The following is a 144,179-nucleotide window of genomic DNA, read 5'->3' as shown; positions in this document are numbered from 1 at the left end:
GTACAATTGAGAATTCATAATGAATTTTATGATGGTGAGCTGATAGGCAGCAAAGCAGCCCAAAATCCTAATGTTTCCACCACATTTAAAGCTTCTTGGTAAAATGCTATCTTTGGTTAATAGCAAATCATCTTCTGGTACTGTAGCCAGATCACTCTTATCTGTGACTTGTCTGGCCACAGCACAATGCTCCAGAAGTCTTGGTCTTTGCTAAGTGTTCATGGGAAAACCATATTCTTGCTCCGATCTTCTTTCTGGAAAGACAAGAATGTTCTGATTTTTTAATTAACCATAACTTTAACAATTTATCAGCTTCTCGTGGTGACTGCTCATGTATATTAATCAGCATCATGTCATAATTACATAGAACAAGCTGAACTCTGATTTTATAATGATTTATTAGTACTCATCAAGATTTTAATCATACACCAGCTTCCTTGTCCTCAGTGCCACAGAACTGGTTCTCTGCCAGAATATTTGGCCGGGCTAATCAATAGTTCATTAAAGAGATGTAGATTTGTTTGTTCAGCTACATTAACTCAAATTGGTACCGTTTACGACTCCGATTATCTTCTGCCCACTGGGCAGGTGCTCAGATAATGGGAGAGACTAAATGAGAGTATAAACATTAGGATGAAAGTGTAGGCGGAAAAGAAATTGGGTCACCTTCGAGGCGAGAACATAACCGGGACTGAAGAACATCTTGAAACCATTGGGGTCTTCTATTATTGTTTTTAAAGCAATGCAAACGTGTCTAACTATACGGTTTCTTCCAGAGACAGAACATGTTTTTATTTTATATAGGCAAACACACTTCTTTTTAAATGATTGTATACAAAACAATACAAGTCTTTGTTTAGACAGACATCAATGTACTTTCTTGAAAGTGGTGGAAAAGAGTCATATAACAAGCAGAGCCTCTAAGTTCAAACATTATGGATATCCAACCAACATCCCTCCTGGTTCAAGAGTCGCAAGTCTGATTTTGATTGACAGTTAGGTCTAATACAGCCTTTGGTGAGGGGGGGCAACTTTTGCCTACAAGATTTATTAGAATTCACTCTAATACACTCACTTTTAAACTCGCCAGAAATCCTGTCTCTCTACATGCAGAATTTGGGCCCAAGTCAGTTATTTTGGTCAGTTGACTTGTGCCGGAATCAGTTATTTGAGTGAGATCTAATACTTCTGCTATAACAAGGAGCCCCCCCTCCCAAAAAAAGAAGATATGTTCGATCTAACATTTTGATCAAAATCTGACACCCAACTCCTGCATGAAGACAGAATGAAGAGAAACAGATACTCAATAGGGAAGATAAACTTGATTTTTTTAAAAATGGAAACAAAATTTTTAATTCTATATCTTATTTCAGTATGATTAAGTGTATATAAAATTTCTATTTTCGCAATAGTTCCCCTTTAATCAGAAGCTTGTAGTGACCCAATGGCAATCAACGTGTTACTGGTTTGCTGTTTTGAAGAGGCTATGGGTTGCTGGACCTGAAGCACACTGTAAGGGACTGGTAGGGGGCACTAAGGAGGAATAGGTAGAGAAGGGGAATTCTTCAGGCAAGAGCTGATACCGTGTGGACAGGAATAGGACAGAGATGGCAAAGAATCTGTGGGGTATATTTATCAAAAAGTGAAGTTAGAGATCGCCACTGTCCTCTAGAGTTATATTCCGCCACTCTCCATTCATTTCTATGGGGTTTTGAAAGTTGTATTTATCAAAGGATGAACTTTCAACCGTTAATAAAATAAGAGTGCTGGTGTAGAACCAGACAGGGCTGGAAACAAGGGGGTCAGAGAGAGGCAAGAGCAAAGAAGCTGGATCTAGGGTCAGGCCACAGTGCTCCAACAGTAGTTAATGCTCATTCAATGACTGTGAGGAGGGCTGGGCTATATATAGGGCAGGTCAGCCCTGATTGGCTGACCCCAACCCACCAAAAAGGATACTGGGGTGAATCAGCCAAGCCCAGAACCCCGATGACAAGGGAATGAGAACTTGCCGGCTGCTCATCTGGCTCAGTGGTTTGGGCAAACAACCAGGAAGTTCTAGGATCAAACCCCAACAGAGCTTGGCACACACCTTGCACTTATTAAAAGGGTAGAAAGGACAGTTCACTCTAAATTTATCTTTTGGTATGAGAAACTGGTCTACTGGACAAGACTGTCATGACTTTTTGGGGCTGGCACTTACATCCCAGTAACCTATGTGGCACATTGAGTAGGAGCTTTGCTACATGTCCAGGACAGGAGGTGGAATTAAACTAGAAGACCAGAAAGTAAGTTCTATGGGGAAAACGGGGGGGGGTTAATTCCAAAAGCCCCTGGTGGCTCAATGGGAAGGTGCACCAATCAGACAACTCAGACCAAGGTTTGAAACTTGGCAGTTCTTCATACTTTTGCTTTTCTATAAAGTTCTGCTAGCCCACTTTATGCACTGAGCTTGAACACATCATTGGAACCAGAGGTCCTTTGCAGCCATGATAAGTGGTCCATGTCCATGTGTGCTGCACTGCCATGATAAATGTCCATGTGTGCTGTGGTTTCTTAATAAATGACAGAATGAGCTGGTCAGAAAAAGCCCACCATCTCCATCTTTGATCATGTAGATCACTATTGTCCAACCTGTAAGCCTGCCCAGATACTTGGTTTTGAAGGCAGGAGGGGTTATGTTGAGAGTAAGTGGACAGCATTGGGAGCACCTCAAAATACATAGGGGCCATTTTATGAAGGTTTGTAGAACGTTCACTTCTCTGAATCGTACTTTTTACTTCAAAGCAACACATTTTTCATATTTTATTAAATGTAAAAACAATGAAATCTACGAATACAAAAGTACAGAACGTAAAAGCTGTCGAGGTCTTGTAGAAGTCAATGAAAGTTTCTTTTCTTGGAAAGATCAGCCTTTCGTTCGTGGTTTTAGAGGTTTTCAGAGATCAAAACCTTCATTGTCGTAAAAAAATTTCTTTCGTTCGTTGGCTTTACAAATTTTTTCGACAGCTATTTTCGTCCATCCTTTTTTATTTGGATCTTTTAATAACGTTCATGGCATTCATGGTTTTAGAGAAATAGAGATTAATTGTGGTTACCACTAAAAACCAACCTTTAGCAAATGGGCCTCTGAAGGTTTCAAGAAATTAACATTTAAGTGCCCATTATTGGAGATCATTTAGATTAATCTGGTGACAGATCATTTGACCTTGTTCATTGACTCCAGTTTACCAACAAATAGGGATGCACCGAATCCAGGATTCAGTTTGGGATTTGGCCAGGATTCGGCCTTTTTCAGCAGGATTCGGATTTGGCCAAATCCTTGTGCCTGGTCGAACCGAATCAGAATGCTAATTTGCATATGTAAATTAGGGGCTGGTAGGGAAATCATGTAACTTTTTGTCATAAAAGAAGAATTTTTTCCACTTTTTCCTTTCCTGCCCTAATTTACATATGTTTGGTTCGGTATTCCAAATAGTGGATTCGGTGCATCCCTACCAACAATGTTTTTTTTTTTTATATTTTAATTCCATCTTTTCATATTGAGCCAAGACATGAGACTGAAGAGGTTACGGGCAAGTTCTTGCATATGGCTCGCTGCAGGCTTTGCAAGATTGTGCCAGTGTCAAGCCATGCCAGACCTCCTCCACTTTATTGGGATGCCCACGTGCACCGCAGGGGACCAGGCAAAACAGGTGCCACCCCTGTATTAATGCTGGTGGACAGATGGTCAGCCTTAAAGCTCATATAGCGAGCACAAGAGAATAGAACAAAGCTTTAGTCAAGAGAAGGGAATGTTTAATTAGCAATGTTAAAAGATTCAATGAAAAGGATGTACAGGTATGGGATCCGTTATCTGGAAACCCATTATCTATAAAGCTCCGAATTATCCGTCTCCCAAAAATAATCCAAATTTATGAAAAATATTTTCCTTTTCTGTGTAATAATAAAACAGTCGCTTGTACTTGATCCCAACTAAGATATAATTAATCCTTATTGGAGGCAAAACCAGCCTATTGGGTTTATTTCATGTTTAAATTAATTTCTAGTAGACTTAAGGCATGAAGACCAAAATTACGGAAAGATCTGTTATCCAGAAAACCCCAAGTCCCGAGCATTCTGGATAACAGGTCCCATACCTGTACTTGATTCCAACTAAGATATAATTAATCCTTATTGGAGGCAAAACCAGCCTATTGGGTTTATTTAATGTTTAAATGAATTTCTAGTAGACTTAAGGCATGAAGATCCCAATTACAGAAAAACACGTTATCCGAGGTCTCGAGCATTCTGGATAACAGTTCCCATACCTGTAGTTATAAAATAGATCCTAATAAATGGGTAAGAGTTAAAACCATGTGACCACCATATGTACTCGTGGTTTTCTGTGGTCTCCATAATGATCACAGTGCAGAGAGAGTTGGATCCACGTATTTCCCAGCTCAATCATCTTAAGAACTTTGATACTGTATGAGATGTTTTAAGTTCCATTAGGGCATTATGAACACATTAACACTTTATATCAGTATTGTCCAACCTGGAGCCCTCCTATGGTTGTGACATGTTGGGGTGCTGCAATTGAGCACTGCAGTGGGGCCATGCTCCTACCAGGGATATGGGATTTATGTAGGTTTAGGTTCCGTTACCTCTGGTTTGGGAAGGATCTGCCAGTGCATTCTGCTCCTCTATACATAATTTCCCCCCACCAAAGCTGGGGCCCCTCGTTTTCAACATTGCTAAGGGCCCCGTCTTTCCTAGCTCCGTCTCTGAGCGTTGGGATATTGCAAGTCCCCTCTCTGTCAGTAAAACAGGTCAAGGCCTATTTATCAAAATTTTAATGTGTTTAATGTTAGAGGTTTTTACTATTTCCAATAAACTCAATTTTTAAAAAAAAAAAAAAAAACATATAAAAATTTTCCATTGATTAAGATGATGAAAAATAACTCGAATGCCTCAATCTATTTATCATTTTCATTGCATAGAGAAATTTGAAAAACTGGCATTGAAAAATCACTTTAAATATTGCCACATGCACATTTTTTTTACATTTACGGCAGCTTTTAGATATTTTACATTCAAAACTTTTGAAATTTTTTCACTTAAAGGGGTTGGTCACCTTTGAGTTAACTGTTAGTTTGATGTCGAGAGTGATATTTTGAGACCATTTTCACTTGTTTTTCATTTTTATTATTTGTGGTTTTTGAGTTATTTAGCTTTTTATTCAGCAGCTCTCCAGTTTGTAATTTCAGCTCTGGTTGCTAGGGTCTAAATTCCCCTAGCAACCATGCATTGATTTGAATAAGAGACTGGAATATGAATAGGAGAGGCCTGAATAGAAAGATGAGGAATAAAAAGTAACAATAGCAATACATTTGTAGCCTTACAGAGCATTTGTTTTGTAGTTGGCCGCCATTTGAAAGCTGGAAAGAGTTTGAAGAAGAAAGCAAATACTATAAAAAAGAACGAATGAAGACCAATTGAAACGTTGCTCATGATTGCCTATTCTATAATATAATAAAAATCTCGTTAAGGTCAGGTGCAGATGATTTAATAATCAAGCCCCTATATACGCACCCCTTTAATAAACATCGTACATTTGGGTTCCTGAAAGCATAATTCGAATTCAGGAGTTTTGGTGAATCGCGGAAAACATTTGAATGTTGATAAATTCTCCCCATAGATCTTTATATTTATGACATTCAGATAATAGCAGTAAATTGCTTGGTTTTTCCTGTGTGCAGGGCTGAGCCAGTGGAAGGGGATCCAGCAGTGCGGCTGATAAGCAGATTATTGCACAAAGGAGGCAGCTGGTAATAAACACAGTAATATAAATATATAGGCTGAAGAATGATATTGCATAAAACAGCTCAGGTAAAACCCTGCTTCATGTAAATAAACCATTTTCATAATAATATACTTTTCTAGTAGTATGTGCCATTGGGTAATCAGAAATAGAAAATTGCCATTTTAAAAAATAAGGGCCGTCCCCTGGGATCGTAGGGTTCACAGTGCACACAAACACACCAAACAAACTATACTTATTAGGTCACATGAGCCAATTAACAGACAGAGTTGTGTCTTTTGCTTCCACACTTCTTCCTGTTACAGTTAGAGCTGCAGTATTTCTGGTCAGGTGATCTCTTCCTGTTACAGTTAGAGCTGCTGTATTTCTGGTCAGGTGATCTCTTCCTGTTACAGTTAGAGCTGCAGTATTTCTGGTCAGCTGATCTCTTCCTGTTACAGTTAGACCTTCATAGAAAGTGAATTTCAGCTTGAACAATTACTCTGTACTGGTGCCACTACTCAGCTCTGGCCTATACTGGTGCCACCTACTCAAGCTCTGGACTGTACTGATGCCACCTACTCAAGCTGTGGCCTATACTGGTGCCACCTACTCAAGCTCTGGACTGTACTGATGCCACCTACTCAAGCTCTGGCCTATACTGGTGCTGCCTACTCAAGTTCTGGACTATACCCATGAAACCTACTCAAGCTCTGGCCTACACTGGTGCCACCTACTCAAGCTCTTCACTGTACTGGTGCCAACTTCTCAAGTTCTGGCCTATACTGGTGCCACCTACTCAAGCTCTGGCCAATACCAGTACCACCTACTCAAGCTCTGGACAGTACTGGTGCTATTACTCAAGCTCTGGCCTATATTGGTGCCACCTGCTTAAGCTCTGGTCTATGTCCTCACTCCCTGGTATTATCCTAGCTCACCCACTCTTTTACCCTAGGAAAACACTATCCTTACCCCTATGTCCCATTTGATGCATGTGTTCAAATGTATTCGATTGATGAATTACTCTGCGTTCCAAATATAAATATAATTGACCTAACAATATGGTTCACTGGAGTTATATATTCCTAATATTGTCTTCTATGTCACATACTGTGTTTTTAATAATACTAATATTGTTTCTCATGTAATTACTCTCAACCAAAGGTAAATCCATTAAAGTAGCAGGTGTGATGGCTGATATTTTCCAAGCATGTGTGATATGGGAATATGGGAGCCATGTGACATATAAATGTGAGACTTGGGTCATTTATATAATAAACAGCCTACAGAGCTGGGGCTGGCAGCCTGCAAGGAGCACATTCTTCTTTCTCACTCTCGTTAGCGGCTTCTCCTAATTAGCTGTGATTGTTTTGACAGAAGCTGTTCGCGTGACATATGGTCTTTAGATGCATTTACTGTTTCATATCACCCTCTTAACCTTTCTTCTGTAGGGTGCGTAGCTAATGGGTGTTCAGCATGTTCTTTAGGACTCAAATGATTATTTTGCAGAGGTAGGGAAGATGTAATAATAGGGATAATTATGATTCAGTGATGCCGAGACATTTTCTCGGAGTCACGGAGGAACTATTGATATCTATGAATAATTAAGAAATTGGTTTTGGCTCAACAACATAACGTCACGTCTGGAAATACAGAGTAGGTATAGCCTCGGCACAGTTGTGTCTTGGAGAAATGTTCTCTTCGAATGATGGGACCCTAAACCTTAACGGCCATAGGCAAACTAGCCAATCAATATTTTATATTATTGTCTACACAGACCTATTGCCCCTTGTAAAGGGTATTCAAAAATGAAGTCCTAAACCAACTCTCAGGGGCACATTTATCGAACTGAGAAATCCAAACAGATTCCCAACAATTACATTTTCCCCCATTTATCTTTTCTTTCCTGACTGTCAGGACAGTATGTTACCTTATTCTAGTGCTCGGCACCTGTTAGAATAAAGAAATGATGTTGGGTTAGGTTAATAGCAAAATTAAATATCTGTCGTTGTCACGGTGCAAAGCATGGAGATCTGGAATGGATCATTTAGTTGCTCTTATGTTTTCATAATGATTGACTGCAGCTCTACCTCCTGTTCTAAATGAAGCCTGGATGGTTTATGGAGCTCTCTCTGCTGAATATTATCTATAGGCTAATTAGTATTTTTTATTGAGCATTTTCTTCTGTCCAGGACTTTAGCCTCAACAGCCTTTTTCTTTGCTCGGCTGCTTCAAGGTTCTTCATGAATTTTGATCTTGAGCAGGGCTACAGACTCATATACTCTACATGTTAATCTACATGTTGTCCATGTTAATCCCATATCTGGTGGTTATTAAACATTTTCTGTTCGCTACGCTACGTGCAAGTATCACAAGCGTTCTCTTTATTGGTGGCCTCGGATGCTGAAGTGATATCCCAAGTTGGCATCATACTTCTATTCTGAGTTACAAAAGGTAGAACAAGAGGTCAATAAAATCTTTATTGTAGATGGCCTCGCTTTATAGATTTTTAGCAAGAAGAATATAGGCCCTTGGGTCCTTTTAACTGTAGAAGTACACGCGGTCCATTTGTAATGAGAAGTGAAAAGGCTTTTATTTGTTACAGGTTCTTCAATAATAATATAATATATGTACATCTCTGATAGATTATACTTTGGTCGTGGAAAATACTTTTTATATAGGAAAAAGTAATGTGGGCGGTTTACAGGGAGCTGGAACCTGATGTAGCTGTGAGTGCTGCCCAGTGTGAACTGAAGAAAGATGGAACAAGTCAAAAGATTAGGTGGATCAGGACCACCTTCTGTGTCAATGGGAGGGGTAGAAATCACAAAGTACTTGGGCTACAAGGGCTTGAATTTGAGCTTCTGCATTAATGCAAGATGGTACGTGATCCTTTGCTACCCTTATATCTGGACCAAACATCTAAATATGTAATCCCCAACCAGTAGCTCATGAGCAACATGTTGCTCCTCACCAACCCCTTGGATGTTGCTCTCAGTGGCCTCAAAGCAGGAGCTTATTTTTACATTTCAGGCTTGAAGGAAAGTTTTGGTTGTATAAAAACCAGATGTACTGCCAAACAGAGCCTCCTGTAGGCTGCCAGTCCACATAGGGGCTATCAAATAGCCAATCACAGCACTTTTGGCACCCCAGGAACTATTTTCATGCTTGTGTTGCTCCCTGACTCTCTTTACATTTTAATGTGGCGGACGGAAAATAAAATGTTGAGTACCTCTGGTCTAAATCAAGATACTGGCATATTATCTTCTTCAAGGAATGCCAAGAGCCATGCCAACTGCTGAGACCTTAGCATCAAAAAAATTGCTAAAATATTGGCATGACATCTATATCATCTATATGATGTTGTTCCTCTGTATTACTTTCTATATAGCGCTATCCTTGATGCCCACGGACCTTCTGAACCACCCATCACTCAACGCATTGAAGAGAAATCATCTAGAATACTTCCTTCATCTCCTGACTTTGCTCCTGCTTTCATTGATTGCTCCATCCACCATAAGTGTTTACTCACTCAGTCCTTTGTATAAATACTTTACGTGCCACAGTATCGCTGGGTTTAACCCCAAGGGAAAAATATTAATCAGCTACAGTTCGTGGCTTAATGAAATCAAAACAGTAGAGAGGAGCGACAGGATCCTGATGGACAATTAAGGTGAGATTTCAGGGGAAATCACTTTTGATGTTCTATATAGTCACAAAACCATGGAGAAATGCATGTTTTGTTGTTGTTGAGCCTAGGGGGACCTGGCCAAATGTTGTAATACAAAAGTCAACTTCATATCAAAAAGAATATAAAACAATACTGAAGAAATATTTAAGGGATAGTTCAACTTTTTGTTAAATTTCAATGGGTTAAAGAATGTCCTTTTCTTACCAACATTTCCTTTGGTCTTCATGTTCTATAGTATTTCTAATTAGCTTTCCTCTCCTGTCTGTTTCCAGGTTTCAGAAGGGGGTCACTAAACAAAATTCATGCAAGAAAGCCGTCTCATTCATTGATACAATGGAGAGAAAAGTCATTAAAGTTAAATCATTACTTCCAATCAATTATTTAATCTGACCTTTCGACGTATACTGTAGGGTATTTTTTTTTATTATTATTACCAGACAATTGGGCAATTTAAGCCTAAGGTCAAATGAAAAGAACTTGACAATGCATTAAATTGTGTGGAAGACTACGTACATACTAATGGTTTCGTCCTGGTGCTGTGGGTGCATGGGATCATTCCTGCAAGGTTCACATATTCATTAATTCAGCCAATAAAAAAAAAATAAAGGTCATTTTTTTCTTGTGATTATTGGTGGATTTCAGAATGTTATATACTATGAAGAGATAAAAATTAATATGATCTGACCACATTGGAATCTACTGACAAAATACAGTTATTGGCTAACCAACATCACCATATTGAAAACAGAAGGGCCTATTAACTAGCAATGCAAATGAGATTTTAGGGAACTATATATAAAGTAGGTGCCAATGGGGCACAGGAGGGTCAGGGGTAAGTCAACCCGCAGCTGACACTAACCTGCAAAACCTTAACCTGTAAAATAATGTTATCATTTAAGGACCCGCACCCAACCCATTTCTGCGTTTTCTCATTCTCAACGGTTCTACTATGTAACATACAGAGTAAGTTTGAACAAGACACACACCCATTGTGTTCAACCGTTAGTCTATATGTAACCTGCCTAACTGCCAGTTCATCCAGAAAAAAAACGTTTGAACCCTCTCCAATTTGCCTCAGAGGGGGAAAAATTCCTTCCTGACTCCAAAATGGGACCAGTCCCTGGATCAACTTGTACTATGAGCTATCTCCCATATCCCTGTATTCCCTCACTTGCTAAACACCATCCAACCCCTTCTTATACCTATCTAATGTATCAGCCTGTACCACCGATTCACTTCCCAGCTCTCCCTGTAACACCCCTTTCCCTCCTCTAATCTCATTGGCTCCCTCCTGTCTGCTGGGAGGAGCTACTGGTGAATAAAGCATCCGACCCTTCCTTATACCTATCTAATGTATCAGCCTGTACCCCTGATTCACTTCCCAGCTCTCCCTGTAACACCCCTTTCCCTCCTCTGATCTCATTGGCTCCCTCCTGTCTGCTGGGAGGAGCTACTGGTGAATAAAGCATCCGACCCTTCCTTGTACCTATCTAATGTATCAGCCTGTACCACTGATTCAGGGAGACAATTCCACATCTGTAAAAAAAAAAAACCCCTTCCAAATACATAGCCGGAACCTCCTTTCTACTAATCAGAATTGATGTCCTTGTGTCAGCTGAAGGACCTACCAAAGATTATTGGCAGCCTACAGGAGACTCTGTTTGGCAGTATATCTGGTTTTTATGTCATCAAAACTTGCCTCCAAGCCTGGAATTTAAAAATAATCACCTGCTTTGAGGCCACTGGGAGCAACATCCAAGGGGTTGGTGAGTAACATGTTACTTCCGAACCACTAGTCGGGGATCACTGGTGTAGGCCATTGAATTACACATACATATAATCTAAATTCCTGGTAATGTGTAAGCTCTGGTGCTCAGGAAACATTTTGCAGTTCTGTTCAATCACACAGAGCCCACCTCTGGCTAAGTAGAGTAGGAACAGCCCTGCTTTGAACTAAATATAATACAACATTGTCATTGCAAATCACTATGTAAAGGACTTGAGAGCTTTACCTTCCAGTGATAAGATCTCCAAGCAGCCCCTACATTGCAAAGTGTCCCAGCAAAGCAAAGAACATACAGTCAGACTTGGTGCAATGAGACACTGGAGATCTGAATCCTGATTTATTTTCATACTCTTTCCATCCAACGTGCTGCCTCTTTCTTTAATTACCAAGCGAAGTTCATTTTCAAATGCCTGTAATTAAGACTTCATTAACAATTCATCTTCGTAAGGAAAACATTTTAATCGCTTCTTCTCGTAATTGCAGCATATGTGTGTGTTTATATCGGAACCACCGACAACTGGAAACGTCCAAATGTATTTCTACTGACCCCCCGTTTCTGCTCTGGGAAATGTGTCCTCAGCAACCAATCGGCACTTCACCTTGAACTAATTTGGAAAACCAACCTGGTTTGTTGCTACTGGCAACTGCACCTATGTGCATAAATATCATTCTTTCAGCACTTGGGTACAATTCTGTCACTATTGTATTTAATAACATACACTTTTTTTTAGATAATGGAGACGGAGCTTGGAGTCCTTGTAGATAATAAACTTGTCTGTAGCAAGCAATGCCAGTCAGCAGCATCAAGGGCAAATAAGGTCTTGACTTGTATTAAATGGGGCAGAGAGTCACGGGAGGAGGGGGTCCCACTGTATAGAGCACTGGTAAGGCCCCATCTAGAATATGCCCTACAGTTTTGTCTCCATCACTCAAACAGGACATTATTGTATTAGAGAGGGGACAGAGAAGGGCAACTAAGCTGGTAAAGGGGAAATCTTAGCTATGAGCAAAGACTGGCCAAATTGGGGATGTTCACTCTGGAGAAGAGGCGCTTAAGGGGTGATATGATAACTATGTATAAATATATAAGGGGATCATATAATAATCTCTCTAATGATTTATTTACCAGCAGGTCTTTCCAGCTGACACAAGGTCACCCATTCCGATTAGAAGAAAAGAGGTTCCGCCTAAATATTGGGAAGGGGTTTGTTACAGTGAGAAGCTGTGAAGATGTGGAATTGTCTCCCTGAATCAGTTGTACAGGCTGATACATTAGATAGGTATAAGGAAGGGTCGGATGCTTTATTCACCAGTAGCTCCTCCCAGCAGACAGGAGGGAGCCAATGAGATTAGAGGAGGGAAAGGGGTGTTACAGGGAGAGCTGGGAAGTGAATCAGGGGTACAGGCTGATACATTAGATAGGTACAAGGAAGGGTCGGATGCTTTATTCACCAGTAGCTCCTCCCAGCAGACAGGAGGGAGCCAATGAGATTAGAGGAGGGAAAGGGGTGTTACAGGGAGAGCTGGGAAGTGAATCAGGGGTACAGGCTGATACATTAGATAGGTATAAGAAGGGGTTGGATGGTGTTTAGCAAGTGAGGGAATACAGGGATATGGGAGATAGCTCATAGTACAAGTTGATCCAGGGACTGGTCCCATTGACATTTTGAAGTCGGGAAGGATTTTTTCCCTCTGAGGCAAATTGGAGAGGCTTCAGATGGGTTTTTTTGCCTTCCTCTGGATCAACTGGCAATTAGGCAGGTTATATATAGAGTTAAGTTTGAACTTGATGCACTTTTTTCAACCTAACTTACTATGTTACTGTGTTACCATGTTACTATGTTGCTATATTACTATGTTACTATGTTGCTTTATTACTATGTTAATATGTTGCTATATTTCTATGTTTCTATATTACTGTGTTACTGTGCTACTATATCACTATGCAGTGGCGTAACTACCGGGGGAGCAGGGGGTGCCATTGGGCAAGGGCCCGCTCCCCCCTCAGGGCCCCCCGGTAGCTCGCACGCCGCTGATTCTGGGCGGATTCCGGGCGTACGGAGGGGGGCGGGGGCCCGGCTATACATCCCGTTCCAGGGCCCGCCCCCCTCTAGTTACGTTGCTGTTACTATGTTACTATATTACTATGTTACTATATTACTATGTGGCTATATTACTATGTTACTATATAACTATGTTGCTATATAACTATGTTACTATGTTGCTGTGTTACTATATTACTATGTTGCTATATAATTATGTTACTATGTTACTGTGTTGCTATATTACTATGTTACTGTGTTGCTATATTACTATGTTACTGTGTTGCTATATTACTATGTTACTATATTACTATGTTACTATATTACTATGTTGCTATATAACTGTTACTGTGTTGCTATGTTACTATATAACTATGTTGCTATATTACCATGTTGCTATGTTGCTATATTATTGTGTTACTGTATTGCTATATTACTATGTTGCTATATTACTATGTTACTATATTACTATGTTACTATATTACTATGTTGCTATATTACTATGTTACTATATTACTATGTTACTATATTACTATGTTGCTATATTACTATGTTACTATATTACTATGTTACTATATTACTATGTTGCTATATTACTATGTTACTATATTACTATGTTGCTATATTACTATGTTGCTATATTACTATGTTGCTATATTACTATGTTGCTATATTACTATGTTACTATATTACTATGTTACTATATTACTGTGTTACAATGTTACTATGTTATGTTTCCTTCATGGCACGTTGTTGAAGGCACGTGGGTCAGCTGAGAACCTTTCATTTCGTAGATTGTAAAGAATCAATTGAAATCAGGTTATTCATATTAATTAAGGTCTGTAATTAAGGCAGAAGCCCACTCAGTTGCTGTTGTTGGTTAAACAGAGACACGGGGCAGATATTTGTGCTCCTTCTTCATTTCTCTCAGCGGGAGATTTGTAGCCGAGATGTTTCATTATTACAATGATTAGTTCACGAGTGTTTACAGCTTTCCTCTCATTGAAACAGATTAGAGCTTTCCCAGTGTTTGTTGTACATTGTCATGAGACAAAGAGAAGAACCTGAATTCAGATGAAGCCGAGGGATTTATTCTTCCGCCACAGAAAAGACCAACTGAGACCCGGCGGTTTCTTATAATTAACTTCTGTTTTAGGTGAGGAAGGCGTCATTGGAGAGATCTCAGGCCACTTCCGGAATAAATAGAAACCAGAATAAATAAAAATTACATAAGACTAGAGGAATATACAGCTGTCTCACATCTGTCTACTAGAAACACTGTACAGGTATGGGATCTGGTATCCAGAATGCTCAGGACCCGGGGGCTCCAGAAAAAGGAATTTCTGTAATTTGGATCACCATACCAAAAAAAAAAGATTTAAATATTAAATAAAATATTAAATAAACATTAAAAAACCCAATGGGCTGGTTTTGCTTCCAATAAGGATTAATTATATCTTAGTTGGGATCAAGTACAAGCGACTGTTTTATTATTACACAAAAAAGGAATCAGTTTTAAAAATGTAAATTATTTGATTAATATGTAGTCATTGGGAGGCCTTCCTGTAATTCAGAGCTTCTGGATAATGGGTTTCCGAATAACTGATCCCATGCCTGTACTAGCCACTCCAAAAATGGATTGACCCGTCATTTGTCTTCAAGCAACAAAGAGTATGGGCAACAGAAGAATTCCTAAACAACTTTTCAGTTGGTCTTCATTATTTTTTATAGTTTTTGAATGATTTGCCTTCTTCCTTTGACTTTTTCCAACTTTCAAATGGGGGTCACTGACCCCATTTAAAAAGCAAATGCTGTAAGGCTACACGTGCATTGTTATTATTACTTTTTATTACTCCTTTTTCTATTCAGGCCTCTCCTATTCATATTCCAGTCTCTTATTCAAATCAATGCATGGTTGCTAGGGGAATTTGGACCCTAGTAACCAGACTGCTGAATTTGCAAACTGGAGAGCTGCTGAATAAAAATCTAAATAAGTCAAAAACCACAAATAATAAAAAATGAAAACCAATTGCAAATTGTCTCAGAATATTACTCACTACATCATACTAATAGAAAGATGAAATCATACAATATATGTTCATACTTATACCTCTACCATTATGTGTATATATATATATATATATATATATATATATATACTGTATATATATATATATATATATATATATATATATATATATATATATATATATACTGTATATATATATATATATATATATATATATATATATATATATACACACACACGGGTGTGGGATCTGTTATCCAAAAACTTTATCCAGAAAGCTTTGAATTATGAAAAGGCTGTCTCCCATAGACTCCTTATTGGAGGCAAAACCAGCCTATTGGGTTTATTTCATGTTTGCGTGATTTTCTGGTAGACTTAAGGTAGAAAGTTCCATTATCTGGAAACCCCCAGGCATTCTGGATAACAGGTCCCATACCTGTATGTATATATATATATAGATAAGGGTGCTCTATATATGATATCTCTTTAGTGTAAGTACTAAGGTGCACACTGTTGTACTACTTAGTTCTCTTGCATTTGTAAATTACCCCTTTGTCCTTGTAAATTACCCTAAGATGACCATACACAGGCCAATTAAAGCTGCTGAAAGGCCAAGTCTTATTGGCTTGTATGTGGGGCCCAACGACGGGCTTCCCTGATTGATATCTGGCTGAAAGTCGGGCAGATGTCGATCGGGCAGGGTTATAAATCCAGTTGGATCGAAGCCACATCTATTATCCAACCACCCATATTGGCTGCATTATGATCCAAACGTTGGGCCATAGGGCCCACGATCGAATCAGCCCTATATCACCCACTTCAATGTGGGCAAATCGGGAGAGATCCGCTTGTTTGTCGATATCGCCAAACGGGCGGATCTCTACGTGTCTGGCCACCTTTACACTGGATGTGGCTGATGTATATACACTAAAACAACTTTCACTTTTCAAATGTCATCCACCCCTTGTGCTTATACCTTTATTTTAGGGATGCATTGAATCCGCTATTTTAGGATTTGGCCAAATCCCAAATCCTTTGTGACAGATTGGGCTGAATCCAAAACCTAATCTTAACCCTAATTTGCTTATGTAAATTAGGGAAAGAAAGAGGAGTATCGTGCGGTGAAATCCTTTTTGACTTTCTTGTTTGTGTGATGAAAAGTCCCGGGAATTTTTGGAATTGGTTCGGCCAGGCACTTGGATTTGGCCAAATCTGAATCCTGCTGAAAAAGGCTGAATCTTTGGTTCCCGAACCAAATCCTGTGCTGTATCCTTACTTTATTCTTCCCTCAAGGGGCCCTGTGATTCCGGGGGCCAGGGCAATGCCCTCTGTGACCCCAAAAAACTGAACGGTGTTAAGTGAAAAAACTCATTTGTGCCATTGCCTTAGACTTCTAAATAAGATCATTCCATTTACAGACTCATTGGAAGGAAAGACACGTAGAAATGCGACTTTTTATATGGGATTTCATAACGTCCAATCACTTTAATTGATGCAAAGCTCAGCCATGAAATAAATCTCTTTTCAGCAGTGAATGTGCAAAGTGGTAGGAAATCTCGTCTGAATCGGGAGCGCAAGGTTAAAGCCTGTATCCGTCGCTGCTATAAATAAAATGATTTATTATTTACTTAGGGACTGAGCTTTGAAAGGAAACCTGTTAAATAGGATTTTCACATTCACACCATGGAGTAGGAAAGGTTGGACAGGCTTTACTCTATCCATAGCTCCACTTCCATAGACTTGATACATCACTGAAAACAACTATCACCATAGACATCATACAGGGAAAGGGGTCGCTAGTCGCTATTTTAAGACCTTAGAATTAAAGTGGTTGTTCACCTTTAAATGAACGTCTAGTATGATGTAGAGAGAGATATTCTGAGACAATTTGAAATTGGTTTTAATTTTTTATTATTTGTGGTTTTCGAGTTATTTCGATTTTTATTAATTAATTAATTAATTAATTAATTACTCAGGATTAAAAAAAATCATGAAATCTTTACCTTAAAGCAGGGATCCCCAACCTTTTGAACCAGTGAGCAACATTCAGAAGGAAAAGGAGCTGGGGAGCAACACAAGCGAGAAAAATGTTCTTGGGGTGCCAAATAAGTGCTGTGATTGGTCATTTGGCAGCCCCTATGTGGATTATCACCCTACATTGAGACTCTGTTTGGCAGTACACCTGGTTTTTATACAACCAAAACTTGCCTCCAAGCCTAGAAATAAAAAAATAAGCCCCTGCTTTGAGGCCACTGAGAGCAACATCCAAGGGGTTGGAGAGCAACATGTTACTCACGAGCTACTGGTTGGGGATCACTGCCTTAAAGTATTACGTTACATTTTTGATCACAAGTAGGATAATAACGACTAATTTATGTTGGAGAAATTCTCTTTGCTCTTGCGGATGAGCGTGAAGATTCCGGCACATTCTCCCTGCGGAGCCGGACAGATGTTTTCCCTGGTTCATAGACTTATTTATACATACGGTTTATTTCTTTTCTACCAACACTGAACTTTCCTGGCTCCCAGCCCAGGGACAATCCCATAATAACATGGAAACTCTGCTGACATTTTCATAGGATTGATATATATATTCATCTTAAGATTACTTTGAGATCTATGGAATGCTCCTGTTTTTTTATAGGTCACCTAGAACTCCAGTCTGTATTAAATAGACCTGCTGTTTTATATACAAGAAGGAGCAGCACTACAGGACTGACGTCTAGTGATGGGCGAATTTGTCCTGTTTTGCCGAAAAATTTGCGAATTTCACGTGACATTTGTGAAACAGCAGAAAATTTGCGAAATGCGCCCACGTCAATTCTGATGCCTTTCCGACGTGCGTCCAAATTTTCTCGGCAGTTTCGTGAATTTATTCGCCACTGGCGAAACACAGAAATTGGCTGGAAATTTTCGCGGGGTGAATTTATTCGCCCATCACTACTGATATTTATAGGACCCTGGGTTGAGTATAGATATGTCTGCAATGGGAGTGACAAGCTTTAACCTGAGTCTGGATCCACTGGAAGTGACCTCTGGCTTCTGTCATATGTATATTCAATATATAGGGATTAAAGTAGCCCCTATTGTAGAAATTAAGAGAGAACTAAAGCCTAACTAAAGAAGTAGGTAGAAATGTTGTACATGATGTTTTGTGCTTCTGTACCAGCCCAAGGCAACCACAGCCCTTTAGCAGTAAAGATCTGTGTCTCCAAAGATGCCCCAGTAGCTCCCCATCTTCTTTTCTGCTGATTCACTGCACATGCTCTGTGCTGCTGTCACTTACCTGAAAGGGGAACTATTGCGAAAATGAAAATTTAATATACGCTTCATCATATTGAAATAAAAAAACTTTCTAAATAAATTCAATTAAATATTCTGCATAATTTCTGAAATGGTCATGGTCATTCCCTATTTCTTTATGGGGAAAAAATGCTTAATAATGTAAGAATATAATAAGTAGATATAAAAGACTCGGAGAATAAGGAGGTTGAGCGAGGAAAGGAGGAAAGATAGTTTGAAAAGTGGACCCACAGTCTAGGGTTTTCTGGTGGACCCCTGAAATTCCAGTCCGACACTGAACTGGCACATTCATTGGCTCCTGATTGAATTTAAATTACCGTCTGTGCCACTGGGACTTTATTATAGATTGTAGAAGCTTCACTATAAGCATTAGCGATGTCTAAATCAAGGATAATAATAATAAATAAGGAGATTGGTATATGTGCTGTGAAGCATTATTAAGTCAAATCAATGAACATTTCCACAAATCGTTCCTTGGCTTCCTCAGGCTTCACTTCTCACTATGCAAAATCCAGAAAACGAGACCAAAAAAACCCCCCATATCTGCGTTCCTCTAATATCCCCCCAGCACTGCGCTCAGTAAGCCGCTGATCTAAGGTGAATTGTTCATTCTCAGACGCAGTTAGAATTCCATGATTAATACATTTTGCTGCTACTTTTAATCACCTTTTAAAACTGACAAATCGAAGGCGGTTATTTAAAAGCAATAGAAGGGAAAATCATCCCCCAAATCACCGGAGTTGTTGTCAGCAACAGCAATACATAGTCAACAGTCTGATCTCCATTACAAACCATGATATTTATTGAAATTCCCATACAGAGAATCCGGAGTAATAAATGCCTCCTTTTCATTAGAGCCAATGTAATAAATACATCACTTCACATCGACTTGGCTAAAAATAGATGAGGCATCGCATATGCACAACATATTCTGTTATTTGTCTCCGTAACTACAGCTCCTGCATAAATCTATGATAAATTGAAGGCAAGAGCCCAGGACTCAATTGCTGGAGGACTTATTGTGAAGGAGGAGGACAGATAATCTGACAATGAGACTGGAGAAGAATTCCAGTGCAAATACGATGGAAGTAATAATGTGCCTGAGGGAGTTCAACCCTTCAATCTTGTATCCATGTCCCTGATTCCAAAATAATAAGTAGAGCAGTCTCTGTATAAACTCACTGCTATAGAAATATAAATTCGTTCAAGCTCTTATTGGCCAGAAACCCCTTTAGATCACCAAAGTGTAACAAGGATATGAAAACATTACTGTGACAGCTATTTAGCCTTAGTTCTGAGAATATAAAGGATATCGAACGTTTGCTAACCCCAAAACTTGCTCTATCTGAGTTTTAAGATGGGCTTCCAGGGGTATCTAACAGAGCAATAGGCATTCTAACCAAATTTGTCCATAACCGGCAGAGTCTGGGTTTTTTTCCACTACAGTCCCAACATGTGAATCAATAATCGTTTAGCCCTTATTACTGGAAGACCAATGTATGATGAAAATGATTCAAAAGATGACAGTAGAACTCAAATATCATAATAAGACCAGTCTCTGATATCAATTGGCTGTTATATAAATTCTTACCAGCAGCCACGTGCTTCGTGAAAATGGTGGCCAATTAGCTCTTACATCTATCAATCGTAGTGTTCTTCAGACTTCTTTGGTTCAAGCTCAACTTGACCAGAACCCCCTTGAGATCACCACAGGGTTATAAAGATATGAAAATGTTACTGTAAGAGCTATTTAGCCATAGTTCTAAGGATATATAAGATAATAAATGAATGTCAACACCAAACGTCTTATCTTCAAGATGGACTTCCAGGGGTATCTAAGAGAGCACATAGGAATTCTAACCAAATTTGTCCATTGCTGTCCCAATAAGTGAATAAGTAATTGTTTAGCTCTTTAGGAAGACTGGAGTTTATTCATTTCCTTCATAGTCTCCTGTTTTGTTTCCCTTGTTTGTGAGTTGGTTTCCAGCCTTAGTTGTCCATTTTACTGGAAGACCAATGAATGATGAAAATTATTCAAAAGATGACAGTATAACTCTAAAATGATAATGAGACCAGTCTTTGAATCAGTTTGTCATTATATAAATTCTTACCAGCAGCCACGTGCTTTGTGACTTGGTAAAAATGGTGGCTAATTAGCTCTTACATCTATCAATCGTAGTGTTCTCAGACTTCTTTGGTTCAAGCTCAACTTGGCCAGAACCCCTTGAGATCACTACAGGGTTACAAGGATATGAAAATGCTATTTAGCCATAGTTCTAAGGATATAGAAGATATAGAATGACTGTTGACACCAAACCTTGCACTGTCTAATCTTCAAGATGGGTTTCCAGGGGTATCTAAGAGAGTCTGGACGTAGTCAGACAAGCTGGATCAGAACCAGATAACAGGACCAGAATCATGAGCCAAACTCAAGGTCAGGAACAAATCGGGTTCAGAACTAGGAAGTCACACAGGAGACAGGAGCAGATAGCAGGAGTCAAGGAATAAGCAAAGCAGTATTCAGAGCACCTAGGAGCAAGTATGCTTGACCTATAAGGGCAGTGAGTCAGTGCAGAGCAGGGGGTTATATAGCCAGACCAATGACTAACTCAGAACACCTGTGAGTAGATTGACAACAGGTGAGACAGGTAAGCCTACTTGCAAATACAGCGATAGCAATAGCAGTGAACCAGGGCCTTAGCCATCTGCTCATATAGAGTTGAAGTAATAACAGCAGGTCACCGGTTCAAGTCCAGGTAGGATGTTATATCCCAGCTCTGAAAAATTGATGGTTGTCTTTTAAATGCTGGGATTAAATTGGGTGCAAATTAGAGGCAGCAGTAGATTGGGCTATTACTGCAGATGACCAGAGGTGGTGGAGCACAATAAAGTGGCTCCCAAAACATGCGAATTGGCACATGTCGGGGGATAGTTATTCATCAAAATCTGAATTTATCTCATTATTTTCTGAAATGTAATCCCATCATTTCTTGTGCGGGTAGAAAATTGGTAAAAATTTGGGTTGTACAAATTTTTCAGATTTTCCACACAAAAACTTTTTGCTTGAAAACCATGAAGTCTTTAGATTAATGCATGACACCCAGCGCAGATGAGGATATCTTCCAGTACTTCTCCCGTTGACTTCTATACATCTCGGAATGTCCGGGATGCCGGATTTTGGATTTGGACTTTTTCCATACATTCATATATAAAATCCTGAAAAGTTTGAGGTTTTTTTTTTTACTATTTTTTTTTGACATTTGGACTTTAATAAATAACCCCCTTATAGGGCACATTTGTGTGCCATTACCTTAAGGGTGCAAGGCCTCTAAGTTTAATGGGGAAGTAGAATAGGAACACATATGACCTGTTCTGGCATCTACAACAACCTTAATTATTATTATTTAATCTTGTAGGAGCATCTCATCCAGTGTGATACAATGTGTTCAGCTAAGTTCATTTTGATGTCCAAATAAACATAAAAAAAACCCTTTTGGTCTCAATTAAAACCTTTTAAATTAGAAGGAAAGCTACCTTATCAGATTAGCTACAATAGTACAAGCTATAACATCATATTTATTCTGCAGAATGCTTTACCATACCTGAGTAATCAGCTCTAGAAGCTCTCTCTGTTTGTTTAGAATAGCAGCTGCCATATTAGCTTGGTATGACATCATTTCCTGTCAGAGTCTCTCCCTGCTCACTCATATCTCTGGGCTCAGATTACAGCAGGGAGGGGAGGGAGGGAGAGAGAAGCAAACTGAGCATGCTCAAGCCCTAGCCCTGGAGGTTTAAGCTGAAAACAGGAAGTCTGATACAGAAGCCCATGAGTACACAATAGAAGGAAAGAAATGTGCTGTTTCTTTTGACAGAGGACTCAGAGCAGCATTACTTTGAGGGGTTACTGGTGTATTTATATAGACCTTTCTGATAAAGCTTACTTACTTTTAGCCTTTACTTCTCCTTTAAACCATATTAGTGCCAAGAAAATGCACAAATACATAATTTTAACTGTTCATTTGTTGTTTGTCAAACACCCGATTGAATACAATTATGGTTGCGCACACAGAGCATTAAAATCTCGTAATTATATCTCACGTTCAGCAACAGTTGCAAATGAAACCACCAATCTGTGCGCTGCAATTAAAGCCACACGACACATCCAGTAAAACAACAGACTATTGGTTAACAAATCTCATTTATGCTTTTTTGTTGTTTTTTTTTTTAATCGAAAAGAGCACTTTTACAGCAATATGTTGTAATCATGCATAAAATAATAGCCATTGGTTTCATTTTAGGGGCAGGGGGGAGGGGTTGCATTCCCATAGTTGCATATTCATTCCGTCAAGCACTTTGTGAACTGGACACTACATACAGTAGGACTTCAAATCAGTGACATTTTCTGTATATTTACATTTTTCTTCTCAAATAACCATAAATAAGATGCACTTAGGAAAAAATAGGAACAGTTGTAGTTTACAGACGCACCCTCTTTTGCTCCAAGTACGTAGAAAATAAAATAGAAAAAGCAGCATCACATTGGTATTAAAAAGCAAACGAGTGTAGTTTGTGCTTTCACATGCCAACCGTGTCCGGAGAACCTGAAGAATTAACCGCTCCTGTTCTTCTCTTCCGCCCTCGTCGCCAGAGGTTTGGTTTTTTTATTGTGACATCATTAGTGTGAGCAAATCAAAGTGACAAAAGAAAAAAATTGCATTCAGTTTCGGGTGGTGGGGTGTCCAAAGCATGGGGTCTTGCTGCTTGAGTACCTGTTGTACAAAGAAATACGACGGGGGTTTAATCTCCGCATTTCAGTTTTGCCAACTACAAATAAGAAAACTGTGACTTTGTTCTATTGTGTCTTCCAGTCGTGTCTCAGAGATGAGGGGGAATAAAATGGTTATTTTGTTCAGTGAAAAACGTGTGATGGAAAATCCCATGATTATCTTACTCCCAGAGGTATAATAATGTTTATTAGGGTGGGCCTCAACTATTCCAACATTTATGCGAACAGAAGTGACTTAAAGGAAATGTAAACCCTCAAAACGAATGTCGAATTTATTAGACCGCTCTTCTGAGCATTCTGACAATTATTTTGTTCTTGTTTTCAAGATATTAGCCATTTTTAACTTGCTCATATAGTCAGTTTGCAACAACAATCTGGTCAACTTCAGTCGGCTAAAAATGGATTAGCGGAAAAAAGAAACAGTAGGCCACAGGGTCGGACTGGGGCGCCCACCAGGGCTGTTGCCCCCACACCCCCTCCCACCCCAGCCGCAAAGCACCTTCTTGCCCCTTGCAACCCCCTGTGTGTAGAGATGTCGCGAACTGTTCGCCGGCGAACTTGTTCGCCGCGAACATCGGGTGTTCGCACTCGCCGGAAGTTCGCGAACGTCGCGCGACGTTCGCCATTTTGGGTTCGCCATTGTTGGCGCTTTTTTTTGCCCTCTCACCCCAGACCAGCAGGTACATGGCAGCCAATCAGGAAGCTCTCCCCTGGACCACTCCCCTTCCCTATAAAAACCGAAGCCCTGCAGCGTTTTTTCACTCTGCCTGTGTGTGCTGAAGAGATAGTGTAGGGAGAGAGCTGCTGCCTGTTAGTGATTTCAGGGACAGTTGAAAGTTTGCTGGCTAGTAATCGTTTTGATACTGCTCTGTTATTGGAGGGACAGAAGTCTGCAGGGGTTTGAGGGACATTTTAGCTTAGGTAGCTTTGCTGGCTAGTAATCTACCTTCTACTGCAGTGCTCTGTATGTAGCTGCAGTGGGCAGCTGTCCTGCTTCTGATCTCATCTGCTGACTGCTGCAATAACAGTAGTCCTTGTAAGGACTGCTTTTATTTATTTTTTGTTGTTTTACTACTACTACTACTACTACTACTATAAGAGCCCAGTGCTATTAGTCTAGCAGTGTTGGGGAGTGGGACTGGTGTGCTAATCTGCTGCTCCTAGTAGTTCAGCAGCACCAACTTTAATTTTTTTTTTTAATATTCATTTTTTTTTTATTTTACTTTTTTTATTTTACTACCGCTGTAGTAGTGTATAAGTTGACCTTTTAGGCATTATTTGCCCTGTAGGCATTATTTGCACACTGTTTTCTTCAACCCGCCATCGAGCTGTGTGACCTTGTTCCCATTCTGTCTAAATATCCATAATATTACCGTCTCCAGAAAAAACACCGGAGTCACTTTTTTCAAGCAGCATTCATATATTTTACGTAATCCGTATCCACCGCTGTAGTAGTGTATACGTTGGCCTTGTAGGCATTATTTGCACACTGTTTTCTTCAACCCGCCATCGAGCTGTGTGACCTTGTTCCCATTCTGTCTAAATATCCATAATATTACCGTCTCCAGAAAAAACACCGGAGTCACTTTTTTCAAGCAGCATTCATATATTTTACGTAATCCGTATCCACCGCTGTAGTAGTGTATACGTTGACTTTGTAGGCATTATTTGCACAGTGTTTTCTTCAACCCGCCATCTAGCTGTGTGTATTATCGTTTCCAGAAAAACCAACTGAGTTTTTGTTGTTGTTGTTGTTTTTTTAAAAATAATGCCAGGCAAAGGCAGGCCGCCACGCAGAGGCCGTGCTAGGGGCCGTGCTGCTATGCAATCCTGTGGCCCTAGCAAATTGCCCAGTTTTAAAAAGCCAATGACCCTGAACTCCCAAAATGCTGAAGAGGTAGTTGACTGGCTTACACAGCACACCCCATCCTCTACCGTTTCTAACTTTACCACAACATCCTCCTCATCCTCCACTGCTATGGCCACCCCACGTAACACTTCCTCCACCACCGGTGCCCCTTTTGCCATACGTTGACTCAACGTATATGGCAAAAAATGACTATTTTCAGCATTTATATGGCATATTTTTTCTGGCAACTGTGCTTCAGTGGCTGCGACCAAAAAAACTGGGCAAACAATGCCTACAAGGTCAACGTATGGCAAAAAATGACTATTTTCAGCATTTATATGGCATATTTTTTCTGGCAACTGTGCTTCAGTGGCTGCAACCAAAAAAACTGGGCAAACAATGTCTACAAGGTCAACGTATGGGCGAAAAATGACTATTTTCAGCATTTATATGGCATATTTTTTCTGGCAACTGTGCTTCAGTGGCTGCGTCCAAAAAAACTGGGCAAACAATGCCTACAAGGTCAACGTATGGCAGTTGTTTAAAGAGAACAGTAGATTACTAGCCAGCAAAGCTACCTAAGCTAAAATGTCCCTCAAATCCCTGCAGACTTCTGTCCCTCCAATACAGAGCAGTATCAAGCAGATTACTAGCCAGCAAACTTACTATCATCTGTCCCTGAAATCACTAACAGCTCTCCCCCTACACTATCTCTTCCAAGCACACACAGGCAGATTTTTCAGATACATTTTTGCCCTTGATCCCCCTCTGGCATGCCACTGTCCAGGTCGTTGCACCCTTTAAACAACTTTAAAATCATTTTTCTGGCCAGAAATGTCTTTTCTAGATGTTAAAGTTCGCCTTCCCATTGAAGTCTATGGGGTTCGCGAACCGTTCGCGAACCGCTCGCATTTTTGCGCAAGTTCGCGAATATGTTCGCGAACTTTTTTTCCGACGTTCGCTACATCCCTACCTGTGTGTAGCTTTCTCAGTTGTGACCAGGTCCAGGGACAAAGGTTGAGGGCAACGGCGATAGAAGGTTTGGTCAGACGGGGCCCACGAGGACTGGGGGCCCCACCATGTTTTTTCCCGGTGTCCCCCCACCCAGTCCAACTCTGGTGGGCCAGAATCAATTCAGTGAAAAAAGTGAAATCAAGTGAAAAGTCTTGGATGAGATTCAATTCAGAAGAACGTATCTTACTGTTCATCATGTGAAAACTCTATTGAAGTCTATGGGAAACTGTAATTTGGGGAAAAGTTTTTTCTTCTCAAATTGAATCTCCTCCATGACTTTTCACGCGATAAACCAAGAGGTTAACTTTCTGGACTCTTCTCTGCTCACTAGTGTCATTTCCTAAGCAGAGTGACATCACAAGACGTTCATTTTCTCAGGACATGTAGCCGGTTGGCCAAAATGATCACAGGGTCTACCTGTTATTTCAGTTCATTATATTTGCAGCCAACAATGTAAAAAAAAAAAAAAAAATCAAATCTGAATTTGAAAAGTAGTCAGTGAAACACCCAAAGCAATTTTATATTTACTTGTAGATTTACAATTCCTTTAAAGGAGAACTTAACCCTCTCCAGGCCCAGACTGGCAATCTTTGGGTTGTGGGACTACTGTAAGATGCCATAGACACTCACTATTTATTGGGTTTGTGGGGGGCTGTTTGGGCCTCTGTGTATTTGGAATGCTAGGGTCAATTTTAAATCCCAGTCCAGACTTAACCTTCTCTTAAAGGAGAACTAAACCCCCATTTAGCCAAAAGCCCCCACTGGTCCCCTTCCCTGCCTCCCCCTGCACAGTGTTACTCCTGAATTGTGTCCCCTCTAGAAATACTGACCGCACATGGAGAATTGTGCAGCGGAGCTCACGGGCGCCATCTTCAGTGCTTCGGTATTCTTCGGTAAAGTGAGCACAGTATTGTTGCATGCGGAGTTGGAACAATCTTCCAGTTCGAGCATGCACCAAAAGTAACGGAAATTGCCGAAGGGAGAAAGACCCGAAGATTACCAAAGCGCCGGAAAATGGCGCCCGTGAGCTCCGCTGCACTCACTCTGCATGTGTGGTCAGTATTTCTAGAGGGGACACAATTCAGGGGTAACACTGTGCAGGGGGGAGGCAGGGAGGGAGGCCAGTGGGGACTTTTGGCAAAAGGGGGCTTTAGTTCTCCTTTAAGAGCGGGTCAGGTCTGGACTGGGATTTAAAATAGGCCCTAGAATTCCAAATACACAGAGGCCCAAACAGCCCCCCACAAACCCAATAAATATTGAGTGTATATGGCATCTTACCGTAGTCCCACAACCCTTAGATTGCAAGTCTGGGCCTGGAGAGGGTTATTTAAGAACAGGGGGGAAGTCAGAGCTTTGCCTCCCCAAAAACAGACCAGCTGCTCAATGTCCATATATAATTATCAGTAACCTCCCCAAAGAAAAAATTCACCCTCCATTTCTGGATGTAGTCCCAGGTCCTGATTGTTTGGTGCCAATTGTAATTGTGGCCTAATCTATTTAATAAGGCAGAATGATATTATTGTAAGAGGCTGTAACTCTTGGATATTATTTCTAGAGAGGTTAGAGGGTGTTTGGGAGAGAGATGTATCAGGAGGGATGATGGTGCATTATCAATGGGTTATTTAAGGCACAGACTCAAGATGAATGTCAAAGGCCTTGCATTGGAACAAATAAGAAAATTCCACAGGATTGCGCTGGTCCCTAGATGATTCTGCATGAAAATAACATAATGATAACATTTTAGGCAACTCGGTCCATAACTGAACCGATTCATTTGCCAACGGTGCTGAGGTTATTGACCTGAAATGTGATGTTCTTCTAGGCTAGATAAATAAAGATCACAGGCCATCAAGGAAAACGAGTTTCCATTAACATCAAAGCCTGAAATAATTACTTAGAGACCAAGGGTAAAGAATGCCTCACCGATGTGGGACCTTATAAGAGATAGTGACCTGCCCCAAAAGTAAATGTAGAAGTGAAGCCAATAGCTGATTGTCTGTTGGAAAGTAAAACAATGATGTCAGGGCTTTTCTGTGTCTGTGGATGTTTCTTACCTGCCCATCTGGTACAGTATCAGCAAGTCCAGTATATACTGTGTGTATCCCTTTATACTGTATAAACCAATCACTCAGACAAGGTAAAATAGGCCAATAAAAAAGGATGTGGCAGCCCCACCTCCCATTGATATTTAGTAATTAAAAAAAGTCTGTTCTTCTTGCGATTACACCTACTTGTCTGTATTATGGACCAGTTTGGCAATTTTACCTCTTCTGGTGCATCTGGCACAACCCAGCATGCACTGGTACAAAGTGCCCCTGTATTTTACACCTCCCCCTGACCAAGCTCCCAGTGTCAGCTGATAATATAAATTACCCCCCCCCCATAAATGTAGAATATATTAAAGAGGAACTATCACGAAAATGAACATTTAATATAAGCTTCATCATACTGAAATAAGAAACTTTCTAAATACAATCAATTAAATATTCTGCATTGTTTCTGAAATAATCAAGTTTATCTTCTCTATTCCTTTCTCAGCATCTGTTTCTCTTCATTCTGTCTTCATGCAGCAGTTGGGTGTCAGATAATCATTGACAGTTAGATCCAATATATCTTATAGGGGGGCTCCTTTTGCCTAGAAGATGTATTAGAGCTCACTCTATTAAACTCACCAGACATCATGTCTCTCTACATGCAGGATTTGTGCAAAAGGCAGTTATTTTGTTACATTTTGTTTGTACTGGAATCAGTTATTTGAGTGAGCTCTAATACATCTTCTAGGCAAAAGGAGCCCCCCTATAAGATATATTGGATCTAACTGTCAGTGAATATCTGACACCCAACTGCTGCATGAAGACAGAATGAAGAGAAACAGATGCTGAGAGAGGAATAGTGACGATAAACTTGATTATTTCCGAAATGATGCAGAATATTTAATTGATTGTATCTTATTTCACTATGCTGAAGCTTATATGAATTTTTCATTTTCACGATAGTTCCCCTTTAAGGAGGAAGTATTGAGGTCCATGTAATAAAGAAAAAGCAGAAACGAACCAAAATATCAGGCAGGGGAGATTTGCACGTTCTATTATAAAACAATACCAAGTACACAGAATACTCAGGATACTTCATATCTTTCAAAGTTGTGTTAAAAATCATAATATCTGATATTAGATCACCCGGGAGTATTCTTCAGTATTTCATGACAAAGCTTATTCAAAAGGAGACCTAGAAGAGAAGGTCTCACCTCTAGTTACTCTTGTATACCCTATAAACCAGCCAATCAAAACCAACCTGGGTGGATGCCTATTTATGTTAATATACACACAATAGAACCACACTATAGCACCACAGTGTCACTGAATATGCATTAAATTACATGCCAATGACTAATGAACGTATGCACAGAAGGCCCATATATTCCCCATGTAAATACATTGGGGCAAATTCACTAAGATTCGAAGTTGCGCCAGGCGCAACTTCGCCGCACTTCGCCACACTTCGCCAGGCGTAGTTTCGCCAGCGCTCTGCAAATTCACTAAAATCCGAAGTTGCGCTCAGGGGTAGCGTAAGGTTGCGAAGTTGCGCTAGCGTTGATTTGCTATTTAAAGCGAAGTTACGCTAGCGAAGGCTAATTTGCATACGGCGCCAAATTCAAATTTCAATGGAGGAATACGTATCAGCACTACAAATGCCTAGAAAACCTTAAAATCATCAAATAAAATTTTTATTTTGCCCTACACATGTGCCCACTGTCTAGGTAAGTTGCCATAAGTCAGGAAATATAGGGGGGAAGGAGGGGAGCCCCAAAAATTTTTTCGATCTTTTTCAGCCTATCACCCATAATGTAGAAAACACGCCAGCGTTTTTTGGGACTTAGAAAAAATTTTGACTTTTTTTTAAACAATCCCTATCTACTCTATTGCGCTTCGCCTGGTCTGAGGTGGCGAAGGAAGTCTAGCGTAAAAGGTAGCGTTCACAACACTGCTCAAGTTAGCGAATTTGCGTAGTTACGTCGCTAGCGAAAATTCGCCAGGCGTAAGGGTGTGAAGTAACACTAGCGAAACTACGCCAGCGTTCGTTAGTGAATTGCGCAGTAACGAAAATGCCAAACGCTAGCGAATTAACGCTAGCGTTCGGCGCTTCGGCGCTTCGGCGCTTAGTGAATTTTCCCCATTGTATCCCCTACTTCTTATGTGAAGCAATGTGCAATACCTGCAAACATTTGAGAAAATAGGGTACAATAGTGCAAAGAAGTCACTATTATCTTCATACCCCTAATGATAAACTCAGTTGGTTCATATATGGACTCCAGGATAAGCAGTAGACTCATGTAGACCAAAATATGTGCAAATGCTTCAAGCTGCTTCCTTCTCGCCTAATTCAATTTTTAAAACATAGAAATATTTAGGCTACACCCCCTAACCCATAAAATAACTTGAAACAGGGGATTCCGTATCATGGCTTGCGTCCCCCTAACCTTAAACTAAAGGGTATATGTGGTTTGAACAATATAAACCAGCCAACTGATAAAAAGAGGTACTATATGGTTAGCTCTTCACAAGGGTAGAAAACTAAAAAACATTTATTCATATATTTTCATTTCAGAAAATGTCAAACTTCAAAAAGCCAATACAAAAGATATATGTGATACAGGGGCTCGTGGAGCTGTGATAATGAACTAATCAGCTCTTGAAAACTCTAACGCACAAAGGAAACGAAGCACCAGCATTTCATTATATTCCCGAAACAACTCATAACATTTACTTGTCAATTGTATAACCGGAGAAATAGCGCTACATAATGAGCTAAGTAACTTCTGCGTGAGAAACAATTTACATAATAATGATGCTGAAAATAATAATGGCCATTAAAGGCTTTCAGGCCAGAACCAATTTAGAGAAAAATATTATTTTTTTATGAGTCAAAGAGTTGAACTAGTTAAGATAAAGGCACTCTAATAGTTCTGTATTTAATAGTGGGGATAGAATCTGTCTATGCGGCAGAAGGTCGAAAATGGAATCTTCAAATGTATGATAAAGATAGTTATAGTAGATATATATCTATATAATTTGTTATAGCAGTGTCTTATATGCAGAGCTGCCTCATGACACTGAGTCAACCCATGAAGATTCAATCATGGTGGTATCTAAGGGACGTCATCCCAAACATGTTGCTCTGAAAGAAAGATAGAGTAAGATAAAGAATAGTGTTTTGGAATGGTATTTCCTATTTATGTAGGTCTATCATCATCAACATTTTACATTTTACATTTTTAATTTTAGTAGAAACTTTAACTGAATCAAAAATGATTGGCACTTCCCTACTCCAGCATGATGCCTAGCTGATATTCTTCCCTTTTATTCATGTGTATATTCTCATGAACTAAGTTCTTCTGTGTTTTCAGAGAGCAAACCTAAACTTTATTGACTTGGAGCTCCTTCCTACCCAGACAACTACATTCAAGAGGGAAAATATATATATCTAATGTATTAAAAGGTTATGCCACCAGGTTGGGTCTCAAGTTTAATGGAAATTCCTGATTGTATGTGAACTGCTGAAACTTCCAATTCCCCCCAACTGCTGAACCCCCTTTCACCTGAACCTTCCGGTAATCAAACAAATAATGCAGAGTACGATTCCTACTCCATAGTTTGTGTAGGTAACCTGTACATTTTGGACCCCTGTGGGTTCATTTCTAGGGGTCAGTTATAATTTGATACATTGGTCATGGGACCAAAGAACATTTCTAAGGGAAGCAGTAGATAGACCACTTATTCCTGTGAACCTTTCAAAGAAAGAGGGATGTTTCTAAGGCCCTTCCAGGGGGAATACTATGAGGTCTTTGTACTACTACAAACACAATCCCTAGTAATTTTCTCACTGCAGCTCCCATAACCTCTCATAACAATGGTGGTACAGGGGTGCCAAACGATGAAGTTTGGAGGATGAAGACTTGGAGGAAATGCATTAGTTACACCTGAGAAGCTGTGGATTTTGACAATAATCATAGACCACAGAAAATAAAATTTTCAGACAATTCCGAGCGCTAGCAAATGCAGCATCAGGAGGATCAGAGTTGTACAATGTCTGAAACACAATATCGTTTAATCCATCTCTAAAAATGGATAACTTCTGAGGATCACAAATAGTCACTTCTGTTGGATTGTTGTCCATAGCTATCAAAACATTCACTATAAGCCATAGTGTTCGGAAGGAACAAGCCTGAAAACCCCAACATGCATGTTCAACGTAGAGAAGTTGTTGAGCATGACTTAAGGCATGCAACTACCTTGCCAGTAATTTAAGGATGCTAAGAGTTGTTGAAGTGCCACAGATACACTATGGTGGATTTGAGAAGATGGAAAGAATGCCACATAACTGGAGAGGCTGTGTGTCTTTCTTTCATTGGCATGTTCTTATGTGAAGTGAATGTCAATGACTTCTCTTTGTTGATGTAATGGGTAAGGGTGATAGTGTCACTTGCTGGCATCTCAGGCTGTAGCACCAAAACTCCAGAAATCACTACCATACTGATCAATGATCTTAAAGCTCATTGGCACATTTATGATGACCATTGAGCCAATCTGAGGTCACCTTAAGTAGCAGGGAACATACAGGGGTTGGTGCAGAGGGGTCTGATCTGTAATTTTAAAGTCCCATGGACTACACTTTCCAACATGCCCAAAAATGACCACAAAAATGTCAGATATGCCATAGACCTTGCACTTATTCTTCTGTTTGTTACTAATGCCTCTATGAGTTGGTAATGGTAATCAATGCCTTGCCTTGACCCATCATTTTTACAGACATCATTAATATTATGTTGCATGATATTGATGGCTAAAACTAGAAGTGTAAAGTTTTAGTAAATATTTTAATTGGCACCACAATAGGAAAAACCAAGAAACTCTTATGGAAGAGAAAAGTAGTGGCAAAGGAGTAGAATATAAACACCTTGAACATTCCATGCAAATTTTTTCCCTGTACTTGGATGGGTGGTCTCATATATTTCTTGGCTTCATTCTTAAAGTTTAAATTAATTTGATCTCAATCGGCTTCCCCCACCCCCAATGTAAACCAAGGTCCATCTGGGATGTAAACATGCAATTAAGAGTTAAATTCTGGGCACCCCTTGACTTAATAGTCACATGAGGGTAAAGATAGCAAGCCTGTTAATATCACTTGGCCACCACTGCCCGTGAGGTAGTTTTATATCAACTGTACAATTCTGGTTGGTTGCTAGAAATCAGATATTTTAGGGCTGCTTAGATAAAAAAATAAAATATATAAGGTGTTCATCATGAGTCTGGACAAAGAACATGACCTTCTTCTTTTCTTCATCATGCATGTACATGTTGGCATGGTGGATCTTGAGATATGAAGAAAGTAACAAATATGGAAGGCAAATGATAGGCTTGGCCTAAATGTTGAGTATGAAGACCATGCAACCATATGTTTAGCAATTTTATTTAAAAAATAAAGATATATTAAAATATGAAAGTAATTTGAAAAGACTCTACCTAGAATCACTTGTTTCTGCCAACCTATTGTTCATGATGGCTAGGGCTCCGACCCCTCCTGAGAAGCCATTTTGTCTGGTGTTGATGCACACAGTCCTAGGGTAGCCATTGGCTGTTTCAGATAACTGCTTCTGCAGTATGGCGAGAGAAACTTTATTTGATGCCGTGAGGTCCCGCATGGAGATCATCTCTCCAGAAAGTCTCCTGCCCTCCGTGTCACTGTCATAGTTTCCGTCTGTCTCCACTTTCCTGCGGAATCGAGCTCCAGGCGTGATGGCGTTGCGTCGCCCCAGGCGGGTGTTGGATTTATGGCACTTATTACAGCATCTGCACCTAAACTTTTTTAATAGCCAGTTTAAAACTTGTTTGATTACAATCGATATGACGTTAAAAAGAGAGTAAATGCAACAAACTCCCAAGAGTATAAACATAAAATTTCCAAACCTGTATAATCCCTGATATTGATACACTGCATTTTGGCTGCTTACCAAATCTCCAAAGCCAATTGTGCTAAATGTCACAAAACAGTAGTACAAGGAGTCGATGTAGTTCCATCCTTCCACAGGAGTATACATGGCTGATGCACAGCAAGAAAGAGTAATAGCAAATATAGTCAAGATGAGCATGACGTGATAGACTGAAGGCTTCCAACCAACAAGGCTGTCCACCTCCGAGACGGCCGATCCCCTTCGGACAGTAGGAGGTAGAAGTCCGCTTCGTCGCAGTTGCCTTTCATGACAAGCTTTCATAACAAAAGCAAGAAGAGATATTATACGCTCCAAAAACAGGTTGAAGAACAATATGGTTCCAGCACATCCAAAGAGGCCATAAAAGATGAGGAACACTTTCCCGGTAATAGTCGCTGGTGTGGTCATTCCAAAGCCTAGAAGAATGAGAAGAAAAGAAGATTAATGAAAAAAATGCTAATGGTCTGAGCTGTAGAAGCAACAGAAGGTAAGAAACGTGATTTATTTTAACATGCACCTTAAACCATGCACTTGTGCCACATCTGTAATTTAAAAAGTTGACCCAATTTCTCTGGAAACTAGAGGTTTCTAAAACATATTTTTGGCATAAAGGTTGCCACTTGTGAACGCTAGAGACCACGATTGAGCATCAAACTATGGGGCTGGTTCCCTGGTCTGGTGGAGATTTGAGAGTGAGAAAATGAGGTTAGAGCAGAGAATTTATCTGATATTTCTCTTGTTAGTTCTAAGCAGATCAACAACGCAAGACTTTTCTTTTCTCACTTCTACCGTTTCCAGTCAGCTGAAATGAATTTGAAATTGTTTGAAGTTCAGTATGTTTGCAGTGAAATCTTGAAAACTAAGAAATAAAGAATGTAAATCGAAAAAAGTACTCGGAAGACATTTCACATTCATTTGTTTTGAGGGTATACGTTTTACGAGTAGCTTCAGTTGAACATGGTACAAAGCAGTTATATATGTTTTTATTTTGTAATTGTTATGATTATTGACTTTGTATTAGGATGCTGGGAGTTACCATTGAGAAACGGGTGATTGAGTGTAAATCGCAGCCATTACTGATAGGATTAAAGGAAAAACACCTATTATAGAGCCGCCTGTGTTGTATCAATCACAGAATAATCACTCCAAGGACACGCCAGGTAATAACGTTTGCAGGAGCAGCGCAGCTATTGAGGGAATATTTTGAGTTTTAGATCAATTGAGCGTTTTTATCTTTGTGACAGATGTCTGATAGAATCATCACTTTTTGACATCGCTGAAGTAGAAAATGGTTAGCGTTTATTATGACAGAGCGGGAGGTTTTGGGGATGGTTGGACTCTGCTGCTGTTTGCACTCATAAAATAGACAATTACATAGAGATTTCCACAAGAGAGGAGTCATATTATCTGAAAACAATTAAAGGTGCAAGAAATCTATTTTTTTAAGTTAGGACCCCTGAAATGGCAACCCTCCAAAACAGCACTGCGCTCTGTCAAAAAAAACCCTGACTGTCCTACCTGATCCCAAAAAGCAGGGTCCCACATGATCCCAAAAAGCAGGCTCCTACCTGATCCCAAAAACCAGGCTCCTACCTGATACCAAAAAGCAGGGTCCTACCTGATCCTAAAAGCAGGATCCTACCTGATCCCAAAACACAGGGTCCTACCTGATCCCAAAACGCAGGGTCCTAACTGATCCCAAAACGCAGGGTCCTACCTGATCCCAAAAAGTAGGGTCCTACCTGATCCCAAAAAGTAGGGTCCTACCTGATGCAAAAAACAGGGTCCTACCTGATCCAAAAAGCAGGGTCCTACCTGATCCAAAAACCAGGATCCTACCTGATCCAAAAAGCAGGATCCTACCTGATTCAAAAAGCAGGATCCTACATGATCCCAAAACGCAGGGTCCTACCTGATCACAAAAAGTAGGGTCCTGCCTGATGCCAAAAGCAGGGTCCTTCCTGATCCCAAAAAGCATGGATACTACCCGATCCCAAAAGCAGGGTCCTGCCTGATCCCAAAACTCAGGGTCCTACCTGATCCAAAAAGCAGGCTCCTACCGGATCCCAAAACACAGGGTCCTACATGATCCCAAAAAGCAGGGTCCTGCCTGATCCCAAAAAGCAGGGTAGCACAGCAGTTGGCAGGTGTCACCTTGCACCACTTAATATTCTCTTGGAAGTGTATGCCGATACTCAGGGCCGGATTTACATAGTGGGTGCCCCTAGGCCTGTTTCTGTTCGCCCCCGTCCCCCGTCCCCTTCCCTTTATTTGTGCACATATGAGAATTTTCATCATCAGTTCTGGAACACTGGGGATTGGCACAGAGGAAATTTTTTAAAAACTATTGTGTTTCCTGCTCATCCCCAGTGTTTCTGAACCAATAAATGCAAAATCTGAACCATAAAATCCTGAAAGCCCTAGGCCCAGGCCTTGGTGATACAATTAGTCTGTAAATCTTTTTGCATACTTAATGACATCATAAGCCACTGCACCCTCACCATTGGGGAACAAAATGACAGACTGGTTAATATGGAGGATCCCGTTCCTTCTAGATTTCCCAAAAACCAAATGTACCTTCATTATGCAACCAATGGTCTCTTCAGAGCCAGTGTGAGAGAAGTAAAAGTTAGATAATCAAACTACCCGCCCCATTAAAATAATAAACTCTCCCTTATCTGTAACCCTGAGACACAGGCCACAGTTGGGAGAAAAGTGAGGTAATGTTTATACACAGTTTATTTTCTCTAATTAAATAAGCTCTTCTGATTATAGAGGTAGGGGGTAGTAGGGGTAGAAACAAAACGATGATATGTCCTTTATAACAATAAAACAAAGAAGAAGCCATGGATGTTGTAATAAGAAGAAAAAACTTAAATTAGTCAGTCTGTGCTCTGCAGTTGATCGTCCCACTATCTGTGACGGCTCACTTAGACTTCCTCTATCCCTCTCCTTGGAATAGTTGGGTTATACTGTGTTGTATCATTGTCTCCAACTAATCAGAACCATTTTCATAATGACGGTGGTCAACGCTCATGATTTCATCTTCTGATGTTCTTTTTTTGGCACAAGCATTGGCCATCCTTTTGAATCCACTTGTTTCCACTTGTTTGGGGCATGTTATGTAGATGACCACATTTGACAGTTTGTAACTATTTGGTTACAACCCTAGCCCACTGCTTGGCACCCAGAACCTAACCTGTCTCCAAAGTTCTCCCCTCTTTTATAACAGGAACCTGCCTCCACCCAATGATGTTGAAAATGGACAGAGTAAGCATGATGTCATCAATGGAGGGGAGAGGGTTGGTATGAGAGCATCACCAATGGGGAGAGACTGTAAGGGGCACTCATCCTGGTGGTCCAGTGGGCCGGCGGGGATGCCTGCCGCGTGGTGCTGCCTCCTTGGTGTCCTGCAATACTCTGCCTTAGGGCGCACGCGGCGCGCACTTTTGGTTTTTCTGTGATTGTGTCATCGCGCAAGGGCGCGAGATTCAAATGTATTTAAAGGGACTCTGGCACTGTGAGGATTGCCCGTTATTGTTCATCTTTGTAAATTCCCGGGTGCTATTCCTGATTTTCCTGATATTCTGTTTCCTGTTTTGACCCCTGCCTGATTGACTACTCTGACTTCTGTAATCCTGACCCTTGCCTGGTAAACAGACTATTCTAAACTCTGTGACCTGACCTGTGCCTGCTTTGCCAGCCAATGTAGTGTGGATTAGCACACCCACCTTGTCGATAAGTGAAGATATGCCTGGTGCACGTGGGTGGAGGCTCGGCAACCCCCCAAAGCGGTAATCTAGAAAGAACCTCACGGCACACAGGTCTGCATAAAGTTTTCAGTGATTTATTGAAGCGGAGTGCACAGCAACGTTTCGGGGTCACCCGAAACTTGACAAAGGGGGTGACCCCGAAACGTTGCTGTGCACTCAATAAATCACTGAAAACTTCATGCAGACCTGTGTGCCGTGAGGTTCTTACTACATTACCGTGCCTCTTGATTGATCTCCTGGCTTTGACCCTTGCCTGCCTGACTCCGCTTGAATTCTGCCCGCACCGACCTGGCCTGTTTGACTACGTTTTCATTTAATTCTTGTACTATGACCTTCTGCCCAAAGACTTTGCTTAACCATTGTGCCCCTCATCTAGAACCCTCGCTTGGTTCCTCTCTTTATAAGACCTGCCGGCAACCAATTCGGGCTCCTCCCAAGGTAAAAGTTGGCTGTTAAAAGCAGAAGCAAGAGCCAAGACCAGGGAGCTTAGCATTGGTTCTGGACTCTGGGTGCTGATTCGTGACAGAGACCCTACTAAGTGTCTTCACCTGAATCTGCCCATCGCCAATACGAAATAATCTCTGATACCTTGGGTTGTAAAAGTTAAGTCCCTGACCAGTAGAATCCTCCATTAATTTATATTTATCTGTTACAGGAAAGTGAATTACTGAACCTAATGTTTCCCACAATAAAAAGGTCATCTGAACGTCAAATCTACAACCCAATGGAATCGTATTCAGGTATGTTTGTTCCAACAATTGCGGCGTATACTGCATCTCAAAAATAATCCTCAAAGCATCGCATTTCCGACAAGTTTCAATAGGATTTAGCACCTCTGTCAGATGAATGAAAATATATCCAGACATATTTGTCTCCAGGCTGCTGAGATATTGAGTCCCTGTGCCAGAACAAATGAATGGATCAGCTCCCCAGCATTGTCACCAAGGTCTCTTTATACTAAATGGCAGGAGAACGCAATTCTCTTTCAACACATTTTCATGGTTTGGGGCAAGTTACAGCAGAACGGAGCGTTGATAAAAATAGTGTCAAAGTGTGTTTTGTAAATATTGAAAGATAAATCGATATCAGAATTGGAATCTTAGTTAAATGTTATGATGTTATAGGGACACCATTACTACTGTATTTGGTCTTTCCACTAGTTTTCTGGTATTGAAAAGACGCATTTTATATTGTTTCATATATAAAAGCAAAAGGAAGTTCTAACAAAAGTATGGGAGTAGGACTTATGTGCATTGCCTATACCGTACTCATCTGGAGATTCTGATTTACAACCCAACTTGCACCCTTGTTTTGTTGTGCTGCTGTGTTACATTTAGGGACGCTGGGGAACCCTGGAGTTACCATCACCCTATACATGGTTCTAGGGTTCAGTGGAATTTGCCAACAAACACTTGCACCAAAAGAACCAACTTGTCCCCTATCTGCAAAAATAAATGCCCTAGACATGCACAATTGCATTTCTTTTTATGGGTCAAGCCCACCTTCTTCATAGTAACATAGTAAGTAAGGTTGAAAGAAGACACACATCCATCAAGTTCAACCTTAAAGGAGAAGGAAAGGCTAAAAGTAAGTAAGCTTTATCAGAAAGGTCTATATAAATACACCAGTAACCCCTCAAAGTAATGCTGCTCTGAGTCCTCTGTCAAAAGAAACAGCACATTTCTTTCCTTCTATTGTGTACTCATGGGCTTCTGTATCAGACTTCCTGTTTTCAGCTTAAACCTCCAGGGCTTGGGCTTGAGCATGCTCAGTTTGCTCCTCCCCTCCCTGCTGTAATCTGAGCCCAGAGCTATGAGTGAGCAGGGAGAGACTCAGGCAGGAAGTGATGTCACACCAAGCTAATATGGCAGCTGCTATCCTCAGGTATGGCAAAACATTCTACAGAATAAACTTAGCATTCTAGCTTGCACTATTGCAGCTAATCTATTGGCAATAAACTGCAGCTGTAGCTTTCCTTCTACTTTATGTCTATATATATCCTGCCTAACTGCCAGCTGATCCAGAGGAAGGTGAAAACCCCATTGAAGCCACTCCAATTTGTAATTATTCCTAGTGACACTAGAATCTAGGGGAAAACATGTTGTTTTCCATTTCCAAATTCCCTCTTTCTTCAATAAATTGTGTAAGTCTGACAGCTCACACAACACTAACAAGTAACACAGGCCCAGGTGCCCTTATTATGGGTATGTATTTCTGATTTCCTTTTGTTACAGGTATTATATGATTTTTATTACTCATATTTCTATGCAATCCCTCTCCTGTTTATAGTCCTTTCTCTTATTAAAATGAATGTATGGTTGCTAGGGTAATTTGGGTGCAACCAGATTACAAACTGGAGAGCAGCTGAATAAAAAACTAAATAATTCAAAAAACACAAATGAAAAAATTGCAAATTGTCTCAGAATGTCACTCTCTAAATTATATTGAAAGTTAATATAAACGACCCCTTTAAATATGTAGTCCTTTATAAAATGAACAGATGCTCAAACCTTGGTCACTGAATTTCAGTTGCATTATTCTTTATTAATTGTAAATCTGAATAACCTCATCCTCAATAACCTCCGTGCTGCAGCTGCCTCGATTTCCCTATATTCCATTTTTTACATAATCACATTGTAACATCGTTAAAAGGGATTGAAAAAGACAAATTCTGTCAAGTCCAAGTAAAAACCCAGCATCCATACACACACTCCTCTATACACTCACATAAATTAAATACTGTATACCCATATCTATACTAATTGTAGATTTTTGTATCACTTCTAGCCTTGGATATTCTGCTTGTCCAAGAAATCATCCAAGTCCCTCTTATAGGGGTTGTTCACCTTTGCGTTAACTTTAATTATGGTGTCGAGAGTGATATTCAGAGTAAATTTGCAGTTGGTTTTCATTTTTATTATTTATGTTTTTTGAGTTATTTAGCTTTTTATCCAGTTTGTAATTTCAGCAGTCTGGTTGCTAGGGTCCAAATTCCCCTAGCAACCATGCACTGATTTGAAAAAGAGACTGGAATATGAATGTGAGATATACAAAAACCCCAAGATCCTTCTCATTTAAGGAAACTCCCAACACACTGCCATTTAGTGTATAACTTGCATTTATATTATTTTTGCCAAAGTGCATAACCTGCATTTATCAACATTGAACCTCATTTTCCAGTTTGCTGCCCAGTTTTCCAGTTTAGACAAATCACTGTGCAAAGTGTCAGCATCCTGCATGGAACCTATAGTTCTGCACAATTTAGTCTCATCTGCAAAAATAGAAACAGTACTTTCAATGGCCACCTCCAGGTCATTAATAAACAAGTTGAAAAGCAAGGGACCTAGTACAGAGCCCTGCGGTACTCCACTAACAACACTGGTCCAATTAGAAAATGTTCCATTTACCACCACTCTTTGTAGTCTATCTTTTAGCCAGTTCTCTATCCAGGTACAAATATTATGTTCTAGACCAATATTCCTTGATTTAACCAGTAACCTTCTGTGTGGCACTGTATCAAAAGCTTTAGCAAAGTAGATCACATCCACTGCTATCCCAGAGTCAAGGTCGCTGCTCACCTTCTCATAGAAAATAGTAACAAAAGTTTTGCCACTGGTGTGAAAATGATGGGGGGGAAACTACAGTTAAAATGAAGAACAAAACTTTCGCTCCTTATCAAATGTTCTAATTTACTGGCGTAGTTATAACAAACAATGATATTTCCCTTGATTTCACATTTTTACATAATTATTATTGCTGAAAATGGTTCTTTGTCTGCGGAAATCGTCACTTTTTTTCAATGGAATCTCTAGGTAGGGAATAACGGGCTGAACTGTATTATTAACTTTAATAACAGGTTTCAGTGTTCACGCAACAATAGATTTTATCATAATCTACTGACGTTTCTATGAGGCCGAGAGCCAAATATTTTGCAATTCAAAATCATGTCGAACAATAGCTCTATTTTTATCTATGAACAAATACATGCAGATGATTATTTAACTCTTACGTGGGTAAGACATCTGCTGAAATGGAATTCCCGAGAGTCGAGGTATATACCTAAAGTTTTTGCAATATAGAGTCACGTTTTTCTTGATTTATAAAGTTTGTGGATCTGTGAGTTCCTGCTGTGATCCTTGGCCAGTCAGGAATGAGAGTCAGATTAGGGGTTAGAGGAGGAGGTTGATCTTTAAGCGAGAAGAGAAGTTTTTTGGATTTTCCACCTACAGACACGCTTGAATATTTTATTGGTTTTAAAAATAAATGGGTGGGATCACCCTGGTTTTAAATTTCGTGAACAACATGTTGCTAATAGAGACACCTAAGATTAAATACCGGATGGTATGAAACGTGTAAGGTGGCCTATATGGGGTTAGTATGTACCTTTTTAATATGATACTGAATAAATATTTTTGATTTTTAATTGAACATGGGACTTATACTTTATATATATGTTTAATTGTTGATGCCCTGGGAACTGGGGCGAGTCCATATATCATTTGATATATAGTGGGACATTCACTAAGATTCGCAGTTGCGCTGGCGTCCACTTCGCCAGGCATATTTTCGCCAGCGCTCTGCAAATTCTCTAAAATCCAAAGTTGCGCTCAGGTGTAGTGTAAGGTTGCGAAGTTACGCTAGCATTAATTCGCCAAGCAAAGCGAAGTTACGCTAGCGATGGTTAATTTGCATACGGCGCCAAATTGAAGTTACAATAGAGGAATACGTAGCATCACTACACAAGCCTGGGAAACCTTCAAAACAGCAAATAAAATTTTTATTTTACCCTACACATGTGCCCACTGTATAGTTAAGTTGCTATGAGTTAGGAAATGTAGGGGGGAAGGAGGGGAGCCCCAAAAAAAATGTCGATCTTTTTCAGCCTATCACCCATAAAAAATGAAAAAACACCAGCGTTTTTTGGGACTTAGAAAAATTTTTAGCTTTTTTTGAAGAAATCCCTATCTACTCTATTGCGCTTCGCCTGGTCTGAGGTGGCGAAGAAAGTCTGGCACAAAAGGTAGCGTTCAGAATCATTCGCGCGTTAGTGAATTTGCTTAGTTACGTCCGTTGTGCAAATTTGCCAGGCGTAAGGGTGCGAAGTAACACTAGCGAATTTACGCCAGCGTTCGTTAGTGAATCGGCGAATTAACGAAAATGCCTGGCGAATTCACGCTAGCGTTAGGCACTTCGGCGTTTAGTGAATTTGCCCCATAGTGTTTAGCAGTCAGGAATGAAGCCATTAATGTTATTCCACGAAATTATGAAATTTACAATATCAGAAAGTGATATGTGCATTAAACACATCATTGTATCTATAGGGATGTTATAAGGCCAACATTCTAAGTAATTGTAATTCAGAGCTTTTTGGATAATGGGTTTCTGGATAATGGATACTAGTTGCAGACTAATGCTCCCATGTATAGTTTTTACTCTTGTAACAAACTGGTTGTTATTTATAAACACCGGGCAAATTTGCATTTGGGCAATAAAATGGAGTTTATGGGAGACGGCCTTTCCGTAAAATACCGGATCCCATACCTGTGTTCATATAAAAAAAGTCTTTTGCACTCAAATTCAAATAAACACAATTTCTTTTATAAGATAGAATAGTTTTCCATTTTGCTGAAAAGTCAAGTTTGGAATTAAATAATATACCTCAGTTTGAGAATATGACTAGGAAAGAGCAAACCTTTTTTTTTTGCCTGGTACAGTTTTGTGGCAAAAGTCATGTTTTAAAATATTTTCACAAATCCACGCAAGAATTCCGATAGAATCGTCATGAGTTTGGTTTTGCTGGAAACACCCCCCCCCCAAGATTTTGTTTAGTATAAAAGATTTACCTTATTTTAATCAACAGCTTTTCCATATTAAATAGGTTTTCATTTTTAAATTCTTACATTTCAGTACAGGTTATTAGGAAACTCGTTATCCAATATGCTCCGAATTACGGAAAGGCCGTCTCCCACAGACTCTATTTTATCCAAATAATCCCAATGTTTAAAAACTGATTTCCTTTTTCTGTGTAATAATAAAACAGTCGCTTGTACTTGATCCCAACTAAGATATAATTAATCTTTATTGGAGGCAAAACCAGCCTATTGGGTTTATTTCATGTTTATATGATTTTCTAGTAGACTTAAGCCATGAAGATCCAAATTACAGAAAGATACGTTATCCGGAAAACCCCAGGTTCTGAGCATTCTGGATAAGAGGTCCCGTACCTGTATATTTAAAAGTATCATTTCAAACAGCGACAGAAAACAAATGCATAGAGCCCCAGTAAAGCCAGGTGAAGAACATCTGCTTTAAGGTCTGACACGGGGCAATTAAAGACCAGTTAATGATGATGATACAATAGAAACCATTAAGTGACTTTTACTCTGTAATGTGCTCATTGAAGTTCATTCGTGCCTGACTTTGTTACTGGGGTTTCTGCATCCAGCATTGATCTTATGTCTCCATAAATACCCAAGAGAACTTCCAACCTCCGGCTCCATGGACCATCATCTCCTCCACTCACAGCTCATTTGTCTCAGAGATGAAGCTCCTTCCCCACATCCCAGACTGTTCTTTCCTGTTTGATTCTTTTTAATATTCCATCAAGTCAGGTTTCTCAGAATGAACATGATCATAATAAGAATTCTCCGTCACTATCAGTACTGATGCACAATACAGGTCACTGTGAAACATTGGTCAATAAAAATAATAGAAATAATAATAATAAAAATGGGATAAAAAATAATATTTTTGGTTTGCTTTTTGCCTACTATAGAGTAATTAATTCTACTTGTATCAAGATCCAGATGACCCCTCCCATACCAATTAGCAAAACGACTGTAGCATAACATTATTCAATCCATATGTCCAAATATGGGATTTATGTGTCCAACACATGGGATTTAATAATCCATACTGATACATAAACACAACCTATCACTATAATATCACTAATACTGCTTTACACTCCCACACCAATAGTCCCTGCTTGGTGGAGAATACAACTGACTAGTGATGGACCAATAAATTCGGCAGGCATGAGTTCACGGGGAATTTCCACGTTTTGCCGCCGACAAATACATTTGCAAAACGGCAGGGAAAAATTCCCCTGCGTTTAAAAAATTTGGGCGTGCGGCAGAACAGTCGCGCGCATAAAAATTGTTGCGCGTCAAAATTATACTGGCGCCCATTGCCTCTAATGCATTTGGACAAAATAAGTATGTATATAAAAATTGTCGCAGGCGTCGAAATTGACACACGTGAAAATAATTTTGACACCCACTGACTTCGAAGCGTTTCACAAATTTTTCGCAGTTTCGAAATTCGCAAATTATTCACGCGAAACAGGACAACTTTGCCTATCACTACAACTGACAGTTAGGGGCAGATTTATCAAGGGTCGAATTTCGAAGTAGAAAATACTTTGAAATTCCACCATCAAATTGAAAAATTTCGACTTCAAATATCGAAGTCGAAGTATTTTTCAGCAAAATTGCCCATGCAGCGATCAAAGTAAAATCGATCGATCGAACAATTAAATCCTTCGAATTGAACAATTCGAAGGATTTCAACGATCAATAGAAGGATTTTACTTTGACCTCTAAAGACTTAGAAAAATGCTGTAGAAGGTCCCCATAGGCTGACATAGGACTTCGGCAGGTTTAATTTGGCGAAGTATTGAAGTCGAAGTTTTTGTAAAGAGACAGTACTTTGATTATTGAATATTCTAACTTTTTTTCTTCGAATCGAAGTCGAAGTCGTAGTATCCTATTCGATGGTCGAAGTATCCAAAAAATTACTTCAAATTTTTTACTTCGAAAATTCCCTTGAATTCACTTCGACCCTTGATAAATCTGCCCCTTCGATCACTCAAGTTGGAAGGGCATAGGGCTTCCACCTTTCGGGAGCATGCCCAGAGGCGGAGCTTGCCAGTGACATCACAGGGTGGGAGTTTCCTCATTTGGAAAACCAGTCAGAAAATTTTGAAAGCCCTTCCGAAAAAATGGGTGGCATGTGGCAACCCTAATTGAAATGAAATGTTGCCGTTACAATATTTTACTACAAGTGGTAAGAAGCACCGCCCCTGTTTTATATTCGGCCAACTAGCGGGTAGATTAGCCTAAATGTTGGTGAACTTAATCCCCCTCCATTATGATATGCTTGTGGGGTTGCCACCTGGCTGGTTTAAATGATCCTCAGTGCCGATGTGATTAAAGGAGAACTAAAGCCTAACTAAAGAAGTAGGTAGAAATGTTGTACATGATGTTTAGTTGCTTCTGTACCAGCCCAAGGCAACCACAGCCTGTCTCCACATATACATGAAATAATCAGACATTGTCAGGAGTTTCCGTTGTGGTGCTCTCTGCTTGGGGAGTTTGCTAAAAGGGGTTGTTCACCTTTAAATTTTTAAAAATGAAGTTAAAACACCCACATGTTGCCCTTTATTACAGGACTGTTAAAGGGGTTGTTCACCTTTAAATTAACTGTTAGTATGATGTAGAGAGGGATATTCGGAGACAATTTGTAATTGGTTTTCATTTTTTATTATTTGTAGTTTTTGACTTATTTAGCTTTTTATTCAGCAGCTCTCCAGTTTGTAATTTCAGCCACCTGGTTGCTGGGGTCCAAATTCCCCTAGCAACCATGCACTGATTTGAATAAGAGACTGGAATATGAATAGGAGAGGCCTGAATAGAAAGAGGAGGAATAAAAAGTAACAATAACAATACATTTGTAGACTTACAGAGATGGGGGTCAACTGGAAAGAGTCTGAAGGAAAAAGTAAATAATTTAAAAACTATAAAAAAATAAACAATGAAGACCAAATAAAAAGTTACTTGGAATTAGCCATTCTATAACATACTAAAAGTTGACTTAAAGGTGAAACACCCCTTTAATGTTGATATTAAATTCTGAGCTGCTGCAAAGACCCACTTGCAGTAACTCAACAGGAATCTCTTGTCTTACATAGATACACACATCAGAACTTTAGTTGTATGAATAATAACAATACTTTACTATAGCTGTAAATAAATGCCCAGAACTCCCATGGGATAACATTCATATAAAATAATTCTTCAGGCAAATCAATGTCACCAACTAATTTGCCACGTGTTTCTCTGCCCAGTTGCACACACTCTTGTTAAATACAGGTATGGGACCTCTTATCCAGAATACTCGGGACCTGGGGTTTTACGGATAATGGATCTTTCCGTAATTTGGGTCTTCATGCCTTAAGTCTACTAGAAATTCATGTAAACATGAAATAAACCCAATAGGCTGGTTTTGCTTCCAATGAGGATTAATTATATCTTAGTTGGGATCAAGTACAAGCGACTGTTTTATTATTACACAGAAAAAGGAAATCATTTTTAAAAATTTGGATTATTTGGATAAAATGGAGTCTATGGGAGACATAACTTCGGTAATTCGGAGCTTTCTGGATATCGGGTTTCCGGATAAGGGATCCTATACCTGTACAGGGCTTAGGTTCTGGTTTCTGTGCCTAAATGAGATTCATTGTCCTGAATGAGGAGCCTGTAGTCCCGGTCATCCCATTGGCTGTAAGTGGAATATCAGAATGAACTCAGGACAGATTTATATGGAAGTGAAGGAAAGATCAGTAAAGGAGAGAATTTATCAGGCTGAACAGAAGCTGCAGGAGGAACAACCTGAAAGACGGCCAAGAGCACTTTAATTATTTAGCGCCGGCCTAAAAGTGTTGCCTTAAATGCTGTTTGTACTGGAAACACAAGATTCCAATTATAAATGTAGAGCTACTTGGGGAACAGGGCACAAAACAGGAGACAAACACAACATATAATAAATATTTATACTCAAGTCCATTCTGTATATGTGTAACTGCAGCTGAAACGTCTGACAAGTTAAATGTCTGTCTATATATTTAGAATAACATAAGTTATAGCCATTTTCTTGGCAAGTCATTTAGAGGATTCACTTGGGGAAATGAGAATTAAGAGCAAACGAAGGGTCAATTACAACCACAAATGCAGCATTTCCCCCCATAGTTTCAGACAGAAGCAGTTGGGTCTGATGTGTAGGGATGTAGCGAACGTCGGAAAAAAAGTTCGCGAACATATTCGCGAACTTGCGCAAAAACGCGAGCGGTTCGCGAACGGTTCGCGAACCCCATAGACTTCAATGGGAAGGCGAACTTTAACATCTAGAAAAGACATTTCTGGCCAGAAAAATGATTTTAAAGTTGTTTAAAGGGTGCAACGACCTGGACAGTGGCATGCCAGAGGGGGATCAAGGGCAAAAATGTATCTGAAAAATCTGCCTGTGTGTGCTTGGAAGAGATAGTGTAGGGGGAGAGCTGTTAGTGATTTCAGGGACAGATGATAGTAAGTTTGCTGGCTAGTAATCTGCTTGATACTGCTCTGTATTGGAGGGACAGAAGTCTGCAGGGATTTGAGGGACATTTTAGCTTAGGTAGCTTTGCTGGCTAGTAATCTACTGTTCTCTTTAAACAACTGCCATACGTTGACCTTGTAGGCATTGTTTGCCCAGTTTTTTTGGACGCAGCCACTGAAGCACAGTTGCCATAAAAAATATGCCATATAAATGCTGAAAATAGTCATTTTTCGCCATACGTTGACCTTGTAGACATTGTTTGCCCAGTTTTTTTGTTTGCAGCCACTGAAGCACAGTTGCCAGAAAAAATATGCCATATAAATGCTGAAAATAGTCATTTTTCGCCATACGTTGACCTTGTAGACATTGTTTGCCCAGTTTTTTTGGTTGCAGCCACTGAAGCACAGTTGCCATAAAAAATATGCCATATAAATGCTGAAAATAGTCATTTTTCGCCATACGTTGACCTTGTAGACATTGTTTGCCCAGTTTTTTTGGTTGCAGCCACTGAAGCACAGAGGCCAGAAAAAATTAAACCAGTAGGGTTTGCACCCTAGTTTGTAACGGTGGCGGAGGGAGGAGGAGGACGCTAAAGGACAGCTGTGTGTGGAGTCATGAGGCTTGAAGAGAAGGACAGCTGCATAGAAGTCAGAACAAGTCTTCCGGCGTGCAGTAACCCTCCGAGATCCACCCCTCATTCATTTTAATAAAGGTCAGGTAATCGACACTTTTGTGACCTAGGCGAGTTCTCTTCTCAGTTACAATCCCTCCTGCTGCACTGAAGGTCCTTTCTGAGAGCACACTTGAGGCTGGGCAAGACAAGAGGTTCATGGCAAATTGTGACAGCTCTGGCCACAGATCAAGCCTGCGCACCCAGTAGTCCAGGGGTTCATCGCTCCTCAGAGTGTCGATATCTGCAGTTAATGCCAGGTAGTCCGCTACCTGCCGGTCGAGGCGTTCTTTGAGGGTGGATCCAGAAGGGTTGTGGCGCTGCCTTGGACAGAAAAACATTTGCATGTCTGACGTTACAGACTGGCCAAAGGGCTTTGTCCTTGCAGGTGTGCTCGTGGCAGGATTACTGGCACCTCTGCCCCTGGAATGTTGATGAGTTCCTGAAGTGACATCACCCTTAAAAGCATTGTACAACATGTTTTGCAGGCTGGTTTGTAAATGCCGCATCTTTTCGGACTTGTGGTATGTTGGTAACATTTCTGACACTTTATGCTTGTACCGAGGGTCTAGTAGCGTTGCGACCCAGTACAGGTCCTTCTCCTTAAGCCTCTTGATACGGGGGTCCTTCAACAGGCATGACAGCATGAAAGACCCCATTCTCACAAGGTTGGATGCAGAGCTATCCATCTCCGCTTCCTCATTATCAAGGACTGCATCATCCACGGTCTCCTCCCCCCAGCCACGTACAAGACCAGGGGTCCCCAAAAGGTCACCACTAGCCCCCTGGGAAGCCTGCTCCTGTTGGTCCTCCTCCTCCTCCTCCACAAAGCCACCTTCCTCCTCTGACTCCACTTCTGGCACCTCTCCCTGCGTTGCAGCAGGTGCCTGGGTTCGTTCTGGTGATTCCGACCAGAAATCGTGCGCTTCCAGCTCCTCGTCACGCTGGTCTACAGCCTCATCTGTCACTCGTCGCACGGCACGCTCCAGGAAGAAAGCGAAGGGTATTAGGTCGCTGATGGTGCCTTCGGTGCGACTGACCATATTTGTCACCTCTTCAAAAGGTCGCATGAGCCTGCAGGCATCGCGCATAAGCACCCAGTAACGGGGGAAAAAAATCCCCAGCTGTGCAGTTCCAGTCCTACCACCCAGTTCAAAAAGGTACTCGTTGACGGCCCTTTGTTGTTGCAGCAGACGTTCCAACATAAGGAGCGTTGAATTCCAGCGAGTCTGGCTGTCAGAAATCAAACGCCTGACTGGCATGTTGTAGCGCTGCTGAATGTCAGCAAGGCGTGCCATGGCTGTGTAGGAACGTCTGAAATGGGCCGACACCTTTCTGGACTGGGTGAGAACGTCCTGGAATCCTGGGTACTTGGAGACAAAACGTTGGACTATTAAATTTAACACATGTGCCATGCAGGGCACATGTGTTAAATTGCCTAGTCTCAACGCTGCCAACAGATTGCTTCCATTGTCACACACCACTTTTCCGATCTGCAGTTGGTGTGGGGTCAGCCACCGATCGGCCTGTGACTGCAGAGATGACAGGAGTACAGATCCGGTATGGTTTTTGCTTTCCAGGCACGTCATCCCCAAGACAGCGTGACAACGGCGTACCTGGCACGTCGAATAGCCTAGGGGGAGCTGGGGGTGCACAGGTGTGGAGGAGGAGAAGGAGGACCCAGCAGCAGAGTAAGAAGAAGAAGAAGACGAGGTAGAGAGCGATGGAGGAGTAGAGGTGGTGGCAGAACCGCGTGCAATCCGTGGCGGTGACACCAACTCCACTGTTGTTGTTGAGCTACCCATTCCCTGCTTCCCAGCCATTACCAAGTTCACCCAGTGGGCAGTGTAGGTGACATACCTGCCCTGACCATGCTTGGAGGACCATGCGTCAGTAGTCATATGGACCTTTGGCCCAACACTAAGTGACAGAGATGCGGTAACTTGGCTCTGCACATGTTGGTACAGGTGTGGTATTCCCTTTTTAGAAAAAAAATTGCGGCTGGTTACCTTCCACTGCGGTGTCCCAATTGCTACAAATTTGCGGAAGGCCTCAGAGTCCACCAGCTGGTATGGTAAAAGCTGGCGGGCTAAGAGTGCAGACAAGCCAGCTGTCAGACGCCGGGCAAGGGGGTGACAGTCAGACATTGGCTTCTTACGCTCAAACATGGCCTTCACAGAAACTTGGCTGGTGGCAGATGACTGGGAATGGGAACAGGTGGTCAAGGTGGAAGGCGGAGTGGAGGGTGGTTCAGACGGGTCAAGGAGAGCAGAGGTAGAGCAGTAAGATGCTGGACCAGAAGGAGTGTGGCTTTTAGTTTGCCTGTTGCCTTTGAGGTGTTGCTCCCAAAGTGCTTTGTGCTTGCCGCTCATGTGCCTTCGCATAGAAGTTGTACCTATGTGGCTGTTGGGCTTACCAAGGCTCAGTTTCTGACTGCACTCATTGCAAATTACAATGCTTTTGTCAGAGGCACACACATTAAAAAAATCCCACACTGCTGACTTTTTGGAAGTGTGCGATCTGGCGGTAACAGTAGAAGTTGGCGGCATTGGGCGGCAATGGCGGGTGCGTTGGCCGGCTGAACACAGGTGCCGATACATGTTGTTGCCCTACTGATCCCTGCGGGCTGTCCTCCCTGCTTCTTCTAAGTCTTATTCTCCTACTGCCTCTCTGACTCTCCGTCTCTCCATCTGAACTACCCTCCTCTTGCTCTCTTCTACTAGGCACCCACAAAACATCAATCTCCTCATCATCATTCTGCTCAGATGCATCAATTTCTTCTGACACATCACAGAAGGAAGCAGCAGCGGGGACCTCCTCCTCATCACTCATTATGTCCATCTCTATCGTGTTCTCTGCCAGAATTAAATCTGGTGTAAGGTCCTCATCTCCTTCATCTTCTTCTGGCAATAATGGTTGCGCATTACTCAGTTCAAGAAACTCATGGGAAAATAACTCCTCTGACCCCAGTGAAGAAGGGGCACCGGTGGTGGAGGAAGTGTTACGTGGGGTGGCCATAGCAGTGGAGGATGAGGAGGATGTTGTGGTAAAGTTAGAAACGGTAGAGGATGGGGTGTGCTGTGTAAGCCAGTCAACTACCTCTTCAGCATTTTGGGAGTTCAGGGTCATTGGCTTTTTAAAACTGGGCAATTTGCTAGGGCCACAGGATTGCATAGCAGCACGGCCCCTAGCACGGCCTCTGCGTGGCGGCCTGCCTTTGCCTGGCATTATTTTTAAAAAACAACAACAACAACAAAAACTCAGTTGGTTTTTCTGGAAACGATAATACACACAGCTAGATGGCGGGTTGAAGAAAACAGTGTGCAAATAATGCCTACAAGGTCAACGTATACACTACTACAGTGGTGGATACGGATTACGTAAAATATATTATGGCTGCTTGAAAAAAGTCACTCCGGTGTTTTTTCTGGAGACGGTAATATTATGGATATTTAGACAGAATGTGAACAAGGTCACACAGCTAGATGGTGGGTTGAAGAAAACAGTGTGCAAATAATGCCTACAAGGTCAACGTATACACTACTACAGCGGTGGATACGGATTACGTAAAATATATGAATGCTGCTTGAAAAAAAGTAACTCAAGTGGTTTTTCTAGAGACGATAATATTATCAATATTTAGACAAAATGTGAACAAGGTCACACAGCTAGATGGCGGGTTGAAGAAAACAGTGTGCAAATAATGCCTACAAGGTCAACGTATACACTACTACAGCGGTGGATACGGATTACGTAAAATATATGAATGCTGCTTGAAAAAAAGTAACTCAAGTGGTTTTTCTAGAGACGATAATATTATCAATATTTAGACAAAATGTGAACAAGGTCACACAGCTAGATGGCGGGTTGAAGAAAACAGTGTGCAAATAATGCCTACAAGGTCAACGTATACACTACTACAGCGGTGGATACGGATTACGTAAAATATATGAATGCTGCTTGAAAAAAAGTAACTCAAGTGGTTTTTCTAGAGACGATAATATTATCAATATTTAGACAAAATGTGAACAAGGTCACACAGCTAGATGGCGGGTTGAAGAAAACAGTGTGCAAATAATGCCTACAAGGTCAACGTATACACTACTACAGCGGTGGATACGGATTACGTAAAATATATGAATGCTGCTTGAAAAAAAGTAACTCAAGTGGTTTTTCTAGAGACGATAATATTATCAATATTTAGACAAAATGTGAACAAGCTCACACAGCTAGATGGCGGGTTGAAGAAAACAGTGTGCAAATAATGCCTACAAGGTCAACGTATACACTACTACAGCGGTGGATACGGATTACGTAAAATATATGAATGCTGCTTGAAAAAAAGTAACTCAAGTGGTTTTTCTAGAGACGATAATATTATCAATATTTAGACAAAATGTGAACAAGCTCACACAGCTAGATGGCGGGTTGAAGAAAACAGTGTGCAAATAATGCCTACAAGGTCAACGTATACACTACTACAGCGGTGGATACGGATTACGTAAAATATATGAATGCTGCTTGAAAAAAAGTAACTCAAGTGGTTTTTCTAGAGACGATAATATTATCAATATTTAGACAAAATGTGAACAAGGTCACACAGCTAGATGGCGGGTTGAAGAAAACAGTGTGCAAATAATGCCTACAAGGTCAACGTATACACTACTACAGCGGTGGATACGGATTACGTAAAATATATGAATGCTGCTTGAAAAAAGTAACTCAAGTGGTTTTTCTAGAGACGATAATATTATCAATATTTAGACAAAATGTGAACAAGCTCACACAGCTAGATGGCGGGTTGAAGAAAACAGTGTGCAAATAATGCCTACAAGGTCAACGTATACACTACTACAGCGGTGGATACGGATTACGTAAAATATATGAATGCTGCTTGAAAAAAAGTAACTCAAGTGGTTTTTCTAGAGACGATAATATTATCAATATTTAGACAAAATGTGAACAAGCTCACACAGCTAGATGGCGGGTTGAAGAAAACAGTGTGCAAATAATGCCTACAAGGTCAACGTATACACTACTACAGTGGTGGATACGGATTACGTAAAATATATGAATGCTGCTTGAAAAAAAGTAACTCAAGTGGTTTTTCTAGAGACAATAATATTATCAATATTTAGACAAAATGTGAACAAGCTCACACAGCTAGATGGCGGGTTGAAGAAAACAGTGTGCAAATAATGCCTAGAAGGTCAACGTATACACTACTACAGCGGTGGATACGGATTACGTAAAATATATGAATGCTGCTTGAAAAAAAGTAACTCAAGTGGTTTTTCTAGAGACGATAATATTATCAATATTTAGACAAAATGTGAACAAGCTCACACAGCTAGATGGCGGGTTGAAGAAAACAGTGTGCAAATAATGCCTACAAGGTCAACGTATACACTACTACAGCGGTGGATACGGATTACGTAAAATATATGAATGCTGCTTGAAAAAAAAGTAACTCAAGTGGTTTTTCTAGAGACGATAATATTATCAATATTTAGACAAAATGTGAACAAGCTCACACAGCTAGATGGCGGGTTGAAGAAAACAGTGTGCAAATAATGCCTACAAGGTCAACGTATACACTACTACAGCGGTGGATACGGATTACGTAAAATATATGAATGCTGCTTGAAAAAAAGTAACTCAAGTGGTTTTTCTAGAGACGATAATATTATCAATATTTAGACAAAATGTGAACAAGCTCACACAGCTAGATGGCGGGTTGAAGAAAACAGTGTGCAAATAATGCCTACAAGGTCAACGTATACACTACTACAGCGGTGGATACGGATTACGTAGAATATATGAATGCTGCTTGAAAAAAAGTAACTCAAGTGGTTTTTCTAGAGACGATAATATTATCAATATTTAGACAAAATGTGAACAAGCTCACACAGCTAGATGGCGGGTTGAAGAAAACAGTGTGCAAATAATGCCTACAAGGTCAACGTATACACTACTACAGCGGTGGATACGGATTACGTAAAATATATTATGGCTGCTTGAAAAAAGTCACTCCGGTGTTTTTTCTGGAGACGGTAATATTATGGATATTTAGACAGAATGTGAACAAGGTCACACAGCTAGATGGCGGGTTGAAGAAAACAGTGTGCAAATAATGCCTACAAGGTCAACGTATACACTACTACAGCGGTGGATACGGATTACGTAAAATATATTATGGCTGCTTGAAAAAAGTCACTCCAGTGTTTTTTCTGGAGACGGTAATATTATGGATATTTAGACAGAATGTGAACAAGGTCACACAGCTAGATGGCGGGTTGAAGAAAACAGTGTGCAAATAATGCCTACAGGGCAAATAATGCCTAAAAGGTCAACTTATACACTACTACAGCGGTAGTAAAATAAAAAAAAGTAAAATAAAAAAAAAATGAATATTAAAAAAAAAAATTAAAGTTGGTGCTGCTGAACTACTAGGAGCAGCAGATTAGCACACCAGTCCCACTCCCCAACACTGCTAGACTAATAGCACTGGGCTCTTATAGTAGTAGTAGTAGTAGTAGTAGTAAAACAACAAAAAAATAAATAAAAGCAGTCCTTACAAGGACTACTGTTATTGCAGCAGTCAGCAGATGAGATCAGAAGCAGGACAGCTGCCCACTGCAGCTACATACAGAGCACTGCAGTAGAAGGTAGATTACTAGCCAGCAAAGCTACCTAAGCTTAAATGTCCCTCAAACCCCTGCAGACTTCTGTCCCTCCAATAACAGAGCAGTATCAAAACGATTACTAGCCAGCAAACTTTCAACTGTCCCTGAAATCACTAACAGGCAGCAGCTCTCTCCCTACACTATCTCTTCAGCACACACAGGCAGAGTGAAAAAACGCTGCAGGGCTTCGGTTTTTATAGGGAAGGGGAGTGGTCCAGGGGAGAGCTTCCTGATTGGCTGCCATGTACCTGCTGGTCTGGGGTGAGAGGGCAAAAAAAAGCGCCAACAATGGCGAACCCAAAATGGCGAACGTCGCGCGACGTTCGCGAACTTCCGGCGAGCGCGAACACCCAATGTTCGCGCGAACAAGTTCGCCGGCGAACAGTTCGCGACATCTCTACTGATGTGTCAGAATTAACTCAATGTTCTTGGATCTAAATCAGACACAATTGCGCTCAATGTTTTCCAGGTCCGTTTTGGCATCACTTTAATTGTGGCCATTGCGTAAAAACGAACGCAGTTCTGCTTGTTCTTCAACGTTAATCAGATGCAATTGTGCTAAAAGCTGGCCTGAGAGAGGCCTCTGTACCCAAATAGTTAGACGCAAGTGCAGCGCAGCTATTGAATTTGCACTTACAGTCATAACTGAGCCCTTATAGGGGACACGTTACAAATACAGGACAGAGGGATCTTTGCTTCACTCTGAAATAAACAAAGGTCATTTAGACTGGAGGGAAAGTACTTTATCTAATGGTTGTTCCATGTGTGGTCAGTGAGGCTGTAAAATGCTCTGCCTGGTGCTGTTCTGGTGACAGATTCCCTTAAAGGATAAGTAAACCTTTAAAATAAGTGAATGTAAAAATTATGAGGGGGCTATTCTAAGCACTTTTGTTACATTAATTATTTCTTTTCTTTTTATTTTCTTTTTATTCCAAGATATTAAGGGATACATGTACTGTTAATATGAATGAATTGTGTTATAACAGCGCCACCTGCTGGTCAGTTTCCCACCAGTCTGACCAGCAAGTAGTCAAGGAAGTTGTCAGGAGAAAGAAAGAGGCTGATGTTCTTCTGTTTATGAAAGATGTGAGAAAGGTTTCTAATTTTATTCCTAAGCAGAAGGATACACAGTAGATAACAGATAAGTACTACTATAGTTTATATAAACAAGCTGCTGTGTAGCCATGGGGGCAGCCATTCAAGCACAGGATACACAGTATATAACAGATAAGTACTACTATAGTTTATATAAACAAGCTTCTGTGTAGCCATGGGGGAATCCATTCAAAGGAGAAAAGGCTCCAGTTACACAGCAGACAAGCTCTGTAGAACATAATGGTGGTATCTGTTATCCATTTTTATCCTGTGCCATATAGCCGTTATTCAATTTCCGCCATTGCTCCACAGCAGCTTGTTTATATGAACTATAGTAGTGTTTCTGAAGCAAACAGATCAGTTTTACCAGTGCCGGGCAACAATACATGATATTTTCATTACTTTAAAACACTTACATTTTTTGGTGTTACTGTTCCTTTAATGGCCTGGGGGGGGGGGTTGGATGGTAAAATATCTATGTCATTATCTACCTGGCAAAGACCAAACATGGAGCAGTTTCAATGTCCCTGTTAAACTCAAGAAATAATAAAAAACAATAGGCAAAAAGTATATTCGGCATAAGCCCTATTCACTGAACTCCTGCTGATACTTTTTAATTTTTTTAAAACACCCAAATGTTGCCCTTTATTACATGACTGTTAAATGGGGTTGTTCACCTTTAAATTAACTGCTAGTATGATGTAGAGAGGGATATTCTGAGACAATTTGCAATTTGCTTTCATGTTTTATTATTTGTCGTTTTTGAGTTATTTCGCTTTTCATTCAGCAGTTCTCCAGTTTGCAGCAATCTGGTTGCTAGGGTCCAAATCCCCCTAGCAACCATGCACTGATTTGAATAAGAGACTGGAATATGAATAGGAGAGGCCTGAATAGAAAGATGAGTAATAAAAAGTAGCAATAACAATACATGTGTAGCCTTACAGAGCATTTGTTTTTTCAGATGGGGTCAGTGACCCGCATTTAAAAGCTGGAAAGAGTCAGAAGAGGAAGGCAAATAATTAGAAAACTATAAAAAAAAAAATAATGATGACCAATTGAAAAGTTGCTTAGAATTAAGGTGGCCATACACAGGCCGATAAAAGCTGCAGACAGACCGAGCTTATTGGTCGCGTGTGGGGCACTTCAACGGGCTTCCCCTATCAATATCTGACCAAGAGTCAGCTAGAAGTTGATCGGGCAATGGTAAAAACTCAGTCGGATTGCGGACTGCATCTGTTCGTTGATGCGGCCCCATGATCCGACCGCCCATATACCTTTCCTTATGATCCGAACGATCCCACGATCAGATCAGCTGATATCGCCAACCTCAGGTGGGAATATCGGGGAGAGATCCGCTCGTTTGGTGACACCACTCGTTTGGTGACGAGCAGATCTCTCTGTTTATGGGCAGCTTTAGTTATTCTATAACATACTAAAAGTAAATTTAAAGGTAAACCACCCCTTTAAACAAGCTGCACCCAGAAAGGTCACTGCTGAGCAACCAGATCTGTGACCACATGTGATGGGCCACTTTCAACAGACCCAGTCAGTGGGTGGTTGGGGTGAACCTGCTGATTTCTAAGAAGGTGCAGTGTTGTATGTGCTGATATCAGACAAAAACACACACATGCCGATCAAAAAATACAGAATGCTTTGCATTTAGAACATTCGCCTGGGAGAGGAGTGAGGTAAGAGAACACGGATCATGGAAAAGCAACGGAAATGTGGGATTCACTACCAAAGATTAGGTAATTTAGGCAGTGATGGAATAAGTTGTTGACCACAAAAAATGTGTACATTGCAAATACTACTTCTGCCTGGGACTGGGGTGACCACAACCTCAAGGGACCCCCATGCCACCACCCAAATCCTCAGTACCACCAGGTTATTCCCCAGTGTCCCACTGGCTCAGACTGACACCGACCACATGAAATTCTAGGTTATTTGGACAACTGAATCTTGGTTCTCTAAGAAAGATCCTCAATGTCCTCAATTATTTGGGTCTGTTAAATCTCTTCTGAATTAACAGTTGGGACTTATAAGAGAACCTCAGAAAAGTGCAACGAATCTCAAGCAATGTATGACTTGTATAGAATGAAAGGCTAACAAATGACAGTTATAAAGGGAAATTCAGAAAGGATTTTTAATCTGCATATTCATAGTATCTACAAGATCAATATAAAGATTTGTTAGGTTACAAGAGGACATCCATGGAGACCAAAGAAAATGCGATTTCACCATCAGCATATGATGGGTTCCTTCAGTGAAAGGGCATTAAGGTTATGGAATGGAGGGGGTGGTAATGAGGCATTCGATCTTTAGTATTTATTCAAGAAGGAAAGTTCCCCCAGGAGCTTGAAATGGAAGCTGGCCTCTTGAGAATTTCGTTTTCCTTTCTCTGGATCAATTTATTGAGTTTTGTGGGAAGGTTGAACTTATTCTTTAAGTTGCATGCAAATACTTCCTACTTTTGTAGAATGCAAATGTTATTTTTTTTTACATTTTTTAATACTGCAGTTGAGAAGCAAAATACTCCTGATAATCTTGGATAGTACAAAACAATAAAAAGCAGACCTTTAAAGGACATGGAAAGTCTTCTTCAGTAGGGGGTGCCAAAACTCTAAGCACCACTCCAGAGAATTAAAACCTTATTTTCTCCTTGTTTTCTCCTTGAGTTGGAGCACCTTAGCTGCTGGTGCCTGACCCTGTCAAGTGTTAGTATTTATATTACAGTAAGTACAGTGCCCAATGCACAAGTTGCACAGAGAACATAAAGCCCAGAAGAAGTCACTCTTCCAGTCCATTAAAGGAAAACAAGAATGAAACCCTAAATGAGAAGTAAAATGCTCCTGATACTCTTGGATAGTACAAAACAATAAAAAGGTAGACCTTTAAAGGACATGGAAAGTCTACTTCACTAGGGAGTACCAAAACTATAAGCCCCCCTCCAATGAATTAAAGGGTCGCTTCTCCTTGTTGAAAAACCTGGACCAGCCAGAAGAACATTCTGTAGAAGCCTCCTAAAGCTTTCCACGGTCTTTAGTAAATGACTCTGCAATCACAGTAACAGTTAATAGGAGTTGAAGCACTTTAGCTGCTGCTGCCTGACCCTCTCAAGTATTAGTATTTCTATTTCAGCAAGTACAGTGCCCAATGCACAAGTTGCACAGAGAACATAAAGCCCAGAAGAAGTCACTCTTCCAGTCCATTAAAGGAAAACAATCATGAAACCATCTGTAGTTAAACCGACAACACAACTTTGGGATGAATTTAAGCACCAAGGCAAAGGAAAGACGTTCCTGTTGATGGGGAACTGGGCAAACTGGGAATTCTGCAGAAAACCAGCCTTATGCAAAGAAGCCAATTATTCTGCATGTTTTCATTCAGGTCACGCGTATTCAGACTGGGGAATTCTCAGTAACTCCTGAGATTGTCGGCCCAAAACCGCAAAATAAGAAGCAATTACAAGCCAATTTGTGGACATCTCATCGCCCTCAATATTGTGCACAGCTTGAAGTGTCACTTTGCTGAAATCCAGGCACCAATCTTGTGACGGATGAACGGCAAAGGATTTTTTCCTCTAGTCGTTCCATTTCCGCATCAGTATGAAATGTCCTACATGAATATTTCTGCAGTTACAAAGGGGCCCATTCCAATAGGCATGGGAAATATGATGCTCAGTTGTTGCTGGTGCATTAATATTTACACAACTATGTGACACCAAAAAGTGAATAAATTATACAAACAACCTCTTAAATGCTATACTTGGTGGGAACCCATTGTGACGTAGGGTAGGGTTTTTTTAAATTTAGGGTTTAGTTCTCCTTTAAGCTACAGGATGTCACTGCATCTCTACTTGGAGAAGTTATAGCTAAGGCTGACTTTTGAAACTTTTATTATTAATGTACAATGGAATTACATTTTCTTTCATTGTGCAAAAAGTAGTGATGATTTTAAGGGTTTGGGGCCCATCTGACCTGTAGAAACGCAGCAGAGACTGTGGGTGGGGGAAGCCATGTTGTTTCTGCTCTAGGAGATGGGCAGAAAGCCCCAGTGCATGCTGGTAACTTCCATCTACAACATAGCAGTTCCTGACACTCTACAGAGCAGAATGCACATCTTGCACCATTGAATATTGTACAGAAACTGCCCACTCAAATGTATTTCTGTGCCAGGAATTCTCATTATCACATATTTACCCCATGATGCCAAACACATTCCAGGCCATCGGAGAGTCTGTAGTCTAGCAAACCAAGAATACGACGCAAGAACGAAACACTAAAGAAAAAACAAAGCACATAAAATTTAAATATTTGCTGTTGTGTCACATTTATTGCTCTAATCGACCTCATTCTGGACTTTGTGATAAATAAACTCTAAATGCACAAATTTAATCTCCTTTGGCATCGCTTCTTCTAATTAATAGAAATGCGTTAACGTTTTGGGTTGTTTTCCTTTCCAAGCTTCTTTTTGTACTTAGGCCTGTGTCACTGATTGAACATTATAATTAACCTGTACTACAGAAAACCCAAATCTGACCAGTGAAACCCAACCACAGTACCAAAGGGTCTCCCAGTAGCTTGAGTTGTCCTCATCCTATTAAACATTTATTATTTCTACCACAGATCTTTATCATTCCTATTCCATTTGACACTATCTCCATCTTATTTTCATGAAAGAGGCCCTGGATTTCCTGTTCTCTGGAGGTCTCTGGATGTCAGGTTCTCTGGGGGGCTCTGGATGTCAGGTTCTCTTGTGGCCATGGATGTCAGATTCTCTGGATTGGCCCAAGATGTCAGGTTCTCTGGGGAGCCCTGGATGTCAGGTTCTATGGTGGGCCCTGCATGTCAGGTTCTCTAGTGGCCGTGGATGTCAGTTTCTCTGGATTGCACTATATGTCAGGTTCTCTGAGGGGAACAGCACGTTAGGTTCTCTTGTGGCCCTGGATGTCAGGTTCTCTGGATTAGTCCTAGATGTCAGGTTCTCTGGGGAGCCCTGGATGTCAGGTTCTATGGTGGGCCATGGATGTCAGGTTCTCTGGATTGGCCCTAGATGTCAGGTTCTCTGGGGGGCCCTGGATGTCAGGTTCTATGGTGGGCCATGGATGTCAGGTTCTCTGGGGGGCCCTGGATGTCAGGTTCTATGGTGGGCCCTGCATGTCAGGTTCTCTTGTGGCCCTGGATGTCAGTTTCTCTGGATTGCACTATATGTCAAGTTCTCTGAGGGGAACAGCACGTTAGGTTCTCTTGTGGCCCTGGATGTCAGGTTCTCTGGATTAGTCCTAGATGTCAGGTTCTCTGGGGGGCCCTGGATGTCAGGTTATGTGGTGGGCCATGGATGTCAGGTTCTCCCTGGTTTGCCATGGATGTCAGGTTCTATGGTGGGCCATGGATGTCAGGTTTTTTGATGGGCCCTGGATGTCAGGCCAAAAATGCAGTACTCTCCTGTGTGTTACACTGCACTGCATACAAACTGTTCTTGGACTTGGTCGGCATCCCTTCCCAGCTGAAACCCTCAGTTCCCTTCATTAAATCTGAAGTATTTGCTGCTTTATACTCTGTCCATCTATTACACAAATAGTTTTATCAAATTGGACATAAAACAGGCAAAATGAAGATTTAATGTTATATATTAGAAGGTCTATATTAAAAAAAGTCAACATTTCTGCTGGGTTTGATGTGACATGTAGTAAAAGCTCGGGGACCTTCAAACAGATTAATGACAGAATCTGAGGATGGAAATAGTGTTTATCAGTGTAATTAGTTTTTGAATGAACAGAAAGAAAATTAAAGAAAATGTTGTCTTAATTACGTATTCATATTCTCTTTGTTGTTCTGATGGATTCTGCACATAACCTGCTTAGGTATTAAATGGGTGGTTTACCTTTAAATTAACTTTTAGTATGTTACAGAATTGTTAATTCTAAGCAACTTTTCAATTTGCCTTATTAATTTTTTTTATTGTTTTTTAATTATTTGTCTGCCTCTTTCCAGCTTTTAAAGGATAAGTAAACCTTTAAAATAAGTGAATGTAAAATTGATGAGGGGGGTATTCTAAGCACTTTTGTAATTTACATTCATTATTTATTTTCTTTCTATTCCCAGATATTAAGGGATACATGTGCTGTTAATATGAATGAATTTTGTTACAACAGCGCCACCTGCTGGTCAGTTTCCCACCAGTCTGACCACCAAGTAGTCAAGGAAGTTGTCAGGAGAAAGAAAGAGGCTGATGTTCTTCTACTTAGTAAATATTTGAGAAAGGTTTCTAATTTTATTCCTAAGCAGAAGAACATCAGAGCAGCCTCTTTCTCTGCTAAAATACCACATGGAGAGCCACTGAACAAAATGCTAAATAACTGAAAAACCATAAAAAAAGATCAATTGAAAATTGGCTCAGGATATCAATGTCTACATCATATTAAAAGTTAATTTGAAAATGAACAAAACATATTTAAACATATTTATGTTTCTTTGCCTTTCAAGGCCTTAAAGGGAATCTTTGGTGCCGTTATAAATAGAGGAGTCTGTAATTATTTCCATTGGCGTATCTATAGAGGAAGCAGACCCTGCGGCTGCAGGGGGACCCAGGAGGTATAGGGGCACCACGAGGCCCTAATTCATATACAGTTTATATAAATATTGGTAAAACAAGTCAACTGCTAAAAATTTTGGGGGCCTGAAAAATAATTTGCTGTGGGGCCCAGTAATATCTAGTTACGCCACTGATTATTTCATTTGAGATTTTGGGTGAAACTCAGTAACAGACTTTAGCTTGGTTTCAGCCATACTGTATGTGAAGGAATTTAGGACAATAAATTCTATAGAATCTAGCATGCCAGTGGCGTAACTAGAGAGCGCCGGGCCCCCATGCAAAAAAATCTTCAGAGGGGCCCGGCGCTCTCCAATCCCCAATCCTTCACTTGCTGTTCTGCCTCTGCCCTGCCCATGTCCCACCTCTGCCCTGCCCATGTCCCGCCCAACCCCGCCCACTCCCATTAAACTCCGCCCACTCCCACCAGACTCTGCCCACTCCCACCTGACTTGCTTCCCCCTTCCATGCTGGTAAGAGAGCGGGGTCTGCTTCTAGTTACACGACTGTAGCTTGCCTTAATGAAGATAAAGCTACAGTAGGAGCTCTGCTCAGTGTTTCCACCTCAAACCTTTTATTTCTGAGGCTTGGAATGTAAAAGGCTGGGTAGAAGACCTCCATAAGTTATATTTAATAAAGGGGTGTATATTGCATAGGTGAATAGAAAGCAGTGCAGCACAAATCCAATTAGTAATGCAGAATGCGAATTTTATATGCATCTAGTTTTATAGGTACATAATGATTCAGCACAAACTACATTCCCCAAAATACCTTCTCCTTTTTTTTTCTCTCTTATTAGAATATTTTTGTTTATTTAGTATGGTTTTTCTTATTTACTTTAGTTTAATTTTGTATAAATTTGTAGTGTGATAAGTTAATCAGTAATTTCGAATATTGCCACCATGCCATGGTTCTTATTAGCTATAGTGTTAGCAAGAGACACGGGGCGCTGGCAATTATCCAAGGGTGGATCCAATACACCAAACACGTATCCGTGGTTACGTGTCTGGACGCACGGTTGGTATAACTACCTCTTCTCTCCGACCCCAGTTGGAGTTTGGATAATATTGGGAGTTTCTGTGGCCTAGCACTTACATCGACCATACCGGTGTGTTGAAGTAACTCTTGTCGTACTGCGATCGCTCATCGCTGTATCGCTAATTATGTCGTTGGACTAGACATTTGCGCACACATTTTTGGATTGTACATTGTTCATTACATATTGACTTTGTGGCTTGAACTCCCATATAGACAGTATATCTGGTCTTATTATACCACCACTAGCGATATATTCTTTTGGACACCACAGGATCCGCTGGACTTAAAGGGATACTGTCATGGGGAAAAACATTTTTTTCAAAATGAATCAGTTAATAGTGCTGCTCCAGCCGAATTCTGCACTGAAATCCATTTCTCAAAAGAGCAAACAGATTTTTTTATATTCAATTTTGAAATCTGACATGGGGCTAGACATATTGTCAGTTTCCCAGCTGCCCCAAGTCATGTGACTTGTGCTCTGATAAACTTCAATCACTCTTTACTGCTGTACTGCAAGTTGGAGTGATATCACCCCCTCCCTTTTTCCCCCCAGCAGCCAAATAACAGAACAATGGGAAGGTAACCAGATAACAGCTCCCTAACACAAGATAACAGCTGCCTGGTAGATCTAAGAACAACACTCAGTAGTAAAAACCCATGTCCCACTGAGACACATTCAGTTACATTGAGAAGGAAAAACAGCAGCCTGCCAGAAAGCATTTCTCTCCTAAAGTACAGGCACAAGTCACATGACCAGGGGCAGCTGGGAAATTGACAAAATGTCTAGCCCCATGTCAGATTTCAAAATTAAATATAAAAAAATCTGTTTGCTCTTTTGAGAAATGGATTTCAGTGCAGAATTCTGCTGGAGCAGCACTATTAACTGATTCATTTTGAAAAAAAAATTTTTCCATGACAGTATCCCTTTAATTCGCCCCATTTATCCATCAGCCTTTAATGTGATAAGTTACACCAGGGCCTCAACATCGCATGATTCCTCATTTTGGGACTACTCCCTAGTTATCTAACACTGGACTAACATGATATACATGGATTCAATCTTCGAAGGCACCATCCACATGTGAATAATAGGCATATGACAGATTTGTCCATAACTATTTAATACGTAGTGCCCATTTTAGCACGTTAGTCAGTGTCTACACCAAACATTTGCTTTTCACACACCTGATACGTAATTCAGGTAATGTGATTAAGCATATACAAGAGAGGGATCCCTCCTTGGGGATGCAGTACTGCTTGGTTTTAACATGTTTTTAATTTTTCTTTCATGGCATGGTTGCGAATAAATATTGCCTTTTTAGTATTTCAGTTTGGATTATTTAGATTATGATATTTTTTCAAGAGGTGATTGGCTTGGGGGTTAAGTCCCAATTTTGACAATTTTCAATTGATGAATGTGTTTGTAGACACCCCAATACTCTCAACTCTTGATTACAACAATCATTGGTTTTCTCTGCTTAAAAAACTTTTGGCATTTCTTACCTTCTCCTTACACCTTGCCCCCCTATTCCATGACTTTGCAGAACCCACACAAAACCCTAACTGCTTACTTGCACCCCAACTCGGACCCAATGACCACTTCACACAGTTTCCCTTATCCGAGTCTGTACAATGCATCTCATGGAGCTGGAGCCACATTTGGAAGTGACCAGAAGTGATGTCATGCTTGACCAGAAGTGACATCACACTAAACTAGAAGTGACATCACATAATGCGGATCACAGCAGGATAGCAAATTTTCATTATTTTCTTTACATTTTAATTTCTTCCATTGCCTGCTGGCCATGAATCACTGTGGATCGCCATCACAGGAGGAAGGGCTTTTCCATCCCAAATGCCAACTCATGACCTGGCTAAAACCAAGGAGAAGTCACCAAATATTTAAATTGAAATTGAAAGCAGACATAAAAAGAAATAGCACAGAAGGCAAATTGCAAGAAAGAACTATATAAGTTTGATTCACTAAAAGCATGGTTCTTTCTAGTGGAAATGATGGCCCGACACTTTGAATCTAAACTAGAAAGCAGCTTGAGAGGACACGCAGTGCTAATCTGCTGCAGCCAGAAAGCAAATGTGAATTTAACAGGATTTATTGAACTTCGGACAAAAAAGAAAATGCATAGAAGAGCAGATTTTTGGTTTTAAATTAAAGTTTCTGGAGCTGAAAGTTATAACCGAAGCCCCCGGAAGAAAGTACATATTGCTCTGTACATTTCTTTATAATTATATGTAGACGAGTAGTGATGGGCGAATAAATTCACCTGGCACAAATTTGTGGCGAATTTCCGCGTTTCACCTCCGCCGAATAAACTCGTGAAATTTGCCAGTGCCAAAAAATTTTGGACGCACGACTAAAAAGTCGCTTGCGTCAACACAATTCGGATGCCCATAGACTTTAATGCCGGTGTCAAAATTAACATGCGCGTCAATTTTTGAGTTTCACAATGTTTTTGCGAATTTTTCGACATTTTGCCGGAGCGAAATGGGAGAACTTTGCCCATCACTATAGACGAGGCTACTCTCTAAGTGGCTACTCTCACCGGCCAGCGTGTAAATATTGGGCAGTTACTCAGAACTCCTACCACCCTGGGGGGGCTTATCAATATCTGGGCTGAAATATTGTCTTATCTTTACAGGTTACAATTCCTATTTGTTCCAGTCTGGTATGGACGTGTAAAGTGGATAAGTTCTGGATCCATATGTTATCCCACCCAATTGTTGTGTAGGCAGCCATCTCAGGTCAAGCCATCTTCAGGCCTGGTCAGTTTATCAGAGCACAAGTCACATGACTGGGGGCAGCTGGGAAACTGATAATATGTCTAGCCCCATGTCAGATTTCAAAATTAAATATAAAAAAATCTCTTTGCTCTTTTGAAAGATGGATTTCAGTGCAGAATTCTGCTGGAGCAGCTCTATTAAGAAAAAAAAACATGTTTTCCCATGACAGTATCCCTTTAAACACATCACCCAAGCCCTTGTGTTCTTATAGTTATAGTTCTTATTTGCACATGATTAATAGGTGAAGAATATAAGTCCTGTATAACCAATCAATCCCTCAACCCCTTATTTTCAGCAAGCGACTTAATAAAGAACGTCTACAGTATGTTCAGGTATAGTTTAATTACTGCAGGCCGCCATGCAACCCCCTCATACAACAGAAAGTAATTACAGTTTCTCATGTTCCTTGTGGGCTCTGGTCGTAACCAATGTACATAGCAAACCAAGCTAGAAAGTCAGCCAATTTGCCCGAAGAAAGACTTATTGGCTCATGAAGAGTTGAGGGTACAGGGTAGAAAAGAGGCTTCAGCTGATTCACAAACTGTGTTAAAACTTCTAAGAAATAACATTCACAGGCTAAAGGGGCCTATAGGTCAAATAAGACATGAGTTCTTCAGCCGGTGTTTGAGGTGGGGCAGTTGCTTAGGAAAGCAGAGAGTGAAATTGACCACAGACTTAAATACGTCATCCTCTACCAGATATACATCCGAATCCTCATCAGATTTCAAAAGCACATAATTCTTTGGCACATAAAAACGAGACCAGTACAGGCAGTATCTACATTGTGCAAACCTAGTAAATGATCCTATGCAACAAACGAATTATCTAGAGCGGGGTTCCCCGAACTTTTTTTTTTTACCCATGAGCCACATTCAAAAATAAAAGAAGTTGGGGAGCAACACAAGCATGAAAAAGTTCCTGTGGTGCAAAATAAGGGCTCTAATTGGTCAATTGGTAACCTCTAGTCTATGGGGACTGGCAGGCTCCAGGAGACTCTGTTTTTTATACAACCAAAACTTGCCTCCAAGCCTGGAATTCAAAAATAATCTCCTGCTTTGAGGCCACTGGGAGTAACATCCAAGGGGTCGGTGAGGAGCAACATGTTACTCATGAGCTACTGGTTGGGGATCACTGAGCTAGAGTTTAAATAAGTCGATACATCTATACACAAGCACCTGTAATGGTGTTAGTAGGAGTCCAGTAATCATTCTGCTGCTTCTATGAGAAGTTTTAGAAATGCTTTACCAGCCCCAGTAAAGAAGCTGGAGAAGAGTGTCATCACTTGTTCTCAACATAGAAACCCATATCTGTGTAGAGAACAAGTGACGACACTCTTCTTTTCCAATGAGGAGAACATGTTCTTTGGCCTCCTGTTTCTTTGGAAGGTACTCGGTCACACGAAGAGAAGAGAATAAGAGAACAAAGCAAATCTTCCTTGCTGGACTAAAGGTGGCCATAGACGCAACATCGTCAAACGAGCGGATCTTTCCCCGTTATGCCATTAACAGGCATGGCTATATCGGGGGTAATCTGATTGTTCGGTCGTACGGCCGAACGATCAGATTACGATGTGCCGTAGGCTCCGGCGGGATCGGTCGAGTCAAAATCAAACCTGACGGATTTACCAACGACCGATCTCCGCCGGACGAAAGATGTTGGCAAATGCCACACACGATCCGAAAATCGTACGAATCCTCGATTCGTACGATAGGATCTGTGCGTCTATGGCCACCTTAAATTACTCTTCAGAGACAGGCTTTGTAGGATAGGATTTATAAATGCAAGGTGCTTCGTTCCTTCTTATAGAAAAGGCACTGTATAAGGAAATAAGGAACCCCTTATAGCTTTCTGCCGATGTATCTTCTCTTTGGAAAATACAGTATATAGTGAATAATTTTCCCCACTATTGTAAAATATAAGGATATTAACAGTCACCATGGAGTTCCCTGACCCTATAAAAGCACATTACAGTTTTGCTAATGAAGGTGAATTGCCCTTTAAACTGCAAGTCACAGTTTCCCCCAAGAGACCTGCTTACCTTAAATTTGTTACAATTGTTTCTTTGTTTAGCTTAAATTGTTAAAAAAAAGTATCAAAGTGCAGCTGCCACATATTTTGGGCTCTCTGCCAATTACGTTTTAGAAACTTTGTATCTTTTTCCGGCTGTTCAGCGCAAGAGATCAAAGAGAAAGTCGGGACATTTCACTAGCAATCCGGGGCTGTGGGTTGAGCTGTCACAATCGGGACTGTCCCGCGAAAAACTTGTTGGGAGGTATGTTATAATACACAGGTTTCTGTGAGTCAAGTGACAGAAACAACATGACTGAGCACTCTTTATAACGGATGACATCACTAAGCGCCATTTATAACTGATGACATCACTAAGCACCATTTCTAAGGATATCATCAGGATATTCATGGCTCTTGTTTCTTATGTCCCTATGTTGTACAGTTGGCAAAGCTTATGTTTGTTTTTGTGATTTGTATTAACATAAGAACATTAGCATTGTAGAAGCTCATTACTGGTACAACCTTCCAAGCCAAGACAATTGGTTCTTCTATTCATGGGCCTGCACAATGTACAAAGGTTTATCTTCAGCAATCAAGGGTCGGTAGGGTAACATCTATCCTCTAAAGTAGAATGTGTTTCAGTAACATCTAAATAAAAGGTTCCCGTCTGTTCTATAATTGTCATATTTTAAAACTGTGTTTTGTTCAGTCCTGTACCCTAACGTCTGAGGGGAGTTCATTGATTTTACATTTTTCAGAAATAAAAGCTAATCCTTCCACTATTCTGTAGGTTTCCAGGGGACAGAGTCTGTGTCATTGTTCTGTATAAATATTGATTTGGTTTCCCAGGTGCCCCTGTGCACAAAATGGAATGTTCTTCTTCGCTTCCCTGTTAAATTGTCTTAAACGAGGGAAAGCTTTAGACACCTACTCTTGTTCTTCTTTTTATAAAGGGCCTGGGACTGGCACGGAGAGAATTCAGGTTATTTAGCACGTTTTCTGGTTGAATTAATACAAGCTGACTCTTCCTTTTCCCAAACCTATTATATAATGGCTCATTGCTAGCTGTAAATCAGAGCTGGGTCCCTGTGTCTTGACTCTTTCATAGAGGAATAACTAAGCAGAATAAGAAAGACATTGTGTAGACTAGGGATGCACCGAATCCAGGATTCGGTTCAGGATTCGGCCAGGATACGGCCTTTTTCAGCAGGATTCGGATTCGGCCGAATCCTTCTCCCTGGCCGAACCAAATCCGAATCCTAATTTGCATATGCAAATTACTGGTGGGGAGGGAAATTGCATGACTTTTTGTCACAAAATAAAGAAGTAAAAAATGTTTTCCCCTTCTCACCCCTAATTTGCATATGCAAATTATGGTTTGGATTCGGTTCGATATTTGGACGAATCTTTCGCAAAGGATTCGGGGGTTTGGCCGAATCCAAAATAGTGGATTCGGTGCATCCATAGTGTAGACCCCACAGAACAACATGGCATTGAGGGGCAGGAGTGTAGAGGACCAAGTAAGGCCCTATTTATTGAGCAATTTAAATATATCTTGTAGAATAGGTTAAGTTATCTTTTAGGTTAAGTTAATCTTTTGGGGGCCCTAGATTGAATTTGCTGGGGGGCAGTAACACCTAGTTACTACACTGATGGCACCCACGTAACACTAAAGGGAAATGACCCAAGCTGCCTTTCCTATGTATATTCAAACATCAATCTAAATCAGTTCTTTTAGGCTTTTTTGCAGTTCATGCACCCTGTGCAATTCCTCCTTAGCACAATATATTTACAGATACACATAAATGTTGACACTCACTAGTAGGTCCAAGAATAAGGCTGCAAGTAAGTGTTACCCCTAAATTACTGCTGAACTGACCTTCAGATTGGGCTTCCAAGAGTATCTGGAACAATATTGTTTCCAAACTTCACCCTAACTGGACCTCACGCTGGGTTCCCCAGCCCCTGCACTGGACTCTCCTTGGTGTGGCGAGCCCTATAGTTTGGCAACAAAATTGGGTCTATCCATATTACCGGCATTCAAGGGAATCCAAAGGGCCACAAAAGTGAAAGTAAAGACATTTTTTTTATTAGAAAAACAAGGCCTTACACGTTTTGCGTCCATTTTTGTCTGATTGCAGAGTTGACAGTTTTCCATTCCCTGAGCTGAGGGTCTGGGGCACCTGTACCACCAATTCTGCTTGGTGAGTTATTTACATTTACACCTTTTTCTTCTTTTGAAAAACTATCCATATTACTCCCATAAACAAACCAGTTTGGCTCTATTATTCACAGTCTTCGTGTTTATTTTTCTGTTAATGACTCGGTTCAGATCCCCCTTGCGCTACAGACTTCTTGGCTCCCTCCCTTTGCTGATTTGCCTCTTTTCACGTTGCTAATTGTGCACCATTATTCAATGTTCACATGTCTCCAGACTTCACAATCACTATTTTTCTTTGTTATCACAGCTGTGTCAAGCTTTGTGATCGTTGCTCTCTGGGTCAGGTCCATTTATTGACTGGGCCACATTTAACACTATTTAAATGCTTCAAGGGTCAGTGCTCCTTTCAGCTTCAAGCTCCCTTGTTTTAGATCCCCCCCCATTGAATTCCTGCTGTGAAGGCGGTTGGGGCTCGTATTGATTGCAGTCCCTACAGTGCAGTTAATTGCCATTTCTGTAGGCCTCTAAGTCCTATGGATCATTTGCCCCCGTGCTTAGTAAGTTACTGTATTCCCTTTGTCAATTGCCAACTGCTACACTTTTTCAGGGGCAAATTTAGGAAAATAAAGGAAACTCTGTTTTGAATATGACCCTTTATCTCTCGTAAGTGGAGACAAGCAAATTAATTTATATAAACCTTGAAGAAAGGGCCAATATGCAGGTAGACAATAACCCAACTGCCAACTCACCTGCTCTTAATTAAAGTGGGGGCTTATTGGCCTCTGCATGAGAAAATGATCAATATTTGAGCGTGACATTTTCATATATTGATTTAACAGGCTAAAAATTACATTGGCCAAAAAAAAAAACATTTGGCTATAGGGTTGCTCTAGAGTTGCTTGAGTTCCCATTTCATGAAATAGTCATCAAGACAAGAACAAGCAAATCGTGTGGATTTGGCCCACCACTTGAGTGGCCTATTCAGGACCTTTCATTCGGCAAGATGGCCTCTTTCACAGCATTCTAGGCCTTCCCAGCTTCCTTGATGCATGGCCATGGTTGCTTCAGCTCCATCGCACATTATCATTGTGCAATTTGTGTGTCTGACCTATCAAAATGTCATCCTATTAATCTGGGTGGCAATGAGCACCTCCTCTATTTGTCCCCACAGGTCTTTGTGGGGCAGAATACCCTTCATGCCCCCATGGCTCTGTGAAATAAGGCAGATGACACCAGAGTAAGTCCATTCTCTGCTGGATACCTCTTCTATTCCCTTTAGTGATGCCTTCATCACTTTCTCCAGCACCAGTAAGAAGGTAGTATGAGATAAAATGCATTCCTGGTGCACATTGAAGGTCTTAGTAACTTCCCTCTCATGGATCACTCAACACTTTTAGTTATTTTATATTTTCTTTATGATGTTGATGACTTTCTATGGCTTTCCATAGTTCCCTTAGGGTCTTCCAGGTGCCACTTATCTTGAGGAGTTTAATTTTCTAAGATTGGCAATTAATATAAAGTATGCTGAAATATGCATGAGTGATTTCTTTGCTTTAATTCTGTTTAGGATCTCTTGGATAAGTATTCAGCTCAGTAATTAGAGTAAGGTAACCATAATCTCCACACCGAGGAAAATACCTACCCAAGTGATCCTAAACTGAATCAACTGTGTATTCCCTTTCGTTGCCAGCTTTACTAGGAATCCTTCTTTCCAGTCGTTCATCATGCTCTTGGTGTCCTAAATCCACCCTAAAAAATGGATGGAGAAGTTCTGTGATGACGTTGGGCTCTTCAGTGGGAAGTTGTCGTGTCTTGGAGCTTGGAGACACTTTTCATCTGTTTAATTGCAGCTTTGATTTCATCCTTGATTGGGGCATCTGCATCTGTTATGAGTTCTTCTGCTTCTTCATCTTCAGCCTTCTTCACTGGCTCTTTCTCATTCTCTCTGTTTAGTCCTTCAGTGAAGTGTTCACATCATCTATTCAGCTCGGCTCTTTCATTTGCAGCTTCCCCGGCCTGTTCTTTGCAGGTAGGCTTTGTACAGTCCTCCTCTTGGAGAGATGGTGTAGACTTTTTAGTTTTCCCAGTGTTAACTGCTGCTTCTGCTTTTTGGCCAGACCTCAAACCCATTTCTTGTGATCTGTTCAGTAACCTGCTGTCCCTTGTAGTCTTTTCATAGGTTTGCATCTTGGATTTCAGCTTTCTCAATTCTCTCTTTTGCTGCTGTTTAATTTTGCTTTTAGCTACCTTCTCCCTTCTACATTCTCCCATGTTCTACATTCTCCCATATCTCTGTAACCCCAGCACCTCTTTTGCTGTACAAGTACATAATGCCTAAAATATTGTGCTTTCCTGAATTTATGAACATCTAGAAAATCTGGGGTGCTGGCAAAGCATCAGGCTACGGTTCAGGTACCGTTGCTTCCTTTTCTAGTTTACGCTGCATTAAGTACCATATGTCACATTTTTCCCAATGGAACTTTCGCGTTTCTTTATTTTGCAAAAGCACTCAATTGTTTAATTTCAATTTACTATTGTGATGTTATCGATTTGTCTCTTTATATGTGTGTTTCTCTTATAGTATGTCAAATATTTACTCGTTTGTCTTCTCACTTTATAACATGACCTTTTATATATAAAGCGATGTATGCCCGGAGTTGCTGTCACGCTAAAGGCCATATATCAGAACCTTAATGTGTTCCAGTGGGAACAAACTTACTGATGATCCTGGGGCTACACTAATGAAAGTCCAATGCTGTCAGGGCTGCCTTGTGCTTTCAAATAAGCCATAGATTTGCAGTTTTATTGCACTGCATGCACCAGGGTTCTGCGTTGTGTCTCTTTAATTGTTCTGTCAATCCCAAAGGGTCTTAATGGTTGGGTTGCTCTGGTTGACAAATAATATGTTACAATAGCAACATGTATATTTGTTTCTAAATAAAATTCCCTTTTAATCCATATTCATTCACTGTGCTGCCTTTTGCTGTACAAAACAAAAAAATAAGAGGCCCAGTTAAATGGCTTATTCAGCAATGGTTTCCTATATCTAAAGCTTGTTTGAGCTAAGGGGGTCCTGACCAAAGGTTGCACCTCCAAGGGAGACCTGAAGTCAACAGAGTCTTTCAGTCACTGCCATAGTGGTTGAAAAACCATAACAAGAAAAAGATTGGAAACAGCATAAAATATAGTGCAGGATAGTACAATATGTTTTTAGGCTAAACATTTGTCTAAATCTGATTAGAATCCCATGGTCTGATAAAACCAAAAATCAAATAGAACATCTTCATTTTATGCCTCCGGAGTTTTTTTTCTAATCTTTGAAAATGTCTACACAATACAGAGGGGAGTGATCAATAAACATTCCTTGGTCCCTTAGTTCTCAGTTTCACTTCCGTTGTACCTGTGCTCCCACAACCCCCCTTCTTGTGTATTTTAGCAGTGTTTTTCTGCAGGAAAAAAACAACTTCCATCTGATTGCAGCACCCCCACACCAGTCTCTTTAATGGTGGTGTTATGTCACCATTGGTTTGGGCCAGTGAACCCCAACCAGTGGCTCATGAGCAACAACAACCCCTTGGATGTTGCTCCCAGTGACCTCAAAGCAGGTGATTATTTTTGAATTCCAGGCTTGGAGGCAAGTTTTGGTTGGATAAAAAAACAGGTGTACTTCCAAACAGAGTCTCCTGTAGGCTGCCAGACTAAATAGGGGCTACCAATTGCCAATCACAGCCCTTATTTTGCATCCCCTGGAACTTTTTTCATGCTTGTGTTGCTCCCCAACTCTTTTTTTATTTGAAAGTGGCTCATGGGTAAAAAAGGTTAGGAACCCTCGGTCTAGGCAAACTCTTCTCTTTAAAAGCCGAAATCAGGGGAGGAAGGAGTAAGCCTGTGAAACCAATGTCTAAGTCTTGGAGGCCTCTCCCCTATAAAGGCTTAGGGCATGGGGGGAGGATCAAACCCTGTGAGACCAGTTCTTTGGTCAGGAGACACTTATCCCAAAAAATGCAACCATGCAGAATGGTGCCAACCTATGAAACATTTGAACACAGGTAAAGAGTTGGTATGGTAATTTGCCACCTTTATGATCATATCTTTGTAACTAAAAAAAAACCCTGTTTCTGAAAATGCATGCACCTTCAGAAATACTAAATTACTAGCGACACAGGGAATGTGTATTGATCAATCCCCTCTCTTTTGTATATTTGTAGCTAATTTGGCCAGATCAGTTGCACTTCCATTGTACTTGTCGGTTTTCATAACCTTGGAGTGCTCCCACAACCCCCTTTTTGTGTATTTCTGTATTTTAGCAGCATTGTCTACACCAGTGATCCCCAACTAGTGGCTCACAGGCAACATATTGCTCCCCAACCCCTTGGATGTTGCTCCCAGTGGCATCAAAGCAGATGATTATTTTTGAATTCCAGGCTTGGAGGCAAGTTTTGGTTGTATAAAAACCAGATGTACTGCCAAACAGAGTCTCCTGTAGGCTGCCAGTCCACATAGGGGCGACCAAATAGACAATCACAGCCCTTATTTGGCACCCCCTATAAACTGTTTTTATGGTTGTGTTGCTCCCCAACTTCTGTTTATATTTAAATGTGGCTCACAGGTAAAAAAAAGTTTGGGGACCCCAGGTCTACATAATACACAGCAACTTCTTATCATGGGAACATTATTGCTGTCCATGTTCAGTCCTCAAACTGAGAAGATCCTTCTTCGCTTTGAGCTGATCCACCAGAAGAAGGTATATTTAATTAGTGAAATGCTATCACTGATCTTACTAACGCAAAACAATTTCTCTTTTACTTACAGTATTGACTTTCTGCAACAAAATATTCAATAGAATAAAAATGGGAGAGATGCAGAGAAGAACAACCGAATATCCAGACTGAGCCAAGTTGTGTTTTGGAAACGTTACATCATTAAAAGCTTCCTGATATAATAAGTATCATTCACAGAAAATTGCTTTCCATAATGAGATCATCTTAAGAGCCCTCAATAATCAATGTAGTCATCGTAAAAACGTTGACTTGTTTCTCTTCTCTTATGTGTTTTCTTCCCCCGTGTCTCTAGCAGAGATGGATGGGTGGCAGGCAAATACAAGAAAATGGGACTGTGTATCAATCAAAACGCTGCTGTAAATTGTAGCCTATTTATCAAACTATTGTACCAAAGGGAAAAAAAAAAAGATTAGTACTAGAACAGACCAGTAATAATGGAGGGAAATGATTTCAGCAGCAGGAACAATCTGACGTTGAAGAAGTGAGAATCAAGAAGGAAGATCAGATGCTAAACAGAACCTAGACTAGGGATGCACCAAATCTGGACTGTGGCCAAATCCGAGCCATTTTTAGCATGATTCAGCCTAATACAAGACGTATAACAGAGTTAAGATTGCAAAAAACAAAAACATTTTTATAGATAATAATAATATTTAATTAATAATATTTTATAGATTTAAAGGAAAAGTAAACCCTCACAATTTTTTGCTTTGCCGATCTTTTTCACAGTTCCTCCACTGGATCATCAAAATCAGAATACAATTATAGATCAGCGCCACAGGCTATGGAGAAGCTGACCTCAGCGAAACGCGTCAGGTGTGACATCACTTCCGGTCTCAGCAGTGAGTGGATGTACAGGTGGAACACACGGGAGAGGGAGACGACAGCAGAACCCATCTCTTTCTATTGCAAAGGTTCACCTCCATGATCTGCACTATAAGACTGGATTGTTTGATATGCGCTCAGAAGTGTGACTTGTGTAAGTGCAATAAGTTTTAAAACCTTTTAAAAAAATAAAGGCAACTTACACTATGGGCGCTGTCCTTGCTTTTTAATGTCTTTACAGAAAAGGGAATACCCTGGAGTTGATATTAATATGCTGTTTTGAAATCAGGAGTTGTGTAAATTGCCGATCCCACCAGAGAGTGGAGAAGCCACATGCGGATTTTTACTGATTGAAGAAAACACCTTTGCACCTTATTTTAAATAATTTTACCCTTTGAAGCAAGCACTAAAAGCACTTTGTTTGACTCAATTATAATTTTAATTTGGAGATAGCACCTTGTAGATATCACTAGAGCACTTTAAAACACACACAAAAAATTTGCGCATAGACTTTCTATGGTTCAAGACACACACAGATTAGTGTTCACACTTTGGTGACTGCACTGAATATTAACAATATTGCACTAGGTTCTGTTATTTGTTTTTTCCATCTACGTATAATTGTATTTTGATTAGCCTAATACAAGAGCCTGGCCAGATCAAAGCTGAACCCTGTATAATGGGAAAAGTTGCTGTATGCTCTTCTGCTGGTGAGAGGGTTTGGATTTGGTATTTGGTATGAGGCTGAATGTGGGGGATTCAGCAGAACCCAGAAAAGAAGTGATTGATGCATCCCTAGCTGGCACTAAAGGTGGCCATAGATACACCAATAATATCATACAAAACTAATTTTCGTACGATATTTGGTGCATGTATGGTGGGAGACAAGCTGACCGATATCAGCAGAAGACTTGGATATTGGTTGGCTCATTGAGCCTGTGAAGGCACCAGAACATCGGCCATTGTTAGTGCTGAATGGTCAGATACAGGTAGAATTCTATTGTTTCTATATGTATTTCTGACCATTCAGCTCTACACGTGTGTATTGAAACAAACGATCTTTCCTAGAAAAATCATAATTGTGACGTCTATGGCCACCTTAAAACTACACTGCCACTAGGATCACTCAGGCACCATGATGTCACAATAGTTTGTACTTACAGTGCTGGAATTCTGTGTTTGAATCCAGCCAGGGCACTATATGCATGGAGTTTGAGTGTCCTCAGCACCATTAGGCCAAGCGCAACTCAAAGCTCCCTCACTAGCAACCCAAAGACCCCCATCTGCACCCACCACCCATCCACTTCTTAGTTTGCTCTACCAGCCCGCATGGGAGGTTTAAAGAACAAGAGGCAGATGTGGCTGGGTGACATGCCTCTCCAAATTTTGTTTAACCCTTGGTCCAGGCCTTTGAGGACTTTCCACAAATCCAGCCCTGTATATTCTCCATTTGCCTGCGAGGGTTTCTTCTGGGTTTCCTCCCACACTCCAAATACATACAGGCTCCTGAAAAAACTGACACTTCTGTATGTGAACGTGAAATGTGATAAGGAAAAATATTCAGCCCAGTACTGAACAAACTCTAAACCTTAATTACAATATTCAAATGTTACCCAAATTGCATTGTCCATTGATGGTGAAGTAACATGTCTTGGTTCTTCTTGATTCTGCTGAGCACTGAGCAATTGGTCTAACCTAAATCCTGCATAAGTATTGGGATTCAGAATCTTGACCCACACACCAGGTTAGACACAACCCTGCTAATTATAATTATCAGTCTAATTTCTAATAGGAAAGCAACAGAAGAGAAAAAAAAAGTAATTGGCAACATTGCTCCCATCTGTAATGAATTAAACGTGAGCCTCCCTTTCAGGGACACAGAGAAACCTTGATGACCACATATAAAAGCTTTGTGACGCCTACTCTAGGGTTCTCCACCCTAATCCCAACACTGAGATTGTTTCTACTTTGGAAAACTATGCCAAGAAAAAAACTGATAAAAAAGTAAAAAGCTACAGTATATATATAAATGCCCAGCCAGACAAATAAATGCAAATACTTAGGGGATCCAAGGCAAGATCCCGCTAAGTTCTTGTGACATCTTAGGTTAGAGAGTTACAGTTTTCCATTCTCATTAAATAAATCCTGGTGTGTTTTACCTACAGCTTTGTAGTGTGCTTTATTTTCCATTTTCTCTTCTCTCTGAAATTGACCTTCATGAATTCATTAATCCAATAAATCTTTAATTTCAAAGCCTCCTGCTCTTCCCCAAGAAATAAGTATGAAGGCTCCATCATTAAGTGCTAAGCCAACAATATACCAGAAGAATCCTATTCACAGCCGGGCATTGCACCACCCAGCTATCAGGGCTTACAGTGAATATGGTGCCAATGTAGATCATGGGAGTATTTAGAGGTGTATATGGACTAAGGGTTGGGCCTCCATTCCTCAACACAACTTGTAGACAACTCCCTCTATTTTTATATCTGTATTGTTGGAACTTTGTCCTCTCCGTGAGTTTAGATGTAATTCTGTATAATCATGAAGACATTCTAAGTACAGGTATGGGATTCGTTATCTGGGAACCCGTTATCCAGAATGTTCCGAATTACGGGAAGCCCATCTCCTATAGACTCCATTGTAATCAAATAATCCAAATTTTTCAAAATGATTTTCTTTTTCTATGTAATAATAAAACAATAGCTTGTACTTGATCCCAACTAAGTTATAATTAATCCTTATTGGAGGCAAAACCAGCCTATTGGCTTTATTTCATGTTTATATGATTTTCTAGTAGACTTAAGGTATGAAAGATCCATTATCCGGAAAACCATAGGTACCGAGCATTCTGGATAGCAGGTCCCATAACTGTACTTCAATTGATAATTTCTAAAGAATTGAGGGAACAAAAAGGATGAAACAAATAACATCCCACCAACGATTGGCTGACATTCTCTTTCCTAATATATCATCTCTGCAATTCATTTCATTCAAGCCAATTAGGATGGCCATCAGAAGCCCACAATCTCCAAGGCCTCATGCAAAGGGAATATCTGGAACCCCCTATTACAAAACGGGAAGTTACAAAATGATGGTTATAAAGACGGGGTCCCTCCAGTTGTGTCACTCCCTAAAGTATAGGGCATAGTTTTAGGGGGTTATTTACTGAAGTCTGGTCATGCTTTTTGGTGCAAAACTCGGATTTTGCGGGGGTTTTTTTAGAATTCAAATTTTTTTTTTGCAGAAAGCCAGAATCTGAAAATCCACCATCTCAGACCTGCCGGGGTTGTATATAAGCCAATGGGTGAGGTCCCTATCCTATTTGGAAGTTTTTGGGGAATTAACCCGAAAATCCAACTATTTCGGGAAAAGTCTGAAAAAATCATACGATTCTGGTATTCGTTCGATTTTTTCTAGTTTTCCCCCTGATCCGATTAAATTGTGCTTTTTAAATAATAAATAAGGTAACATTGTGGATTCTAGTTTGTTTGGACTTTTTTATTTTAAAAAAAAAATCAAAATATATTTGGATTTTGATAAATAACCCCCTTAGTATTGTTCAATGGCCAAGCTCAATGGAACCTGCCTAGTGTGTTTGGATGAATCGCACATCAGTGAGACCTATTGATACAGGAGGAACCCTGGCACTATCCCCATCTCAAATATGGTGGTAATTGCAGGGTTCCCAGTGGGGGTTATGCCAATTCACGCAGCACATTTGCTCCTAAAGAATAACACGTAGGTGTCATTGTAAGCCTCAAAGCAACCAAAAGACAAGATCAGTCTATGTATTTTGAAGAATCCCTCCATGCATTCACAATTGAGCATTGGGTTCAATTGCCATTGATACAACTGCCCCTTGAGGCTGTAATTACTTTGGAATTTAAAAAATAACTCGCTGCATTCTGGGAAAACATGGCAAATCGAGCCCAAAATGTAACTTTGCACATTGCACTTGGCATCATCAATGAACCCTTGCTTCCTGTATTCTTTCTTGCATTCAATGTAGATTTATATAAAAGAAAATATATATATATATAATATATACATACTAATCTCTTGGTATAATTGTGACACAGGGATGAGCAGCTTTATGCAGGTGTTGTGGGAAAGTAACAGTTTAGTGGAGGCTGATCTGCTGACTTTGCACATTGCCACTATATCACTGCAGTGCAGCAGAACATCCCCAGCATTGACCAGCATTACTTATACTGAGCACTATTAATCCATTTACAGCCCAAGGGAAACCTATCAGCTGAGCCCTATGGGATTTACATACAGTTATACATTTATTTATAGTGTTTACAAACACATTCAAGGCCTTTAGTATCTCCCATAACAGTGACCTCCCTTGGGTTTCACAGTCTGCAGAGCAGAGAAAAAAATAAATAGTGTTGCTTAAAGGGTGAGATTCAGTTCAAGTGAGAAAAATTTATCTCCCAATTCAGTTCTGTAGGATTTAATGGCGTTGCCTCTTATAAACAATGGGATACATTTTTTCATAGTGCGGTAGGGATGTCTCCATAATGAAATATAAATGCACCGACCAACCAGCCAAACATAGTATTATAGTTACCTCTATCCTAACTATAAGGAAATCAGATTGTTCTGTTCATTTCATCCAGAGTAAAACCACATAAACAATGGAAACTGTGATACAGTATACAGGATCGGACTGCGCTGTGCAAGACCCACTGGGGCCATTTCCCCCGGGGGCCCCTACACCCCTACTGGGGCCCCACAGACCACCCACTCACCCACCACCAGCCCCTTCCTACCACCATAAATAGGGGGCGGCCAGCCCGATACCCGCAGGACCCGCCCAGGTCGGATGGGTTCAGGTCAACCTCATACTCCTCTTCCCAGGTGGCTCTTCTCCTGCTCTTCCCACCCGCCACCTTCAAATTCCGGCTTCCGGCATCCCCCTTTTGTGACGTCATCGTGGGGCGTATGTGGGCGCGGGTTGTGGGAGGGCGGGTCCTGGTGGAGACCTGACCCACACATCACTAGAGGGCAGGCAGGAATCAGGTCTGGATCAGCAGGTCCACCGGGTTTTTTCCCGGTCTCCAGCCAGACCAGTCCAACCCTGACAGTATATAGGAGTTAGGCCATTCATTAAAATGAAGCATTTATTCTGTTTGAACCAGGACAGTGTTTGACATGGTGGGGAAATCGTACACAAGAAGACTGGCACTACCAACCTGAGGAAGGATCAAACTTCTCGAGCAGGGCCAGAACTAGGCATAGGCATGAGAGGCAGCTAACTAGGGTGCAAGACGCGCAATTGTGACTGAGAGAGAGTGAATGAATGGCTGTCGAGTGAGTATGTGAGTGGGGATTTAAAGCTGCAGGGTGGAGAGGTTGAGTTAAAAAGCAAAGAGAAGAGGAGGAGAAAATCAAAGAAGGATATGGACCAAATAAATGTGCAGGTACTACTTGAACCGGCTCTGATACGAAGGGGGAAAAAATACAGCCAACTGAAGTGCAGAAACTAAGGGGTTCATTTTTTTCCTAAAAATTAAGCCCATGAAGTAGGAGAGTAAAGGGAACGTGTAGACACAGCAAACTGGCAACTGTAAGGGATGGAATATCCATAGTGGCCCTTGGCAATGTCATTTAAAAAATATCACTGTGACTTTTAAAATAAGGGCTGTGGTATTTCTAGGAAATGCTCAAAATCATTGCAATTCCAGCAGTTGTTTTACCTTGGTCAAGGGACCTACCACTTGCAAGAGAACCTTCGTGAGCTCGACATCCCAACTGGAAGGATATAGGAGAAGTGACCTCCAGCAACGGCTGGTGTAGAAGGCGGCAAGTCTCGATGGAGATTGAAGAGTCCCAAAGCAATGATGGAGGGAGGGTTGAATCAGCTTTTAAAAATGAATGTTTAACCAGCAGTGTTTCTTTTGTGGTTGAAATACAACTCACTTGACCACCTTCAACTGTTGGTGTCTTGCCTAGAGCTGCTTCTAAAGCCCCTGACTCTGCCCCAAAACCAGCACCAGATTAAATGTGAGTAGATTCCTCCTTACAATGACCTGGTTACATTCAGAGAATACATTGAGACTATATTTAGATGATTTCTGCTCTTCGACTGTTTTGAAAGATTCTGCAGAAAACATAAATTCGGCCGAGCGGAACTAATTGCGTTACTTAATGCTGTCACCACTCAGGCAACTCGCTGTCTAATGACGTTAATGTCTTCGGCTCATGCAACAACTTCATCAGGAATTTCGGCACCGTGATTATTTCTCTTGACATCCAGGCTTCTAGGTGGTTCTGGAAGTCCAAGGGAGAAATCACAGACCCATAGAGGGCACCCTTGCATGCAACCACACGCTCTAGTTACCATGGCAACATGTATGTCTCGTTTAGCACTTTACTCCTTCTTTTTCCTTTATTTTAACTCATTCATCCTCTCCACTTTTTTTACTCTCTCTTTTCACCAATCCTGCTTTCACTTGTATTCATTTTAATAAATGGGCAAAATGAGTATTTACCCAGGGCTCGCTGGGACTGGAATATGAATAAGAGAGGCCTGAATTGAAAGGCAAGTAATAATAAGTAGCAACAGATATACATTTGTAGCCTTACAGAGAATTTCTTTTTAGATGGGGTCAGTGACCCCCATTTGAAAGCTGGGAAGAGTCAGAAGAAGAAGGCAAATAATTGAAAAACAATACAAAAATAAATAATGAAGACCAACTGAAAAGTTGCTTACAATTAGCCATTCTATAACATACTAAAAGTTAACTTTAAGGTGAACAACCTCTTTAACTCTCTTAGAACCAATGTCCCTAAAGGATCTTTCTATTGAACTGCTGATGCCATTACTGGTGATGGGGTATCTCATATTTAAGTGATGGGGTATCTCATGTTTAAGTAATGGGGTATCTCATATTTCAGTGATGGGGTATCTCATATTTAAGTGATGGGGTATCTCATATTTCAGTGATGGGGTATCTCCAGGGGTGCTTCGCCAATGAGGCAAGTTGAGGCTGTCGCCTCAGGCGGCAGCGCTCCACTAGGTACTAGGGGCAGCAAAAATGCTGCTCCTGGTACTTTAAGAGCGAATTTCCGGGGGAGGGGCCAGGATCGCCCCAGGGTATCTCATATTTAAGTGATGGGGTATCTCATATTTAAGTGATGGGGTATCTCATATTTAAGTGATGGGGTATCTCATATTTAAGTGATGGGGTATCTCATATTTAAGTGATGGGGTATCTCATATTTAAGTGATGGGGTATCTCATATTTAAGTGATGGGGTATCTCATGTTTAAGTGATGGGGTATCTCATGTTTAGATGGGTTGGGGGGTTCTGCTTGTTTATATTTCAGCAATGGGAACACAACGAGCAGTCTCTTAGTGGTTTCCTTTATATCCACGTTCACCTGCCTGGGGTTAGAGCTCAATGTCTGTGAGTGGCTGCGGCAGCCCATGTCCCGGGTCTCATCGACACCTTCAAGTGACGTTACTCACCTCTCTTTTTTTATTCTGACTTACTTCAATGATACATTTTTAATTCACTGTAGCACAATTAATCCCCCATGTTCCATTTAAATATCCCCATTGCAGAACTTTCTTTCTCTGCCTCTGACATCATACCCCAAGATTAATACCCTGGATGAATTCAAGGATACGTTGAAACCACTCCTTGCCTGGCTCTCCTCCTCTGCCCTTCTCTATAGAATGTCCTCTGCTCTGTCCCTAATATCATCCATCCCCTCTTTGTCTCTCCCTTTTCAATGGCTATCCATAAATGATATCATATAATCAGAAGACAGTCTATGCAATCATTTGCTAGGTGTATATAGATGGAGATGGCTTCATCTGTAGTTTAACCCTTAACCCCCTTATACATAGAAGCCTCATTTCCACCCACACCCTTGTTTCAACCCACTGTCCCTCGCCTTTCCATTAATGACTACACATTGTTCTCCCTCTTTCCTTTCTGAATACCTTAGAAGAAAGAGCCTTCTCCATAAAGCTGCTGTACCAGCCAATAGGTGCAGAAGCAACAAGACAGAGACAAGCTGAGCCTTGGACCTTCTCTACAGACAACACCATCCACTTTAATATATTGTGAGATATAATATAATATAATATATTGTTGAGATGACCTTCTTGCACATGCACAGTGCTCTATGTTCTACTTATGCTCAATGAGAAGAACATGTTGTGACCATGCAGGGATAGAGGATTAGATACTCTCAAGACTTGATCAAGGGGCAATTGAAGAAGAAGCATTGCTGAACTATCTTTGCAGGAATGTTGAGGCTCATATCAGTTGAACAGCAACTCATAAACACTCATTTTCATCTAATAAACACTAACTCTTCCATAGGTGTATAGTTACCCCATTTCTCCAGGCAAAACCTGCCTCCTATGTCACCTGAAAACTGAGCCTTTCACTTCTATCCCTGCACTGGTGACTACCAACATGTGTAGGGTAATGTATCCTCTGGTGCACTGTATATAAAGATATTATTGTAGTATGGGAGCTTCATATACATTACATCACATATAGGGAACCCCTGCAATGTATTTATCTGCATCCCATAATAACTAATGAAGGATTAAAGAAAAAACAGACTGAGCCTTACCAATAGTTGATACGACCGTCCCGACAAAGTAAAATGCTCCGGTGAAGTCCCACCTGGGTCTTAGGGTGTCCGCCCTGATCCCTGCAGCCATTGCTGTTTCATAGTCTTTCAAGAAGGAGCGAAGCTCGAGGATGCTGATGTTAAAGGAATGGCTAAAGTTCCTCAGTATTGTATTCCAGCGATTATGGGCCAGAGCTTCCGAGGGTCTCTCTATGGTGGAAAACACAGTGGCCCCAGCAATGAGATAGAGAATAATGAAAATAGCAAGGAGTAAAAAACGCCCGTTGTCTTCGTTCAGTGGCAGCAAGCAGCAGCAAGTTTTAGTTCTCCTTCCAGACATCATCCAAATTTCAGCACCACGGGGAAGGCTGAGAGCAACCAACGCCTCATTGGATAGAAAGGCATCGGATCACAATTCATAAGGATGGCACGGCCGGAATGCCATGCACTTTCTTCTGCCAACTTGCTTCAAAGCGGAGCTTCTCCTTCCATTCCACTCCTCATTTTTGGTATGAAAACTGTAACACGGGCATATTCACATTCCATGAAAGATATTGCCATAGAGATATAAGCAAACCTGCCTGCTGGAGCTTCTCCGGTATCTAAAGCCTGGCTCTTTCTTGTCATTGATTGTTTCCCTTTGAATTAGCAGAATGGCATGAGTCTGGCTTCTTACTGCACAGCAGTTGTATCGCATGCATGCATGAGCCCGGCTGCATTAATCTTCTTTATGTGCACCCAGGTGGTATCTCCTCGTGATCGCTCGCAGTGGATTCTTGGAAAACACCTTAATGCAATTAAACAGCGCTGCAGTTAACATGCTCAGTTCTTTTAAACCCGACTGAAGGTTTTTATGGTCCTGTCCAGGGGTGAGTAATCCCAGTGCAGAGAATCTCACTTTAAATTATCCTACGTAGCCCTCCCATAGCTCAAATGACTCCCAGTAAACGTTGCAGTTGCAGGTTCTGAGGCTTCTTCCCTGGATTTCTCAGTTTACCTTGAAGCAAAGATACAGAGACTTATAAAGTTTTATGCGCTGTCTGGTGTCAGTAAAAAAGGAAATCAATCCCTAGAGAAACTGTGTAAGATCCTAAAGACCAAATGAAATAAAACAACTTGGTCTACGTGTGCAACAAGAAAACCCTGTTCCTTAACCTTGTGTGTGCTGGACTTCATCAACATATAAGCTAGGGTTAATGCATGCTCAGGGGCAGATTAATGCACAGGCTCCCCTTGGCTATAGCTGAGGCTCCCAGGGTGATCATGGGACCATCCAGATTTGTTCTGAATGAGCCCCTGATCACCCTGGGACCCTCAACTATAGCCTAGGGGAGCCTGTGCATTAATCTGCTCCTGAGCATGCATTAAAAAATGTGAATTAATGCAGAGAATCCTCTGGGCTATAGCTGAGGGTCCCAGGGTGATCAGGGGACCATCCAGATTTTTGGATTTTTTCTGAATGGACCCCTGATCACCCTGGGACCCTCAACTATAGCCTAGGGGAGCCTGTGCATTAATCTGCTCCTGAGCATGCATTAAAAAATGTGAATTAATGCAGAGAATCCTCTGGGCTATAGCTGAGGGTCCCAGGGTGATCAGGGGACCATCCAGATTTTTGGATTTTTTCTGAATGGACCCCTGATCACCCTGGGGCCCTCATCTATAGCCTTGGGGAGCCTGTGCATTAATCTGACCCTAAGCACGCCTTAAAAAATATCCAAATGGGCCCCTTGATCACCCTGGGACCCTCAACTTTAGCCTAGGGCAGCCTTTGCATTAATCTGCCACTGAGCATGCAAAAAATGCAGATTAATGCACAGGCTCCCCTAGGCTATAGTTAAGGGTCGCAGGGTGATCAAGAGGCCCATTCAGGAAAAAATCCAAAAATCTAAATGCGCCCCTGATCACCCTGGGACCCTTAACTATAGCCTAGGGGCGCCTGTGCATTAATCTGCCTTTTTTGCATGCTCAGTGGCAGATTAATGCAAAGGCTGCCCTTGACTAAAGTTGAGGGTCCCAGGGTGATCAAGGGGCCCATTTGGATATTTTTTTAATGCATGTTCAGGGGCAGATTAATGCACAGGCTCCCCCAGGCTATAGTTGAGGGTGATCAGGGGTCCATTCAGAAAAAATCCAAAAATCTGGATGGGCCCCTGATCACACCTGCTGGGAGAAGAAGGCATGCAAGACACGTGTGTGCGCCTGGATGTGTGTAGATCCAGTGACATCACTTGCATGTGTTAAGCCATAGGCATGAAGAGCTCGGGTACACGCGTGTCTGGATCTGCATACATGTGAATGTGACCTAGGGGCCCCACATCTAATTAATACGCCACTGTGCATGCTGGGAGTTGTAGTCAGGTAACATCCAAGGTTAAGAAACAGGTTGATAACATAAGGGAGAAATGAAGAAAAAAAGAATAGTTACTTCCCAACATCTGATGTGAACAACAATGAAGTTCTGCCTGTGCAGCAATGACTGAGTCTGCAGGGAACTTCTGGCCGATTATTATTGTTTAACATTTACCTCCTGCCTTTGGTCATTTCTTCTGAAGACTGAGAACTGCAGCCAAAAGTCACCCAGTGCGACAGATGAGAAAATAATAAGGCGGTTTTAGTCTGTCGGCTGCTGCTTCTCTTTGTTGCATGTTGGAGGGAGCGATTCCAGGTGTCCGTGTACGATCCGCCTGCGATATGGTCGGACTGACACTTCAGCACCTCGGACAGCGCAGCCCTTGTACCACAGACACAGCCCCGAGCGACTGATCTGCCGCAGCCTCAATCCTCGAATAGCAGCGACTGCCTGCGGCTAAACTCATTAAAGCGCTCGCTCCAGCCCAACGTCTGGGCGCTCCTCCCACTCTCAATGGGTTCAGCTGAAACTGTCATGGCTGGAGGAGGAGCGAGAAAAGTAACTGCCCTTCCCATGGAGACTGCGAATTGTCGCATCGAGGGCTGAAAGTCGCATTCTCGGGTCTCAAACCCCCAAGCTCAGAATTCAGTGAGTTTCAATATCATATGAGATCTCTCTGTTCCTTACTCAACATATTATACTGTAGACATCTCTGCATTGGACTTTTTATTCAGCAGCACTCTGGTTGCTAGGGCCAAAGTCCCCTAGCAACCATGCACTGATGTGAATAAGAGACTGGACTATGAATAGGAGAGGCCTGAATAGAAAGATGAGGAATAAAAAGTAACAATAACAATACATTTGTAGCCTTACAGAGTATTTGTTTTTTAGACGGTGTCAGTGACCCCCGTTTGAAAGCTGGAAAGAGTCAGAAGAAAAAGTCAAATAATTCAAAAAAAGAAAAAAAAGAATGAAAGTCAATTAGACTTGGCCATTCTATAGCATACTAAAAGTTTTAACGGTGAACCACCCCCTTAAAGGGATCCTGTCATCGAAAACATCTTTTTTTCAAAACGCATCAGTTTATAGTGCTACTCCAGCAGAATTATATTCAATTTAGAAATCTGACATGGGGCTAGACATTTTGTCAATTTCCCAGCTGCCCCTGGTCATGTGACTTGTGCCTGCACTTTAGGAGAGAAATGCTTTCTGGCAGGCTGCTGTTTTTCCTTCTCAATGTAACTGAATGTGTCTCAGTGGGACCTGGATTTTACTATTGAGTGTTGTTCTTAGATCTACCAGGCAGCTGTTATCTTGTGTTAGGGAGCTGTTATCTGGTTACCTTCCCATTGTTCTTTTGTTTGGCTGCTGGGGGGGAAAAGGGAAGGGGTGATATAACGCCAACTTGCAGTACAGCAGTAAAGAGTGAAGTTTATCAGAGCACAAGTCACATGACTTGGGGCAGCTGGGAAATTGACAAAATGTCTAGCCCCATGTCAGACTTCAAAATTGAATATAAAAAAATCTGTTTGCTCTTTTAAGAAATGGATTTCAGTGCAGAATTCTGCTGGAGCAGCACTATTAACTGATTCATTTAGAAAAAAACATTTTTTCCCATGACAGTATCCCTTTAAGGGCAGAGCCAGACGAGGAGATTCTGGGAAATTTAGTTGCCCAGCTACAAATCGCCTCTTCTTCAGTTGACTAATATACCCAAACTGTCTCCCCGCCAGCTAGAATCTAAATCGCCTGCGGGATGGCACTCTGAGTGATTTGTTCTCCAAAGTCGCCCAAAGTTGCCTCACAAGGAAACTTCGGAAACCGATGCACTCCGAGTTCTATCCCACCGGTGATTTAGATTCTAGCCAGCAGGGAGGCAGTTTCGGGAGATTAGTCTCCAAAGAAGAGGCGATTTGTCACCTGGCAACTAATCTCCCCAAATCATCTGTCTCTGCCTTAAAAGTTCGTCTATCCACCTATGGGGCAGATTTACTAAATTGCAACGTGGCTATTTTGAGCGAAAATTTGGCAAAACTATAATTTGCAGCGATATTGGCAATTTACTAAAAGACGTAGAGGACAATTCGCTAGTGAAAAGTTCAGCGTTAGATACGTTTTGCCAGGAAAATTTTCACTCAGGAGAACAATCGTTACTCTGCAAATTTATTAAAGTACAAACTTTCCAATCTGTTATACCTGGCGAATTGATAAAACAACGCTACATCCTCCTTAATCTTATGTCAGTGACATCACATCCTGTATGTCAATAAAGTCATGGAAAAAGTGTCGGTGTTTTTTCATATTTTATTTAAAATATTAATTTGATTTTCACATAAACAAGAGCAATCAGTATGGCAGCATATATCAAGCAGACTTAGAGGAATTTTTTCATATTTTAATGTGGGATTATATTTAAAAGTTGCAACTGTTAAATGTATTTTTTTTGGTAATTTTTTTTAACCATTTGAAGCTCATTCCACATTTGTTTTAGGGTGGGCTCATGTCTAGGGCATTAGAGGATCTCTTTTGTCTTTATTTTGCTTCCTTGGACATGTGTAATAATAAGTGGCCACTTCCAGCAATTTTACCAATATCTCTAATAAATACATATATATATATATATATATAAGACCTATATGTACCTGCCATAATTAAATTAATGTAAGCGTAAGTGTGTTAACGAAGTTTCGTTGGAAGAAAGTACGCCACGATCATTTGCTGCAACAGAACTTCACATCTGCGCATTCCCTGTGAATTAATGTTGACAAAGTTGTGCGAAGTGTGGCGGAGCCTTCCGCGGTGAAAATTCGCCCTTTAGTAAATTTGCCCCTATATCTTGTTGACTTGTCAGAATCTATAGCTTCCAAATCTCTTTTTTTCCAATATGTGAAACATTAGTTTTTGAGTAGAACGGGCTGTTGAAATCGCATCATACATTAGTCAATAAAGGGCAGATTTCGCTGGGGCGCATGTGCAAACCTCCAGCCTATTGGGATGTACAGCAGTAAGTGATATTGAGATCACATTTCTACCTTTATTTTATTTATTACATCCTTAGTTCTCTTTTAAATCAGCGAAGGTTGTGCGGCACCAAACAGGCTGCCCATAGGCAGGAGAATAGGAATAGGAATATAATACAGTGTTTAAATTAGCTGTTCCTACTTTTGCCCGCCTTCCCAGAACTCTCTCTGGTATTCATGGGTTTAAAGGAGAACTAAAGCCTAACTAAACAGGTAGGTAGAAATGTTGTACATGATGTTTTGTGCTTCTGTACCAGCCCAAGGCAACCACAGCCCTTTAGCAGTAAAGATCTGTGTCTCCAAAGATGCCCCAGTAGCTCCCCATCTTCTTTTCTGCTGATTCACTGATTCACATGCTCTGTGCTGCTGTCACTTACTGAGCTTAGGGAGCCACTCACAATATACAGTACACATAGAATAGAAATGTCACAATATAAGGCTGATTAGTAATTAATACACATAATTACTACATGGCAGCACAGAAACCAGTGCAATTAGCATCAGAATGTAATAATCAGCAAACCTGTAGCATCAGCTTATATTACAGCCAGGGAAGCTCATTTTCTGCTGGATAATTAGTGACGAGCCCTAAGCTTAGCTTCTCAACAGCCAATCAGAGCTGTGAGTGTCACAGACACTTTCCAAGATGGTGACCCCCTGTGACAAGTTTGAAGTCCTGGATCATTGCTGCTATTGACAAGCTCAAACTTTAGCCTCGTGCAATAAGTTCACTATATAAAATAGGACATTTTTAGCAATATTCATTCTTAGGGTTTAGTTGTCCTTTAATTCTGTAATCAGCCAAGAGACAAATTGTCACATGAAATAGCCACATATGTGCTCAGAAAACAAATGAATATTATAGGAGCCACTTTTCCAATATTGAACACCCAATCAACAAGGCGTTAAGTATAAAAAAAAAAAAATAACCCCGATAGGTAATTGATTTATTTTTACGTGAAAAAGAAAATAACAATGGAAATCATGGCGAGCGTGAACATTGATTTGAAGCAAAAAAAGACACCGAAAACAATAGCGTCTGTAATATTGACTTTATATAGAAAGAGAAATCAGTGGAATGGACATGTGACTACGGTATTTACCATTAAAACTGCGCTGTAAGTCAATTCAGCATTTCTGTCTCATCGTTTGCACTTGTTCCTTTGTTTGTGGTCGATTTGTTCCTGTTTGTTGTGCGGCTGAGAAAAACAAAACAAATTCATCCTTTTCTGGAAATGTTTAATGAGAAATGGGTCATTCCTTCTAAAACCGTAAAGAAGAAACCCCGGAATCAATGACTTTGCTGCACATTTATTGAACAGAATAACGAGACCCAGTTACAGTATAACATAAAGTGTGACTTTGCTTGAAGCCCTCAGCTCTATTTCTTTCTTAAAGGGATTCTCTCATGATTTTTATGGTGTCGTCTTTATTTCTAAATGACACTGCAAATAATTCACTGTACAATATAAAATGTCATTCCTGAACCAACAAGTGTATTTAGTTGTAATATTGGTGTGTAGGTGCATCTCAGGTCATTTTGCCTGGTCATGTGATTTCAGAAAGAGCCAGCACTTTAGGATGGAACTGCTTTCTGGCAGCCAGTTGTTTCTCCTACTCAATGTAACTGAATGTGTCTCAGTGGGACCTGGATTTTACTATTGAGTGTTGTTCTTAGATCTACCAGGCAGCTGTTATCTTGTGTTAGGGAGCTGCTATCTGGTTACCTTCCCATTGTTCTGTTGTTTGGCTGCTGGGGGGAAGGGAGGGGGTGATATCATTCCAACTTGCAGTATAGCAGTAAAGAGTGAATGAAGTTTATCAGAGCACAAGTCACATGACTGGGGGCAGCTGGTAACTGACAATATGTCTAGCCCCATGTCAGATTTCAAAATTAAATATAAAAAAAAACCTGTTTGCTCTTTTGAGAAATGGATTTCAGTGCAGAATTCTGCTGGAGCAGCACTTTTGAAAACGTGATGTTTTTATATGTAGCCTTGTGATCTTGTTACTGTGTTTCTGGTTTCTGGTTTATATAAGGCCATACAATGCTTTCTTGGTGGTCAGACATGTAGGTATTAGGGATACACTGAATCCAGGATTTGGTTCAGTTTTCGGCCAGGATTCGGCCTTTTTCTGCAGGATTCAGATTCAGCAGAACCCCTGTGGTTGGCCGAGCCAAATCCTTAAAATCATTTAACGCGGCACTTTTTTCCTCCCCCATCCTGATTTGCATACGTAAATTAGGGTTCAGGTTCAGTTCGGTATTCGGCCAAATCTTTCACAAAGGATTCAGGGGTTCGGTTGAATCCAAAATAGTCGATTCGGTGCATCCCTAGTAGGTATATTCGAAGTTTGAGATTCAGGGCTGGGAACTGGGTTGGACTGGGGTGAGTGTGGCCCCCCACAACCCCTCTGGGGCCCATCCCCCCCACAAATTTACTCGAATAACTTGAGGGCAGCTGGGGAGTGATGATGGAGGGCAGGAGGGGCAGAGATACAAGATTTGTGGCCCCCCAATAGATCTTTGTGTGATTGTGAGGATAATGGTAATAAATACCCAGGAACGGCAGCCCTAGACAGTTCCAAACCATGAGAGCAGCTCCTAGACTAGAGAGACTAGAGAGACTAGAGAGACTAGAGAGACTAGAGAGACTAGAGAGCTAGAGAACGACTGGGCAGATTGTGGTTAAAGGAGAAACAGTTATTGGGAGGTATTTTGTCACAATCACAACAAACAGTTTTCTGTCTCCCTATTGCCAGGGTTTAGCCTGCGGTTGATTAGGCAGAAAAATTATTGATTGAGGCGGAGGACAATCTTGGTATAAATATCAATACTAAGGACAATGTTGAGGACATTAAAACATTCCTGCTGTAAATTCATCATGATTTCTCAGTTCATATGTTGGTAAATTTATAAAGTCAACGTGAGTGGGGGGGGGGTTGTGATTGTGTCGGCTGAATGTGGGTAATGCTGGGAGACACATTGGGGCTCATTTATCAACACTGGGCAAATTTGCCCACGGGCAATTACCCAAATCAACCAATCACTGATGAGCTTTTTAAAGCCGTTTTTCAAGCCAAGTAGAACAATGAATGCAGCGAGTTGATTGGTTACTGACCATGGGCAAATGTGTCCAGTGTTGATAAATGACCCCCACTGACAATATAATACACAAGAGTCATGAAAAACCTTTTGAATTCATCCTTATAGTTGTATATTATTCCCTGTAGGGCTCATTCTCTATTGACTTGGGTGCAAGTGCACCATGAGCTTCTGCAGCACTGCTCTATGGAGGCTGCTCTCTTGCACCATTTTGAAAAGCGGTAGTTCACCTTTAAATTAACTATGAAGTAGAGAGCCATATTCCAAGACAATTTGTAATTGTTTTTCATTTTTTATTATTTGGGGTTTTTGGCTTTTAAGGGCTCTTACTCACTTGCGTTCTGACCTGCGCTCCCCTGCGTTCCGTTTTTTGGAGTTCAGCCGCAGGGGAGCGCAGGAATAGACGCATGTCATTATTTCAAATGGGGCTGTACTCACTCAGGCGCGTGTAGGCGCCGAACGCAGGAAAAATGCAGCATGTTGCGTCTCAACCTGCGTTCGGCGCCTACACACGCCTGTGTGAGTGCAGCCCCATTTGAAATAATGACATGCGTCTATTCCTGCGCTCCCCTGCGGCTGAACGCCAAAAAAACGGAACGCAGGGGAGCGCAGGTCAGAACGCCAGTGAGTAAGAGCCCTTATTCAGCAGCTCTCCAGTTTGCAGTTTCAGCCATCTGGTTGCTAGGGTCCAAATTCCCCTAGCAACCATGCATTGATATGAATAAGAGACTGGAATATGAATAGGAGAGGCCTGGATAAAATGATGAGCAATAAAATGTAACAATAACAATACATTTGTAGCCTTACAGAGACTTTGTTTTTTTAGATGGGGTCAGTGACCCCATTAGCAAGCTGGAAAGAGTCAGAAGAAGAAGGCAAATAATTTAAAAACTATAAAAAAAATGAAGACCAATTGAAAAGTTGCTTAGAACTAGCCATTGTATAATATACTAAAAGTTAACTTAAAGGTGAACCGCCCCTTTAAAGACCCAGAGCAAGAAGCAGAGCTCAGGGCTGTTATACAGGGGTCCTGTATGTAACACTGAAGTGTAGGGTTTTTGTTGCAGCCCCTAGTGCCCCCTAGACTAAACATCTGGCACACAAGATTGAGCTGTTCCAGAGTCACATGCGCTGGCACTTTCTGCAGAATTATTAGGAAGGTTATTAATGTTAAAAATGTTAAAAATAATTCTCTTGCTCTGAGCAGATATTGGCAGTTCTAGCAGATGCCATACGCTAATGATTTAATGCACTGCAAGATGATTTCATAATTCATTATGGGTAACAGACTGTGCATAATCGGCCGCACAGATGCCATTCGCTGATGATCCCGGTACCAATAGAAATTCTCCAATCGACCCAGTTGAGGACACATTGTTTCTGTTGGGTTAATAGTAATTAATTGGCCGTTATATCTGTGTGTGTCGCACTGAGTGTTCATTTGTTGTCGGTTTTGCATGGATTCTGTATGGTTTACCAATACAAGTCAGAGAATGAAGGCAATTATTGTCATATTTGCTATGGGTAACTGCACCTGGGGTTGTGAATGAGCCCCTCTGATTGTGAAAAACAGACATCACTGACTGTAGACCCCGGGTGGTTGGAGATTTCGGTGCATAACATTCTCCCTCTGGCTAAAGGAGAGGAAGCTGAGTGTCAGCTCCTCAGCCCCTACTCAATAGATCAAAGCCTACAGAAAAGGTTTCATCCAATAGATTTCTTTGTTTCAGTGCCCCCGACATTGTATCAGTGTATCCGTCTCATGAGCAGCAAATTGTTGAGTTGAGAGCATGAACTTTTCCATTTCCCATTGAGATATCACATCCCTGTGGTTCCTGCTTCCCGTTACCATTGTAAACGTTGAGGGTCAGGGGACCCTTGTCTGATGCTTCTACTTTATTTGCCTCTTGTGTTTAGTGTAAAATCACTTTCATATGTGCGTCCGGTCCCGCTGGCTACACTCAAATTCCCTTTCATATTTGTACCTAATTAGGGATGCACCGAATCCACTATTTTGAATTCGGCCGAACTCCTGAATCCTTTACAAAAGAATCAGCCGAATAATGAACTGAATCCTAATTTGCATATGCAAATTAGGGGTGGGAAGGGGAAAACATATTTTACTTTCTTGTTTTGTGACAAAAAGTCACGAGATTCTCCTCCCCACCCCTAATTTGCATATGCAAATCAGGACTCCGATTCGGTTCCGCCAGGCAGAAGGATTTGGCCGAATCCGAAACCTGCTGAAAATCCTGTCTGAATCCTGGATTAGGCGCATCCCTATATCTAATCCAGGGGAACACTATGCTGCCATAGTTGTGCCAAAACCTAGGGTATCAATACTGGCTTCTTGTTTTGTTGGTGAAAGCGTAATAGTAAACATAATCGTAAACATAATCGTAAACATAATCGTAAACATAATCGTAGAGCTATGGGAAGAGACAAAGAAGACGGTATCCAGCCTCCATGAGACAGTTGCAGTTTATTCAGTAACTTGTTATAATAAATTTTGTCATTACTGTAATTATAAGTGGTGCTCAGTGCTGGGATGTGTGTTATTGACTCACTCAAATTATGTGTAGTGATGGGCGAATTTGGGGCGTTTCGCTTCGCCAAAAAATTCGTGAATTTTGTGTGAAATTCGCGAAACGGTGAAAAATTTACAAAATGGCGCCAGCAAATTTTCACGGCAGTTTTACGAATCTATTCGCCGGCGGCAAATAGCGGCTCCTGGCGAATGAATTTGCCCATCACTTATTATGTGTTATGAAATACAATGCATTGGAATAAGCAGGAAACCTGATTGGTAGCCAAGTCTTGTTGGAAATATCGGACTGGGCCGGCGGGAGACTGGGAAAAAACCTGGTGGGCCTAAGGCCCATATCCACTCCTACCTGCCTGCCACTCAGTGCTCCGTAATCTCTCGGACTGGGGTGTGGGCCCCGGCTGAGTAGCCTGCACCTGGGCCCTGCCCTCCTTTACTGGTTTTCGGGTGGCCTGTGAGGCGGGGCCTGAAGTTGGAGGAGGTGGGTCAGGGGCCCCTGATGTGGCAGCCCCGGTGAGCCCAGACCCAACCAGTCCGACAGTGCTTATTGGCCAACACTAGAGCATAAGCTCTTCCATATGTATGGAGGCTGATCCCATCAACAATGTTCCACCATCCAGTGGAAATCCTTTCAAGAAGAGCAGAGGCTGCACTAACAGCAAAGAGAAGATCAATTGTGGGAATGAGATGTTGGACAGACAGAGTCTACATACCAGGGTCGGACTGGGCTGAAAACCTGATGGGCCCTGGCCTGACCCTCTCAGTGGCACCACACCTTTACCTGGCCAATTACAGCCGCAACAAGTTAAAAATAAGGTACACAGGGGAGCAGAGGGGAAATTGTGGGTTCGGTGGGGGTTGGGGGTACAGGCCCTTGACCCCCAATCTAACGCTGTGACTGTACATACATTTGGCCAAAGAGTGACCCGGCATCATCTGTCAATTCAGTTTTATAAATCAAAACATGACATTTTGCACTGCTGGCCATGACTCATGTGCCTTTAGATAAAGGGTAACTAATCCTGCTCTTCTGAAACAGCTGCTTTGATTCTGAGTATCAGTCTATAATCCCTTACCATAAAGCATTACACGACTTTTCATTTTGTTTACAGAAAAGAAAGAGAAACAGTAACATATATGAGAAAACAAGTACATTTCTACCTTGAGACAATACAGAATATTCCTCAAAGATTCCGGCCGCACTGCCCCTTTAATTAATGCCGACTGTGAAACACGAAGCTGTTGTTTCCTCGTCTCTCTGTCTGTTCAAGTCTCATCTCCACATGAATTTGCCGCTGATCTGATTTCCCCTGAATTTGCAAAATAAAACAGGATTGAAACCGGGGATATCGGCCTCTTTAGTATGAAAATATTTTTGTTTCGGGAGCAGATTAAATCACACAAATATATTAAGATCTAAGAAGCTGCGCCGCATAAATGATAATATGGAGACGATGTTCTTTTTGTTTCTAATGAAGCAGAAATAATAGAATTTGCTGTTTCCCGAGACTTTCTGTATTGTAATTTCTGCGCTAATTAGAATATTTCATTAGTGACGATATTATATTATATGGTTAAATTAGAAATGAAAATCAAGTTATAGGATTATTACAGCATTTTCTTGTTATATTAAACTTTGTGTATGAGTGTGTATGTGTGCGAGTGTGTGAGTGTGTGAGTGTGTGTGTGTATGTGCGAGTGTGTGAGTGTGTGAGCGTGTGTATGTGTGAGTGTGTATGTGCAAGCGTGAGTGTGTGTGTTAGTTTGTGTGTGTGTGTATGTGTGTGTATGTGTGAGTGTGTGTGAGTGTGTGAGTGTGAGTTTGTGTGTGAGTGTGTGTATGTGTGAGTGTATGTGCGAGTGTGTGAGTGTGTAAGTGTGTGTGTATGTGCGAGTGTATGTGTGTGTGTGTGTGTGAGTGTGTGTGTGCATGTATGTGCGAGTGTGTGTGTGAGTGTGTGTTATGTGCACGTGTGTGAGTGTGTTGAGTGTGTAAGTATGCGTGTATGTGCAAGTGTGTGTGTGTGTGCGCGAGTGTGTGTGTGAGTGTGTGTATGTGCGAGTGTGTGTATGTGTGAGTGTGTATGTGCAAGTGTATGTGCGAGTGTGTGTGTGTACGTGCGAGTGTGTGTGTATGTGCGAGTGTGTGAGTGTGTGTATGTGTGAGTGTGTATGTGCGAGCGTGAGTGTGTGTGTGAGTTTGTGTGTGTGTGTGTGTGTATGTGTGAGTTTGTGTGTGAGTGTGTGTGTGTGTGTACGTGCGCGTGTTTATGTATGTGTGAGTGTGTGTGTGTGTGAGTGTATGTGCGAGTGTGTGAGTGTGTAAGTGTGTGTGTATGTGAGAGTGTATGTGTGTATGTGTGTGAGTGTGTGCATGTATGTGCGAGTGTGTGTGTGTGAGTGTGTGTGTATGTGCGAGTGTGTGTATGTGTGAGTGTGTATGTGCAAGTGTATGTGCGAGTGTGTGTGTGTACGTGCGAGTGTGTGTGTATGTGCGAGTGTGTGAGTGTGTGTATGTGTGAGTGTGTATGTGTATGTGCGAGCGTGAGTGTGTGTGTGAGTTTGTGTGTGTATGTGTGAGTTTGTGTGTGTATGTGTGAGTTTGTGTGTGTATGTGTGAGTGTGAGTTTGTGTGTGAGTGTGTGTGTATGTGTGAGTGTGTGTGAGTGTGAGTTTGTGTGAGTGTGTGTATGTCTGAGTGTGTATGTGCGAGTGTGGGAGTGAGTGTGTGTATGTGCGAGTGTGTGAGTGTGTAAGTGTGTGTGTATGTGCGAGTGTATGTGTGTGTGTGAGTGTGTGTGTGTGAGTGTGTGTGTACGTGCGTGTGTTTATGTATGTGCGAGTGTGTGTGTGAGTGTGCATTATGTGCATGTGTGTGAGTGTGTTGAGTGTGTGAGTGTGTGTATGTGCGAGTGTGTGTGTATGTGTGAGTGTGTGTGTATGTGCGAGTGTATGTGTGAGCGTGTGAGCGTGTGTGAGTGTGTGTGTGAGTGTATGTGTGTGAGTGTGTGTGTGAGTGTGAGTGTGAGTGTATGGGAATATCTATTTTCTTTTTGTTTTTTCCTCTAGGTTCTGCATAGGTGTTACAGCTTCAGGTTGTCTATCTATGTGGCTAAGCTGTGAGTTTTTTCATTTCTCATACGTCTCCTATTGTGTTATAATAAAAGATACCAGAACACTCTCCAAAAAGACTGGTATTTTAGATACTTATCGTAGTTTGATTAAAAAAAAAAAAATTAGGGGGCCTATTTATTAAACCTCGTTTTTTTCTGGTCAAGGTTTTTAGAGGAAAACTCAAATTTTTAGAGATTTATTATACCCCAAAGCTGCTAAAAATCCGAATCCAGTAATACTCTATGTCAAACCTGTCAAGGTCATATCTTTATAGGTATGAGATCCGTTATCTGAAAACCCGTTATCCAGAAAGCTCCAACTTACATTAAGACCGTCTCCCATAGACCCCATTTTATCCAAATAATCCAAATTTTTAAAAACAATTTCCTTTTTCTGTGTAATAATAAAACAGTCGCTTGTACTTGATCCCAACTAAGATATAATTAATCCTTATTGGAGGCAAAACCAGCCTATTGGGTTTATTTACTGTTTATATGATTTTCTAGTAGACTTAAGGTATGAAGATCCAAATTATGGAAAGATCCATAATACGGAAAACCCCAGGTCCCAAGCATTCTGGATAACAGGTCCCATACCTGTATATCCTTCTAAATGGTGTTTAGTAAACTAATTTGTGCCTCATGACTAACATTTGTGTATTATAGAATATAATGTACTCTCTGTTGTAAAGTCAGTTGCACATAAAACCTTATTTACTAAAGGTACTTATGCAACTTGCCCACTGACCCCATCTAAAAAACAAATGCTCTGTAAGGCTACAAATGTATTGTTATTGTTACTTTTTATTCCTCATCTTTCTATTCAGGCCTCTCCTATTCATATTCCAGTCTCTTATTCACATCAATGCATGGTTGCTAGGGGAATTTGGACCCTAGCAACCAGACTGATGAAATTACAAACTGAAGAGCTGCTGAATAAAAAGCTAAATAACTGAAAAACCACAAATAATAAAAAATGAAAACCAATTGCAAATTGTCTCAGAATATCCCTCTCTACGTCATACTAACAGTTAATTTAAAGGGGAACAACCCCTTTAAGACAGATAAGTTTCCTACAGGAGTCAATTGTTGTCTAGAAATGAAAAATTAAAGGTTCCGTAAGCTCCATAATAAATATAAATACAGTTAATTTCTGTAGCTAAAGAGAAGCAGCTCACAGGGAGTTTAGTGAGTCATTTACAAGAGAAAATGGCTTAATCTTAATCCAAATAGGCTGAAGAAGAAAACAGGAGATAAAGAGGAATAATCCAGGAATTCTGTTTGATTAAACTTGCAGCCAATTCAGGGAGATTTATGTTCACGGCTCTCACATTTATTGTCCTTTGAGAGCGTCGGTCCTCGTTGTGTTTATTGTTTCTTTGGCCAAACGTGCGGATTGAATTGAGGGTTTTAGGCTGAAGAACTTGCACTCTTTCCAATTTTGATTTACTGTTTGGGCTGAAATAGAGAAATAACTGAGACAACAAGTAGCAGTTTATACGGACAATTCTTTGGATAAAACAGTCGCAGGGTTTGTTCTTAGTGCTGGAAGGTTAACTCTAGAAATCCCATTAACTCATTACTATTTAATAATCATGATAACGTTCTTAAAGGGATACTGTCATGGAAAAAAATGAATCAGTTAATAGTGCTGCTCCAGCAGAATTCTGCACTGAAATCCATTTCTCAAAAGAGCAAACAGATTTTTTTATTTGAAATTTTGAAATCTGACATGGGGCTAGACATTTTGTCAATTTCCCAGCTGCCCCTGGTCATGTGACTTGTGCCTGCACTTCAGGAGAGAAATGCTTTCTGGCAGGCTGCTGTTTTTCCTTCTCAATGTAACTGAATGTGTCTCAGTGGGACCTGGATTTTACTATTGAGTGTTGTTCTTAGATCTACCAGGCAGTTGTTATCTTGTGTTAGGGATCTGCTATCTGGTTACCTTCCCATTGTTCTTTTGTTTGGCTGCTGGGGGGGGAAAGGGAGGGGGAGTGATATCAGTCCAACTTGCAGTACAGTAGTAAAGAGTGATTGAAGTTTATCAGAGCACAAGTCACATGACTGGGGGCAGCTGGGAAACTGACAATATGTCTAGCCCCGTGTCAGATTTCAAAATTAAATATTAAAAAATCTGTCCCCATAGGCTTTCCTATGTTTTTTTGGTCGAAGAAAAATCGTTCAATCGATCGAACTATTTGTGGTAAATCTTTCGACTTCGATATTCGAAGGATTTACATTCGGCAGTCGAATATCGAGGGTTAATTAACCCTCAATATTCGACCCTATGTAAATCTGCCCCTTAGGGTCATATTTATCAACATTCTCATTTTAGGGCTATTAGAGTTCTTTTGAAACCACAAATACCATGTCATTTGATAAAAGATCGAAATTTAAAAAGCAGAAATGAAAAAAAGTGATGAACAGCCCAAAAAAAGCCCTAAAAATTTGAGTTTTTCTGACAATTACTAGCGAACAAATCAGAAAACTTCTGAAAGTCCGAATTTATTAAAAACGGTCCAATAGGATCAGCACTGACTTCTATGGGACCTCGGCTGCTTTTACTTACAGAAGCTAAAGTTACCGTTATTTTGTGGCTTTTACATTTAATAAATCTCAAATATTATAAAAATCTCAAATTTTTCTAGCGCTATTTATTAAGGAGTCGAATTCAAAAATACCAACTGAAATTAAATCAAAGGTTTTTTTTTGGCCAAATAGGTCAGTTTTCTATTAAATTCAAGTCGTACGAATCGCAACAATAGTGCTTTCGGATCGTACAATTAGAGGTTTTTCACCCCAAAAAACTTTGATTTTTCAAAGTCCACCAATTGACTCCAAATAGGTTCTAGGAGGTCCCCCATAGGCTAAAACAGCAATTCGCAGGTTTTTAGATGGTGAATGGTCGAAGTCGAATTTTTAAAGAGACAGTGCATGATAAATTTCTAAATTCAAGATTTTTAATTTTTTTTAAATTTGAATCAAATTTGGACTATTCCCTAGTCGAAGAAAATTAGCTTGAAATTCGAATTTTTTTAATTCAACTTTTCACTTCGACCTTTGATAAATCTGCCCCCAAGTATAAACACCACAAAAAACAAACATTTTTAGAGGTTTTCGTATTTTTTAGCACATCGTATAGAGGCACATTTATTAAAGGTGGAATTTTAGTGGTATCAGAGGTTTTTGAAACCACGATTAAATTCGATTTCTATAAAACCAGAAATGCCCTGAAAGTTCTGCAAGTAAAGAGCAGTTGAGGTCCTATAGAAGTCAATGGGAGCTGTGCTGATCCTATTCAATCTTATTTTGGGGGTCTGTTGATTTATTTTTGCTAGTAACTGTCCGAAAAAATAAAATTTTTAGAGATTTTCTAGGTTTTCGTAATTTTTTTTTTGAATTGTTCAGAGCTTCTTTCCATTTGTAATTTTTATATTTGGATCTTTTAATAATTTTCATGGTTTTAGAGAAATACAGTTTAATCATGGTTTCAAAAAGCTCTAATACAGGTATGGGACCTGTTCCGGATAATGGATATTTCTGTAATCTGGATCTACTAGAAAATCATATAAACATGAAATAAACCCAATAGGCTGGTTTTGCCTCCAATAAGGATTAATTATATCTTAGTTGGGATCAAGTACAAGTTACTGTTTTATTATTACACAGAAAAAGGAAATCCTTTATTAAAATTTGCATTATTTGGAGAAGACCTGAGGTTTTCCAGATAAGGGATCTTTCCATAATTTGGATCTTCATACCTTAAGTCTACTAGAAAATCATATAAACATGAAATAAACCCAATAGGCTGGTTTTGCTTCCAATAAGGATTAATTATATCTTAGTTGGGATCAAGTACAAGCGACTGTTTTATTATTACACAGAAAAAGGAAATCCTTTATTAAAATTTGCATTATTTGGAGAAGACCTGAGGTTTTCCAGATAAGGGATCTTTCCATAATTTGGATCTCCATACCTTAAGTCTACTAGAAAATCATATAAACATGAAATAAACCCAATAGGCTGGTTTTGCTTCCAATAAGGATTAATTATATCTTAGTTGGGATCAAGTACAAGCGACTGTTTTATTATTACACAGAAAAAGGAAATCAAGTCAGTGTCATCTGAACAGTTTCTCCCAATTCTCAGGAATTCCAATATTGGGATGTCCTTCTTTACATTGTATGCATGGTGGCTGGAGAAATGTAATGTGGAGTTGGTTGCTGTTTTGGCATTTGCCAGAACCCACAGATTGCTAGTCCAGACCTGCCATACACTCAGGGGCGATCCTGGCCCCTCTGCCGCCTGAGCCCCCCCCTCCCCCGGAAATTCGCTCTTAAAGTACTAGGAGCAGCATTTTTGCTGCCCCTGGTACCTAGTGGGGCGCTGCCGCCTGAGACGACAGCCTCAACTTGCCTCATTAGCGAAGCACCCCTGCGTACACTCACATAAACTTTATATACCAAACCCCCAGTGGGTCCGAGTGTCAGTGGACATTTCTGCTTCTAACCATTTGGTGTATTTCATGTTAATTTGCTATTTCTGTATGGGAACAAAGAGGCTGATATATGAAAGAACAGAGTATATCAGAGGTCCCCAACCTTTTTTTTTACCCATGAGCCACAATCAATTCTAAAAAGATTTGGGGAGCAACACAAGCATTACACAATTCCTGGAATTGCCAAATAAGGACTGTGGTTGGATTTTTTGTCGCCCCTATGTGGACTGACAGCTACAGGAGACTCTGTTTGGCAGTACATCTGGTTTTTATACAACCAAAACTTGCCTCCAAGCCTGGAATTCAAAAATAATCACCTGCTTTGAGGCCACTGGGAGCAACATCCAAGGGGTTGGAGATCAACATATTGTTCATGAGCCACTGGTTGGGGATCACTGAAGTATATAATGTAAAGAAGAAAAAGAAAATTGAGAGGTTGAGTAAGGAGTAAAAGAAAAATAGCTTGGAGAATGGGCTCATGATGTAAAGGTTTTTTCCGACATTCTATACTAATTGTAGATTTTAGTATAGCAATAGCCTTGGATATTCTGCTGGCCTAAGAAACCATCCAAGCCCCTCTAAAAGTCATTAACAGAATCATCCGACAGTTCATTTCCCAAGCTCATTGCCCTCACTGTGCAGTAGCCCCGACTCTGCTCCAAATGAAAATTCTAGTCTAAAGGATGGGGGGGGGGGCTTTATTGAGGCTCCTAAATGGAACCTAAGTGATTTCTTAGTCTGCTCCTGGAATATACAATTACATTTAGTCACCTAGCCTTTCTTTGGAACCCGTAAGCTTGCATTTGGTCAGCTCTTACTAAACTAAGCAGCTGGACAACACTGTTACATGTTTTACAACCTACTTTGCCTTAACCTACTCATTATCCAATAGTTGTAGTTCTTTGTTACCTTACTGCCTAATTCTACTGCTGCTCCATCACCGTGCTCCGGGCAATCATTACGTAGGCCAGAGCTTCTACTTAATTCGCTCACCACAACCCACTAAATTAGAGGATCTTGGGCCCTGTTTTCTGTCCCAAAAGACAACTCTGGTAACCCTCATCGATCTATTAGATTAATATTATATTTAATTAATATGATCAGCTGCTCTCCTTTGAAGAAAAACATGTACAGGTATGGGACCTGTTATCCAGAATGCTCGGGACCTAGGGTTTTCCGGATAATGGATCTTTCTGTAATTTGGGTCTTCATACCTTAAATACTAGAAAATCATATCAACATGAAATAAACCCAATAGGCTGGTTTTGCTTCCAATAAGGATTAATTATATCTTAGTTGGGATCAAGTACAAACTACTGTTTTATTATTATGGAGAAAAAGGAAAATCATTTTGAAAAATTTGGATTATTTGGATAAAATGGAGTCTATGGGAGACAGCCATTCCGTAATTCGGAGCTTTCTGGATATCGGGTTTCCGGATAAGGGATCCTATACCTGTATAATATAGAAACTGGGGTCTGAAGCAATATCAGGAGCTGGTGCGTTGATGTTACTTGGGCACAAACAAAATATGGTTTATTTCCGCCGGGTGCTATTTTGACTTTGACTCACAAGGATTTGGGTTATTATGTACATTTACTGAAGAAATATGAATGCATTATCTGAATTAACACTTTGCAACAGCTGATAGCAGACAAAACTGGTCATTCTGAAGGTGATTTTGAGTGATCTGAGATGACTAATTTGTGCCCACGGATTTATTCGAACTTCATCTGACACAGCAATGCTTTCCTATGTCTATAACCTGGTTAGGAGCTAAGGAAGGCCTGGGAAAACTGGATGGATTTCAAACAGCAACTCCTAGAAAATGTCTGAGAAGCACTGCTTTAATGGAAAGACGGGCCCTGCGTTCTTTAGCCTATGATCAAGCATTGCGAAGACAAGCGTTGTGAAAGGCCTGTAATGTATAAAAAGGTCCGTTATGTGAAAGGTCCATAATGTGAACCCTCCAGTGCCCAACTGATTCTTTCAACTGAATAAACCTACCGTATATACTCGAGTATAAGCCGAGTTTTTCAGCCCCCAAAATATGCTGAAAAACTCTACCTCGGCTTATACTTGGGTCAAGAGCAAAAACGGTCGCCGGCGTCTAAGAATAGTCGCTGGCGTCCAAGAATAGTCGCGGCGTCCCAGGATAGTCGCCGGTGTCCAAGAATAGTCTCCAAGAATATTCACCGGCATCCAAAAACGAGACGCCGGTATATACGGTAAGCCTTTATTTATTGTACAAGAAATGGGACTGTAACTGCAGAATTTATTCTTGAAATGAGCTGGAGGCTTGGAATCTTTTATCCAGAAAGATTTGGAACTGGCATTTTCTGGATAAGTGGTTTCACTGTAATGTCACTGTGTCTTTAGTCTCAGGTAACCAGTGGTGTAACTCTGGGGGGCCCAGACTATGGGGTCTGTGTTTTCTATAGTTATGAAGGCAACGTTTGTTTGTCTGTCCTCATTACTTGACCTGTAGCAAACGTTGCAGCTTTTATTACATTTACATTAGCCTCTCTAGAGGGGGGAGCTGTTATCTTGTGTTAGGGAGCTGCTATCTGGTTACCTTCCCATTGTTCTTTTGTTTGGCTGCTGGGGGGGGGCATACATTGATTGCGCGTCTCCCCAACAGCCCACAGCAGCAGGCAGAAGGAATCCTCCCGGTGCCAGGAGGGTTTAAATAATGCAGGGGCAGGGGGTTCTGGGTTACCCTGGTATGCTGGCGGTCTGCTATGTTACAGTGGGGACAGGCATAATAACACCGCTGCGGCCTTCTGAAGAGCTGGAGGAGATCGACACGCTGTCAGCGAAGAGCCAGAGAAGAGCAATCAAGCACAGCAGCACGGATGGTCGCCCTTTCGCCGTTTCTGTAGAAGACAGGAAGTGGAGTTTCTGTAAGTTATATCTTAATAAAGGATTTGCTATTTTAAATTTTAATTGGTCTTGATGTTTTTTTTCGTTGTATTGTAACGAATTTTTTTGTAAAAATTTTTGATGTTACTGGTCCTTTAAGAGAGCTGGGGGAATGTGGAGAGAGCAGTGACATCTAGGAAGTGCTGAATGGAAAGTGAAAGTAATTGTTTGCCTGGCCCCGCCTCTATGCCTAGGCATAGAGGCGGGGTAGGCAATATTTGATTGACAGCTGATAAATAAAAAAAAGAAATTGGCTTTCATATTTAATTTAAAAAGGACTTTTAGTATACAGATTTTTATGTCTGGGTGATGGGTCCACTTTAAAACATGATGTTGCCGGTAGAGTCCTGCAGAGGGTCTGGTACCCACGGGAACCCACAAAAAAAGCAGGTGCCATGCAGAATGAGGGTAGGATTTTTTAGGTGTGGGTATAGATGTGGGCCGCGGGTCTGTGGGTTTGCGGGGTATCATCTAAATTTCTTATCTTATGCTATATTGTCTATATTTTAGTCCTTTTAAAATTTTACAAAACTTGTTTCTGTCCCGCCCACTTTTGATGATGTAACTTCCGGTTTGCAGCCAGGTCTGGGTTGGGTAGTGGATCATAGTGGGTAAATATGCGGGTTGCGGTTCGGGTCTCGGGTTCGGGTCGTGTACGGGGCTTAGAAATTGGTTCCGCGCAGGACTCTAGTTCCCAGAACTACCCACTCACAGTATAATAAAGTAAACAGTAATTTAAAGCAATCATCTAAAAATAATTAATTTCTTGTCATTTCAAATAAAACAGTGTGTACCGACCAATAAGAACATATATTACATTTCTTTCATTTCTATGTAGTAATAAACGTAACGGAACATAATGATCTGTGCCCTGTATAGATTTTATGATTTACATTTTAACAGATTCTTATCCAGTAAACTAAAAAGAAAAGGGAACTTTTCTCCTCTTTAAATAAATGTTGAATTTAATGGTTATCCCCTGTAACATTCTTCAGCTGAATCTAATGTACTGAATTTTACTTTCCTTCCTTATTTATGTCCCTGGCTTCCAATGGTAGAATACATTTATTTTATTCCAGAGAAGATAGATTATAGATAATATCTAGAGAAGTGAAATCACCCAAGCAGTAAATATGCCATGGATTTACAATATTGAAAAATGTATCTGTGTATATTTGCAGCCAGATAAGTGTCTGAAAAACTTGGTTTTGTTGCATTTGTCAGAACAAATGAAAAGCTCTGAATGTTATTATGCACCTGATGCATTAGGCAAAAAGAGTTCCTCAGCACCAAAACATACTGAAGAATTATTGTAATGAAGGAAATATTAATGAGAGGGCCATTAAAGTAGGAGCTTAAATCCACACACCTGCTGCCCCTTTCACAATTCATTGGGTTCTTCTTGTCCCTTTTACAATAACTATTATAAACATTCTACCATTTTACTCTTCTACCGTTTCATCATTAATGATGAGTTTTAATCCTAGTTTAAATGATCAGGATTACCGTTGGGATCCAGCCAAGAAGGAGCAGTGATCTTTGCAGAACCCACCTGAAGTGTGGATAAGGGCCTGGTGAAGTGGAAACTAAACCAGAGAGAAGTAACAAGGGGTTCAGGCAGAATCATAGTCAACTGATCAGAGGTTGGCAGCACAGATTTGTTGTCAGAGTTGGGCCAAAGGGCAGGCAGAAGGCAACAAAGTCCAGTAGGCAAGTAGAAGGTCCAACAGGAAATCCATGGAAAAATAATGGTAGGCTTCTGGAGATTACCAAAACAACCAGACAACAAACCAGGTCTTCAACGTCCTTTAAAAAGCCAGAATTGGTGGCAAAAAGGGTGGGAGGTGGATAAGGACGCTTCGCTCCATCGCTTACATAATATCTGACGTCTTTGTGTGTGCATTAAAACATCCTTGTGTCTGAATAGTCGCAAATTGATGCTTACGCGCAGGTGCACATCAGTGTGCATTGGAAGGACCAAGGAGATGCACCCTGGAGACAGGAGCACGCTAAATGATACTGAGCAGGTGAGCATCCTCACATTAGACTTGTCACATATTGTATCCCAAACCCAGAACAAACCCCAAGGTCCCGGCCTCGGCTCACACTTCAACCTATAACAGCCGCCTTTCCCTTTGGGAGGAGCCCTCCACTACTCAGGTGCCACCAGGTCTTAAAGTGAGAGGACCTAAGAGAGATTTCTGGGCAGACAAGGAAACCAAACTTGAACTAGAGGAACGGGGGAAAAGGAGTGGGGTTGAGGCCAGGCCAAGTCCATACCAATCAGGCAGAGCTGTACAAAATCAGGAGTCAAGAATATAGTCATGGTTACAGTATCGAATTACAGAACCAGGATCCAAGAAAATGGTCAATGAACAAGCAGAGGTCTGAACAGGCAGCAAACTAGAGATGGTCAGGGACAGGCTAGGTCAGGAACAGATAACACAAACTAGAAATCGCACCCAGTAACCATTGAAAATAGACCTACGCTGAGCAATGAACACTTGGCCAAGGCCCCTTTAAATATTTGGATTTACAAACTTTAGATGTGGTGCTCACGTCAAAACCCGGAAGCAACGCAAGCGTGTGTCAAAAGAGATTTCCAGTGGGCATCCCTGCCGCACCAATAGACCACCAGGTATTCTCACAAGACTCACTTTCTTCAGGATACAAGATGGCACAAAGATTAGAAATGTTTCAGGTTTCTTAGAAAAAATTCAGGCTCTCCACAAAAATTGTACATATCCAAGAAACGTCTTGAGCCACAGAAGACTTCAAAGCTTCCAAAATATCCAGGAAACCAGAGTACTGGTACCAGAGTTAGCCAGTGGACACCATTAAGTCAAGTTAAGACAAAGAGGTACCAGTTTAAAAGCACAACAAGCTGTCAGAGAAACTCAAAGTAGTCCTACCACAGAAGATCTGAGAAGTAGTGAGAAGATACTGCCTGAAACATTTTAGCTTATCTAGACTCTGCCCATTATCAGGTTGATCATCTCATGTCTTCCCTTGTATTTTTAAACATTTAATTGTTTCATACTCACTGCTGCTGCTGCAGGACGGCAAGGTGGAGCTACTAAAGAAGACTGAAGACATCATATTTTGGTTGACCACCCAAAACACATGTTTATTGCTTTGTTAAGGTAAATGTTGATTTTTTTTCTGATTTTTTTTATGGTAAGAAATGTTGAGGTATTCTCAGGTTGAGTTGGTTTGTACTCCAGCTCTTATAATGTAATGTTCATGGTATAGTTTGACAAAACAAAGGTCATCATAGGTTAATGTAGAAGGATAATATATCGGCAATTTCTAGGCACCAAAAATAAAACACAATGCTTTCAGATAAATTTCAGCCTTCTCCTGGATCAACTGAAAACTCAACAGCAATTATTTGAGTGAAATGCATCATTGTCAAGTCTTTTTTTAAGATGGTAGGAGCCAGTGACTTGTGGAATTTTGCTGTTGGACAGGAGGATAACATAGGGGCAGCCGTCCTGTCCTGGTTCCTACCTTGTTCTGCAAGGGCTGGCCTATGCTTCTATTTGAAGGTGTTGAGGTTGACCAATCATCTGTACAGCAGTCTTTCTCTAAATGGGCTGTGGTAATGATCTATAGATGATGTCCAAGGTCCACCTCTATAATACATAGCAAGGAAATTAGACCCTCATAACATTTTTGGTTTTTCATGTGATGCCCAGATGGACATAAGGACATAAGGAACAGCCCCACCATCTGCTTCTATTTTCATCAAATACAACAAATAGAATTCTGGCATGTCCAGTACCAATTTGCAATGACATCATACAAAGCAATGATATCATACAGAGAAATGAAATCATGAAACTCATAGTATTGCACTAGGCTTTGGGCCCATATTCACACCAATCTTTTAGCTATTCAGATAACACTTTAGAACCGAAATTGGGAACCGAGAAATAAAATTGCTTAGAATAAATTCCAGCTTGTTTTAATACAGGATATCTGATTTCATACAAAATATTATAAAAGAGAAAATAGTTGCTGCAACCCAGGCCCCAGCTCTTTGCAAAAATGGAAATTTTCAAGGCATGCATCTATATTTTATAGCCTCTCTTACTTGTCAGCATTTTATTTAGACTTTTGTTTTATAGTGCTGAACCATAATGGGAATTTCTTTTCCTTTCTAGCATGGCAAGAATATATTGAACCTTTTACTGGAATGTTCCATTGTAAACAGCCTTTCATATTTCAGAGAAAGTGCAAATGAGTATTATGGTTCATGTGCGGTTCATGTACGGTGTGTAGATGTTTTTTGGAGGTTTAATATTGTTCCTTTTTAAGAGGTGGGAAAAGATACTATTTTGCCTTTACCATTATTTTTACCATTATTTTTTTCCTGCCTCTTCTACTGAATCATGTGCAAGTCAGCCTATTGATGCTGGGGAACCCTGGAGCTGCCACCACCTTGTATGTTGGGTCCTAAGTCACTAAACAAGGTTCTAGTCCTACTATAGCAAATTAATCACAGTCACAATAATTAAAGGGCAACCCAGATAACAAAGTCCAGCTCAGTGTAACTCTTTGAGTAGGCCTGCATTTTAGTAAAGTTCACAATGGATGCCTCTACTCTGAGTCTACTACTTTACAATCTCTACAGCTGGGGCCCTCTTTCTCTGGGCTGATCATTCAAAATAGCACAGGTGGCAAGTTTCCATGGTCTGCTGTTACTGTCTAAGACCAGAGGTCTTCTAGACAATGGCTACCAGTTTGGGCCCTTGTGTGCTTTGCTTTCATCTATCAGCCCCATGGGTTTTCTTTGGAGCTTTGTGTACTTCTTGCAGCCTTCAATAAGGTTTTCAGCTGGTCTCTAGGAACTCCCAGAAACCAACAGAGCTATGCACCTTAACCAACAATGGATGACCAGGAGTTGGGCACTAGTGATGGGCGAATTTATTCGCCAGGCGCAAATTCGCGGCGAATTTGCGCGATTCGCCGCCAGCGAATAAATTCGCAAAATGCCCGCGAAAATTCGCCGGCGTCAAAAAAAAAAATTCCGAAAAAACGGGCGCCGGAGTCAAAAACGGGCGCCGGCGCAGTTTCGCGAAATTTTCGCCAATTCGCATGAAATTCACGAATTTTTGGCGAATCGAAATGGCGCAAATTCGCCCATCACTATTGGGCACCAGTGTCTTACCATTTACTATCACATCAATTCAAACAATCCTGTTTTTTGCTATTGAACAACTCAACTTGCCGCAAACAAGGACTTTTTTTTCAGATGCTCCACCCAAACACGAAGGCACTGAAATCATGGGAAATTAGTGATTCCTTCGCCCCTATGCCACTCATTGATAGAGGGGGTTCCTGATGTTTAAAAAGTTATGAGGTCACCACTCTGCAGAGGAAGCAATAAGAACTCCTAAAGGTTCTTGGTACCTCATCTTGTTCAGTCTTTGTCAATGTACATATAATCCTATAGATACTTGGAGTACCTCTCAGAAGTAACGGAAGGAATCTCCAGGCTGAACATTTAATTAACTCTCACAAAGAAACTTGGGTGTCAGTGGTGTTCAACCAGAACAGTAGAGATGACCAAGAAATAACAGGTACTTCCTTTGGACGCTAATTATTTAGAGGCATATGTTTACGTCTCACACCAAGGTCACAATGGGTATTACTCATTCCACATGTGCCTACTCACTGTGTACCAATTTGTGCGCCAAGGTCCTACTCACTTGCTAACACTCCTCAGTGGAGCATAAAGCTCTTACTAGTTCAAACTGTCTGTCTAACACTCCTGGAGCATTCTGTTACGTGTCTTGATGATGAGCGAATTATTTCGCCAGCCATGGATTCGCTCATTTCACCATCTGGGAATTTTTTTTCGTGACACTGCGGCAAAAATTTGCTGTAACAAAAAAAAAGACACAGTGAAAAAATGCCCATTAAATGCATTTGCACAAAAATAGTAGCCACAAAAATAAAAAAGCCCATCGACTTTAATGCATTTAGTCGCCAAAAGAAAACACGCTCATTGACTTTAATGCATTTGGAGCAAGAAAAATTGTTGTGTGCGTAAAAATTTTTTGCTGCGTGTAAAAATAATGTTGCCGCCCACTGACTTCGAATTTTTCTCCATTTCGAATATTTTTTCGTAGTTTTGAAAGATTTTTGCCGAAACTGGACAGATTCGCTCATCACTAGTCTTTACCTCATTCACAACTTCCGTTATCCCTCACTTACCTTACCGAGGTTTACTTTTCTCAGGCTCTCCAGCACATCTGCCCCCTCTTGGAGCGGAGTCCAAAAGTGCAGACCATGTGGTTCCGGCCCTCTTATAGACTAGGGAACAGAAACTATAGTGACTACTCCTGGGCCATATGGGAACACATCCCTCCCCAGGGCATAGGTGCACTTATTACAGTAAGGCTGGGTAACTTCTTACATAACCTACATACATAGCTGTGTACAGGGCCGCCATCAGGGGGGGACAGGGGGGACAAGCGTACCGGGCCTGGGCATGAAGGGGGGCCCGGCAGCGCTGCATTTTTTGAAGATCCGGGCCCCCCTTACGAGCGCCCGAGCCGTACGTCTTGCCTCTTGCGTGCCGAATGCGGAAGTGCCGAAAAGCCGAAGCCGATGCGCCGAAAAGACCCGAAGTCACGGAAAAAGCCGAAGTCACGAAGCGCCGAAAAGACCCGAAGTCACGAAAACAGCCGAAGGCGAAGTCCTGAAGCAGCGCAAAGACCCGAAGTCATGAAAACAGCCGAAATTGAAGTCCTGAAGCGGTTAAAAAACCCAAAGTCACGAAAGGAGGCGAAGTTGAAGTACTGAAGCCACGAGTTCAATCCTACTGAACACCAGTTTGTGGTTTTTTTTTTTTTAATCCCCTGGCCACCAATGTATTATTTTAATATTCTATAGGCCCCTGCCACCAATCTTTTTTTTAAAACTTTTTTTTTGGGGCCCCAATTTTTTTTTTAACTTGTAAGGGGCCCCTTGCCACCATTGTATTTTTTTGTTTTGTTTTTTTAAAAAAAAAAAATAATTTTCTTTTTGGGGCCCCAATTTGTTTTTAACTTATAAGGGGGCCCCTGCCGCCAATGGTTTTTTTTTTTTCAAATTTTTTTTGGGGCCCCAATTTGTTTTTAACTTGTAAGGGGGCCCCTGCCACCAATGTTTTTTTTAAAAAAAAAAAAAAATTTTTTTTTTTTTTTTGGGGCCCCAATTTTTTATAAGGGGGCCCTGACCATCAATAGCTTTTTACAACTTGTGTGGGGGGGGTTACTTTTTTAGCGCTGATGTCTGTGTGGTCTTTTAACTGCGATGTGGAGTGGGCGGGATATGGGGTGGAACTTGGTCGTCAGTGTGGGCGGGGCCCAGGGGGCCCCAAAAATTTTGTTGTACGGGGCCCCGTGATTTCTAATGGCGGCCCTGGCTGTGTATACTAGCAAACAGATAATAGCTATAAAGTACTGGAAAACATAGCAACAAACCAAGTGAGAGGCAACAGTCTTTATCCACGTATTTAATGGAACATTAAAGTATGTTTACTAACAGAATGATCAGGGACTCCATGCACTAAACACAGAGATTAAATTCTATTTTTAATAGGTTATCAGTTGCCATGGAAAAAAGTATTTCCTTTTTCTGTGTAATAATAAAACAGTCGCTTGTACTTGATCCCACCTAAGATATAATTAATCCTTATTGGAGGGAAAAACCAGCCTTTTGGGTTTATTTAAGGGGTTATTTACTAAAATCAGAGTTTATCTCATATTCTACGTCCAAACTCCTTCCGATTTTAGCTTATTTATTAATTTAAAACAAAACTCAATTTAATCAGATTGCAGAAAAACTAAATAAAATCGAGTGAAAACCCGAATTGCGCAAATTTTTGGGCTCTTTTCCCGAATTGCTCAAATGTTTTGGGCTTTTTCCCAAATTGCTTGTATTTTTCAGGCTTTCTTCCCAAATTGCTCAAATTTTTCAGTTTTTTTCCCGAATTGCTCAAATTTTTCAGGCTTTTTCCTGAATTTCTTAAATTTCCAGGCTTTTCCCCAAATTGCTCTAATTTTTTAGGCTTTTGTATGAAATCACAGAAAAAGTCGTATTTTCGGGCTAAATCGAGCGCAGACCATGGAAACTTCAAATTGAGAAAGGTGCCTCTCCTATTGACTTATACAGGACATCAACAGGTCTGAAACGGCGGATTTATGGATTCTGGCTTTTTGCAGCATCAGGGTATAATAAATCTCAAACGATTCGAGTTTTATTTCCCGTAAAAAATTTTGAGATTTTAACATTCAGATTTTAATATCAATTTAAACAAACTAATACTTTAATTCAGATTTTAATAAATAACCTCTAGACCATTTTTTATGAAAATAAACTCCCTTCCACAAATTGAACTCCTTTATCAATAATTCAAAATTTGAGCAACAAAACGTTGTGACAAAATCAGCGTCAATTGATATTGTATAATCGATGCTCCAAAAACTAAATTTTATCGAACTTTTTTATGAATTTTTACAAACTATCCATGTTTTACTGGGACTTTGCACTTCATGAAAAAGATTTTTTTCAATTCGAAAATGTATTATATACGAAAAAAGGGTTAATTGTAATGATTGATACACGAGAATGTGTGACCACAAGGGAAGAGGCGGGTTTAAAGGTTTAAAATTTGTGAAATTTGTGTGTGTGGATCCGTGAACAAAAAGCTGCTGTTGCTAAGGGACCGTGCCGGGTCAACGGAGAACCAGCACCACTACTGCAGAGTAAATTCCGGGTGTAAAAAGTAAAAAAACTTTGAATTTCGAGTAGTTTTTTGTGCTCCTCGACTATCGAATTGGCGTAAATTCGCCTAAGTAGAATGATTCGAATAGATCGAGCGCAAAAACGATGCGACTATTTGCCATTCGATAGTCGAAGTACTGGATCGAGCGCAAAAACGCTGCGACTATTCACCCATTCGATAGTCGAAGTACTGTCTCTTTTAAAAATACTTCGACTGCCTACTTCGCCACCTAAAACCTAACGAATTGCTTTAAAAGCCTATGGGAAAGTCCCACCGGCTTGTTTTCCAAGTTTTGGATCGAATAAAAAGGCATTCGATCGAATTAAGGTCGAGGGATTTAGCGCAGATAGTTCGATCGAACGATCGAAGGATTATTCCTTCGATCGAACAATTAAATCCTTCACATCGAACGATTCGATGGATTTTAATCCAACGATCGAAGGAATATCCTTCGATCAAAAAAAGTTAGGCAAGCCTATGGGGACCTTCCCCATAGGCTAACATTGACTTCGGTAGCTTTTAGATGGCGAACTAGGGGGTCGAAGAGACAGTACTTCGACTATCGAATGGTCGAATAGTCGAACGATTTTTACTTCGAACAGTTCGATTCAAAGTCGTAGTCGAAGGTCGAAGTAGCCCATCCGATGGTCAAAGTAGCCCAAAAAAACTTTGAAATTTGAAGTTTTTTACCTTCGAATCCTTCACTCGAAGTTAGTGAATCGGCCCCCAAATGTGGTCCAGGAGGTCCCCCATAGGCTAAAGCAGCAATTCGGCACGTTTTAGATGGCGAATGGTCGAAGTCGAATTTTTAAAGAGACAGTACATGATAAATTTCGATATTCGAACTTTTGAATTATTTTCAAATTCGAATCGAATTTGGACTATTCCCTAGTCGAAGTACACAAAAAATAGCTCGAAATTTGCCCCATAATGTCACAATGTGAAAGAAGAAGCGGTTGATGGAAGTTCTGAGCAGCGGTGGGAAGAATATTTTCTGTATTTTAGCTGAATATGTGATTATTTAAGAATCGTTCCAGTCCCGCTGCAGAACACTGTTACATGGGGGAACGAGAGTAAGGAAATATTGTTATAATGTCGGTGATCAGTCAGTAGCGGCCCCCGTGGGAATGAATAATTCATTTATTTAAATGCAAAGGGATCAATCCCAGGAACGTAAAATTCAGTAATTCTATTAGTTCTGCTTACGATGCAAATTGAAGATTTGAAGGTCCCCTTGTTCTACTGATAAAGTATCGCCACTTATCTGCTCCAGAAAACTCATCAGACTCTTCTTACTCATTGGGGCTCATTTACCAACTCAAGGGCAAGGTGCAATTTTGGGTGCAATTAGCTTTGTTTATTACCTACAATGCAGGATTTCTCAACTGTAGATCCAGCGTCATTGCATCCGCCTGCATTGTGTGGAATTAATACAGAATGGATTGCCCTGGGAATACTGAAATTAAACTGATACCCCTACTTTACATACCCTGGTTTTAAAGAGAGAGTAATAATAAATGTGTAGCCTTACAGAGCATTTGTCTTTTAGATGGGGTCAGTGACCCCCCTTTGAAACCTGGAAAGTGTCAGAAGATGACGGCATTTTTTATTACATTCCCTTATGTCTTAATAGTGCGATGTTCAATCCAACAACAATAAATATATTCCCATTCCGGCTTCCATTTTGTTTCGTCTTTTCTCATCCAAACGCCTAAACTCTCATTTCTATTTACTCCAAGGTGCATTTGTAAATGTCTCTGCCTTCCTGCGTGACATTTCTGTGGCATATAATAATAATAATAATAACGTTTCTCTCGTTCTTCATTGATATGGCAGATATTCCGGCCCTAAGGGGCCCCTAACTCCGAGCAGTTCCCGGATCTCCCAGAGCAGCTTTCACAGCTTTGATATTCTGCAAAACAAAAAAAGATTTCTTTCAGATACCAGTCAGTATTAAATATTATATTATATATATTGTAGATTGTTCAGTCCTACCGTAATTATTAATCTTCCCTGCAAATCAACATATGGAATAACAATTCAGATCAATTATGAATACAAGTGCTAAACTGGATGTAACATTGAGTATCCCCTGACACTGGTCACCCAGGTACTTGCACCCATATATTCTTCGCTCAGTTTTCTCTAATTAACAGTTGTCAGCCGCCTGGTCCAAGCGGAAATTCCATTTCGGTGGCTCCTTGGGGAGCTCAGAGCCTTGATTGGGGGCCCAGCCTGAAGGCCATTTAGGGACAGATTTGGGAAGAATGTAAATTTGTTCTTCTGACCCTCCACTAGTGCCAGGCCTACCCGTGAAGGCGCCCAAATCATGCCCCGACCCTGATTGCCCCTAGCCTACCCCCAGCTTCACACCAGTGATGGGCGAATTTGTTCCATTTTGCTGAAAAAATTGTGAACTTCACAAAATGGATAAAAATTCATGAAAATCTAATTTTGATGCCAATTTTGCGCCAATTTTTACCCTTGCGTCAATTTTGATGCCACATTCCTTTAGAATAATGTTGACGCTGATGAATTTTCAGCACAGTTTCACAAATTTATTTGCCAGCAGCGAAATGCGGAAATTCACTGTGAATTCGTGCTTGCCGAATTTATTCGCCCATCACTACTCCACACACACCTTGCATTGGATCTGCACAATGTAAACAGAAGAGGTGCATCCCCAGTGCCCCCCGTACCACTGCACCCAGACATGACATCTACTGCTGACCACCATCTTGAAGGTCAATTATAGGAAGATCAAAGATCAACTCTTCTCTGATTTATTTTTATTCAGGATCGAGCGGTTCTTCCATCAACCAGAATATAAAGTATCAATGAAAGTTCAAGGGTGCAAGTGGCGTTAGTCTTGAAAAACTCCCCAAATCCAAGAGTTCTTCAGACCCACCTTCCCTTTATCCTTGACCTCTTGGCCAAAATGCACAAAGGACGGAAGGGTCTTCAGATTCCCTTTGCCACAAGGCTCGGGGAGTTGCTTTATCCATCCCCTTCCAGTTCGAGGACTTACATGGGATCCGGAGCCAAAAGACCTCCAAAGAGGTCCCAAAACTGATTGCACCCTGTGCGGACAAGGTTCAGGGAAAGAAGGAACCTAATGATAAACATCTCCCCCTGTAGATTAGTATTGTACCATATTCATATTCATAAAGGGCAAAAAAGTACTAAAAGTAAATAAATAAGCATAAAAAAAGCATAAGAGATGCAGCTGTGCACAGTCCCAGCCTATCGGAAACTCTTCTGTGACGTCATAGATTTTCTGTGTTTGCAAAGTTTTTTATGACTAAGGGGCCCAAATGTTGGTCTTCATAGGGGGATTCACTACACTGTGGGTAAAAAACATTTGAATCTTGTACTTTGCACAATGTTACAGGTATGGGACCTGTTATCCAGAATGCTCGGGACCTGGAGTTTTCCAGATGAGGGATCTTTCTGTAATTTGGATCTTCATACATTAAGTCTACAAGAAAATCATATAAACATTAAATAAATCCAATAGGCTGGTTTTGCCTCCAATAAGGATTAATTATATCTTAGTTGGGATCAGGTACAAGTATGGGATCTATTATCCAGAATGCTCAGGACCTGGGGTTTTCCAGATAATGGATCTTTCTGTACTTTGGATCTTCATACCTTCAGTCTATTAGAAAATCATATAAACATTAAATAAACCCAAAAGGTTGGTTTTATTCCAATAAGGATTAATTATATCTTAGTTGGGATCAAGTACAGGTATGGGATCTGTTATCCAGAATGTTGTACCTGGTGCTTTCCTGGATAAAGGATATTTCTGTAATTTGGATCGTCATACCTTAAGTTTACTAGAAAATCATATAAACATGAAATAAAGCCAATAGGCTGGTTTTGCCTCCAATAAGGATTAATTATATCTTAGTTGGGATCAAGTACAAGTTACTGTTTTATTATTACACAGAAAATCTATTTTGAAAATGTGGATTATTTGATGATGATGAAGTGGAGTCTATGGGAGACGGACTTCCCGTAATATGGAGCTTTCTGGATAACGAGTTTCTGGATAATGGATCCCACTCTTGTATACAGAAGGGCAAATTTCTCTTTATGGTTAAGAGGCCAGAAACTGGGATGAGACGACGGCATTGAGCCTTAACCAGAAATGGATTGTCTTGTTCAAAGAAATAGGAGCCGGGCAGCCCCCTATCAGCTCATTTATAATCCTGACACTTCCACTGTTCAGTTTCCCTTTGTATTTCAAGTTCCATTTTTCCTCCGTATCCAGTCAGGCAAGAAATCCCCCCCGGCCATTGCAGCATTTACTTATTAAGACACGGGGAGGCTCAGATGTCCTGGGGAGAGGCTGCCGCACACACGGCTCACACTCTATATTTAGCCCTCGCCCACCCCCCTTATAGACAATGTATGAAATAATTGGAATAATTGCTTTGTGAGAAAAACAATCCGGCCACTGTTATTTAGAATTTCAGTCGAGAGGGACCGTTATTTATAGTGGGTTTTATTCTAGAACATTTATTCTAGAACATTTATTCTCGAACATTTATTCTAGAACATTTATTCTAGAACATTTATTATAGATATTTCATTCTAGAACATTTATTCTAGAACATTTACTCTAGAACGTATATTCTAGAACATTTATTATAGAAATTTTATTCTAGAACGTTTATTCTAGAACATTCTAACATATGTGGCCAGGGAGATTCTGTAGCTCAGTGTAGTTCTGTGTAATCAATGAGATGTTGAGGTTCATCACTCTTCCTCACTGTTTCTTTATATAAATTGTGTAACCAAATACATGTGAAATAATATGTGCAGTAACCTGTGCCTGTGTTTGTAGTAAAAATATTCTGTTTTACCTGCCCCCCCCCTCCGACTGGGTCTCCCTTGGGGCATCATCAATATAAGAGCTGTTAGTGTGTATATATATATACAGTGTATGTATATACAATGGGACCTATTATACAGAATGCTCAGGACCTGGGTTCTCCGGATAAGAGATTGTTCCATAATTTTGATCTCCATACCTTATGTCTACTAGAAAATCATTCTAATCATAATTAAACCCAAAAGGATTGTTTTGCTTCCAATTTGGTGCAAAACTCTGAGGTTTGCTCCAGGGCTCCCCATAATCTCCTCATATTCCCACATCCTTAACCCTGAGTTGGATGAGAAAAGCCTTATCATTGTGGGCAAGGACTTCACTGTACCTCCCGCCTGCGAGTGAATGAGTGACGCTGATACCTGACCAATCACACGCAGGGTCAGCAAGAAACCGATGAGCTGCAGAATATTCATGTGACAGGTCTGTTTGTCAATTTTGCCTGGCATCAAACTCGTGGAAATAAGAAGGGTGCTCAGGGTTTTTTCCCCTAAATGTGGCACCATTTTTTTTTTAAACACAGATTTGTGGGGTTGTTCACCTTTAAATTAAGGAGCAGATTTAACAAAGGTCGAGGGGGATTTTCGAATGAAATAAATTTGAATTTTCATGTACTGTCTCTTTAAAAATTCAACTTCGACCATTCGCCATCTAAAACCTGCCGAATTGCTGATATAGCCTATGGGGGACCTCCTAGAACCTATTTGGAGTCAAAGGTTTTTTTTGGGAAAAACTTCGAATCGAATTCGAACAAATGCGCTAAAACTTCAAATCAAACAATTCTGCCAAATATGGACCTATTCGATCAAAAACGGACCTATTCTACCAAAAAAAAACTTTGACTTAATTTTGGTTGGTCTTTTTGAATTCAAATTTCGATGTTTTTTCAATTCGAAATTCGACCCGTGATAAATATGCTCCTAACTGTTAGTATGATGTAGAGAGTGATATTCTGAGACAATTTGCAATTGGTTTTCATTTTTTATTATTTTATTATTTGAGTCAGTGACCCCCATTTGAAAGCTGGAAAGAGTCAGAAGAAGAAGACAAATAATCCAAAAACTATAAAAAAATAAATAAATAATGAAGACTAATTGAAAAGCTGCTTAGAATTAGCTGTTCTATAGAATGCTAAATGTTAATGTTAAGGTGAACCACCCCTTTAAGCAGTCAGTGGTTTGTCCATATCTCGCAGACCCCGCAGCAATGAGCCTTTAATGGGCTGCAGTTTGCATCAACAGAAAAATATATGTACAGGTATGGGACCTTTTATCCAGAATGCTCTGGACCCGAGGCTTTCCAGATAACGGATCTTTCCATAATTTTCTACTAGAAAATCATTTAAACATTAAGGGGCAGATTTATCAAGGGTCGAATTTCAAACTTAAAAAACGTAGAAATTCTGAAATTCTAATTCAAAAAGACCAACCAAAATTAAATCAAAGGTTTTTTTTTGGCCGAATAGGTCTGTTTTCGATCGAACAGGTCATTTTTTTTCGATCGAATTTGAATCGTACGAATCGAAGGAATTTTGATTTTACAAAGTCCACCAATTGACTCCAAAGAGGTTATAGGAGGTCCCCAATAGGCTAAAACAGCAATTCAACAGGTTTTAGATGGTGAATGGTCGAAGTCGGATTTTTAAAGCGACAGTACATGATAAATTTCGAAATTCGAATTTTCAACTATTCCCTAGTAGTAGAAGAAAATCAGAGCAGCCTCTTTCTTTCTCCAGACAACTTCTATGACTACTTGCTGGTCAGACTGGTGGGAAACTGACCAGCAGGTGGTGCTGTTGTAACAAAATTCATTCATATTAACAGCACATGTATCCCTTAATATCTTGGAATAGAAAGAAAATAAATAATGAGGTCAGAAGTCAAAATCCAGAAAATCCAATCAATAAAGGCTTTAGCTGCAGTCAGGAAACTGAGAACCAGCTTGGGCACTCAATACAAGCCAAAAGTGCCTTTTATTTTTTGAATTTGGTGCCACCTGGCGCGTTCGCAGACTACATGACTCACCGTTATTGTACATACGCATCTTCCCATACTTGCGGCCAGAGGCACCCGGGACCAGCGTGTCTGAAGGTAAGAATGTGTGCCGGTCTCCTGGGGAGCTTTACAATTCTGATCTTGGTTTTCTTCCCCCCCACTCATGTTTCCCAAAATCAGCTCAGTAAATCTGCTCCCCAACTGCCATCTGATGCCCCTATTGAGCATGTTCCACAACGTCAAGTTATCGGTCAAAGTCTGGTACATCGGTTGCTGGAGCTTTTCAGGTGCCGTGTCAATTCTACATCAGGCTTGTGTAATTACCGGTAGAGAAGAACAAAATTAATCAAAGTCAACATTCTTTAATAATGACCCGTGGTAAGGGGAAGTTTTATCTTGAATAGAACCTTTATTCTCAGGGGATAGTCTCACCTGCGAGGAACACAGTGAATATTTCCGTCTTATTCTTCTAACTCAACGTTTCATTGCAGAGCCTCGATGGACAACTCTCCCGGAGAAATGATGAGACCTCAATGTATCAGCAGTGACTCGGGAAAGAGACCCATGAGTGACCCGGAGAGGGATACAGTGGTACCAACTTCGTCCTTTCATCTTCACAACAAAGAGAAAATAAGGGCAATTTATGGCACATATCGTAATTGGGAAATCGATTTGCTTCAATCAGTAGAGTTTCTTTAGATCAAAGGATAGATGGGAAATACTGTTTCCTCTGATTACTGGTAACCAGTGACTGGACCGGTCATTCTTTATTAGTGCACAGTGAGATGTTTATTGAGACCGGCTCTTGTTCCTTCTATAGAGAGATTAAACTGACACACACAAGTAAAACAAACATAGGAGATTTATTGATACTTAGTCCACTGGCTCCGCAGAAATAAAATAGGCACATAACTTGGCACTTCCAAGTCCAGGCAGAAGTCAAACAATCTCCCCTCAAACTAAACTTTATGGGGATTATTTACTTAACTCTGAATGACAAAAACCCCAAAAAATCATGTTTTTTTAGTATAAAACCCAGATTTTTTGTGAAAAAAATAAATCATTAATTTTTTGGAATTTATTAAACCCCGAGGATGGAAAAGTCTGAATCAGAAAATCAATGGGAGAAGTCCAAATTATTTTTTGATGTGCGCTGGGTTTCATGCAATACCCGGGCAAAAAAATCTGAAAAAAATCGTGAAAATCAGATTTTTTTCCTGCAAAGCAAATTTTCAGGAAAATTTAACAATAGATAAGGGTAAAAATCCTGAGCGGATTTGATCGGAGTTTGCAGCCGAAAATGTTGAGATAAAATTGGACTTTGATAAATAACCCCCTATATGTGTTCCCCCCACACAGAATACAAGAAGAGAATAGATTTTATCACTTAATATATTTTATATATATATGATTAAAATCAAGCATTAAGTAGTGTCACATTCCTTTAAATGCTAATAGCTCTAGGCGTCATCTTTAAAGGGGTTGGTTATCTTTAAATTAAATATTAGTATGATGTAGAGAGTGATATTCTGAGACAATTTGTAATTGCTTTTCATTTTTTATTATTTGTGGTTTTTGACTTATTTAATTAGTTCAAGTTTTAGATATTCGATTTCTTTTTCTTCGAAAAATCCGAATATAAAAAAAACTCTATTGAATAAAATCCTTGAAAAATACTTGAATACCTTGAGTTTACAAGCTCAAAAAAAATCTTATCTTGACTTCTACGTGTATTTGCAAGCTTTTAAATGATGACGTTTTACATTTTAATTCTTTTGGAGTTTTTTGTGCTCATAAAAATGCCAAGCATTTGAGTTTTTGAAATTATAATTCAAATTTGTGAGTTTTTGCGGAAAGAAATTCAAACTGTGGCAAAAAGTTTAAATTGACGGTCGTTAAGTCATTTACTAAACCGCCACTTTTTCTGGTCTCCAAAAAACAAAAAAAAGCTGCAGAAGAAAATGCACCACTCTTCCAGGATTTATTATGTGAGAAACTGCAACAATTCCAAAAACACTCCAGCTGAAACCTGTGGAAATCATGTAAAAGTCAACTGAAAGATCTTTGCTTCATGGTTTTTGAGGTTTTCAGGTGTTTTTGTGTAACAATAAACAAAAGTTGTGGTTTTGGCGACTTTTTTGTTTTTTCAGTTCAGATCTTTTGATAAATGACTGACAGTCATGGAAATGAGTTTAATTGTGGTTTATTAAAATAAAAATGAGAGTGTTAGTAAATTCCACCCTACGTCTTGGTTAATGTGAGTTTCGGGGAGGAAACGTATTATCTGTCCTAGATATTCTTGGAACTGTGGAACTATCATGTAACCTAGTTAGAAATGAAAGGGAACCATGAACAAAGAGGGGCTTGAACCCACAAATCTTGGAACCACTATCCACAATCCTGACTTGGGGGTGCTAGGTGCCATTTTGAAATACTGGACACAATAGCAGCAGATGAATTGCGGATGCAATTATGGTGAAATTATGGGAGAAAAATTGCACTTTCCACAAGTGTGTAACCCACACACTGAACAATGACACTGTTACACTAATGGGCAGATTTATCAAGGGTCGAAGTGAATTCGAGGGAATTTTCTAAGTTTTTCGTAATTTTTTTGATACTTCGACCATCGAATAGGAAACGACAACTTTGAATTTACTTCAACTTCGATTCGAAGTAAAAATCTTTTGACTATTCGATAATGGAAGTACTGTTTCTTTTAAAAAACTTCGACTTCAATACTTTGCCAAATTAAACCTGCCGAAGTGCTATGTTAGCCTATGGGGACCTTCCTACAGCATTTTTCTAAGCTTTTGAAGTCGAAGTAAAAATCGTTCGATCATACGATAAAATCGTTCAAAACGTTCGATTCGAAGGATTTAATCGTTCGATTTTACTTCGACCGCAGAACAGCCATATTAGATGAAAAAAAGATATTCGAATTCAAAGTATTTTAATTCAATGGTCGAATTTCGAAGTATTTTTAACTTCGAAATTCAACCCTTGATAAATCTGCCCCTAAATATTGCTGGGAAACACAATAAACATTTATTTTGATAATGAGAGGGAATGGAAGGATCCAGGGTAGAAAGTATCACATTTTATTCTCACATATCTGCGCAGACTGTTATTTATATTCTAATATTAGGCGGATTATCACTTGGCAACAGTAATCTACATTTCACGTGGGCTTTCTGGAAACTGTACCTTATTATTTTCTAAAACCATAATTACATAAAAATGTGGATGGTCTCCCACCATGTTCCCTCCCTCACTTTCTGTATTTATTCTCAGTGTTTAAAATAAAAATTGTTATTATAAATATGAGAATAAAACATGAGAATTGTCCTTGTGCCTTGTCCCCGTGTCCTTGTTTTAGGCTCCCTTTAAATTTTGGGAAATACATGATGGGTTCAAAGTAGACTTCCATGGTAGGGCCAAGTAGGGGGGTTATTTATCAATGTGCGAATTTGTCTCAATATTTTCTGCTACAAACTCAGATCAAATCTGCTCAGGTTTTTTACGCTTATTTATTATTACATTTTCTTGAAAATTTGCTCTGCGGGAAAAAATCAGATTTTCACAATTTTTTTGGATTTTTCACCCAAAAACTCGAAAACGACGGGTATTGCACGAAACCCAGCGCATATCAAAAAATCATTGGGACTTTTCCCATTGACTTATATGCAACAGGTCTGAGATGCTGGACTTTCTGATTCTGACTTTTCCATCCTCGAGGTTTAATAAATTCTGGAAAAAAAATAATTTTTTTTAAAAGTCAGATTTTATAAAGAAAAATCATGTGATTTTTGCTTTAGGAGTTTAGTAAATAACCCCCTGTAGTCTTATTGATTGACTTTTCCCCACATTTAGCTGTAGTTATAAGAGAACTTTTTCGGCTGGTCCCGTTTCGTAGAGAATTTTCTGCAGTCGTTAAGGAATCCGAAATAGAATTTCGCCATGCGATTTTTTTTCCCAAAAAATAAAAGTTTTTTTTTTGGTTATTTTTGCACCTGGAATGCAGAAACACAGTTTGGAAAGTTGCATGTTTTTTTCCAAAAATTTTTTATTTCACAATTTTTTGTGAATTTTTCATTATTTGAAAATGGCCAATGTTGCTCATCACTACTTTCCAGAAGCCAAAAGTGCCTGTGGATTTAGCAGACCATGGGGTGTATCCATTGTTTCATTGGGTGTGGACACATATATGGAGCAATAAATACACCTCTCCATCTCTGTAGGAACATCTTACTCAAGGCTTATTTATGACTTGTTGATCTATATTGAAGATCTAGGAGCCCTTATATATATAAACAGTGACTTAGCAGACTCCTGGGGGAGTCAGGATAATGTTAAGATACAGGTATGAGATCTCTTATCCAGAATGCTCAAGACCTTAGGTTTTCTGAATAACAGATCTTTCTGTAAATTGGATCCCCAAATCTTAAGCCTACTATAAGATGTGAAATAAACCAAATTAAAAAGGACTGATTATATCTTAGTTGGGATCAAGTACAAGCTACTGGTTTATTATTACACAGAAAAAGGAAATCAGTTTTAAAAATGATTTGCTTATAATGGAGTCTATGGGAGACGGCCTTTCTGTAATTCGGAGCTTTCTGGATAATGGGCTTTCAGATAACGGATCCCGTACCTGTAATGTTATCCACAGGGATACGGTATGCTGCCATTCCAGTGCATGCCGTTATAATATTTAATACATATCCAGTAATTTATTGTTTGTATAAGTTGCCCTTTAACAATTCAATCAATAACTAATTTCCTGGCTCTGAACAGAAACTGCTGAGTCAAGAAATCAGGTGAAGAGGTCAGTTTCCCGCAAGGTGTTACATCAGTGATTGGGGGGATCTTAATTCCAGGGTTAGAAATCCATTTCCTTAATAAAAAAAATGTCATGGAGTTTTTTTTGCCCCTAAACCTTCCTACACCCCTAGGATTTAGTGACCAAAACTGCTTCCTGGACTTGTGCCTGAAAGTATGTTCACCTCACACCATTGTTTGCTCTGTCCATATATATATATAAATACACCAGCCTGGGCTTACCAGGGAATTTATCAACCCTAATGGAAGAAAAAATAATCATTGGCCCCCCATAGAGCCCTATTGGAAAATAACACTAAGGGGCAGATTTATCAAAGGTCGAAGTGAAAATTTGAATTAATAACATTTAAATTTGGGCTATTTTTTGTGTACTTCTACTAGGGAATAGTCCAAATTCAATTTGAATTTGTAAAAGATTTGAAAAATCTAAAACCTGCAGAATTGCTGTTTTTGTCTATGGGGGACCTCCCAGAACCTATTTGGAGTCAGTTGGTGGACTTTGAAAAATCGAAGGTTTTTTTGGGAAAAATTTAGATTCAAATTCGATCAAATGCGATATTGCTTTGATTCGTACGAATTCTGACGAATTCGAACAAGTACAGACTATTCACCCGCAAAAAAAACTTTGGTTTTTTTAATAAATTTCGGTTGGTCTTTTCTCATTCAAATTTCAAAGTTTTTTAAATTTGAAACTTCGACCCTTGATAAATCTGCCCCTAAGTTTCCTTTTACCTAGAAAAAAAAGACACTGTCGTGGGACATAAGGGCTAATTTATGAAGTAAGTGCAAAGGGACGTGCTTTTTGTACATAACGCAGTGTTACGTTCAGAGCCAGGAAATTCGTTATTTAGCCTACTCCTCATCTGGCACATGATTTACTGATGTATGAAAATATTTGCGTCCACAATGTGAATCGCACACAAGTTCTTTTTATTTACATTTTGCCAGCGGAACCAAAAACATCCGTCTTTGATAAAAATGTCCGAGCTGCCAAAAACGAAAAATTGCAATTTTAACAAGTTTCAACAGCAAAAGTCCAAAAACTGAATTTTTAGTGGAAAAAAAACCGAAATTTTCAATTTTTCAAGATTTATTCAACCCCGAGGATCAAAAAAGTCTGAATCCAAGCAATATATTGTACCATGCATTCATGTGTTGTGCATTATGATGTTTTTGTACACAGTTCTACGGGAAAAGTAAAAATTGATCGTAATAAAAAGAAAGTTGACAAAAAAAAAAGTCTGAATCAGAAAATCCAACATCTCAGACCTATCGAGGCTGTATATAAGTCAATGGGAGAGGTCCCTCTCCTATATGGAAGTTTCTATGGTCTGCGCTGGAATTAATCCGAAAATCTAACTATTTCGGACATATCGGGGTAAAAATCCAAAAAATTAGAACGATTCGGGAAAAACCTTCCAAAAAAAGTGCAATCTGGATTTTTGCACGATTTTTTCCGTGTTTTTCCTCGATCCGATTAAATTGTGATTTTTTTTTTATAATAAATCAGGTCCAATCGTGGATTTTAGTTTGGTCGGACTTTTTTGATGAAAATAATCAGATAAATTCGGTCTTTGATAAATATTGGCCAAAGTGTTGTGTGGCGCTGATGATACATTATTACTCTATTATGTTTTATATGCTGTTACTTTCCTTATACTGTAATGGGCAGGTTCTATGGTGCTGTATTTGCAGACAGATGCTCAGGTGTCTGACTGTTTTATGGCCACGTATTGCTGATGCCAACTGGGCCTCTTCCATCTCTACACTTCATGGCGCAGCTCCTTTCCCTCTGCAGCAATTAAACTGCTTGTGGAAGGTCTAGCTGTTATTTATATGCCATTTATTTGTTCTTAAATATTATCAACGTAACGCTGATGCCCAGTCAGTGCTCTAGACATTGGATATAAAGCTCTTCTGCCCACTTGCACTGAACTATAAGGGAAATTATTGCACTTAATCAGGTAGGAAGAGAAAGAAAGCGAAAAATCTAAAAAAGTCATAAAAGTGTATTTAAAAAAAAATCTTGAGAGTAGTGATGAGCACAATTTTTCCACCAAGTTTCGCTGCAAAAATGACACCCATAGGGGCAAATTCACTAAGCGCCGAAGCGCCGAACGCTAGCGTTAATTCGCTAGCGTTTGGCATTTTCGTTACTGCACAAATTCACTAACGAACGCTGGCGTAGATTCGCTAGTGTTACTTCGCACCCTTACACCTGGCGAATTTTCGCTAGCGACGTAACTACGCAAATTCACTAACTTGCGCAGTGTACTGAATGCTACCTTTTACGCCAGACTTCTTTCGCCACCTCAGACCTGGCGAAGCGCAATAGAGTAGATAGGGATTGTTTCAAAAAAAGTCAACAAAAAACGCTGGCGTGTTTTCTACATGATGGCTGATAGGCTGAAAAAGATCGAAAACATTTTTGGGGCTCCCCTCCTTCCCCCCTACATTTCCTGACTCATGGCAAATTAACTATACAGTGGGCACATGTGTAGGGCAAAATAAACATTTTCATTTGATGATTTGAAGGTTTTCTAGGCATTTGTAGTGCTGATACGTATTCCTCCATTGAAATTTGAATTTGGCGCCGTATGCAAATTAACCATCGCTAACGTAACTTCGCTTTATATAGCGAATCAACGCTAGCGCAACTTCGCAACCTTACGCTACCCCTGAGCGCAACTTCGGATTTTAGTGAATTTGCGGAGCGCTGACGAAACTACGCCTGGCGAAGTGCGGCGAAGTGTGGCGAAGTGCGGCGAAGTTGCGCCTGGCGCAACTTCGCATCTTAGTGAATTTGCCCCATAGACTCCAATGGATGAAAAAAATTTGTCAAAAAATTTTAGTCGCCCATAGACTTCAATGCATTTCAGCAAATTTTTGCTGTTTCACAAATTTTTGGTGAAGCGAAACAGGTCAGATTTGCCCATTACTACTTGGGAGTCTAAACCCTCCAGAACAAAAGTCCAGTTCTCCAAGCTCTATCTCAAACTCAGTTCTTTGGTGCACAACTCGTGGGGGGTTATTTACAAAAACCTGAATTAAGGTGACCATAGACGTTACAATTTAGATCTTTCGAAGAAAGATTGTTCATTTACAGGTAAACAGGTAAAAACAATAGAATTCCACATGTATCTGACGATTCAGCAGCAACAACTGCCGATGTTCAGGACACTTGAAAAAGACCCGGTGGGCCCGACCCTTAATGGGCCCCCAGACCCCTCTCCCGATCGGATTGTACAAAAAAAAGGTTTTTTTAGGCGCAGTGCCATCTGTGCATTCGCGTGGCACCATTCATGCTTGGCACCTTCATGCATGCGTGCTCGGCGCGTCACAGTAGAGTGGGTGGGGGGGTTGGAGGGGGGCCCTGGACAGTAGTCCCACCAGTTGGACCCTGTTGGTGCCTTCAAAGGCGCACAATAACAATTTTCTGTCTAGCGCGATCAACGAGCCGACTGATATCCAAGTCTTCTGCCGACATCGGTCGGCCCATTTCCCACCATACACACACACTGAATATCGTACGAAAATTCGTTTTGTACGATATTATCACATTAAATCAAATTTTTTATAAAAACAAAGTCAACCAAACTCCCTTCCACTAATTGAACTCATTTATCAATGATTTTTCTTGAACAAATCAGAGTGAAGAAAAATATATTGTACGGTTGACATTCTATAAACTCAACTTTATTGAATTGTGGCAGTGAAAACTCGATTTTACCGGATTATTGAACAAAAACCCCGACTTTATTGGATTATCCAGCGCAGATCACGATGTCAAGAAACAACTTCAGCGACATCTATCAGTGACTTCTACATGACCTCGACAGGTTTAAGATGGTGTATTTTCAGATTTGGATTTGTGGCAGCTTTGGCGTATATTAAATTTCTAAAAATTTTAGGGTTTTTTTTCTAGAAAAATTTGAGTTTCCCCTTTAAAATCTCAACTAGAAAATGTTGAGGTTTAGTAAATGGACCCATTGATGTTGTTGTGCCATTTTCTATTTCTCCTAATCCTTATAATTGGGTTTCATCTATAAATGCAGTCGTCTATGAACAATAATCTCATTAAGTGCATTTTGCTTGTACTAGGACCTACCTAATTCCTGTTCCTTAGTGGGACACACTGTGCAGCCCCATTGGGTATATATTACATTTAACATGTAATCAATTAGATTGTTAGCTCATTGTCTTATGTTCAGAACTGTTTTTAGATTAATTTTGTGTTGCATTTCTTTAGTGCAGTTTTGTCCAACTTATTATTACATGTAGTGGGACGGTTATTTCTCAGCAGGTTTAAGGGTTGGATTAAAATAAAATGATGATGTCTAGTAAAGTCTTTGGAGACTTTGGAGCATAAAAATCCTTTGGAGGACTACATAAATTAGGACTACATAAATCAGGATTTGGATTCGGTTTGGATAGGCACAAGGAATCTACCAAATCAGAATCCTGCTGAAAAAGGCAAAATCCTGGCCGAATTCCGAACTGAATTTGATGCATCCCTACTTAATTGTGCTGAAAAGGGAAATAGCCTACCCAAGCCTTTCCAGACTGCCCGCACCAGCAAGAGAGAAGGAATTGGCAAGTGCTTTGTATCCAGGGGAGTAGTAGCATTTGGAGGAGCTGACTGGAGGTTGCTATTGGGGTGTGGGGCCCTCAGGTGGCAGTCCTGGTGGGACCGGAGAACTCAGTCTGACACTGGTCACCATTGAGTCCATCAAGCGGCTGAGTGTAAGTGCACAAACTGATACAGGGAAACCCTGGAGATACCATCACCTTCAAGCTGGTGGTGAATTGTGTCCAAAATTGCATTTGTACCCTGTACTTGCCGAAGCAAAGGACCTTCATAGTCCTTGAGTGAATTAAATGGGTCATATTTACCCTACCTTCATGAGCAATGACCCATTTGCCTTTGAGTACCACTCATGTGAGTATTTGGTTCCCACCAGGGTGCAGGTCATTGACTCAGTACCGACCACAGCTCTGCAAAATACCAGACAAAATAGGCAAAAAAGTATGTCTCCCTCATAAATGTAATACTGCAAACCCTGAGCTAAAAGTGCTACTTTATTTCTCTCCTCCTTCTGGGCATGTCCTTCCCTTGGTAAATTGGAAAGCGCTTTAGGTGGATTTTCTCAAAAGGAAAAAGCCTTCCCAAACTGTTGAAACAAAGTGGGAAGCACAGAATTGTCATAGTAAGCTGTAGTCTTAGGGTTGGCTTTCAGTGGAACCAGGGGCCCTAGGCCAAACCATGGAGAACAGCCCATTATTCCTCCATCACCAGACATTACTGTTGGCATTTTGCAGGTAAGCAGCTAGTGTTCTGGAATTTGCCAAACCCAAACTTTTCCATCAGACTGGCAGATGGTAGAAAACCATTGATCACTCCAGAGAATGTAAATCTACTGCTCCAGATTCTCATGGCGGTGAGCTTTCCAGCACTCCATGGTGAGGTTCCTTTGATCACCCATAAAGAAAACACGCTCCCTACAAAAAATGGTGACATGGCTTCTGAGAGACAATTTGGAACTCAGTGTTCCAACTGAGGACATGTCCTTTTTGATGGAGTATCTGAATTCTTTTGGGTAAAAATGTTTCCTGGTGCTTTTTGCATTGCAGCGTATAACCTCGTAATTTACAGTCAAATGGGAATAAAGATAAACCATACATATTAAAAGCATATTTTCCATTTAATAAATGTATTCATTTCATTTGGCAAAATGAATGTAAAAAGCAACCCATCATGCTGTGTTTGGGTTAAGTACTCACTTGTGTCGGAACTTAGTCGTTTCTGCAAACGCTGCAGAATTATGTAAGATAATTAAGCAAGATAATGATGTATGCTCTATGCCGATGGGTTTGATAAATGGAGAGGTTGTGTAAGTGTGATATATGGCAGATTCAATTCCATGTAAAGACGAGCAAGGTAGAGAAATACTGTCATGTAATGTCACAAATTGCTGCTTCATTTGGAGATAAAAGTAGAGAATACAGGTATGGGACCGGCTATCTTTAAAGGGATACTGTCATGGGAAAAAACATTTTTTTCAAAATGAATCCGTTAATAGTGCTGCTCCAGCAGAATTCTGCACTGAAATCCATTTCTCAAAAGAACAAACAGATTTTTTTATATTCAATTTTGAAATCTGACATGGGGCTAAACATATTGTCAATTTCCCAGCTGCCCCAAGTCATGTGACTTGTGCTCTGATAAACTTCAATCACTCTTTACTGCCGTACTGCAAGTTGGAGTGATATCTCCCCCCCCCAGCAGCCAAACAACAGAACAATGGGAAGGTAACCAGATAACAGCTCCCTAACACAAGAAAACAGCTGCCTGGTAGATCTAAGAACAACACTCAATAGTAAAATCCAGGTCCCACTGAGACACATTCAGTTACATTGAGAAGGAAAAACAGCAGCCTGCCAGAAAGCATTTCTCTCCTAAAGTGCAGGCACAAGTCACATGACCAGGGGCAGCTGGGAAATTGACAAAATGTCTAGCCCCATGTCAGATTTCAAAATTGAATATAAAAAAATCTGTTTGCTCTTTTGAGAAATGGATTTCAGTGCAGAATTCTGCTGGGGTAGCACTATTAACTGATGTGTTTTGAAAAAAACATGTTTTCCGATGACAGGATCCCTTTAATTCTGGGGACCTCGGGTGTTCGGATAAGGGTCTTTCTGTTATTTGGATCTCTATTTTTTATATATGCTAAAAATCATATAAACATGAAATAAAGCCAATAGGCTGGTTTTGCCTCCAATAAGGATTAATTATATCTTAGTTGGGATCAAGTACAAGCGACTGTTTTATTAATACACAGAAAAGGGAAATCATTTTTAAAAACTAGAGTTAATTGCTTAAAATGGAGTCCATTAGAGACATCCTTCCTGTAACTTGGAGTTTCTGGATAACCTGGTTATCCGGATAACAAATTTGGGCTCACTTCTCACTGCAACTGCAGCTGGCTAGTGGGACACCGGTAAAAAACCCAGTGGGCCCCTTGGTCCCTGATGACCCAGTCCCCCTCCCTCCAGCTCTAACTGTGAGCTCCAGTGTCCCACCACCAATTGCACCAGAAAGAGAGAAGGAATTGGCAAGTGCTTTGCATCCAGGGGAGTAGTAGCCTTTGGAGGAGCTGACTGGAGGTTGTTATTGGGGTGTGGGGTCCTCAGGTGGCAGTCCTGGTGGGACTTGAGACCTCAGTTTGACACTGGTTACCATTGAGTCCATCCAGCGGCTGAGTGTAAGTGCAAATATTGATGCAGGGAAACCCTGGAGATACCATCACCTTCAAGCTGGTGGTGAATTGTGTCCAAAATTGCATTTGTACCCTACTTGTCTAAGTAAATGACCTTCATTGTCCTTGATTGAATTAAATGAGTCATATTAGCCCTAAACTTCACGAGGAATGACCCATTTGCCTTTGAGTACCACTCATGTGAGTATTTGGTTCCCAGCGTGCCCACCAGGGTGCAGGTCATTGACTCAGTACCGACCACAGCTCTGCAAAACGCCAGAAAAAAATAGCCAAAAACGAAAGTATCCCTCTAAAATGTAATACTGCAAACCCAGAGATAAGTGCTACTTATTTCTCTCCTCCTTCTGAAGATTTTCTTCCCTTGGTAAATTGAAAAGAGCTTGAGTTGTGATTTCTCACCTTTCTCTAGACAAGCTTCATGTTAGGAAGGTTCAACGTGTCTTTTTTCAACCTCGTCTGCTTTGTGATTATGTAACTAGGCCTTCCTTCCATATAATAAATGTTATCCTTGCAGACAGTCGTTTCATAATGTGCCGCAAGAATATCGATATAAGAACATAAATACTGTATATACATCACATCAGCTAATGACTAATACCCTTAAACATCTGCAACCAATTTATTCATATTCTTCTTCCTAGAAAACAAAATGCCTTGGACTTGTCAAGACTTGTGGCTAATACAATCACATTGCGGGGCATAAATTATCCTTAAGTGCACCGTTCTGAAGAAAAGAAAGATGTTAAAATATTTAGCATTCAGACATAGGAGCTAGTTTGTCATTTGCCCTGGAAAAGGGACGTCAGATAATAAATTCTTATAATGACTCTGCTCTACAAAATCTGCTCCGCCGCATTACTGCTAATATTACTGCTCATATTACTGCTCATAATACTGCTAATATTACTGCTGATACACAGATCAACCACAAAGAGCAAAGCTTCTCCTCTGAACTACCAAGGTCTTTCTGGGTGGCAGTTGTTCTATTGGAAGGGAAATGTTCTGTTTAATAAACCCATTAAGCAGCTGTTTATAGAACACAACAGTCATGGTAATAACCTTAAAAAGTATATTGGCGCTTGTTGGTGTCACTTGGTCTTCTATGAGAAATAATGTTCCCCTAGTACCACCAGCCTTATGTTCAATATACAAACAGGTATGGGATCCATTATGTGGAAACCCATTATCCGGAAAGCTCCAAATTATGGAAGGACATCTGATATAGACTCCTTTTTAACCAAATAATCCACATTTTAAAAAAATTATTTCCTTTTCCTCTGTAATATTAAAACTGTAGCTTGTACTTGATCCCAACTAATATATAATTAAACCTTATTGGAAGCAAAACCAGCCTATTGGGTTTATTTAATGTTAACCTGATTTTAAAGTAGAATTACAGATTACAGAAAGACCACTTTTCCAGAAAACCCCAGGTCCTGAGCATTCTGGATAACAGGTCCCATACCTGTATCGGCTATTAAAGACTGATGGTATATTGGCGTCAACAAGGCACTGGGTATTTCAAGCTCTAAAGGCCAAGTGAAGGTTCTGCGGTCATTGCTCTTTTTTCCATAGCAGTTGTTTTTGGTTCTAGCTCAGTTGGGTAAACTCCCATGTCCAGAAATTTGTACCATGGGTAAGAAAATAAGAAATACTACTTACCTTGAGTGTTTCTGCTAAAAGGAATTCCTGGAACCCATGCTATACTAATCAGGGCTTTATGTTCTTATTGGGCAGACAACTTGCGTTAGTTTTGTTCCCAGCTCTTTAACACTTTCATACTAATTATATGAAGTTTTAGTCTATATACAATAAAATTTTGGTTAACTATGGTGACGGACACCTTGTTTATATCTGACAAAGCTCCCTTATGTCTTACCCCCCAACCAGTAATGTGAGGATCCCGAACCAAACCCTAACTCACAAAACCTTAACCTGACCCTGATCCTAACCTGCAAAATTCTCCATGACCCAACTCTTACCCTCATATTGACGCTGTGTACAATAATTCTGTGTGCACCTCTGGTTCCAAGTCAGGGACTCTTTGGGAAGTGGGCATTGGAAGTTTCTACTTCCCCTGTGTGACCATCACTCAACCATAACCTGCAATAGTTGGCCAAATTTCATCCCAAACCCACCCAACCAATGGTCAACCCCGCGGGTTAACAGTCACTATGAAGTGCTATTCCCCTATTCGCTCAGCAGAAGCCTATTTATCTAAGTTATCTTATTTTCACGTGTATGTTATTGGCTCATACAGTTAGTGACCACTTCCTGTAAAACTTTTAATATAGTGATTGGAAAGGGGTGGTTCTGCCTCTTTGACCTTCATCTTCTGATCCAGGTGGATGTATCTGGGGAGCCTGGTGTTAACAATGCCCGGTAAAGAGTTCTGCAACCGTCTAGTGAAAGTTGGGGAACAGGGACTCCATGAATGAGGTTTAATCAGATTACAGGTCTGGCTTTGTCAGGAGTATGTTTTAGGAATGTAGGATAGTAAGGCACAAATATAAAGAGCAGCCTGGCGCTCCACCCAAGAATTGTAACTAGAGTTAGTTCTCCTTAGGTATTACTGGCCTAAACTGAAGGTACCACAATGTTGATGTTATTATAGTGCTCCCTGAACAGATTCTAATGGAGGGAATCTGGAATTCTAGTAGCCTTAAAGGGGTGTTCTTACAGTTACTCCTGGATTCCCTTGAGGACATTAGCGTCCAGGACAACAGCTGCCTAGCAAGTGTCAATGATATTGTATGATTGCATACAATACTACCTCATTGAGTATTAACCCTATGGTGTGTTTCCATAAAACCCCTAGCATACTAGTTTTGTTTCTAGACAGCATTAGAGATGTGTAGTTGCACGACACCCTTTCCCTTTCTCCTTCACTCAGCAAGGACCCATCAGGGTAAGAGAGTCCAGTGTCACACATGTTCTACCTTCACTAGATGAAAAGGCAATGTAAGGCCAAGGAAGGTTACAAAAACCATTACCTCCGTAATCGCATTGCCCTCCCAAGAGTTTGAGATCACATTGGGTTTGGGTAGAAAGAGAGTGCAGTGAGTTAGAAGTATTGGAGGAAAGATACAGTTAAAAAGAAGAACATGGTGTTGCTGAGGAACAAGACACCTGTTGTTTTGACAGGATCACACATTGTTCCTCATTCATCCACGTTCTATGAGCTGAAATACTTTCTTGTCTCTTCTGCTCTGCCACTGGGTCTGGATGGAGGCCAAGAGGAGATGATGTTCCTAAACACAGAGAAATGTTACAGTTATCTGCTTGATGACTGAGCGGAATGCTAACCTCAGCACTGGAAACCTTGCAGCTCTGGAGATGCATCACTTTTATATGGAGATATATATTAACTCATACTCACTAACCGCAAGAACGAGTTACACGTTTGCTCCAGGCTGTGAATAAGCCCAGAATACAGCAATGTTAATGTATCTAAATCGATCCAATCCAGGTTTTCAATGAGTCCTATCAACATCACTGAAATGGAAACAGACTTATTGTGTTTAATGGACAGCAGCTTTCATTGTACTACTGACTGTCATACATGCATGTGTTATACCAATCAATAATCATGAGAAATATTCCCTTCATCATTATATTTATATAATAAATACAACACTGTTGGTGTAAGGAAACCTGTAGTCTGATTCTGATTTAGGGCCTGAACTCATTTATCACACAGGTTCTTACCTGACAAGCAGGTCTAGATTCAATTAAAACTTATCTCATGGTTAATCGCATGAAATTGGAAAATCTGACAACAGAAAAGGACATTTTTTCCCCATTGACATTGGCCCGTAATGCTCTAAGTCTTAAAGTGAATTTCCAATGTAAAATTTAAAAGGCTATGACACTGGCTGCCTTGAAGTAGTTAGTACAGGTACGGGACCTATTATCCAGAATGCTCGGAACCTGAGGTTTTCTGGATGAGGGGTCTTTCCATAATTTGGGTTTCCATACCTTCAGTCCACTAAAAAATCTTTTAAACATGAATTAAACCCAACAGGCTGGTTTTGCTTCCAATAAGGATCAATTATATCTTAGTTGGGCTCAAGTACAAGATACGGTTTTATTATTACACGGGGAAATCATTTTTAAAAGTTTGAATTATTTGATTAAAATGGAGTCCATGGGAGATAGTCTTCATATAATTCATAACAGATCCTATACCTGTAGAAACCAGGAAACAGTGTCACCCATTAGGACTATCTTTGTTTACATATATATATACAGGAGGCCATCAGGGGGGCACTGGTGATTGAAATGATTTTCAAGTTTTAAGGGTTGCCCGGCCATGCTGCACCTCCTGAATTAGCCGGGCACCCCTTGAGTTGCCGAAGTACCAGCCAAAACCACTGAAAGGAGCCAAAGAAGGTAAGACAAAATTTAAAGGTAAGTTCCACTGAACTCCAATGGTCTTTTTTTTTTTTTATTTTAACTTGTAGGGGGTGCTCCTATTACCAGTGGTTTAGTTTTACTTGGGGGTGAGGTCTGAACTGGAAAAAATTTGGTTATACAGGTCCCCGCCATTTCTGCTGGTGGTCCTCTACATATATATATATATATACAGTATATACATACAAATAAGATGGGAATTCTCCATGTCTAGGGCTCACAAGCTATATAAAAAGACTATATTATTGTATAGACTGCGTCAGTATCTCCATGAGTAGATTTAAGTGACTGGGCATATACACTGGGCAGATTATAACTCAAACCGATCCTGTGCTTATTGCCTTGTTTCCGCAACCTAACTTGTATGTCACAGATTTGGCAACTACTATGAATAGGGGGCAGGAGGGGGGCTGCCTACATGATCCATCAGTATATATTTTAAAAGAATTTAACCTGTACGATCAGGGCTGTCTGGTGAATGACAATGCAATGTTTTGAGTAAGTACCTACACGACACAAGGTGTAAGCCTGACCTTGATGAGTATATATGGATATGAACTATTTCAAAATCATTTAAAAACATGAAGCAAGGGCAGAATGGGCAGGGGCTGTGTTAAGCAAGAGATTAGATCTGAAGATACCATAAAAGATAAGTAAACACAACAATAAAAGCCAAGTTATGAGCTGAGATATATACAGTATTAATGAGTAGAGAGGACCATTACAAACCAATCCCTAACTCATACATAGACATAAGATATTTGTTAATAGCAAAGGTTTTCTAAGACTAAAAACCTTTGTTTTAATTTGAAAATCCAAACAAGTGAGCGATTAGAAGGTGAAGCTTAGATTCCATGAAGTAAGAGAGAATAACTGCAAGAAGAGAAGCGGTATTCTCCAGAGGAGCCGATAATGACTACAGAGGCAGGGAAATGGGATTGAGAGCTCTGCGGTGCCTTAAGGGAATGTGGAATGAAGCTGTTGACCTGGAAAGGGCTTTCAAAAGTCTAGAGGCAGTATCTGTAAAGTAAGGACCGTGCTAAACAACTTCTGTAAAATTTGTACAATGGAGACAAAAGTAGTTACTCGTGGACAAGAACACCTAAGCTACTGCACAAAATACCCATTCCAAAATGGTGGATGGATGGCAGAACTGAACTGGGTGAAAACGAGGAGAGTTTGGAGACTAGCGGGTTTCTTGCAACCTTATCACCTCAATGGCAATATAAAGTGTGTGTAGAGTTATTGAGATGGAAGGAAATAGGTCACTTCAAACTACAGAAACTTCAGCAAAATTACATTATTATAGCTGAGACTTAGGACCACCGTATGCCTGGTGGTTCTCGGCTGTGCAGAAAGAATGAATCAGGCGCCGGATATGTATTTACAGAAAAAAATGTGGTTAAAAAGTTAGCGGTTACACCAGGGGTTAGCGGTTAGACCAGGGGTCCTCAACCTGTTTTACCCGTGAGACACATTCAAATGTAAAAGAAGTTGTAGAGCAACACAAGCATACAAAAAGTTCTTGAGGGTACAATATGGGGCTGTGATTGATTATGTGGTAGCCCCTATATGGACTATTATGGATTACTAGACATTAAGCCTGTTAAATTAACGGGCGCTAGAACATATGTCGTCACATACCTCCCAACATTTCAGAATGGGCAACAGTAGGCAGGGCCCCATTTGTAACACTGGTGGCCAGGGGATTAATGCTGGTGCCCATGGGGTGTTAACATTGGTGGCCAGGGGGGTGTTAACATTGGTGGCCAGGGGGGGTTAACATTGGTGGCCAGGGGGGGTTAACATTGGTGGGCAGGGGGGTTAACATTGGTGGCCAGGGGGGGTTGACATTGGTGGCCAGGGGGGTTAACATTGGTGGCCAGGGGGGGGTTAACATTGGTGGCCAGGGGTGTTAACATTGGTGGCCAGGGGGGGTTAACATTGGTGGCCAGGGGGGTTAACATTGGTGGGCCAGGGGGGTTAACATTGGTGGCCAGGGGGTGTTAACATTGGTGGCCAGGGGGGGTTAACATTGGTGGCCAGGGGGGTTAACATTTGTGTACAGGGGGGTGTTAACATTGGTGGCCAGGGGGGCATTGGTGGCCAGGGGGCGTTGACATTGGTGGCCAGGGGGGTTAACATTGGTGGCCAGGGGGTGTTAACATTGGTGGCCAGGGGGGTTAACATTGGTGGCCAGGGGGTTAACATTGGTGGCCGGGGGGTTAACATTGTGGCTGGGGGGGTTAACATTGGTGGCCAGGGGGGGTTAACATTGGTGGCCAGGGGGTTAAAATTGGTGGCCAGGGGGGTTAACATTGGTGGCCAGGGGGTGTTAACATTGGTGGCCAGGGGGGGTTAACATTGGTGGCCAGGGGGGGTTAACATTGGTGGCCAGGGGGCATTGGTGGCCAGGGGGGTTAACATTGGTGGCCAGGGGGGGGTTAACATTGGTGGCTGCACTTCGCCAGGCGAATTTACACTCTGGTCGGCGTCTATCTACTTCGCCAGCGTAAATTCGCCAGCGTAAATTCGCCAGCGTAAATTCGCCAGTGTAATTTCGTCAGAGACGGGCCGTGGGGCACATGCGCAGTAGCGCATTTTCCACAGGGACTGGGACTGGACGCAGAGACACTTGGACTTTATTATATAGGATTACTATTTCTTGGGCTTAATTATAAGCTTCGAAATCCTCCACTAAAAAATAAACCCTTAAAGAAACATGAACTAGGAGAATAAATTCCATTAAAGGACTTGTAATCAACGTTCGGCAACCCTTAAATTAATTTTTATATGCCTACTAGAACCAATACTGTTATACATGTCACCTTTTTTTACCTGTGAATCACATTCAGATGTAAAAGGAGTTGAGGAGCAACACAAGCATGAACATGTTCCTGGGGGTGCCAAATAAGTGTTGTGATTGGCTATTTAGTAGCCCCTATGAGGACTGACAGCCTACAGGAGACTCTGTTTGCCAGTACATCTGGTTTTTATGTAACCAAAACTTGCCTCCAAGCCTGGAATTCAAAAATAAGCTATTCTAAAGTTAACTTAAGAGAGGTATACAAATCTACTTGAAAAAGGATCCATGCTGATCCGTAACATGTTGTGATAATAAAGGAATTTTTGCAGCAGAGCCTGCGGATTGTCAGCTCCATCCTATCCTACATTGTTTAAGTATTATGTTTGGTCTGGCTGGTGTGGCCTGAATAGGAAAGTGAGCAGCTACACAGGTGGAGACCGTTTGAACAAAACTTAATTTACAAATCCAAGAAGACAGTCATGGACAACATTGCAGAAGTGTTGCAGGGCAATGTGCAATTCTCCATGGCATCTGTACAACTTGGTATTTGCAAGAAGGACTCAGAGTTTTGAGAAGGACTCAAGCAGCAAATGAATGCCTTGTTCAAAGTGTTGGGTTGTACAACTATACAGGTCTCACACAATGTCAAACTGGGCCTCGAACTGAGTCCAAATTGACATCAAGGGCCCACTCTCATAACAATTAGATGCAATTAGGTGTTACATGTAATAGATGATACAGACCTATGGCGAAAATCTAATTGTTTAGGCTGGGGCCCATTAGGGTTAGACCCTAGCAGGGGGTTCTATAACATTATTAAAGCTCTGTGTATGAAACTATTGTAACTGAATGATATCGTTCCCTATTCACTATTCATGAATGGCATAAACCATCCCACCATTCTGCCCACAAAGAATCTAAGAGGTCCACAAAAAGGTCCTCGTGACTCACACGAATTTAGAATGGTCATTGCCCTATGGAAAATCAAGAGCATTTTAACACCCGTGAGTGCGGAACCTTAACAATGGAAAAAAGCATTGCAATCAATCACAAAGGCTATCGATTAGTCACTTAGCAAGGAATGTTAATATTGTAACACACATGCATCAGTGAGACATTGTAATTAGAACACTGGAACATGTTTATGCGATTAGTATTGTTAATGATCATTAGGAACCTCTGAGAATATAATAGATAGATTAGAAATCAGTATTCCCTGTTCAAAATGTGTCAGTTCCTTATAAATACATGCTATACAATAATAAATAGTTATTAACTGGACAGTGAGCAGACACAATGAGCAGCTGTCCCACAGAGCTTACATTCTGAGGCAAAGGGAACTCAAGGTCCAACCACAAGAACCTAATACTGGGATCATCATCAAGAACAAATTGTCACGATCGCCGCCCGGAGCAGGACCAGGAGCTCCGGGCAGCGCAGCTATCCCTTCCGACGCCGCTCCCAAAATGGCGGCGCCCATGGCCGCCACGTGGGTAGCGGCGCCGGCGCAGAGACGCCTGCGCGCAAGTGCGCAGGCGCGAAGTCGTCACAACGGCGCGACGGACGCAGGCGCAGCGCGTCGGTCGCAGACGTGCTGACGCCGACGCAAGGGCGCCAAAAATCCCCTTTAAAAGGACGCCTGAGGCGCCAAGATGGCGCCCGAAAATAGGATCTTGTTCCTGATTAGATTCCTGGGTTCCCTGTTGCTGTTCCTGTTATCCCTGTGTATTCTATTGATTGATCTCTTGTTGTTGACCCCCTGCCTGGACTTTGGACTCTGTTTATATTCTGCCTGCCTTTTGACCTGTTGCCTGAACTTTATTACCCCTTCGGCTGAATCCCTGGATACCACGATCCTGATCCCTCCTGAGGGGCTTCCTCCTATATCCGGACAACTCCCCAGAGGGAACTCCCGGTTCCCTGACATTATTTTCGGGCCAT

General features: G+C 40.7%; 1 protein-coding gene across 3 annotated transcripts; it reads right to left on the bottom strand.

Annotated features, from left to right (window-relative positions):
• Window positions 1-22,799: 22,799 nt before the first annotated feature.
• On the bottom strand, window positions 22,800-88,622 carry LOC108716083 (potassium channel subfamily K member 12). 3 transcript variants are annotated; one of them, XM_041562487.1, is made up of 4 exons: window positions 88,204-88,622; window positions 85,677-86,673; window positions 34,291-34,685; window positions 22,800-23,399 (listed from the first exon to the last, which is right to left on the bottom strand). In XM_041562487.1, the coding sequence occupies exons 2-4, from the start codon at window positions 86,017-86,019 to the stop codon at window positions 23,292-23,294; spliced, it is 846 nt and encodes a 281-aa protein (XP_041418421.1). In that variant the 5' UTR covers window positions 86,020-86,673; window positions 88,204-88,622; the 3' UTR covers window positions 22,800-23,291. The 3 variants fall into 3 exon arrangements, with proteins under 3 accessions (XP_041418421.1, XP_041418419.1, XP_041418420.1); XM_041562485.1 differs by having other exon boundaries at window positions 22,801-23,399; window positions 33,803-34,685; window positions 88,204-88,620; XM_041562486.1 differs by lacking the exon at window positions 22,800-23,399 and having other exon boundaries at window positions 33,799-34,685; window positions 88,204-88,621.
• Window positions 88,623-144,179: the final 55,557 nt, after the last annotated feature.

This window comes from Xenopus laevis, chromosome 5L (genome assembly GCF_017654675.1).
Source record: "Xenopus laevis strain J_2021 chromosome 5L, Xenopus_laevis_v10.1, whole genome shotgun sequence".
In the NCBI taxonomy this organism is placed as follows: Eukaryota; Metazoa; Chordata; class Amphibia; order Anura; family Pipidae; genus Xenopus; species Xenopus laevis.
The sequence above is the reverse complement of the archived record's forward strand: the minus strand, read 5'-3'. Positions and strand labels throughout refer to the sequence as shown.

Bases quoted from the DNA above. Each gene is read 5' to 3' on its own strand.
- LOC108716083 (XM_041562485.1), bottom strand. From the start codon at position 86,019: ATGATGTCTGGAAGGAGAACTAAAACTTGCTGCTGCTTGCTGCCACTG. The intron at 34,686-85,676 runs GTAAGGCTCAGT...TCATTCTTCTAG, and splicing joins GACGGTCGTATCAACTATTG to GCTTTGGAATGACCACACCA. The intron at 23,400-33,802 runs GTAGAGTCTTTT...TTTGTACAACAG, and splicing joins GCAGAAACAAGTGATTCTAG to GTACTCAAGCAGCAAGACCC.